Here is a 144,179-nt window from a genome sequence, read left to right on the forward strand (position 1 = left end):
CCATCGTGTTGGAAGTACATCGCCATTCTGTCATGCAGTGAAACATCTTGTAGTAACATCGGTAGAACATTACGTAGGAAATCAGCATACACTGTACCGTTTAGATTGCCATCCATAAAATGGGGGCCAATTATCCTTCCTCCCATAATGCCGCACCATACATTAACCTGCCAAGTTCGCTGATGTTCCACTTGTCGCAGTCATCGTGGATTTTCCGTTGCCCAATACTGTATATTATGCCGGCTTACGTTACCGCTGTTGGTGAATGACGTTTCGTCGCTAAATAGAACGCGTGCAAAAAATCTGTCATCGTCCCGTAATTTATCTTGTGCCCAGTGGCAGAACTGTACACAACGTTCAAAGTCATCGCCATGCAATTCCTGGTGCATAGAAATATGGTACGGGTGCAATCGATGTTGATGTAGCATTCTCAACACCGACATTTTTGGGATTCCCGATTCTCGCGCAATTTGTCTGCTACTGATGTGCGGATTAGCCGCGACAGCAGCTAAAACACGTACTTGGGCATCATCATTCGTTGCAGGTCGTGGTTGATGTTTCATATGTGGCTGAGCACCTCTTGTTTCCTTAAATAACGTAACTATCCGGCGAACGGTCCGGACACTTGAATGATGTCCGGGATACCGAGCAGCATACATAGCACACGCCCGTTGGGCATTTTGATCGCAATAGCCATACATCGACACGATATAGACCTTTTTCGCAATTGGTAAACGGTCCATTTTAAGACGGGTAATGTATCACGAATCACATACCGTCCGCACTGGCGGAATGTTACGTGATACCACGTACTTAAACGTTTGTGACTATTACAGCGCCATCTATCCCAAAGCGAGAAAAGTGGTCCAACAAAAACATTCATATTTCTTTACGTAATACACGAATATGTAATAAAAAATGGGTGTTCCTATTTTTAAAAATGCAGTTAATATCCGTTTGACCTATGGCAGCGCCATCTAGCGGGCCAGCCATAGCGTCATGTGGTTTCCGCCTTCATGCTAGACAAGTTTCGTTCTTTGTAGTTTTTTAGTTTGACGCTTATTTCGTGAGATATTTGGCCCGGTCATGATCAATGGACCACCCTGTATACGCCATAGATAGAGGAACAGAAGGAATGGTCTCGGGGGCAAAGTGGACAGGGGTCGTTTTGCGAGGCCTGGCCGCTATGTCTCCACCGCCAAAAGGGGTATTCATTTATTTGTTGACATGACTTATCTCTGAAAAAAAAAAAAAAAGAAAAGAAAAGTTACACTTCTGTAACGCGCATGCTGCGACGGTTCACCACGGACGCCGTCGCCCCAACATTGTGGAATGTCTTCTCGTAATGTAATGTAGGTACCGTTATCTGCTAAATTTCCTAAGTGTGAATGTATCAAATTTATCTCCTGCGATGGATAATACAGCTACGGGGTGGATCGTGGAAGATGCTCCGCAGGAAGTGCGAAAAGTATTGGCTGTACTTCAGGTTCTTCACACTAGTACAATGAAGATCGCTTAACCACATGGCTACAACGACTGCTTACTGCTGGTATCTTCGCACACGTAAATCAGTTACATAATAGACGCATAAAACGTCTAGCGATTTTCTCGGAATTACCAGAGCTTACCTTACTACTTGCACATTAAGTTGTTGTAACTGCGTACTAAAGGTGTACAAAGTTTGAAGTAACTCCGTGATCCAAACGTGTGGCCTTCCATTGAAATTCAGATTCCACTTCATTTCCGATATTCTAGGCCCCACAATCGCAGTCAAGTTCATCGTTGTTGCTTGTGAAATAGATATACTTTTGTCGCAGTTCTTTATTGAACTTGCAGCTTCTCTTACAAGGAGAGATCCGCACGGCTGGTATACCGTTGCGTAGGATAGAATCCGAGGTATCACACACTGATGCCATTCATCCTGGTGGACAAGCAATCGACGAAATGAGATTTCGAAATTTCGCGTGTTGTGCTGGAAGCGTAGTACGAGGCGTGTTTTTTAAGTAAGTACCGTTTTGAAATTAAAAAAAGACGTCCTAAGATATCTCAATAATTTCATTTTTACATGAAAGCTTGCATCTTAATCTACTTTTCTACATAATTTCCGTCAATACTGAGGCACTTGTCATAACGTTGTACCAGTTTTTGAATACCCTCCTCATAGAAGTCGGCCGCCTGACTTGCTAACCACTGCATCACCACTGTTTTGACTTCGTCGTCGTCTCGAAGACGCTGACCGCCCAGGTGTTTCTTCAAGTGCAGGAACAGATGGTAGTCACTGGGCGCAAGATCGGGGCTGTACGGAGGATGATCTCGAGTTTCCCATCGGAAAGATGTGATGAGGTATTTGGTCTGATTCGCCACATGCGGACGGGCATTGTCTTGCAGCAAAACGATGCCCTTGCTCAACTTCCATGGACGACTGTTGCTTTGATTCTGGCGTGACGTAGGCCACCCACGTTTCATCGCCCGCAACAATTTGGCTTAAGAACTCATCCCCGTCGTCCTGGTCCCGCTCAAGGAAAGTCAAGCACTGCCTAAACGTTTGGTTTTGTGCTCATCCGTCAACATTTTCGGTAATTCAGGTGCTCGGTCACTATGCTATACGAAACACTACGAGAAACATAAGGAAAGTCATCCCGCAAGGAGGAAATCGTAAAGCGTCTGTTTTCTCTCACCTTACTGTCCACTTCCTGCACCAAACTTTCATTAACGACCGAAGGATGCCCACTTCGTTGTTGATCGTGCACATTTGTGCAGCCATCTTTAAGTGCTCTCACCCACTTTCTTATCATTCCATCTGATCATTTTCCCCGTAAACTGCACAGATCTCAACGATGAATATCGATCGCTTTTAGCTCTTTAGCACTAAGAAATCCTGTATCAGCCCGTACTTCACAGTCGGCGGGACTCACGATTATGGGAGGCATCTTAAACACAACACAACGTAAACAAGCAAGAATCAGACTGTAATGGCGTCATTGCGTAGATTAAGGTACAGGCTTTCATGTAAAAATAAAATTATTGAGATATCTTGGCACGTCTTTTTTTCGTTTCAAAACGGTACTTACTTAAAAAAAACACACACCTCGTATTAGCTATAGTGTTCCAACTAGCAGCATTGCGTTGGAAATAAGATATGTGCGCGACACCCACAAGTTTGTAGGTTTGGAACGCCTGAAGTGCCTCGAATTTTTTTTATTTTTTGATTGTTAGGAAATTAACTTTAATCATTATTTTCTTTCATGTAACTGATTTAAATGTAATTTTTTTCATTTCTATTCCTTTGCAACGTCATCTGCATCGTAGTATCGACCTAGCTTCATTTTTTTCCACTTACCATTCTTCTTGCATTTGGAATCTTTGTGTAAGTGATTTTATCTATTTTTATTTATTAACATCAGTTTAATTTCTTCTGTTTTATCATATCACATTTTCATTCATCTCATTGAATTCATTATTTCCGCTAACGCTTTTGCTTGAATTTCATTTTATTTATAATCCTTTCTTTCGTTTAAATCTTCATCTGCGTTGTTTCGGCCATAATGTAACAAGCATTTATGGTGCAAATGTTTTTGTGACAATTACAGTCCAAAAAATGAGCATTCGGTAACGAAAAGTACATTTTTGACGCCATTACAGAGGCATTATAAACAGATTATTTCGTCTTTATTCTTTAATCGATAGCTCAACATTTTCAGACATTAAATACTGTGATAAACGAATAAAAGTAATTAAAATCACATACACAAAGATTTTGAATGAAAAAGAACGCTTGCAGGCACAAGGAATCATCCGGTTTTACCCCGGACGGTAGCAAAAAACCCCAAGGTCATTCCCGGACACCCTCGAAACTAGGACAAATTGGGGAAACCCGAACGTGTGGCAGCCCTACATGTGTGGTATATGGAACAGAGTATCTGGGAACAGTTAACACGCAGTCAGGCAATAGCATGCTTTACAGCTTCTTTCGTCCCTTGAGCCCGAACCACGTCTTCAGGCCGTATCAATATGACGGGGTAAGTTTTTTTCCCCCATATTTCCAGTCCAAGCCATATTTATGAACGACAGTTGCAATACTCCATATTTTTCACCTTTCGTTACGTGGTACTGCATAATTTTTATTTTGTAGCGCGTTTCGGCGGTCGTTAACTGCAGACAATATCTTCATGACGGACTAACAGTATTTGATACTTAAATGAAAAAGAACGTAACAGGGCTGAACGCAAATACTGCTAAACGCGTATGAGTCAGCCGTAGGGTCGTTTGGAAATTTAAGGAGACACTTAAACAACCAAACACGTGACTGTGCCCAAAGACAGGATGAGCAACACGACATCGGAGGGAAGTCCATCGTCTCTTTCAGTACAAGAATTACCAAGTTCATTGCATTCTCAATCATCTTCATTATCAGCGTCATCATCATACTTAACAACCTTCTCTACTTCGGCTTCTGTATTAGATAGTAAAGCACGTTTCAGGCCTCAGCATCGTCCTTCACAATTTTCGTTGACAGAATTCAGCAACTGATGTGCAGCTGCTTCACATGATACGTAAAGAATATCACCCCCTTGACATAGTAGATGACCATGAATTTTTGAAAAAATTATATCACATCTTTGCCCTGGCTATATGTTTCCAGCGGAAAATTCCTTTCTAGAAGTTTGTAGTCACAACGGCACTCAGATTTTAATAGTTGAGGTAAAAACTAAATTAGCTGATTCAATTGCCAAGGCACTCACAACAGATGGGTCGATTTCACTGATTAATCAAAGTATGTGGTTATAACAGCTCATTTTATAAAGTTAAATTCGATTCTGTGCAGTAGTTCATTGGGTTACATTGAATTTACAGACTTTTAGCAACATTACTCAGAAGACAGTGTGAGGAGTGGAACATCGGTTCCAAATTAGTCACAGTTGTGACCGATAATGCCCCAAATATAACTCCAGCAGCAAGTGATGTTTCAAAATACATTCCATGTTATGCTCGCACTCTAAACTTAATTGTAAAATCGGGCATTTCGCCAATTAATCATATAATTGAAAAACGATTGCGCAACATTTCAAAAGAAGCTCACATGCTTAAATGAAGCCCTTCGAAATCCAGTATCAGATGAAACTGGGTTGAAATTAACTCAACATGTGCCAACACCCTGGAATTCTGCCTTCGAAATGTTAGATTCTTTACTAATAAGGACCATATATTATCCATTCTTGCATTACTGCAATATAACGAAACAACACTTCCGAGTTTTGACTGGGTTATTACAGAAGATACCATAAATATATTAGAAATTTTTGATGATGTAAACAATGATCTGAGTGCTGCGAAAAGTGTAACGTTTTCTAAAACAATGGTATTGTCCATAAATTTGTGCGATTTTGTTAACATGTCAAAAACCCCAAATTTCCCTCCTGTCTTAAAACAAGTGTGTGATATTACGCTAAAGGAAATCAGTGACATGCTGATATCAAAGGAACATGAATTAATTCTTGAATCAGCGTTCCTTGATCCCCATTTTAAAAAGTCTGCTTTTAAAAATACAAAAAAGTTCGACACAGTCTATGGATGTTTAGTGGCAAAAGTTCAAGGAATAATCAGTAAGGAACAAAAACAGAATGATATCCCATCCCCCACACAAACTCAGATTTCCTCAGCCCTGTGTGCACTAAGCTCATCAAAGATCTGGGCGACATTCGTTAGTTAAATGATGGCTTTAACTGCACAAAAAAAAGCCACTAGTATCACAGAAACAGAAAACTCCATAGTTGAATCAGTTTTCCACAGGCTGTTTAACCCATTACTTTGTTGGGAACAAAGACAATAATTATACGCCGGCCGAAGTGGCCGTGCGGTTAAAGGCGCTGCAGTCTAGAACAGCAAGAGCGCTACGGTCGCAGGTTCGAATCCTGCCTCGGGCATGGATGTTTGTGATGTCCTTAGGTTAGTTAGGTTTAACTAGTTCTAAGTTCTAGGGGACTAATGACCTCAGCAGTTGAGTCCCATAGTGCTCAGAGCCATTTGAACCATTTTGAACCAATAATTATACCCTCACTTGCACCAAATTGCAAATTGTGTGTACCAGCTACCTCAGTTCCTTGCATTTTTTGAATCGGGTCAAATAAGGACCGAGAAAAGAGATAGGCTGCTTCCAAATAAGTTGTCTAAAGAAATTTTTGTACAATTTAATGATTAAAAGAAAGTGATATAAATGTATCATTATTTTGAATAAATATTTGATTGCACTTACAACATAGTTTTACTGTTTGCTTTCATATGATTTACAGTGTCTCTACATATTTATTTCTCTCAGCTTCAGAATAAATTTTTGTGAACTATTAAATAAGAACGAGTTATTCCTTTTTCTACACCTTATCAGATATGAAACAGAGGTAGGAAGCAGATAAACGCTCTGGGTGACAATGAGAATAATTTCTAGTGGTTTCTATTGCCCAGGTTTCCAAAATATTGCATTTGAGAAAAAAGGTCATTAAGTTTTGGTAAGTAATCAAGTTTTCTCTTGATTGATTAGCTTCACGTTTTTTCTAAATGTTTTTATTAATTAGTACTTTAAGGTGGAAATGATCTATGTAGTTACTTTGAATTAGTTCAACAACAAGAACTATGACAAAAGTAACGGTTCGGTAAAGAAAACTGCTTTGCCCACCTCTAGCGGTTGAGAACAACATGCGAACTGACAAGCACGCTATTTGTTTTTGTTATCTCCAGGTACTAACGTGAAGGCTATAAAGCTGCAAATATGTTTACGGTATGTATTTATTAACATTTAGTATAAATAGTTATTGCAATTTATTAACGACCAATGACTGTTTTCCATTATCACTCAGATAATTCTTCAAGGTTATGTCGTAAGTTATAGTATAAATTAAGTAAATCATTGAATGTTCTTTTTTGGGCACTAAAAGTTTCGAGATGCTGTGTGTGGCTGGATGTAAAAGTAATCGAACATCACAAAGTGTGACAATCAGCGCCTCACCGATCAAGAACGGATCTTTGGGAGACTGTCTCCGCTCTTACATTAATTGTTGTTCTAAATATGCGCACTGGGTCTAACTGTAATAGAATTTTTTTAGTCTGATGGGCCGTGACACATTGCATAGTAGTGTAAAATAGGAAAGCAAAAACAAGTCGCCTGTCGCAACTTGCTAGCCTCGTTTCCCATCAGCTTCAGCTTCAGCAATTGCCGCTTTGAGCTTTGTTCGACCACAAAAAGGTTAAACAATTCTAAAAAGCCTAGTTCGTCGCTGTAGTGTTCCTTAAACATCGATAGAGTATCGATTAATTGGCAATCTTGTTTAGCTATCGATAATCATATCGTTTATAATGTAATTCTTTTTCAATAATGGTCGGTTCCTGTTGCCTCCATGGCATGTGGAGTGCAGAGGGAATGTACATCGTATGGAGATATTTAATTAACATCAAATATGGTGGTACCATAGTAAGTCTATGCTGTTTATAAGCTTATGTTGTTAACAGATTGGTCTCTATGGGGGGGGGGGGGGGGGGGGGAGTGAGAGTCGGAGGAATTTTATTGTTTGTCTTCCAGTGATGACAACTAACGGTCGTGCGCATCTCGACAGATCAGATGCTGCGGTTCTAGGCGCTACAGTCTGGAACCGCGCGACCGCTACGGTCGCAGGTTCGAATCCTGCCTCGGGCATGGATGTGTGTGATCTCCTTAGGTTAGTTAGGTTTAAAAAGTTCTAATTTCTAGGGGACTGATGACCTCAGAAGTTAAGTCCCATAGTGCTGAGAGCCATTTGAACCATTTTTGAAGATGCTTACGGTAAAAATAACACACGTAAATAACATGAATTCGTGAATGCGCATTATACAGATTGTCATCTTCAAATGTGTGAGTTTACTTACTAGTAGGAATACAAATGTAAATAGGGCTATTGTAATACAACACAGTTAATAGAGGAAAAAATTACATTTTATAAATTAAGTGTTTGTGATTGTATTGTGTTACGTATTTTAAAATAAAAACGATTATTATCGTTATTAATTAAACACACCTGCTACTGTCCTCTTCTGTTTCTGAGTCCTCATTGTACTTACAAGTGTTTTCAGTTGCACGTATTAATGAATAAGGTGATTCGAAAACACGAAATACTGACACAATCCTAACTCTCCTGCGACAATTCTGCTTTTCTTAGAAGCACAAATTTCATTCATGTGTTGGTTGCCAGTGTTGTGTTCGATTGGTGGAGCTTGTTCCTTCAAGAAAACACCCACCAAAGTGAATATAGTAAATGTTTTTTTATTGGTAATGCTGGCTGGACATAATCAGTAAAATAAACAGCTGTATTTACATGCTGTATGCTTTCACAGTATTGCAGTGCATATTCACAAGTAAATCGGGCGAAATGTCAGTCTTTCAATGGATGTGAGACAAAACTTATCTCTTCTTGCCAAGAGTTGAGGTGAATGTCCGGCAATGTTTTTGCAAAACTCCTAATCCTGTAGATATTTCTTAAGCTCTAGCCCATTAATGCTGAAACCCCTTCTTTGAAACTTGTGCAGCGGGTGAATTAGTTCACCATTATTTTTATTTTTTCGAGTTTAAATCGTTCTGACACCTGATTAATAATTTCTCGAGCGTAACCAGGAAGCATGCTGCCCCTAAAGTTTCTTGCTCGTCGGGATATCGTAGGAGGTGACCTCTATGTGCCAACAATGGCTTCTTAGTCACTTAGATTAGATTAGTACTTGTTCCACAGATCATGAATACGACACTTCGTAATTATGTAGGACGTGTCAGGTTAATAAAAGGTGTCTATGCAAGATATTACATTACACAAAATATTACATGACACTGGATATTTTTAATTTTTTATTTTTGTGCGGGTTGGTGAAATTCCCCACTTACTATATCCAAAAATTCTTTTAATTTCCTTTTAAATGCTATATGGCGTTCTGTCAGAATTTTGATGCTATTAGGTAAGTGACCAAATACTTTTATGGCAGCATAATTTAACCCCTTATGAGCCAAAGTTAGATTTAACCTTGAGTAGTGAAGATCATCCTTTCTCCTAGTGTCGTAGCCATGTATACTGCTATTACTTTTGAATTCGTTCGGATTGTTAATAACAAATTTCGTAAGTCAATATAGATATTGTGAGGTTATTTAAACGCAACATAACAGGATTATTCCTTATCACGCAATTATAATGTCACTAATTCCTTATCACGCAACTATAATGTCACTACTGTCGTTGGCAGTAGTGAGACGAAGAGCACAGTAGCCACGAAGTGTTCCAAATGGTGCCGAAACGAATAAACGATCAGCACTTACCGCGTGTCACCGATGGTCTCTGTTGGTCGAGGAAATTCCGCGATTCCAGGATTAATTTGTTTATGAAATAGGTGCATAAATAGAGCTTTTTTGTTATTGTTTTGAAAATGAATGGTAAAACTTAATAATGTGTGTGCAATTTTTCCAAGAAAGTGGGGGATAATAGTCAGTTAATACAATCTACATCTATAACTGACGGCGCGTGGCAGAGGGTACCTTGAGTACCTCTATCGGTTCCCCCTTCTATTCCAGTCTGGTATTGTTCGTGGAACAATCTGCATTAAAGATTATAAGCCTGATCAGGAAATAGAACTAATTTACGAGACCACTTAAAAAGAAAGCGTGGAGAACAACTAGAGCACCATGGATAACTAGTAGAACTGAAAGGTGAGATATCATCTTGTGAGCTAGATCAAGTGCAAGAGGCGCAACCAAAAGAATCGAGAAGCTCTACAAAAAACTATTTTAACAGAAGTCAGTTGTATGATGCTAGTTCAAAAGTAAAAAACGAACTTGATTCTCTTTATGCACAAATGATCGCTGTCGATATGCTGCCGTTCGGAACATCCGACCATCAAGGTTTGAAAAAAATTGTTTATGTCTTAGACACCAGATACAAGTTGCCAGATCCACGTTGCCAAGTAAAACCACATTTAAATGTTCACCGACCTCAAAACTATATGAAGAGGTAAAAATAAATTAAAAGAAGCTCTTACAAAATGAAATATGTTTAGTGTTACAACGGACATATGGAAAAGCAACGCAAATGTAGGTATACTGACATTAACTTGCCACTTTATAATGGACGAAAAATTAGTTTCACCCATATTAAAAATGACAAAAACTGTAGGTAATCGCAAAGCAGAATCTATGCACATGTAACTAACATTTTTTAAAATGTTTCCTTTAATTTTTCAATCATCTGCTGAGTTTCGATTCATTCTTGAGATAGGTAAATGTCGGTATAAATCAGGTCGGTGTATACAAATAAGCAACACATTTGAACATGGATGTCTATAACGCGGTTTCTCAAAAAACTGTTACTTCCACGCCAAAGTTTACATTTGGGAGTTCGTACGACAGCAGAGTAACAAGTGGAAAACGAACGCGAACCCCAACACCGTCTGAACCAAAATTAATACAGCACTGCAAAATCAGATGGCCGTGGCGTTACAGTTACTGTGTTGCGTCTTCCGAGTGTAAACTACATGCTTTGGTGTGCGATTTATGCGGAAGTGTTTCCATTGTGTTAGCGAATTGGAACAGAATTAAAACTTTCGGTGCTTTTAAAATGGTATCGATATTAATGCATATATTTTTCCAAAAAAGACTAACCATAGCAAGTTGTAAACAGGCCATATTAACGGAATCAGAACTTTCCGGTGGTAATGGAAAACTCTCAGATTTTGTGTAATGGAAGTTAAGCCGACGAAACGCTATTTGTCAGGCTCTCTCAGCCTTACGACTTATCTTAGAAGAAAGATTAAGGAAAGGCAAACCTACGTGATCTAGCATTTGTAGACTGAGAGAAAGCTTTTGACAATATTGACTAGAATACTCTCTTTCAAAGTCTAAAAGTAGCAGGGGTAAAATACAGGGAGCGAAAGGCTATTTACAATTTGTACAGAAACGATGGCAGTTATAAGAGTCGAGGGGCACGAAAGGGAAGCTGTGGGTAGGAAGGGAGTGAGACAGGGTTGTAGCTTCTCTCCGATGTTATTCAATCTCTATATTGAGCAAGCAGTGAAGGAAAGAAAAGAAAAATTTGGAGTAGGTATTAAAATCCATGGAGAAGAAATAAAAACTTTGAGGTTCGCCGATGACATTGTAATTCTGTCAGAGATATCAAAGGACTTGGAAGAGCAGTAGAACGGAATGGACAGTGTCTTGAAAGGAGGATATAAGATGAACATCAACAAAGGCAAAACGAGGATAATGGAGTGTAGTCGAGTTAAATCTGGTGCATGCTGATGGAATTAGATTAGGAAATGAGACACTTAAAGTAGTAAAGGAGTTTTGCTATTTGGGGAGCAAAATAACTTATGATGGTCGAAGTAGAGAAGATATAAAATGTAGACTGGCAATGGCAAGGAAAGCGTTTCTGACGAAGAGAAATTTGTTAACATCGAGTATTGATTTGAGTGTCAGGAAGTCGTTTCTGAAAATATTTGTATGAAGTGTAGCCATGTATGGAAGTGAAACGTGGACGATAAATAGTTTGGACAAGAAGAGAATAGAAGCTTTCGAAATGTGGTGCTACAGAAAAATGCTCAAGATCAGATGGGTAGATGACATAACTAATGAGGAGCTATTGAATAGAATTGGGGAGAAGAGGAGTTTGTGGCACAACTTGACTAGAAGAAGGGACCGGTTGGTAGGACATGTTCTGAGGCATCAAGGGATCACAAATTTAGCATTGGAGGGCAGCGTGGAGGGTAAAAATCGTAGAGGGAGACCAAGAGATGAATACACTAAGCAGATTCAGAAGGATGTAGGCTGCAGTAAGTACTGGGAGATGATGAAGCTTGCACAGGATAGAGTTGCATGGAGAGCTGCATCAGACCAGTCTCAGGACTGAAGACTACAACAACAACATCAATTGCAAACTGAATGGCGCGGGAATATTATAGGAATACATCGGTATGGTGGGTGAAGGTGCCAGTACTACTGTCTCTCGCCTCACCTTTCCTTACCCGTCGTTAATGTTGAGCTCTTTATACCGCTCCTTGCACTTCTCCCAACGCACGGCGAAGTTCCCAACAAAACTTTTACAAGCTACATGCTTTATGTCGACTGCATTGAGATTACGAGTGCTCCCGACCTCCGCGATGTAGCAGCTGTAGCACTGCAGTAGATTGATGGCCCTTTTGTTTTGTGCTGTGGCAACTCAACTGAGAAAAAACATGTGACGAAGCCACCCTCGGTCTCTTCAACGCTGTTTCAACCTTGTTATTCCCGTGTGCAGATTATGCCTTATCTGCTGCAGTTCATTAGCAAGCATGGGGCATTGCATGGCAGACCAGTAAACATTCCCTCCCCCTCGCATCTCTATTCCTTGTGGCGACCTTCCTCTTTCTGCTTTCCCCATGCTTCTAACGTGACAGCAACACGTAATATACCTTCCAGTTTTTATGAGAATTATTTTTTTATATGTGAAAGTAATTTTTCAGGTAACAAGACCTCGAAAAAAATATTTTTTGACAATATTATGCAAAATTTCGGACATACTGGCAGGTGGTTTTCACATTACATTTTTTTTTTTTTTCAGATCATGACTCAGATCTTACGAGAGCACAATATTCGTGATAAGACAGTAGCAGTGTTTTGCCCACTGCATCAACTTAACAGTACAAGATTGTTTCAAAGCAGAAACATTTTCCAATATGTTATTGAAAACAAAGGCTGCTGTGACTTTCTTTCATAACTCTACATTAGTAAGTGAAAAACGGCGCACTGTTCAGAAAAGAGAAGTGAGCTTGTGATTGCGATCAATGAAAGTTCAAAAGCACTGCCTACCCTCAAAGCAGAAAATTACTTAGCTATACAAGAGATAATAATTCTTCTTGAAACTTTTGAAGTGGTAGCAACAACAATCTCAGGGGAGTCATACTTCGCTGTTTCCTTAACTATACCTCTAATACGAGGTTCAAATGGTTCAAATGGCTCTGAGCACTATGGGACTCAACTGCTGTGGTCATAAGTCCCCTAGAACTTAGAACTACTTAAACCTAACTAACCTAAGGACATCACACACATCCATGCCCGAGGCAGGATTCGAACCTGCGACCGTAGCGGTCGTGCGGTTCCAGACTGTAGCGCCTTTAACCGCTCGGCCACTCCGGCCGGCAATACGAGGTATTGCTGCAAAGTTGTCGGACTTGGAGCACCTTAATAACTAATGAAGCACGAAGTGTCCTGGATTTCTTGACTAAATCAGTCGGTGAAAGAGTGAAACCGTTGAACACACTGTTAATTTGCGGGTGTCATTATTAGATCCTAGGTTCAAAAAGATTGTTTCAGGACATTTCAAAAAGTAGAGGACGCTGCATAACTACTTGAGAAAGAGTATGCTGCTATCATCGCATCAACTCCAAGAATAATACATGAAACAGAAGCATCCACGAGCAGTTCTAATACGTCTATTGGTAGTCCAACCGTTTGAAATCGGATGATCTACTTTTTTTTGCCCAATTAGCAACAGCGTAACGTCGATGTCATCACACCATTCAGTGATTCCATCATTGACTTACGTCAATATTTTGGAAACCTGTAAAGGCCCGTCCACACGCAACGATCTGTCTGCGCAAATGTCTGCGCACATCACATCTGCGCAGACAGATCGTTGCGTGTGGACAGAAGATTTGCACCAACCTGAGGTGTGTGCAAACCTGGAAGTTGGAGTTGGAGGTTTGAGCGAAACCTCTCAAATCTGTCGGTTCAAACCACATCTGCGCAGACAAGTTGGAGCGTGTGGACAGGAGATCGTCGCAAATCTGGCGCGAAACAGCTGTTTGCTCAGTCTAGTGTTTGTATTTGTGTGCACAGGGCATTAAAATGACTGATACTCGTCAGTGTTCTCGAGAGTTTGTAAGTGAATTCATTGAAATATACAGAAACCACCCATGTTTGTGGAAGATTAAAAGTAAAGAATATAGTGACCGAGACAAAAAGACAGCAGCATACAGTGCTCTAATTGAAAAATTGCGGGCAGTTGGCGCCTCGGCAAAGAGAGAAACGGTAATAAAAAAATAATTTCGTTGCGAACTGGCGAAATTATTTGCGGATGGATGTCGAAACTTATAATTATCTCTTAAAGCATGTAACCCCTCATATTATGAGAAAAATACTTGTATGAGAAGGGAAATTTCTCCTCATGAACGCCTGGCAGTAACATTAAGATTTCTAGCAACAGGAAGGAGCTACAATGATTTGGAATTTTCATCTGCAATATCGAAACAAGCATTGAGTGAAATAATACCCAACACATGTGAAGCTATTTACGCTTTCCTGAAGGATGAGTTCATGAAGGCAAGTCAAGTAAATTAGTCTGTCAGCGAACTGTTTACCGAAAAGAGTTATCCAAAGTTCAGAAATCTAGAAGATCTGGTGTAGGAGTAGATCAAGTATACCAGCCAACGTTATGGTATTTTGATCTGATTGGCTTTCTTAGGGATCGAGAAACACCAAGACCAAGCAGGAGTACAATTGAAGATGAAATTGAAGTGCCAATGTGCGAGGAAATGGAACACGAGGTTATGTAAAACAAAGCAGGTTCGCCCTGCAACTCTCGCAGTAAATTTACATGACAAAACTGCTTTCGCTTTAGCAGCCACTGTCTGCACCATTTTGACCGCTTTCTCTGTTTCCTGCGGTTGGTCTGAATGTTTTTTGCAACACAAGTTGCGAACACAGACCACAACAGAACTTCCTCCATTTCTATTTTTCAAAATAACTGAATTAAATTTTGACGTTTTCGGGGAGCGTAGTCGCTTGCCACTGATATTTCTTTTCTACATCGACAGATGGCGGGCGAGTAGTAGATAGGGGTTTGTGTCGTGTGAACACACCACATTTGCAGCGATCTTTTGCATGTACAGACATCTGCGCCGATGTCTGCGCAGACAGATCGTTGCGTGTGGACCGGGCTTAATACACAAGCTGGCTTGAGTATTAGAATATTGTTTACTTGTAACAGCTACTAAATTTTTATGCTGTCCAGCGACTTCAGTTCCTGCAGAAACGGTTTTCTCCAAGGCAGGATAAATAATTACTGAAAAACGCAACAGACTAAAGGAGAAGAATTAAAATATCTCACTTTTTATAAAATGAAATCTGTGTATATTTTAGTATTGTACTTTAAACAGCAGACTAACGGACAAGAATTTAAATACCTTACTTTTTATAAAACAAAATTTGCATATCTTGTATAGTTGTATTTTAAACAATAGAACATCTTAGAACTTTTTTTCATTTGAAATACCTGCACAGAACAATCGATAGTTAATCGATATATTTTAAAAATAATATCGACATCGGCTGTGACAAATACCGATGGTTAAGTAACACTACGTTGTTGATGAATGGCGGTTTTAGGGCGCTAACTTGCGAGGTCATCAGCACTCTCTTTAGCTCGACAGCACATTTTCCACCGTTTATGTATGTGAATGACGCTCATGATAAAAATGGGCTTTGCCTCCAACTATTTAAATACTTTGTAAAATGGGAAAATGCTCAACTTTGTGACAGGAATCTCATTCTAGCCTTCAGCAATTCCTAGCCGTCATTGATTAGCACTGATCCGTTTGCGCACCGTACGACATCAATGCTTATTGTAAAAAGCTCGATCATAAGGATTATCATGTGAAATTTGTGACAAATGAATACTTTTTGGTACAGAGGACGCAACATTTTATCTTGGGGTGGAGAGTCTTCGTTAGATGTGAAAGCAACTTAGGGTGTGCCCATGAAAGCGTGTTGGGACCATTGATATTCATGTTGTACTGTATATGCGGACAATATTAATAGACTTATTTCAAATAATGCTATTACCTATAGCGAAGTACTGAAAGAATCTGGATAAATCAGATCTTGGTAAGATTTCACAGTGATGCAATGACTGGCAACTTGTTTAAATGTTAAGAAATGTAAAATTGTGCACTTCACAAAACGCAAAAACGTCGTAGTCTATGATTATAATTCCAATGAGTCATGGATGGAATCAGTCAAGTCGCACAAATACTTGGATGTAACACTTTATAGTGATATGAAATGTAATTATCACACAGGCTGAGTCATGAATAAAACAGATGGTACACCTCGCTTTATTGGTAGAATATTGGGGAAATGTACTCAATCTACAAAGGAGATTTCTTACAAATCACTCGTGCGACCCATTCCAGAAGATTGCTAAAGTGTGTGGGACCCGTACCAAACAGGATTAACGGTGCAAGCTGAATACACAGAGGACATCAGAATTATCACAGGTTATTTTGACCCCTGGAAAAATAATACACAGATACTGAACTGGCAGACTCTTGAAGGAGAAGTAAACGATCCCGAGAAAGCGTACTTCGGGTTTAAAGAACAGGCTTTCAGTGATGTTTCTAAGAATATGTTACAATCCCCTACGTATCACTCACGTAGGGATAATGAAGATAAAATCAGAATAATTACAGCACGCACAGAGGCATTCAAAACAAGCATTCATCCGCCACTCCATAAGTGAACGGAACGGGAAGAAACCTAATAACCCATACAATGGGACGTACCCTCTGCCATGCACTTCACATTGGTTTGCAGACTATAAATGTAGGTCACATCCACGACTGAGAATTCAGATTGTTGCGTAAGGACAGGAGATTTGCACAGATATATGTGCAAAACTGAAGTTGGAGGTTCGATCAAAGTTGCTCAAATCTTTGGACTGAAATATCTGCGCAGACAAATCGTAGCGTGTGAACAGGAACTCCACGCAAATCTGGCGCGCGAAACGTGTTTATTCAGTTTTTCGTCCGTGAGTGCCAACAAGCACAGTGAATTTTGAAATTGAGATATACGTCAGTGCTCCGGAGATTTCATTGCTTAATTTATTAAAATGTAGTCACACGCTTGTAGAAAATTAAGAGCAAGGAAAACAGCGATCAGGTTAAGAAGGCAGCTGTTTATTCTTTAATAGAGGAAATCGAAGCGGTTGATCCTACGACAAACACTTCATACGTTACAGAAATGCTTTTAAAAGATCTTCCTTCAGGACAGCGTATATAGCTTCGTATGTTGCTATTCTCATACAAGTATTTTTCCGTGATATGCGACGAGTTATGAGCGTCAAAACATACCTATGCTTTCTAATCTATCCGCACCTTGTTAAGTACATTTATGTGTGAATAATGTGGCTTCGCTTAAGTAGGCAGCCTGGACAAGCAGTCTTTTTTTAGCCTAGGTATAAATATTGACATTATGGACTGGCATTATGCACCGATCTTATCATCATCGGTAACGGAAAAATTAGTATTTATGAGGACCTAATTGATTATCTGTAGTATGGGGGCGACAAGTTGACCGCTGGCCCCTGTATTGATTGTTACAAGACTGCGACATTCGAACACTTCGTGTCGGCTGTGTGAGGGGACGGTTAATTTGATTTAAATGAATTATACAGTAGAAGACACAATCACAAATTTTACTTAGCGTTTTTAATATCATTTTACTTCTACTCACTGCGATGTATTACAACTACCCTATTTTAAATTCATATTCCTTGCTGAAAATATGTACCTTGACGATGACTGTCTTTCTAATACGCATTCCCGAATCCATTTACTTAAGTTTGGCACATTAACACCATGGCAGCTGAACGGTACTATTCGAGCACGTCTGGGAGCTGTCAGTAATAGAATGCAGACAAAAAAATTCCGTCCCTCACATCCTCTAACCACGCAATGTCTGCGCTACTTTACCTCTCCGTTGAGTTGCCAACTTTACTCACCGCCCGGCCAAATTAACAAACTTCAACTAAAACTGAGCACATATAAAAATACTAGTATTTTTGTTCGTTATTGATCCGAAAACGTGCACTCAACGTTAGTTGACACTTTCAGATTAGGTCAGATTGTTGTAAAATACAACAGACTCACGGGCCGCACGAACACTTTATTCGGGTCACATGACGACAGACTACACCATTTTTATCGGTCTCCCTGTGTCTTTCATTTAGTTTGCAATTTAAATTAAGGATAGACGATAGTATTTCCCTTCATTACGAATTTGTGAATAAATGAAACAATCTTTCAGGTTGGAAGGACGTAGTCTCTTGTCGCTCAAATTTTTCTAGACCGACAAATGAGGGCGAGCAGTAGATTGGAACTTGCAAACACACCGTATCAGCAACTATTTACAGCATGCACGGTCATTTGCGCAAATATGCCGTTGTTTCCAGGCGGGACCTTGCAGTACCTTTTATAACAAGTATTGTGGCTTCGGCAAATTTTAAATAACTGTTTACCTCAGTCTTTGTATATCAGCGGCCCTTATTTGGTTACACAATTAAGTACCCCTTCTTGGGAAGTTTATTTGTAGCATATGTGACCCCCTGAGAATACTAAGAATAAAATCAATCAAACTGTTAGTAAGTGCCTTAATTACTGATATGCCTCATGGTTATTGTAAATAGCAACAAGCAATCCACATAAATTCTTTGAAACTGTGCTTTTACAAATGCATGAAGTATACAGCAGTGATAGTACAGTTGTCTCAAAGTGGCTGGTGTCTCAACGAAATACATTAATGTAAACTTGCATGGCGTGACATCCTGCGTACTTTACACCTGTATATAAAGGGGGAAAAAAAACACATTTCAAAACTAGCTTCTCATTCTAAAATTATTTTCAAATGACACTTTAGTGCCCCTCCACCAATTCTGAAAAGCATGTTTGATGACCATTGATTACCATGGATAATTACTGCCTCAGGCGAGTCATATAGAACTTTGCCTGTCTGTGGGGTTGTTGCTGAACAGTGTTACAATGGAAAAATTCTTCTGGTAGTACTCTTTCATTTGATACCAGAAACTTCAATAACTACATTCCTCACCATTTTAGTACACCTTTCAACTGAGTTTATAAACAAAGGATTTCCTGTCATTAGCATTTCAAGTTCTTTGCTGTAGTTAAAACAAACCCACTAAAACCATTACCCAAAACAGTTTCCACATAATTAAGCATGACGTGTGTGTGTGAATATATAGAAAAGCACTGCCTCTTTTCAGAATCATCTAGTCACTGAGAATTTGTTGGTACAAATTTGACTTGTTACATAAACTTCTTTGTGGAAAAAAAAAAAAAAAAAAAAATTAACACTTTTAGTGATACCAACGTTACTGAATTTGACTTTTTTATTATAAATTTGATATCGCCTTGCGATGTACATAACTACACAGTGTAAACTGGTGTCACTGTTCCACAATAATTTCGTCCTTCCCTATACGCCTGACAAAAATGTCACTACTAAAAAAGACATTCAAATTTGTTCAAGTTCACATGGAAAATGCAAAGTTCTGACTTCTGCGGCACTGTACTTTTAGTACTTCACTGAGACCCAAAGAAACTCCACACAGATGACTTTTCACACTTTATTGTCCTCTGAAACAGACAAATGATTTGTTTTTTTTTTTTTCACAATCATAACTCATTTCTTTAGAAACATGTCCACACTGATCCAAGCTTTAGAACAGTTTTTAAATCTTTTCTGTCATTTAACCTAAGTTAAAAACTATGTCACTACATCACTGCCTTTAATTAATTCCTCTGACAAATGTGAAAACACGAAGTATTTTTTAATATATATATTAAGTGTATAAATTCACTTTATACTCAAGTTTTCACTATGCGTAGTTATTACAGCACTAAGATAATCCGAAGGCAGGTTCTGATCCAAAGTATTTTAAGTTATCTCGCCTTACAGTATTACCTACAGTAAGCCTTTGAGCATACCAATTTTATAGTTCTCTCTTAAACGGTAAATGTACATTTGTGAATACTGAAGCAACACAAACTGAAACAAAGCACCTGCAGAGATTTTACTGCAGTTCTATTTTCTACTATGTCACATAAAATTGGACCTCTCAAAGGCTAAACCTATTTCAAACCATTTCTTGTCCACACTACTGGGATCTAGAGCATGCCTTGGAACAAAGAGAAATACATTTACAGTACTGGAAATAATATATGTATATAGCTTTATATATATTATCACATGGTAAAACTATTTCACTGTTTACATGCTGTATGTTCTTTAAATTCTGGATGTAAACAGGCATACTCAGCAACAACAAACTACACCAGCACAAATGCTGATGTGATGTAATGAGATGACAGCTGGTTCCATTGATGCATTTGCCCACTTTTACTAAACAGAAGAGAAACGAATTCAAGAAACTGAATGGAAAAGACTAACCTGTGTTATTTCTTTGAACATAATGTACGTTCAAGGTCAGGAGACAAAAGAGAAGGAAAGAAAGAAGAAATTTTCTTGTTCCCAAATCTAATAATAATTCAAATGGTATTCCATTCATACTTACATCAGACTAAAACTTATACCACCAAAAATAAAATTTGATACAAACTTCCTGACAGCCCTGTGCGTACTCTGCAAATAAATGAAGAAAACAATTGTGTACACCAGAAACTTTACAGTGAAGCTTACCACTTTTCTTTTTACAGTTTTTTTTAGAAATATTATTTTCTAATTGTACAATTGTTAACTATATTACCTTAAAAATACATTCTGGGAACAGCAGTTTTTCCTCTTTCACACTCACTCACACTATGAAGTAAACAATTACTCAACACAGATATATATATGTATATACAAAATCAAGGTGAAAAGTTCAATCACATATTATCAATTTTTATTTTTTGACATTTTATACAACAAAACAGTTTGTTGGGCAGAAATAGCTTTTTGTTTGTGTAGTTTAATTCTGTCTCCTCTGTTGACACTGCTGTCCGTGGTTCTGGATTGTCTTCCAGTGCAGCTGTTTGATGCACAAGCTCCCATCAAAATTTGTTCTGAATGATGGTCATTTCACTTTGTTAAGGATTTTCAACAGTGAGTCACCACTCTCACTTTTAACTGGAGACACTGGTCACACATGTGACACCATCAGACACTGTCGAGTAGGGGAAAGTGTATAGAAAAGATGATAAAATACACTACAAAATACAGTTTCTTCGTACAGAGCATCTTGACACGTTTCTCTTCTATCGTCTAGTACATTACTTGTCACAGATTTCTTTTTATTTTGTTACGCGTCACCTGTGCTGCTTCGTTTCTGTGGTTCTCCACCACCGAGGCAAGCAGAATCCAGAAGGTGACAAAAATTGGTTACTATATTCTCAGCAAATAAGCAGGAAAAAGAATTATTCCACAGGTCATCAGAATCAAACACACTGCAGTCCATAAATTAGGAAAAAATCTTGAAGGCTATTTGAAATGCACTGTATCTTCAAGCTTAGTAAGTCCAAAATAAAACAGCACAAGAGCTCTAACGGAGAACTGATATTCGTAATTGCACACAAAATTTATCCAATTAAATACCATCATTGTGAGTAAATGGGAGCAGCTGACCACAAAACTCAAATTTCAAAAGAACACTAAAAATGAGAGGTAAAAGGGTGGTGTGAAGCAAGCCAGAAAAGAATAGGCACTTCCATCAAAAATTAAGACCTGAACTAAAAAAAAAAAAAAAAAAAATTAACTAAGGCAAAAACGTAAACTCGCATGCATTGCAATCTGTTACATATGGTTTGATAGACCATCTTCGATAAAACTTATGAAGCAAATGACATTTTTGCTTTCAACAGCAGTGCTACGAAACCATGCAAACGGAAGTCAACATTCTGTACCTATTGTCCTGAACCAAAGAAAATACTCATACATCTGCCAAAGGAAATATTGTGTTCCACCTGCACTATAAATAGGCAACTAGAGAAATGTAAAATACTAAATTGTAGAGCATCAACATTTGCATTATTGAACGTATGTGTGGGGAAAAAACTGCAAAAGGGACTGCACCTAAAATCAATGGGTGCAAGCTTAAGGGACATTTTAAAAGTTTTTGTGCCTCGTAACATGTCCTGAACAAAACATTAAAAATGAGCATGATGCCCGCACAGAGGTAACAAATGCTCCCGTAATTAATTATCAGTCTGAATCTATTTTGCTTTCTCTCATTTATATTTTATTATACACGCTTTCCACAGTGTCAAATGTAAACACTCCCAATTATAAAGACGCATATGAAAAAAAGTTTAACTCACAATAAGGCAAATTCTGATCACTTCGAGTAAATACACAGATTATGTCCCATAAGGCTACAGATTTATTTTACAAATCTGAAAGAAAATCTTTGTCATGTGTTGTAAACACAGCTCCAAAACTGGCAGTGGTTTGCAGGTGTTCTTTTGGCGTTGCTTTTATAGTAACTGATACAGTGGCAGCTTGAGTTTTTCCTGTGCAATGCAAGAGGAAGTGTCGCTGCCTGTTCAGGCAATACATCACTAGCTAAAGCTGACTGTAGTGCCAGCTTCCTTCACATCACCCACAACCCCTCAGTTCTTCTTGCACTCACGCAACAACACTAATAACTGGAGCAGGAGCATATCAATAGTTAAGACAATTTGAGTTCTGTCTCAGAGCTCCCATTAAAAGGAGCTAATAGAGTGTGTATTTAAAATATGGCCTTCTCTACACCAAGTGGATCTGCAAAAAAAAGAAAAGCACAAAATTACTGGTGTTGAAGCAACAGCGCAAGATGGCAAGGAAAGAAATGCTCCACAGTTAGCTATTTGAAAAATCAAACATTAACAGGCAATAGTACATATTTTATAAACACAAAGAACAGAACAGGCCGATACAAAAAACTGTATCTTTCCAATGTTGCAGGTCTTCTTTAGAACATCTCCGAACATTAAAAATTAATAACCTCCATTCAGCAATTGTTGATCACCTAATAGCATACAATCACTACTCAACAAATATAGAAATTTGTTTCAAAATTCCTAAATCGGCAACAGCGTGCACAAAAAAAAAAATACAACAGAAGAGAATTATCATACAGAAAAATCAATAGCATGAGGAAAATATGTACCATAATCAAATTGGATACGAAGATCCATAACAATTCCAGTGAGCCGGGCACAGCTGCTTCACACACCTACCTTGCCTAATGATGCAATATGATTTTGTAAAAAGGTCTCTGTGGCAAGAACTTAGTGTTGTCACAGCCATATAGACAACTACTGTTTCTGCCTGCAGCTGTTAGTATAGAGCAGCTGAAAATTGGCAACAGGGCTGCTAGCTGTCAGGGGTCTTCTTACACTGACTCAACTATAAATGAATACAGATTGCTACCTGCCATAAATAACTAAATAAACACAACTTCACACCCCAGCTGCCAACCATCATATGATTATCCTCTACATTAACTCTTCTCCCTATCACTCCCTTTATCTGCTGCTCCCACCCACGACAAGCGCCCCCCCCCCCCCCCAACACACACACACACACACACACACATTGCTCACCCTCCGCAAACACACTCGCAACAAAACAAATTGTTATAATACAGCTATTACAACAAGTGAACTGATGATAGAACCCTGTAGTTTTTCTGGTAAAATTTATGGAGAGAGTGAGTGAGTATGGAGAGGGAAAAAGTAATAGAAACAGCAACAGCTATAGAAATAAGCTTTACCCCGAGAGGAAAAAAAAAAAAAAAAGACTACCTCAGATTAAGTAACAAAATATACTGATTTTCAGTCTCCGGGAAAAAAACGGGTTTTGATGTCTGCAGAAATTCGTGGCAGATTTGGAACTACCAACATAAATTACTTCTAGCATCATGTGAGGTATCCACAGCTTAATTTTCAGCATAACGTACAGATAAACCATCTTAAGTCACAACCTGGAGAATACCAAGAGGATTTCCACCTATACTGCCCAGACCACACTTTCAGCCTGGAATATTAAAGGTACAGAAATAAACAGCTCTTTATGTCACAAATATTTTAAAAAAAAGCATGATCAATTCCATACATACACACTTTCAAAAAATCTCTGGTCAAATGGTCTTCACCCCAAATTAAGCAAATCATCAAAATAACTCTAATCTGCACTAATTCCAAGGTAAAATTCAGGGGAAAAATTTCAAGCTTTAACAATAAAAAGAGGTCTTAGGCAAGATGATGCATTATCCCCACTGCTTTCAAATGTAGCCCTCAATGAGTATTTGCAAAAAGAAAATACACCTAAATTAAAATTGGAGCAAATCCCTCAACATGAACAAACTGTCCAGGGTATGCCGATGATTTAGCTTTCTTAACTCTTGATATGGATGAAGCTTGAGCCCAAATCAACAGTCTCCCAAAAAATTGAAACTGAGTCTGTGACCAGAAAAACCCTGAGTATAAGTATAGTCCTCATGAACAATCAAAAAATTAAAATAGCTCTACATTTAAAATATCTAGGACAACCCACCAATAACAACTTAAGTGAATTAGAAACATGGATAAATAGAACCAACAAAATGAAGAAATATAAACGTAAGCTTCTGCGGCCATTGTCACAGTCAATAAAATTTAATTTTTCTGGGTTTGTGACCGCATTGTCAATATGTAAAACTACTGATGTTGCAAGTGATCATCTTCAGAGTCGGTAGCTTTACATACTGACAATGCGGTCACCAACCCGGAAATATTTTATTGAAAAGGGGGGGGGAATCAATTTCTAACTTGGTCAGTTTTGAACATGCTAATCTGCCAAACATCTACACGAATTTTCAAGGGGTTTTCACAGGTTGTTTGGTGCAATGTACAGGCTTTACTCATCAAAATCTGATCGCAGAAGAAAAAGATGGCATGATTTAAAATTTTATCTAAGATCGTTTGCTCAGCTTAGTAGTTCGTAGGGTTAATCATCACAACACAGAACCAACAGCTATAGGGTTTTTCTTTTCTATTTATTCCCTCCCCCTCCACCGTGACACGCATTTTTGTAAGTTTATATCAGTGACAGAGTTAAGTGCCACATTTTTATCTTTACGAATGCAAAGAGCAAATTTATTTGGCTAAGATACACAGATTTACTGATTCGTTTTGTGTATTTAAAACTTAAATGACACTACTTTGCTTCTTTCGATAGGTTTTATTTTATTTGCTACGAAAAACAATTTTACCAACGTCGCTTTGTGATTTGGGTTTCCACTCATTACATTTTGATTTCATTTTGTTTACGAATAATAATGCCTAGAAAACAGCCAAGTCTTTCTGGATACTCAAGAATGGCTGAAAGACTGAGGACTATGTGGTCTCAAGAATCCAATGAAGATCATCTGGTAAGACTTGTTGCAGCTCGAGAACATCAGGCTTTAACTCACTCTTTGGAAACTCCTTCTGAAAGAGAGGCATAATGTGACTTAACAAGAGCATCATGTATTATTTTGCTTCTCAGAATCGTTAACTCGTAGATGCTTAAAGTTACTTTCCTGTAACATAACATCACAGAAGAGGAAATTCCCCACTGAGCTTATGTTATGCCATGACCATAAACAAGAAACAAGGCCAGAAGATGCATACTGCAGATGTGGACCTTAGTGCCAGTTGCTTTTCGGATAGCCAGGTCTTTAAGGCTATCTCTCTCTCATGAAGTAAACAAGCTCTTTGTTCAAACTTTGTACACGAAGAAATCAATAAGAAATTCCACAAGTACGAGGGCAGTTCAATAAGTAATGCAACACGCTTTTTTCTCGGCCAATTTTGGTTGAAAAAACTGGAAATTTCTTGTGGAATATTTTCAAACATTCCAGCTTCATCTCGTATAGTTTCATTGACTTCCGACAGGTGGCAGCGCTGTACGGAGCTGTTAAAATGGCGTCTGTAATGGATGTGCGTTGCAAACAACGGGCAGTGATCGAGTTTCTTTTGGCGGAAAACCAGGGCATCTCAGATATTCATAGGCGCTTGCAGAATGTCTACGGTGATCTGGCAGTGGACAAAAGCACGGTGAGTCGTTGGGCAAAGCGTGTGTCATCATCGCCGCAAGGTCAAGCAAGACTGTCTGATCTCCCGCGTGCGGGCCGGCCGTGAACAGCTGTGACTCCTGCAATGGCGGAGCGTGCGAACACACTCGTTCGAGATGATCGACGGATCACCATCAAACAACTCGGTGCTCAACTTCACATCTCTGTTGGTAGTGCTGTCACAATTGTTCACTAGTTGGGATATTCAAAGGTTTGTTCCCGCTGGGTCCCTCGTTGTCCAACCGAACACCATAAAGAGCAAAGGAGAACCATCTGTGCGGAATTGCTTGCTTGTCATGTGGCTGAGGGTGACAACTTCTTGTCAAAGATTGTTACAGGCGATAAAACATGGGTTCATCACTTCGAACCTGAAACAAATCGGCAATCAATGGAGTGGCGCCACACCCACTCCCATACCAAGAAAAAGTTTAAAGCCATACCCTCAGCCGGTAAAGTCATGGTTACAGTCTTCTGGGATGCTGAAGGGGTTGTTCTGTTCGATGTCCTTCCCCATGGTCAAACGATCAACTCCGAAGTGTATTGTGCTGCTCTTCAGAAATTGAAGAAACGACTTCAGCGTGTTCGTAGGCACAAAAATCTGAACGAACTTCTCCTTCTTCATGACAACGCAAGACCTCACACAAGTCTTCGCACCCGAGAGGAGCTCACAAAACTTAGGTGGACTGTTCTTCCTCATGCACCCTACAGCCCCGATCTCGCACAGTCGGATTTCCACATGTTTGGCCCAATGAAGGACGCAATCCGTGGGAGGCACTACGCGGATGATGAAGAAGTTATTGATGCAGTACGACGTTGGCTCCGACATCGACCAGTGGAATGGTACCGTGCAGGCATACAGGCCCTCATTTCAAGGTGGCGTAAGGCCGTAGCATTGAATGGAGATTACGTTGAAAAATAGTGTTGTGTAGCTAAAAGATTGGGGAATAACCTGGTGTATTTCAATGCTGAATAAAACAACCCCTGTTTCAGAAAAAAAATGTGTTGCATTACTTATTGAACTGCCCTCGTACAAAGTCTCTAGCGCAGCTATAAATAAATACCTGGCAATGCCAGGTTTCTCAGATAGTTTATAATAAGAAACGCTTGTCGATAAGACACTAACAGGGTGGTTACTCAAACTTAGAAAAAATATTCCCAGAGAATTTCAGGTGTGAGGAAGAAGACGCGGGTCAAAAGCCTATTGATAAATTAATGGCAATTAAATGCGAGTGGGGGTGGGGAACAACCAAGCCACAATAATGACTTTTCTTTCTTTTCAGCTGAGCTATATATCAGCCATAAGTAGTAGTTTAACTTAAGTTTTTAAACATGATAATTCATATCGAATAATAATAATATAATTAACACACTTTGAAGTAAGTACTTTAAAATTTATGATTTATAAGATTCAATTTCAATGCTAGTTTAAAAAGGCTAAATTCCCTGAGATTTCTCTGATTTTTCACGCGAAATGCAATTCCCTGAGAATCCCAGGTTTTCCAGAACAATCACCACCCTGCACAAGGATGGAACAATATAAAACCGTAACTTGTCCAGAATCCATTTATGCTTACAAAACCATGTTCCAAATTGAAAATGAAAGAATTGATCAGTTCCTCAAACCTGAAGGAAGAATCATGAAAACCAGCATAAATAACATACATCAGGTCAACATAGTCCGGGGACTCCTCCCCAATGAAACATCTATATTGAATGAGGGATTCGATGGCCAGCATACTGAACGGGAAAAGGATATCTCATTTCTGTCACATCTTGTGAGTGCAAGGCAACAAGAACAAAAATAAAACTAATACTCTTCTTCTTCTTAAGAACCACAAATTTTCAGCAGAAATGACACACGGAAGGGCTATAGACATTGCAGATGAATTGAGAAAATTAGAATCGGAAACAATGAAACAGTACTGGATTGATCACACGAACCAAACAGCAGAACCTTCAAAGACAAATCTGAACATGGGACTACTCAAGAAGTAAAATACAGCCACTAAAGTTAATAATAATAAAACTGTCTCTTGTGTAAGATGGCAGTTCTAACTGTATAAATTATTTGTTTATTGAAACAGCATTACACAGCAGTTATACAAAGAAGCTAACACAACAACCAATTCAATAATTTGCAAGTGATTCCCTCATATAATCAGATACCATCATACTCTACGTATCACTGAAGAAAGGTCAGAGAATGGGAAGAGGAATGCAACCACTCATAGCACAGCTGAGGCACTGAATATATGTAAATTCACACAAAAAGGTGAATACGGCCAGCTTCCACGACTTTTACCTATGTGGTCTACTCACTGAATGGCCAAGATTGCTAACATTTTTTTTATTGTCTTCAAATGTCTCAAAATGTTTGTTTTTGGCAGTTCTAGTGGACACATTCCAAAAACTACTCAACTAAACCTAAAGTAAACAGTAAAAAACTCAGCTATATGTTACATGTGAGGAATGTGTTTCATGTAATTGTTTGTGAAATTCTCACCAGGTGGTGATGACATTTACAAACTTCAGTATGGCAAATAGAATTACTAACACCAGGAACAAAAAATAATACATAACACTGTCAAAAAACAAAAATAAAAGTATGTTTTTCATCTTAAGAAAGATCAGAAGGTAGCTTTAATTATGAAATGTCACACAACCACAAGCACTGTCACACAACCACAAGTACTTTCATTACTGTACACTTGGTTGAGGCAAAAACTGACATACGGTGAAAATAAAGTTCAGGTTTATCACACTTTAAAGCAGTTTAATGATACAAGGAATAAAATAAACAATGTTGTGAGCAAAAAACACGTTTATCAGGGTCACAATTTCATTATAACAAGACTGCTTCTTGTTTCTGGGTCTTAGTTGTAGTATCTCGCACTACAGGAGTAGTCAGAGAACACGAAGTTTGACAATTGAGGCATTGAGGGAAAAGATAAAGACAGAAAGAATGCTCCTTGAAATTCTATGGCATTTTATAACAATATCAGCCAAACTGAGAAGCCATATCTATGCAATGCCTACTGTGTCATATTATAAAAATTGTACCGAAAATTCTGAACTTCATGCAAAATTATAGTACAGGGAACTACCTCGTATACAGTCATACCTTACTTATCCTGCAGAACAAGAAGATAAATAAAAATAGACTAATTTGTGCTGTAACAATACCAGAAAAGGAAAGTTGCTAGCGGAGATGCTGAGTCACGATAGGCACAGCAAAAAGATTCACACAATTATAGCTTTCGGCCATTAAGGCCTTTGTCAGCAGTACACACACACACACACACACACACACACACACACACACACACACACACCTGCAGTCTCTATGTGTTTCAGCTCTCTGAGACTGCAGACGTGTGTGTGTGTGTGTGTGTGTGTGTGTGTGGGTGCGCCTCCCTCCCGCCTACTGCTGACAAAGGCCTTAATGACCGAAAGCTATAATTGTGTGAATCTTTTTGTTGTGCCTATCGGGAATCAGCATCTCCGCTATCTGGTGAGTAGCAACTTTCCTTCTCTGGTATTGTTACATTCTATCCTGGATTTTCCATTGTTTAATTTGTGCTGTGTTATAAGAAACACACTGAAATGTTACACCATAACATTAATGAATGGCATCTTTCACTTGATAAGCTTCAATGCTGCAGGAACCCACAAAGGAAAAGGTGAGAAAGAAGCCCAATATCACCTTCATTGAAATTATTATTCAGTAGCAATGGCAAATGCAAGATTTTTTATACACAAGTCAGTCAGTATTGAATACCAATTACTTTCTGGAAAGGAGGCAGGGTCGAAGAAGCAATTAGAACGATGAAAATTATCTTAAAAAAAAAAAAAAAAAGGAGCAATAAAAGTCAGAAAAGCAATGTGTTTGCTGTTCTTAATTCTCAAAGCAGTTGTAGTGTCAGTGTACCACTACCATCCATTACATTTAACGTAGATGGAGAATGGTTGGCAAAAAGGCCACCTTAGGAGCGGGATGGGCAGGGGTTTCTGTTTTTGACAAAGACCTTGTTGGTCGAAAGTTTATTTCGTAACAGTCTTTTTGTTGTGCCTGTCTCCAATACATGGTGAGTAGCAACTGTCCTTTTCAAAACCTGTACTCATCAAGATACGTATACACATTAACGACGGGTAATAATGGATAACACAGTATGGAGCAAGATACTGTTGTTAATTCATGACCACAGTATACTCATAAGCACTCTAAGAGCTGAAAATATTAAATTACCTTAATGAACAATTGTCCACACCAGTTAATCTATAAAACGAAGGAAAGGCCTCAGAGAAAATCATATTCCACTGCAGTCTGAAGCACTTAGAACTATGTATCCAAACACCTCATCGGAAGTTTATTGGGCCATTAATAACCATAAATTATTGTGAATTCTGAGGATAAAACTTCTATTCTGTGCATGGTTTGACACTTTCTGGTAGATTAAAACAGTATACCAGACAGGATCTCACCTATCGCAAGCAATCCTCCTACCACTAACTTATCCAAGCACATTACCTCCTCTCCTCACTGCTTCAGATCTGGATTTGAGTCTCAGTCTGAAACAGTTGTAATCTGTCAAAAAATTTCAGAAGAGCACACTTTCAATGGGATGTGAGACTTAATGCTTCAGTATTCCTGTACGAAAGAGAGCTGCATCCTGATGAACCATTATGGTCCCAACAAATACTGTGTTTCTAAAAGTAGTAACCTTTTTGTCTCTTTGTTACTTTGCTGTATTCGAATGACATGGTATTAGGAATGCTTATACATCCTCAACTAGTCTCTTAAAATTAAATTATTTTTTTTCCTGTCCAGCGCAGGCAATATTACAACAGAAACAACAGAGCAATGATTATCCAAATTCAGACAAAGTGAAAAGGTTGTTAACAGGAAGTATTCTAGTCGGCAAATTCAAATTTACATCCAGCAGAAGTTTGGCGCTGGGCACTCCAGTTCATAGTTTCCCCCTGCCTGCCAACCATAAGCTGCTTTCTTCAGAGGAGTCCATTACCGTGTGTGAAGAGCTAGTTTGTATCCAAACTAGAAGGAGACATTAAATAATCTTCAGGATTTGAAAAATACAAATAGGAAAATATTCAAAACTGACACGAATGTCATATTGATAACTGCATTGTGTTTTGGCTGATGAAAGAACAGCCAGTCATCAACAACCTGAACCCTTCTGATGATGAGAGAGAGAGCCAAATGAGAATGACTGTGCTGAGGCAGGCCATCCACTGAAGATACTTTTTCCTGCTTTTAGACAACGCTGAAGTGGCTAGAGCAATGGGAAGAATGTGATGCTGTCTGAAATGTTTACAAGATTTAGTGGGAGAACACAAACAAAGTCTCAACTCTCAACCAGAAGCAAATCTGCGACTTCTTTTCCTAAATTAAAGGGTTACTGTAAAGACCATTTCGAACCTCGCTATATTGTCAGTTCTCAGCATTATTTACAAAATGATTGTGACAAGCACCCCAGGGAGGTGGGGGGGGGGGGGGGGGGATGTTTAATTCAGAGTTTATTTGTTGCATCTTCCTATGAAAACCAATATAATTTGTTTTCATAAATGAACCTCAAGATCAAATCTAATCTGTTATATTTGTTTGTGGTTGGCTACTTTAGTAATAGTAATATTACTAGCAAACCAGACCATGCTTCACAGCTGCTAAATATGTTCCTTATCCATCTATCCCCCCCCCCCCCCAAACACACACACTCTAAGCTAGAGCCTTGTTTACTGTTATTGGAAATTCTGATTCTGTAGTAGCATTCTAGTCATAAACTGAGAAGCCATAAATAAATATACAGTCTGTCCATATGAATTTTTGTTAGTGTCCTGTAAAAACTTGAAGTAAATCAGTCAATTCCAAGATTTTTGCTAAAACCATTTCCATTTCCTCTTTATTTCACAAAAAATATATAGTATATGTTCATTCAAACATTTAATAGATTATCGCATAAAAATTTCAAGTAGATCGGTCAAGAAATTTTCATAACATTAAATGACGAATTGCCTTGATACAGCAGTACAATTTTTTATGCAAGGCGCAATGTGCGTAAGTGCAGATATTTCTGTTGGTGACTGACTGTGGTACATTGATCAACATTACATCATTTACAGACTAATTACAGCTATTACAAGCCACGTGTTTTAAGTTATGTCCATTTCCCCTAGATCAAGGCTGGGGTTATTGAGATCTCGATAACTAATTTGGAAGTCCTCTCCTGAAATTAACAATGAATGAAGGAATCTGTTAGGGTTCGTACGTACTCCAATAATCATTATTTGTCATACACACAAGCTTTGTGTGGAATAACATTCATTTGTCAATCATTATTTGGGTTGTCTATGGTGTCCATTAACACAAACATGGGCAAAACTGAGTACAGAGGTGTAAATATGTAGAATTGAACATTTAAAGTTTATCAAGGCGTGATGCGTTATGCAAAAAACAGAAAGACATAGTACTTTATTTACAATCCAAAACAAAATATAATCAGAACAATGAAATTAAGGCTCTTATGGGCTTCCATAAGAGATCAACAACCCTGATTTCTTTTACATACTTCAAAGCAAATGTTGGAAATGGCCTATGTCAGCTGTGTGGCAAGCTTGTAAGCAATAATACCAAGATGATAGGATCTATCACCATACTATACAGTCAAGCTCTGACAGATGTGTCAGCTTCTTCAATTCAATGTCAAAAGTGGCTTCACTGTCGATATCTCTATGAACAAGCTCACTGGCATGCCCCAGAAATAAAAATCCTGTGAATTTACATCAGACAATCTGGGTCGCCGACAACATTGCTTCCCCATCTAACCCATATGTTGGGAAACTTGTGATCTAAATACTGATGAACCATTCTACTTGCATTATGAGGTGCCTCATGGTGCGTAAAACTCGAGATATTCTTCAAGTGGAATATCATTCAGAAACTGTGGCAATAAAGACTGTAATACGTGAAGATAGTGAGCACTCGTCAGCCTCGCAGGCAGCTCTAATGGATCCGGCAATGTATGTCTGATGATCCTGGCCCACATGTTTAGAGCAAATCTGACTTGAAATCTACCCTGTCAAATAGCGTGAGGGTTTTCATCTGCCCAAGTGTGTGAATTATGCATCCACACACAAGTGAATATGGATTCAGCTGTGACCAGTATTTTCCAAAGGATTTCGGCGTTGTTTCCACACTGTTCGAACGGCCAGGTACGGGTTGTAGCTCTTCACGGTTGGTCATCTTCATGAAGATGCTGAACTCTCCAGCGATGATAAGAATGCAACGTGCCATATGAGATGTTGCCACCTCGTTCCAAGCTTCTTATACTTACAGTGGATTATTCTTCAACTATACATTAATTTCCTCTTCACATCTTAATGCTGCTGTTTCATGTTGTGGCTCACGACCCTCACATTGAGGCCGATATCCTGTATCTGAGTGGGTGATACACTGCAACGTAGGTTCTTGTGTTCAGAATGTAACGAGCTGGGAATATAAGACAACAGAGTTTCCTTGCCCTTACTACAGACTGCTTATCTTCTTCATAAATTTGGTACGTATCAACTAATTCTGCAAAGATGTATGCCTCAGAGCTGTGTTTGTGGGCTTTCTACAAGGCGCACAGCCTTCGACTGTGGGCAGTGAGCTGTTAATTGTTCACTTCACGACCCAGGTACGGGCGTGCAGAAAACACATCAAAGTTTGTGACATGTCTGTGAGAAGACTGTTTGATGCAGAGAGAGAGAGAGAGAGAGAGAGAGAGAGAGAGAGAGAGAGAGAGAGAGAGAGAGAGAGAGAGACCAACATGCTTTTGTTAAGGTACCACGTATAAAAATATCTGCACTTATATCCATTACACCATTTATACATTTATATACCATATACATTAAATACATAGTTTACTCCAAATGTTTATTAGAGTATCGTGTAAAAATTTGAAGTAAATCTGTCAAAAACTTTTGAGATTTTTCATAGCAACTTTTAAACAATGACTTATCTTTATGTAGTGGAACAGATAAGATGGAGCTCCAGTAAGTATACAAAAGTGCATGTATTCGAATGCACCACTGTCAAAATTTCAAAGCAATGGGCAAAATACTTATGTGTTAACATTTTGAACAAATGAGAAAAACACAAATTGCTCAGTTGCGCTATGCATGTGTTTGTATCCGGGTGTGTGTTTCCTGAAGGTATGTGGACCATGCATACAAATAGATGTGGCTATGACACTGCCTTTAAACACAAACTGCATACACTGATCCATTTTATTTTACTTTACAGATTGGACAAATGATATTGAAGCAGCTTTTAGGAAGACATCATTACAAGCATAATGACCGTAAATTTTTAATACTTTATTTTTTTATCTTTATTACTTTTATAAGACTCTCATAGAATAAATGTGGCAGTGAAGGCTTGGTCCTTCAATACATGTCAATTTTAGTGCTTTTTTGTATTGTGAACAATGTAACAACGATTTTAGCCATTATTAGCCATAAAAATCAGTTTTCGTAAAACATCAGTTAGCCGAAAACTCAATGTCCCTAATTGGTCTGGTTATACAATCCTCTACCATATATGCCTATTAAGCCTTATAGAGGACCTGGATTTGACCCCTGTTAAAGGCAAAAATGTTGTGTTATAGGGACTCAGGAAAGCATCCATGATACTGAAAATGGGTCACTGATACTGGATAAAGGTGTTTATTTGGGAACCAAAATATTTGTCGACACTATGATGACTTAACTGTCAGCCATACTGGCACAAGCAGTCTTCACACGTAGCTACAATAATGTAACTAAGCAATTACATGTTACTTTTTCCAAAGATATAGAAGGACCACAACTACTCAAATACATTCCATTACTTAAGGAATCGAGTATGTACCCATGTGTGGGAATTACCATGTGTAAGTGTAAACAGGTATCACTACATCACACACACACAACTTACAAATGCATCTTCACAGCAATGGTAAATTAGCTCATGTATCAATTCATTTTTGCCCACACAAACAACAAATATTACAATGAAACAAACTTTGTTCTAAAAATAAGCACAACTCTCTATTTTACTGAAATAATTTCAGAAACAATTCGAATAATTATTTGTCAGGGTAGAACATTATCTGCCAGCTAATCAGCACAGTCACTATTCCACCATTTATTAAGTGTAATTTGTGTGAATCCCCCTCTCCATGTCTACTGCCCATTTGAATTTCAATTGTTTATTTTTTTCAGTAAAATGAAGTGCATTATTCCCATTTTGCAATTATAGCTTGTGGTTCGGTTACCACCAAACATTTATGCTTGCACAATTTAAAAATCAAAACTCAGATTATTATTTATGAATTCCATTGGTAGCTTTTAAGCATAGATGGAGCCTAAGTTAAAATTCAAGTACCATTACTTATATATAGAAGTAAATATGTTCTAGAAGACGAAAAGAACAACTCAAAACATGTGAACTCTTATTTACAGCAAGGTACCTTATCATACATATTTGCTACCAGAGAGCACTTTCAACAAAGCAAACATGTAAACAAAAGGACAAAGGACAGTATGGCAGATATCTTAGTGTACCTTGGTATCAACTGCATTTCACTTCTACACAGTTCATTAAAAATAATATTTAGTGGAGCAAGTTTACCGAAACACAAGCATTAATGACAGGTGTAAATAGTAATTAAATACAAAAGGAAAACATTTACCTCCAGTTGCAAAAATGATTTTTATCACTCCCAACCGGTTGCAAGTAACTGTTAGGGGCATTTACCTACATTTCGACACCTACTAAGGGTGTTCATCAGAATGGACCTTTTGACATACTATAAAATTACATTGCTAAAAAGCAATGGTCAGAAATTAGAGCAGTTATGCTCAAGTCAAAAATAAAACATTCCAGCCTTTGCCATGTGCACCTAGCTAGGAACATCATCTGATTCTGATGATGTTCCCAGCTAAGCGCATGTGGCAAACCTGCTCTAATTTCTGACCATTGCTTTTTTACAATGTAATTTTATGCTTTATCAAAAGGTTCATTCTGATGAAGACACCCTTAGTAGGTGTCAAAAGCTAGGTAAATGCACCTAACCATTACTTTTAATTGGTTGGCTGTATAACACTATGTTGAAACTAGTATACGGTTCCTGATATTTAAAACTAAGTTTTTTTTTTAATATTTCACAAATTTCAATGTCACAGCTCCAATAATAGCCATTATGGATGAAATTAAGATAAACAGTTTTATTGGTCCCTTGCCCACAAATCACAGCATGCAACAAGTGGGTAGCCTTTCCCACACATTCTGAAGTTAAATTATACTGCTCCCCAGCTTTACATGGCAATGGTGGTCCCTCCTTGTGATTAAAATGCAATCAAACTGGAATTTGTGAAAACTAGATTTAATTATATTTCAATATCTTAGACAGAAGTGCAACATGTACTTACCACAGACTACTGGAACAACACTGGCAAAAACAAATTTTGGAAAATCAGAGCAACTTTAGAGAAGTTTGTTAGTCGGGTATAAAGGCAAGAGCATCTTTAAGTATACTTAACCCGTCAACATTGTATGACAAGCCTTGCTTGTTACACTGTTCTTAGGCTTCTCACCATTTGACAACCACGTATAGTAAGTCATAGCAATCTAAGGAAATCAAAGGAGTGTGATCATATAGACAATGGCTCTTACATGCTCTCCAACACATATTAGAAAAATGTGGTTTTCTACCACATCTATCTTTCCTTCATGTGTTTTCTCTGCATTGTTATACAAAAGAGTTTCAAACTTTTGTTCTTCAGCTGCAAAATGAATTCTAGGAAGTATTAGTTTTGTGACTAAGAGGCAATAATGTATCTAGTGTATCTATGTTTTAGACAGCAGTTATGTATTTAATTACATTTCTGAGGTTGAAAATGATTCTTCTCCTGAAGCTTATGAGAAATACCAGTGATATAACTAGCAAGAAAAGCGCACAAATTTTTTCTATGGTCTGGACATATACATATTCAATGCCTATACTGTGCCCCATAAATTCACAGGTAAGAAAAAGTAAGTTCTCAGACTCCTCTGCAAACATCGCAAAAAATTTATGGCAACCACAGCAACTTCAACAAATGCATGCAAAACATGGCACATGACAAAATTTTGAAGCCTCTGGGCACATAAAATAATTACATCAATTTTTGTAACGAAATTCAGCTCTGACCCTATGCATCCTGTCTTGTCTGTGTTGAACATTGTATTTTACATTTTTGAATCACTCAATTATCAGTATATTTTGTCCCCCCCCCCCCCCTCCACAAAAAAACTTGACTGTGAGTCCCATTTCTTCTATTAAGTGCATGTCCAATCTGTGTAGCATTCATATGGTTGTGGTGTGCGAGAGAGGGACTTCACAACTTGACAAAACTTGTCCAATTCTCCCCCTTAGGCCATGGCTAAGATGATATGTACGTAACACAAATCTCATGCAGTGTTGCAGCTAATTTGCAGCAACGGGAACACTGACACTGGCAACATAAAATAACATTTCTGAAAAACACGTATCTGTTAACACTGAATACAAATTTATCTATCAGGAAGCCATCTATAGGCATTAGTTTGCAGTGCAGAAGCCAAACTTTGATGAAAATAATTTAGACAAGAAGAGAACAGATTTGAAAATGTGGTACTATAGAAAAATGCTGAGAATCAAAACTAATGCACTTTGAGGCACAAAGAAATTTTTTTTTAAAAAGTCTTAGAGCTGAAAAAATTGACAATCTTATGGTGCTATTCTGACAACAGTCACAAAGATTACTGAATGTGTAACAGTAACTCGTTGAGGGAAATACTCCTTACTACGAGTAAAGAAGAATGAATTGCGTTGGCGGTAGAATTGATATTCTCTTCTGCGTTGTCAATCTAGTTGCTCCCCACTATCAGCATGGGTGCTTTGGGAGGACAACACTGCATGGGGAGGAACAGAATACGTTTCTGTCATGTTAATCTGATACTGGGGACATAAATGGGAAACCCTCTGAAACAGAAGCCGTGCTGCAACAATAGTCCTGTGCAGCCAAGAAGGCAGGTGGTAGGACGATAGGTGGCAGCGAGCGACAGTATACAATTTGATATTGCACCTGATAGTGCCACTCTACACATCTGCCTGCCCTGTGCGTAACAAGAGTGCTTTAGCCCCAAGGCTGCGAGTCTTATACTTACCACAGCCAATATGAACCAATGAATAAATCTGACCACAAATGAAGTGAAATGAAAGGATATGTCCAAAAATTGCACGTTCATAATCAAAGATGTGTAGGATTTACTTGAGAAATCTATGGATAACGTCACTGTGTAAAACTGGTTTAGATACGTATACTGTCAAAAGTTTTCAATGCTGTCTTTATGAAGAAAGGTACTAAATAAAATCCACAGAAAGGACTGTTATAGTTTCAAATGATTGCTTGTATGCCAAATTTTTGGACACACTAAGTTCTTCAGAACAGAATAATAAACAAGAAGGGAATTACTATTGCATAGTTCTTGTCCTCCTTTAACCCAAACCTATATTTATAGGTTTCCTCTCTCTTCTCCCTTACCTGTCTCCACATAAATTTAGTAATATGCAGCACAAGTACACAGTGTACACTGTCAACATTGGAACTTCAGTCGATTTTACTGTGGGAAACTTAAATTACACTGCAATTAAAGTTGCTTTATAAACTGACAGATGATCAGCAACAAGGCATTTTTTGCTACAATATACCTCAAAATTCAAACAAAACCACAAACAAGAAAGGTTCCAAACTGGAGCTTTGTTTACTATTTAATAACCATTGTTGTCCAGACAAGTGGCTCCATAGGCATAGTAACTTGTTTAAAACAAGTCACAGTGTCTGAATGCATAATATTTATCGTGCTGTTTTATTAGCCAATTTTGACTAACTTGTTTTCAAACAAGTACCTCATCATGATTTCTTACTCAATGACCTCACACTGACGAGAGCCACTGCTTTCTAAAGTCGGAGACCTGAGTGTACGCACACACGAGGAGCCCTGATCTCTCACTTGCCAGCATGTGCCAATGATGAGCAACACTAATTCATCAGCTAAAATTAAGAATATCTTGGCCAACACACTGTGGGTGTGTCTTTTGTAAAGTGTGAGAATTGGTAGAAATTAGAAACTACATCTTTTCCCCGTGGAAGGTAAAGAAACTTACAATGCTATCTGAAAATGCTTAGAAGGCTAATGATTAAGGACACAATGCATTCAACAAGCCAGTGAGAAGACAAAAGAAGCAGCATGTGTAAATTTCAGAATTTTTCTTGTGCCAAATTGTGGTGCAGGGAACTCACACTAACAGTCCACTGTTTCAAAGATTGCTTTAAAACGAAAACCACCTGCCACTGACCATGTATTTCGTTCGAACGCCTGTGTACATTACTGGGCACTTTCCTTCCGCTTATCGACATGAATTACCCAGATAATTACAGGAGGACCTATAGTTTAATAAGACCTCCAAATCATGGTGCAACCTGGTATTTTTCCTATACAGTGAAACCTCTTTATAACGTCCCTCCATATAATGTTTTCCTCTATGTTACATGTAAACAATGTTAAATTTTCCTCTTTACTGCGTTTACTCTATATCACAATTTCCTCCATGTAATGCTCATATTTTTGGAACCCTGGTCAATTATTTACCTCTTTATAATGTTTAAGTGACTGGATGTAGATGCATCATTTTCCATTCTGTGGATTCACAGTTGCACCGGCTCGTAAAGCCCGCACTCAGCGCATTTCATATGTCAGCGGCAGAACCTGGTCACGTGACATGTGATGCACATTCTGCTTGCGATCTTTTTGGCGCTATTTACTTTCACCCATCCACCTACCAGGCCCCATGTTTGAATTACAAAAAACTAATCATTTGATACATTGATCATTTGCAATGAATATCAATTACAGTGTTGTGAAAATTTAAAATGTCATCTATGGCACCATTTGTCAAAGCTGATTAGTGGTATCCCAATCTTCAGTAATGCCCTATAATTATTATTTGGAAGCCTTCGTCTTTATAGTGTTTTCCTCTATACAGTGTTCAGAATTTGTGCTCTCTTGAAAAATGTTATATAGAGGTTTCACCGAATACAAAACACAACCAGAAGAGAAAGAAATAAATGACATAGAATTGCAGGGAAGGAACCAGATACCAATGGATTTGTAGCGTGACACTTTACCACTGACATATTATGCTTCGAAGTATACCAAACTGAAAGTTATTTTTAAGCAGAAAGGTCTATTGTTACAAATTCCTCGAAATGTTATTTTTGCACAAACTATTCCCACACCATAGGAACTGAAATAAAACATCACATTCCTTTAACAGCCATATGTGCAAACGACTGCCAGTATGCTAGGCACGAGGACAGAAACGATCAGCTCAAAGGATTAAAATATATTCTGAAAGGTGAAAATATACAAAAGTCATACCACTGCCAGTAATGTGTTCAGGTTTTCCGATTATTTTAATGAAAATCTTCAGTGCTGTACAAAGTGCAAATAGTGAAAAAACGTGACAGAGACAAAAATATAATTGAAGAAAATGACACTACAAAATAATCTGAGAAAGGTGACACTTAGCTACAAAACACTGCCATTCGGCCCCCCTCGACACGACAGTGGCGTCAAACATTTTCTGGCGCTGACGTCGCCACCGTACAACACTTTACTCACTTTATAAAATTTTCATCAGGTACGACAGGAGTCGCATTGACTACTCGATGGTGACTACTGTGGTCTGTTGCTGCTGTTGCTGTTGCTGGTCCTTGCCGGCTGCGGCCGCCTCTGGAGTCCCGTTGCTGTTGTTCTCGACAGGTGCGCTCGCGGCATCTGCGGCCTCCGCAGCAGCTTTCGCTACCGTAGGTTCGGCTGGTGCAGCGTCGCTCTCCTTCTCGTCTGTCACGTCACTGCTCGCAGGTATTTGGCTCGGAGGTTCGCTGTTTGTCACCGACGGTGCCGGTGCTGTTGTCTCCTGCAAAGTCCACACTTGAGAATTACAACACTTAACAGTACCTCAAGAACAGGAATGTTTATCAAGTGAGCATTCGGATGCACAGAACATAAATTTTGTCGTCAACATACTGTCTCCAAGTCACGTGACTGTGGTAATGTTTACCCCTAAGCTTTCGTAAGTCTTTACATTTCTAATATAGATACATATACCGTTCGACAGTACGTGGATCTTGTGTATTTGCCGATCAAAGGCTTCCGTGTCTAGGACAAATGTTTCCTAAAGTTCTGAACAGATAAATATCGAAATTACTTCCTAAAATGAAAGTATACCGGGTAGAGGAGATTGAATTTCGAGCAATGACATGTAGAAAATCACCGATTTATACTTCAATTGAAATAATTTTATGACTGTAGTTTTCGGAAGTCAAGTGGTGGTAGGAGTCAGCCACCAGCCAATCATATAACTTCCTGGAGCACCACTAGCTTGCTGTGTTGCCAGTTTCGTAGGTGCATGCAGCCCCTTGTGAAATATGACTGGCTCCACACCAGCAACGCTGTGCCCCCCCCCCCCCCCCAGTCACTACAATCAGTCAACAAAGTTATTTTATTTGAAGTATGTGACACACTGTAATACTTCTATGGACAAAATTGTTCAGTGTTTCCTTTCCAGCACTATATGTCTCATTTTCATTCATTGTATGGGAACTAAATTACTAACCATACGTATCCATTCTCTGTGACATAGGTACTAAAGTCGAGCCAGAGTAAGATGATCACCGACAGCTAGCAGTGCTGTTGCCAGCTTTTAAATGCAAAGTGTAAATGGCTGGAGGTGAAAACAACAGCTGTCTATAGAGCTCTATGAGTTGCTGGGACTTAACGTCTGAGGTCATCAGTCCCCTAGAACTTAGAACTACTTAAACCTAACTAACTTAAGGACATCACACACACCCATGCCCGAGGTAGGATTCGAACCTGTGACTGTAGCGGCCGTGCGGTTCCAGACTGAAGCGCCTAGAACCACTCGGCCACACCGGATGGCTACCCCACTGCAGCTGTCAGGGACATTATGCTGACTTGACTACAGTTTCCTATTTAAAACTGGCACAATGGTTTGGTGATAACTCATTTATCTATATAAATCTTATGTTCAGATGAAAATTACTCAAAATGTGTATCCATTCATGGAATAGACTGACAGCAGACTCCCACACTACCAAATTTATCAGCACTTTACACGTAAGTATATGGTCATACAGTCATTTAAATGTCAAAACTTATTGTTATACAGCATCTCAATATTTTAATCAAAACAATGTACCCCTTTGTGGTCTTATAACTAGACAATTTCAGTTTGAATTTGGTAACATGTCCAGTGACCTGCACTCCATAGACATCCTGCTCTACACAATGCCCACATGAAAATATTTAGATAAACATAGTTAATGTACTGCACTTTCATCGGTCAATTTAATCCCCAAAGAGAGAATGGATGGTCAGTACTTCTTTTCACAAGGCACATTCTGAATACTGTCTAACACTTTGTTGTTATACTACACTTCAAAGATTGGTTTGATGCACCTCTCCACAACAAAAGATCTTGTGCAAGTCTTCTTGTATTTGCTTAATTACTACACTCTACAACCATTCGATCCCAGACTTGGTCTCCATCTGCAATTTTAACCCCTCCCCCCTTTTCTTCCACTCACTGCCAAATAAACGATTCCATGAAGCCTTAGGAAATGCTCTATCAACATTATTTACTTCTAAAAACAAAGATGACATTTAAAGATGTCTGCTTGTGTCTGTATATGTGTGTGTGTGTGTGTGTGTGTGTGTGTGTGTGTGTGTGTGTGTGCGCGCGCGCGCGCACGTGCGAGTGTATACCCGTCCTTTTTTCCCCCTAAGGTAAGTCTTTCCGCTCCCGGGATTGGAATGACTCCTTACACTCTCACTTAAAACCCACATCTTTTCGTCTTTTCCCTCTCCTTCCCTCTTTCCTGATGAGGCAACAGTTTGTTGCGAAAGCTTGAATTTTGTGTGTGTGTTTGTGTTTGTTTATGTGTCTATCGACCTGCCAGCGCTTTCGTTCGGTAAGTCACATCATTGTTTTTCGATATATTTTTCCCACGTGAAATGTTTCCCTCTATTATATTATTTACTTCTAATCTATACAAAGTATAGCTGGAAAGCTAAGATTACCATTTTCTTGCATGAATTCTCCAACAAACACTATGAAATTCTGATAGTGTCCACAATAAAATACAGATAGTGAAAGACTGTTTTCAATTTGCACAAAAACTAAACCACAATTACAAGAGTCAAAAGGAATTAAAGGTAGGCAGAAACTGAGAATTGAATTAGCCAAGGTTTGCAGCCTATACCCAAAGTTACTCAATGTGTACACCGCACAAGCAAAAATCCAAGGAGAAATTTGGAAACTGAATTACAAGTTCAAGAAGAAGAACCAGAAACTTTGAGGTTACTAATGACATTGTAATTTTGTTGGAGACTACCTCAAAAGAGGTTTTTAAGGTTAATATTACAAGGGCTATGGGGTGGTATCAAAACAGGTGGTGCTCAGGAAATCACAAATGGGAATGAGACACCAAAATTGGTAGCAAAGTTCCATTATTTGAGCGGCCGAATGACTTACAATGGCAGAAACAAAGAAGGTATAAAATCCAGACTGTCAGTTGCAGAGAAAGATTTCTGAAAGAGAGAAATATGTTAATGTTTAATATATATTTGAATGTTAGAACTCTCTTCTGAAAGTATTTTTCTTGAGTATAGCCCTTATACAGAAACAAAATATGCACAATAAACCCTATGAACAGAAACAGAATACAAGGTGATGAAAAAAGACAAATTTCAATTGTTTACTACAAATTATAAAAGACAAACACATTGCACATGTCACTGGATAGTGGAAAGTTCAAAGTTTTGAGGCAGCTGCGCAGTTTGTTTGCAGCAACAGGGCGATTACATTACAAGAGAAATAATTGTGTGTTGCAATTTGTGAACATCATCTTGTTAATTGCTTTTGGCTTCATGGGACACCATATCTCACAACTTATGATGTTTTTCTGTGGGAGTACATAACTGACAAAGTCTTCGTCCCACCTTTGGCAGCTACTCTTCAAGACCTGAGAAATCGAACTGTCGAAGCTGTTGATTCAATAAACAGGGATCTGTTGACTCGTGTGGAACAAAATGGGCACCCACTTCGACATTTCTCAAGCTTGAGTTTAGTGCATGCAAAAGTGTGTGTGTGTGCGCGCGCGCGCGAGCGCGCGCGATGATGGAAGCGTGTGAACTACAAATTGTAGAGGGAGACCAAGGCTTGAATAGAGTAAGCAGGTTCAGATGTTTGTAAGTAGCAGTAGTTATGTAGAGATGAACAAAGTTGCATAAGAAAGTCTAGCCTGGACAGCTGCATTAAATTGAATCTTTGGCCTGAGCACCACAACAGTTCATACACAGCTTATTACGTTATCTAACACATAACAGCGAAAATTATATAAAGCAAGTATAAATGAACTCTTGTAAAATTATTATGAAGATGAACATTCAGCACACGAGTCTGAAAAAGACTTCATTCTTAATTCTTCAATTTGTGGTGTTATATAGGCACTGACACATAAATTTATACATAGTTCAAGAGGCTTCTTTTCACAAAAACAGAGGGCACATCCTTGTCCAAACCAAGAGCTCCCTTTGCCATTAGCAAACATTAAGCACTACTGATACATGCTCTACTGATACCTGCACTCAATTTACCACTCCCTGGTGGGTCGTCCTTGTAGAGGAAAATACAGACAAGGGGCAGCGGCCAATCCAGAAACATTCCAACCTTCATTACTCAAGAGTGTCTGGAAGGACCTACACCAAAGCTCAATATAAATTAAAAATTCAGCTTATGCAACTTTTTTCCAGTTTGTGAGGCATTCAATCACTTTTTTTTATATATTTTTATGAAGATAGCCTTCCCAACTGGACTTGTAGAACACACACATAGAACTCTATGAAATCCAGGGAATTTCTTCACTGTCCCAAACTGCATGCCTTCTTTGCATGGAAGAAAACTTTTGAAAAATACACTGTATGGGTGAACGTTTACTGCCACACAATTTCGTTAAAAATTTTTGCACCAGCTATATATCTGCAAACATGGGGGCCTAGATTCAATGGGATAGGGAATGAAGGAATAAGTGGAATAGAATGGAAGACAGTGAAAAAACTAAACAATAAAAAAGATAATGGCAGTGTAAGCAAATTAGGTGGGCAACTTTCTCTGCTTATAGCACTTCTTTTCGTAAAGTGGCAATACACACACATTCTCAGCTCATCGTTATTCTTCGAGCCACACAGACATACTGAATAGTGTACACGAGCAACACTATCCCATTAACAACTGAAGGCATGGTGCATTCTACCGAACTTCAATGACAATGCATTTACCTCCATTACAAATATGGCCATATGTAGATATAAAACTAGCAGTTTGACAATAAGAGAAGGAATTTATTTTTGGCGATAACTGACCTCCTTGGCAGGTGAAGGGGCAGCAGCATCCTTGGGCTCAGCAGATGTGACAGCGTCCTTGCCCGAATCGTTTTCCACCGGTGGAGCAGCCGGTGCTGCCAGTGGCGCAGCTGCCGGCTTGTCCTCTGCGTTGTCTTTCTCCTCTCCTTCGGTAGGTTTCTCTTCTGCAGTGGCTTCAGCAGAACTCGGGGTCTCCGCAGTAGGTTTCGCCTGTTCCCCTCTCTTCTCACTGTCTGCTTCCGCCGTTGTATCCGATTCTTCCTTCGGAGTGTCCACCTAAGTTAGAAAACATACATTAATATGCAAAATAGGGGCAGGGAAGATGTTTAGTTAGCGCAGCATCTCTTGCAGGAGAACAGAGAGCATAGAAAGTATAAGATTGTGTAGCAGCTGAAAGTTGCAAAAATCTTTATTTTTACACATTTTGCTCATCTGTGGGAAGTTTAATATGTTACAACAACAAATAAAATCAAAGACTCAACTTACAACAGAGAAACTCACTTTTAGTAGCCAGTGGTAACGCATTAAATGTTTCTGGAGGTGTACAGCCCTGATGTAAAGACATTAAATGGAGTAAGCCAGCTGCGTTATACAGGGTGTACATAAAGTCCGGGAACACTTTCAATTATTTATTGCACAAGAACCAAACATTGTACAGATATACATATGTCATTTTGAAGAGAAACCCTTAAGTTTTTTTTTCATGTATACTTTCACAGCATAGTTAGGTAATTTGCCGGTAGTCAACACTAGTCGCAAACATGGCGAGTTCAGGTGCGGAGCGAGCATTCTGTGTATCTGAGTTCGACAAAAACAAGCGTGCTACAGCTGTTCAACAGATGTTTAGAGCCAAGTATGGTGAGAAGCCACCAACAAGGAAGGCCATTTACCACTGGCACAACAAATTTGTTATGACGGATTGAAAGTGTTCACGGACTTTATGGACAACCTGTAGTTATTGTAAACTCTATAGTCAGTTACATTCAGAAGTTAAAAACCAGCAGGAAGTATCATTTCTTTTTGCACTGATAGACACTTTGGTGGGAAAGTACGTCATTAAGCCAAATGCATAAAGAGTGAAACATGCAAATTCGAAAATGTGTTGAAGCCCAAAAAAGTGTCAGTTATATCCTAAGGTTTCATGATACTTTTGTTTCTTGCCTTGCATTATGTTTAATGAGGTGCTTTCCCACCAAAGTGTATACTGATAGTGCTCTGGCTCCCCAACAAGAAATGTTACTTCTTGTTGGTTTATCTTTGAATGTACCCGACAGAGTTTAAGATAACTAACACTTCATGTCTGACAGCGGCGATGCACACAGCCATAAACATTTAATATGAGGCCTTTGGTTACCAAAAAGGAGTTAGTGTTGAGTATGTGGTTTTATTTCATTTGATGCTATTGTAACACATATGGATTTACCGTAGTTATCAAGATGCTTCCGGCTGAGAAGAAACACATGTAAAAATAAAGGAAAATCGCTTTTGTCTTTCAGCTGCTTCACTATCTAATAGCAGTGAGATTATCTGACAAGATTTGGATGCATCTATGACCATTTGGAATAATAGTAATGATTAATAATTATAATAGCAATAATACTACCACCACTGGTGACAGTGGCAGTAGAGGATACAAAATGTATGTATGGGTGCAGAAGAGTGAGGTATTATGTCATGAGAGAGTTCTGAGAGAGAAATTCAGATACACACATCCAAGGATCGGCACTGTTGAGAGTAGTGCTATCTTCACTCAATTATCACAGCACTTATGCACTCTGCAGTGACATAAAATTGTTTTGAAGTCTATTTCCTACAAAAATAACCTAAAATTATAACTTCAGAGAAAGTATTGATCTCAATGTCACTAAGCACATCCAAATTTGTTTTAATTTTGGTTGTACCCACAGTTATCCTTTGGTCTTGAAACAGGCAAATTTTAGCACCAGAAGTTTTCTGCTTGAGAAATGGCAGGTAGAGTGCCGTAAATAGTAGTACAGCTCCCACGGGAACAAGGGTTTCTGCTGTGTCATACAGGAGGTTATGAATGACTGCAAAGAATGCGGTACTTGAACATGGGCACATTTCAATTTGAATTTCCCACCACATCATAGTTCCGGCGGAGGCTCTCGAAAGCCCTAGGCATCCGTCAGTCAGAACCTCAAAATGGCTGAGTTGAAACAGACAAGGTAAAACCAAAGAGCTGCAATTGTGCAAAGTCTTTGTGCTGGCCATTCCCCCATTGAAATAGTTAAGATTCTTCGAGTACTAAAGATGCAACTGTTTACGGTACGTGGCCAAGTATAATGCTTCGGAGAAGTTTGGGGAGGGTTCCGCTAACTGGTGAGGAAACTTTAGTCGAGGAAACTCGTGTCATACCGCAGCAGTCACCGAAAAGGCTCTGGCGCTGATTCCGGAGGATCCGTGGCAATTGAGAGGAAATCGTAATCAGTACTGAATGTCAGCTAGCAAACAATGCTTGGCAGAGGAGGGGCTGATAAGAGCCATTTAGTCCAAAACTGGCTCTCAGATAATGTTGACATGTTCTGGTCAAAGGAGTTCTGGCCTCCGAATAGTTTGAATTTGAACCCCCTTGACTACTATCTTTGGAGCATAGTCTAAAGAGTTACCAATAAGATGAGGCATGCTAATGTCACATCTCTGCGCACTGCTATCTAAGCAGCATTCACGAATATGGACAGTGCTGTTGTAATGTGAGCGATCACTTCAGTACAAGAATGGATGCACTCATTGTGGCTCAATGGGATGTTATGTTACTCTTGAAAGATACTACTACTAATATGTAAAAGGATTTTCATTTGTATTTTGTTTTAATAAATTTAATTAAAAAAAGTCATTTGTCCAGATTTAAGCGTCGCATAGTGTATATGTAAAGTTCAGATGATAAAGCAGAGAGAGAATAAACACGGCTCATTATTTTTAGGTGTTTTTAATGGTAAATAACAAATGGCATCGTGTGACCTGCTACATGATTACCTAACAGAAGCAAACGTGCTTACGGCCTCTGGGATATGGTCAAGCATTGTGGGTCATACTTAACTGTACTGGTGTTATAATTTCTGCTTAGACAAAATAGGCTGCATTTGCCCGTGCATGAAAGACCTCCATCTGAACTCATCATTTTTATGTGATTTGTAAATGAAAATAGACACACACAATGCCTGCATATAAACATGATACAAATTTTGATGTTAATATAATGTTTGTGCGATTGTACACTATTGATGAGATCAGTGCCAGAATAGATAGCCACACCTGAAGAAAGATATAGGGACAGGTGTGGGTTTACAGACAGAAGTGGAAGACAGCATACAGAAAAAAATTGACCATGTTTCTTGTTTAACAATAACTACAGACTTACATCCATTTTCTCAGATTTGTCCTCTTGCGCTGTAGCAGAGGTTTCTGCCGGAGCCGCATCCTTGCCAGAGTCGGCCCTGTCTTCGGCACTGCCTGCGTCACCCTCCTCCTTCTGCTCCGCCACCTTCTTCTCTGGTGGCGCCCCCGCATCTTCGTCAGCTCCACCAGCAGCCTCTTTCTCGTCAGCATCTCTCTTGGGACGACCACGCTTCGAGCCTGAAAATTAAGGACGATATCTTGAAATGAGCAAAATAGCGAACAGTTAATGAGTAATTACACATTCATCAAAACAATCTAAACCACCAGCAGAACAGCAGTAGCACTATTCAGCCTTAAAATACACTGTGCACTAAACTGCTTTGCAGAAGATTATATATGATTATTATTGTCATCAGTGGAAGACTAGTTTTATGCAACTCCCCATACTAAGCATATACTATGACATGCTCTTAATCAGATGACATCTGTACGCCACAAAAGATGCTCCTCAAATTAGGTGGACAACCTTTTGTTCACTTTGAGGTTTCTTCATATTAGTATCCTTGCTACTGATGTATAGCACTTTCAAACTTTTTCTATCTGAATACAAAATCTTATTTGCAGTGTCAATCACATCTGTAATGTTTCCCAAGGCTAGGCTAGATTGAAAGGCAATAGTTCTGTTGTAAAAAGATGAAATAAACGAATGTGAATTCATTGATGGTCCGCAGCAGTGAAAAACATGATCATAAGCAAAGCTGTCTGCAGGCCCATCCTTAAAGATTGGCAAATATCTCTCAGGTTTTCTCAGTGTGATTGATTAATGGTGTGCTTCTCGGTGTTAATCTGAGTTGTTTCCATTTTACACAAAATATTTCAACATTTGTTCTTAAAATGAAAACAATTCAACCGAACACTAGGAAGAGCAATGTAAACTAGGCATACCTCCACTAGTAAGATGATGATACACTGGACACGATCTGAATATGTGTTGGATTTATTACTGACAATATCTTAGGCACAAGATAGCTTCCAGCGAAGTCAGTGCCGATATGTTACAACCATAATCACAACAAGATATGAATTCAGACATCCAGTGTTTTTCAGGACCAATTTCATACTGCACAGGACTTTTGACTCGGTTGGTGATTGGGGATGAAACCTAGTTCCACATTTATGATCCCACACCCAAAGAATGATCAGGGAAATGACACCATAGTGGATCAGTGCAACAATGGACGTCCTGCAGCCAGAAATCTACCAAACCAGTCACAATGTTTGGTTTTCTGGGACAAAGACAATATACTGTTTTAGAAGTATCACTGTCAGAGCTGTAGTATAACCAAAGAGTATTACCCCAGCCTCCTCAACCAGCTGAAGGGGAAAATTAAAACAAAATGCAAAAACATGTTGTCTGTGTACTACGAGGGCTGTCCAGAAAGTAAATTACGATCGGTCGCGAAATGTAAACCACTGGGAAAATCCAGTAAAGCTTTGCACAGATGTGTTGGGCAGTGTCTCTAGTGTGCCCGTCGATCGTGTCGCGTCGCTCTTTTCTATTTTGAGTGAACAGTGAGCATGTGAAGATGCGTAGGGAATAGCGTCTCCCGCCAAGTATGAGGGCCCGGTTAGAGATTTCGCCCCTCTCATGCAGCCCACATAACACAACTGTCGAGCAGTTCCTTCTTCATGCCAATTCTCGGCCGCACACTGCAGGGGCAATGAAGACACTCCTGCAGCGTTTCCGATGAGAAGTGTTTGGTCACCCATAATACAGTCTGTAATTGGCTCCCCGAGTCTCATCTCTGCTCACAAGAACCGGTGGCTATGAAGACAAAATTTTCCACACACAACAAGCTGCAGACCAGTGCAAATAACTGGCTGAAAGCACAGGCGGCTGCTTTCTATGACGAGGATATTGGAAAGTTGATACAACACTACGATAAAACTGGAAGCTGGAGCGGCGACTACGTAGAGAAGTAGGTGGAAGGTGTACCTAACTGTTGCAAATAGAACGTTTCTGGTTTTCACTGTGGTTTCCATTTCCCGACCGATCGTAACTTACTTTCTGGACAGGCCTCGTATCATGAGCAGTCAGGAGAAAATATGACGATAGATCAGCTGATTTGTGTAGCCAATGATAACGTTTCAACATAGAATGTGCAAATGATACACCGATATTAGTAAGATTACAACCACTGTTCACTGTGAGACAGTATGCTGTCTGTTGGCATTGCATGCACATGACGCAATAACAGAATCGTGTAAGCAGAGCCAAGACAAATAAGCTGTTGTTCGACATCCACTTCATAGAATGTGGAGATCAGAGGCTCACCCACTCTGTTAAGGAGGGCTGATGACAATCCGTGGCAGGTCTGCTACAATGGTGCTGCAGGCACAAGAGCTTTGGAGCAGACAACTGCTACGTGTATCCACATTTACCTAATGATGTTGAGATTGGACTGTGCATCAATGGGAACGTTTCACCCGGTCACTTCTTCTTACATCACACTGATGGTGAAGCTAGATGTACAGTCATCCAAATAAAACAGTTGCTCGAAACAAGCACCATGCTGCAAATGGAAGACAGTGTGGGCCATACTGTATTTACTCAAATCTAAGCCGCACTCGAATCTGAGCCGCACCTGAAAAATGAGACTCTAAATTCAAGGGGGGAGAAAAGTTTTACGCCGCACCTCCAAATCGAAACAAAGTTGGTCCATTGTAATATGATACACAATCTAGGTCAAATGAATGACGATACAGCTACAGTAGTTTGGTTCGAGTCGTAAGCTTAGCAGTTAAGCTTTACCAGGTAGCAATTATTATGCGTCAGGCACTCCGTATATATTCATACGGGTACCCTTCCTTTTTCACGTGCTTCGTCTGGTTTGAATTGATTGCTTATTTTTCTTTGATCTGATAAGTGCCGTTCCTTTGTTATAGGTGTTTACGCCACTCTAAGCTGAAAATGCATTATTGTACTGTGTCATGCATTGTTTGTCGCATTTTGATAATGAGTGTTTACAACCTGTCGTCGCTTGCGGCATGTCTTGCTTTTGTGCGTGCTACTGCCGCTTCCAATTTAAAACATTAAAAAGAGAGAGAGAGAGAAAATCATCTCATTAGCGAAACAATGGCAAGAGACTGCTATTTGTTGTTACTTACACTGCTGCTTTCTTTGATAATAATCAACAAGAACCAAATAATAGACTGCGTGTGATAGAAGATGTTGTGAAGGAGAGTTTACCGAAAATTTTTCTTCGTTTGAAAATCTTTGCAGGCGCCTCTTTAGTACATTTACATCTTGGACAGAAATTAGAGTCATCTTAGATTTAAAAATCTAGTCAGTTGCCGTGCTTCATTTCTGACTGTATCACTATTCGGCATAAGAATAATACGAATATAAACATGGCATTATACGTATATTCTTCCGCGTTTGCTGTTGTCCCACTCTAGCTTCGTGGTTTATTAGGCAGACAGGATTTAACTGAGATACCAGCAAACACAAAAGAATACATGCCAAAATGTTTATATTCGTATGGTGAAGAGAATACTGCATGTGATTCACAATTCATAAAAGTTCCTATTAGCAACCATCTCTTGCCACAAGTAGGAAAAAATTCAGAACTTTGAGTGGACCATATTGACAAACATCCCAAACAGTCTTGCCAGTCGGATTTTCGTAGTACATTGAAAGGCTGCTACATTCGAAGGTCAGCAATACGGAATTTGTATTTACTTCGTTGGATAATGTATGAAAATGCAGTGGTCGAAACTCGGGGCGGAGAAAAAAATATCTTCTTCCACCTTAATTTATTTACTGACGCAGAGGTTTTGGCACCAGTATTTATCTTTGTGCCTGCAAAGCATACCTCTGTAGCGCTACATATATTCGACGGCAGAAGTTAATTGTGGCGGCACCTACCAACATTTTACAGAACTTCCGCTTACTTCGCACTCAATTCTAAGCTGCAGGCAGTGTTTTGGATTACAAAAACCGGAAAAAAAGTGCGGCTTAGATTCGAGTAAATACGGTATTATGCTACAAGCAGTATTCATGTGGGCTTCTTTGGGACCTGTGACAGTAACTGAAGGCACCAGGATAGCTGTGGACTACTTGAACATTACTTCAGAACAAGCGCATCCCTAAATGCTCAATGTTTTTCCTAACTGTGACAAAATCTTCCAGCAGGACGACTGTCCACATGACTAGGCTAGAATCGCGAGGCCCTGAAAAGTTCTTCACTTTTCTCGATGTGCTGGGAAGGAGTTTCTTTGTTTGCTTTAGGGCACAAAAAATCAACTGGGAACATACACATCCAAGTCAAAACTATAGAACACGAAGACAGAGAGGAGATGAAAAACGACCATACATCAGTCCCAATTGCCATAACAGAAGACAGCTAAACACAGGGCCGTGAAGAAAGAGCTAAAAAAGACACCATATAGAAACGGAGGTCCAAAACTAAAAATTAAATGGCCTTCACCATATTGCTCTGGCGGATAAGTAAAACGCGGTCGACAGCTTGCGCATCATTTGCTAAAATGGCTGTAAAAAATGTGCACTCTGTCAGGAAGTGGCGCACAGTTAAAACTTGGGCACAATGTGTACAAAGTGGTGGGGTAGCGCCACTTATCAAATTATGTCTAAAAAGGCAGTGCCCAATACGCAACCTAGTCAAAATGACCTCATCTCGGCGAGTGGGCAGAGAGGAGCTCGTCCAAGCCGCTGGGAGAGGCTTAGTAAGCCGGAGCTCATTCCCGTGACAGGAGGAGCATTGGCAATGCCAAAGGGACGCCACCTCTTGACAGACAGCAACACAGAGATCATCGGAGGGAATATAGGAACTCGTGGGATGGGGTACGAGGACTGCAGCCTTGTCAGTGCCCAGTTTTCCTGGACCCGTTGCACTAAGGGATGAGCAGTGGACAGTGCACATAGACTTTGAAGGGCACTGAGTGAGTCTCGGCAGAGGATACAATTGGAAAGTGTCACCGTATGTACTCTGTGGCCTGATACAGGACAAATAGCTTGGCTGTAAATACTGAACAGTGTGCCAGGAGCCGATATCGAAAGACATGGGCGCCAATGACGAAGGCACACCTGACCCAACAGCCAGTCCGAGAGCCATCAGTGTGCACAAAGGTACTATCGAGAAGTTCCATGCAAAGGTCGTGAAACTGAAGGCATTAGAGTGAGGATGGAGTAGTGTCCTTAGAAAGTGAATGAAGGCCAAGGTGAACATGGGCCACTTCACAAAGCCAAGGTAGTGAAGGGTTCACACCCACCAGGAAAGCTGCAGATTGTGTGAAGTTAAGCCACCAAAGCAAGTGCCGAAAATGGACTCCACAAGGTAACAGAGAAGAGCAATACGTCCCACATATAAGTAATAATCAAAGGAAGCATAGGGGCAAACGAGAGGGAGAGAGAGAAAACAGACAGAAGTATAGACACACAAAGGAATTACATCTCGCCAATTCCCGTAAGATTTTGAGCTTTGTGTGCACATCAGCACTTACGGGATCACTGGCCGTCATTGCCATAATTATATTATGTGGTGTGTTATCTTTTGGACATGTGTACATTGACAGTTTGGGTCGGACAGGTGGAGTGCTGGATAGTCCAGGGGATTGTGGTGACCACTGTGTCCAGATGGCGTAGTCAGCGCATCTGTCTAGTATGCAGGCACAAATTTTCTACTTTCCTCGCTGACTTAATGCAATGCCCACTTGCAGCTAATGTCTTTAATTTCTTTCTATCTTAATTCGTAGTGGCTCAAGACGTAGATACTATGTACAAACCTGCCCACATTAAAGATCAATCTGCACTCGATGGAGCAGTCACACAAGTCGTCAACAGAATGGAGCAATAAGATTGAGGTGTGTCAGGAAGAAAGTTTTGCTAATGATGTTGGCGGGTGAACAGTGTCTGTCTCCAACATCTGAAGATAACCTAATTTTTACCCTGCTCACTCATGTTGTAGTAACAGAATTTGTGCATTTGTGTCTTCCTGGTCTTTATTTTATTACCTTGCATCATTTTTGTGACACACTGGAAGTGTTCCATTACAACTTCGATATTTTTTTATATTGAGTGATCTTGCATGAAACGATAATGTATCAAAGGAAAAAATGGCATATGTATTATAAAAACTACAGAGCAGACACACTGTCTGCAAATAAGACCATAATTTGATGAAGCAATTTCCATTTAATTACCTTTCCTTCATGTGAAACGTCAGCCCTATTGAATTAGAAAAATACAGTTGTCATCTGCAATGTAGGGAAAACATACCACAATGGATAAGGTATAAAGGTTTCATGTATTCCCTTACAAATATTTTTTAACATGACTGTATGCATATATTTTCACTAGCAAATAATTCCCTCCCCCCTTCTGGACAGTTTACCACACAGAACTGAAAAAGAACATCAATTATGAAATTTGCTTTGGCAGTTAACATTTTACCATCAATAATTCCCTAATTCTAGTACAACATGTTATCTTTTGGAATCAAAGATGGTATCAGATAGCCTCACTTTCACTGTCTTGTATTTGGAAACATATTGACATTTGTGTTGTCCAGTTAGTATGAACACTTTACCATTTCGCAGTAATATGGTCTGACATTCCGTTCCATTGATGTGTAGTATGAATCTGCCTTAATGGAGTGAAATGGTCAGCAGATGCATGGATAGTGGTGGGTTCGGGACAGGGGCTACTGATAATGACGACTGCGGGATCAAAGAACAAGTTGTAACGGCAATTCCCATCTACATAATTATGAAAGGTCTCTCAAGGAGGATCCAGACACACATATTGCACAATAGTTATCAAAGCTGACCATGTTGCGCTCGGAATTGTGTGCCATTGCTGCTCTCAGGCACAACATGGCAGTGTCCAGTCATTTGGGCAGAGAGCTTACTGGTGTTAACTTCCACATAAGACAAGAGTTACAGAAGTTACAAAAGAGCCAGTATATGACAGAACTGCTCTCGAAGGTAGCTCTGTCTCTGATAAGGTACCGTACAGCACAGACAGGACTGGAATAGAATGTGCTTGGTTGGCTGCATAGACGGGTCTTAAATCTACATGTACCATATCCACAGAGATACAACCCACATGGCGGGGTGTCTGAGGAGAGGGTACTTGGTCGAAGCAGGATATTTCATATACATCAGATGTCAATACACTACCACTTTGGGAGATATAGAAAAGATATTTTAGGCCACAATGAAAGGTAGCAAAACCACTGGTAGAGTAAGTGGTTACATGTTCCAGTCCAGTCTAGCAGATTAGTGGAGGTGGTTATGGAATTAATGACATGGGAATGGGACAGGTGATTCGTTTGTGGACTAAGTTTGAAGACTAGTGCCCATTAGTTCAGGCCTCCGTAAGCCCTTGAGCATGACGGGCGAGTGATTTCTCATCACTGCAGATTCAATTTCATTTGTGTACTTGTTGATCGCTCGATGCAACTACGTGGAGAATGATTATTTTTACTCTTTCCATTATTTGACTATTAAAAATGTTTATCTATCTCGTGACACCTTGCATCCAACGGCATGTATACACTGTGAAATGACTTTTGTCTAAGAAGACACTGTCCCTACAGCAGTATGACACACCACTCAAAAATCAAAGAAGTGAAATGGGGAGGTGTGTGTGTGTGTGTGTGTGTGTGTGTGTGTGTGTGTGTGTGTGTGAGAGAGAGAGAGAGAGAGAGAGAGAGAGAGAGACTTTGGCCCATCACAGATTATTAACATGAAGCTTTTCCTAACAGAATTCCTTGCAGTCGTCAACACACGAAGTAGCACATCCCACTCTCCTTAGAAGCAACTGTTTTTAGTTGTACTTGAATTATATACTACACACACACACACACACACACACACACACACACACACACACACACACACACACGTAAAAATCTGATCCTTTCACAGTGGACAACAAAGACTGTAAAATGATGTACGCTGCAGGGCATTAGTGCCAATGATCTAACATACGATAAATTCCAAGAAACTAAGAAAATTGAGTAGCGAAAATGGTCCTTTCATTCAGCTGCTACTATAGCATTGTTACACTCCATCGCAACAGACGTTACCAACACACACTTCACAAGTTAGTGCACATGCAGCCCCTCTAACTTTTACCAAATATGGTGTGCGACAAGCATGGACAGCAATGCATGCTCTGCAAAATTCTGATGCTGGCTACAAGGTTGGGGCATTGTCTTCCTCCACCAGCACAGCTGACAACTGAGGATGGTGGTTGGTATATGTGGACGCACTCCAATACGTCTCCCCAACACATCCCCCAAATGCTTGTTGGGACTTAAAAGACAGTGGAACAGGTAGATCACTCCCTTCATCAAACATCCTGTTGTAAAAATTCAGTTGGGGCCGAACACATCCTGAAAAAACGCACATAGAGGAAATATACAGTGACACAGTAAAGTTCACCAATGAGTGTACAGCAATCAAAGATTTGGCGGTCAGTATGCCCATGCAACATTATGCCACAAACTGTGGAGCACCAAAATGATCACATTCGAGAGTGTTCCTAGATTCATTACATGTTTCCATCTCTCACTGTATGAGCAGGATTGTTGAACATGATCATTTCGGTGGTACACGTGTTGTATGGGGAGGCACACAAGTAATGTTCCAAGGGCGCACTGACTTGCTAATCTTAGAATACAGCACATTCACTTGCCAACAGTCATACTGTACTCCTTCCCCAAAGGCATCTTTAAGAGGTGTGTATGGCCCAGACTTCATTTTAATGAATGACACTGCACACTTGCATCAAACAGTGCAAGTGGAGCAGCTCTTGGAATTAGAAGTTACTTGGCGAATGGACTGGTCTGCCTGTTCCGGCCTTCCCCAACTTAGATCCTATTGAGCACGGCACGGATGCATTTCGGACACACAATGTGCCATTTTCATGCACACCGACGACTATCTAGTACTTGTCAATTGAGCTGGAGGAGGAATGCAATAACCTACCACAAGAACTCCTTACCGGCCTTACGGCCAGCATGGGAGCATGTCGCAGAACAAGCATGGCGAACTGTGGTGATCACACACCCTCTTAAGAACCACGTCTCAACTTACCTAATGTGCATGGGGCCGTCATGAATTGTCACGACTTCAGTGTAAGCATTGTCTTTGCATAAAAGTGTCATTTCTGTTTGTGTCATTACGTATATCTTTCAGTTACCTTCGGCATTATACTGTAGCATAGGTATAGGCTAAGTTTCATCAAGCTATGTTACTTGGCAGAAACTTCATGCTAAAGTTACTTTCATTCCTAAGTTTTTGCACACCAGTGCACTTTCACAGATATCTGAGGGTTGTTTTACTACTCTGTGTTTCATGTAGTCTCTTTCACTGATTGCATATTGCTACCTTTTTCACTGTAGTGCACATATTTGCACAGAAACAGAGATAACTGGTGTAAAAACAGAATAGAGTTACAATATTACCTAGCAACAAGTCACAGGTGGTCCTGGACCCCGATGCCAAAATATTCGAAAAATATCCTACAGAACCCACAAAATTCTGTTAGTGGCAGTGCAGGAAAACACCTACTTCAAAATTCATGCACTATGATGACTAATACACTAGAATCAAAACAGTGTACTGTATTAACTTTTATTAGTTCACCAAATCTCTTGGTCCATTTGATCAGACTAGTTGTAACTGATATACAAAAGATTTGCACAACAAACCTCTTCCCCCACCAGATGGAGGTGTCTTCTTTTCTCTCTTCGCCGGCGGAGGGGGCGGTGTGGCAACAGCACCCCGTGTTGACGAGCGTGTTCTTCTCCTGTTTTCTGAGCCAGCGTCGTCCTTATTTAAGTCCTAAAAAGCAATATATTTTTAGCACAGCATCTGCAAAACATACACATTTAATCGGAGACAAATGTACACTTATTGAGCAGTCTGCTGGTAGCTTAAGTCAAATGCACTACTCCTTTGTTTCACAATAATTTTTACTACACTATTCTAAAAAAAAAAAAAGAGAAGAAGAAGAAGGAAAAAAAGCTGTACTGGTGGACACTACTAGACAGGTCAACTGTAGCTGGATGCAATATGCAACACAGAGCAAGACTTCAGAAGCTCACTACACACAGAACTGGGAAGTAAATGGCATCATCAAAGTACACTGTTTTATGTAGTGGGAAGGTTTAACCATCAACAGTCCTTTCCTGCTGTAGTTCTGTTCCTTTACAATGAAACTGATCACAATTCTGAAGGATCAAGGCAGTTATACACTTCTTGTTTCTGTGACTTCTCAGTGTTTGTCAAACATATGCAATAGCGGAATCCTGAACATTAATTTTTATCAGCAGCGTGAGACTAGAATGAAAATGTATACATTTCTTCACACAAAGACAAAACCCAAAATTCACAGAACCAATAAAATTTGCCATTACTGTAGAACAAACTCTTATTCGCAAAATTGCATGGAGGGAAAAAAAAAACACAGCGGCTCCAGACTATTACCTTTACAAGGGCTTCTCCTTCCTGTGCTAATCGGGTAATTGTGGAGACACGCTTACTGCCACTTTTTCTTTGCCGCCCACCCTGGGGCGTTTCATCCTCTCCCTCCTGTAAAAACAAATGTATGTAACTAAACTGCTCAAAGGTTTGAAGATAATGCACAATAATAACCATGTTAAGGCATTCAAATAATCAACTGCTGTATGTTTCCTTTGATTTTAAGTAGGTAATGATTGCACAGAACAACATTTCAGCGGCAGCCAGCCTGAAAACTTCGATCTAAATTGTGTTTTAATGAATCAAAGACTAACATGTTTAACATGGTACAGCACTAAGGCACACACAGTGTGGACTACCAAACAAGGCAAGAAAACTAGTGTTCAGAGCACAGAAATATGAATCACTTGGCATGGCATGGAAGTGAAACAAATCTCCACACACTCACTCTACAACTGCAACATTGCACACAATATTCTTCGTATTACTATATACTGATTTATGAAATAACCCACCACAATAAAAGTTACCTTGAACATCACAGGGTATGTAGACCTGAATCTTAATCTTTAAAATGTATGCAAATCAATTTGCTACAGATCTCTGACAAGGAAAAAAAAAAAAAAAAAAAAAAAAGTGTGCAACTATATTCTGAATCCCAGTCTCTTTACTCACTGTTGATTACCTCTCTGCAAATGAATAATGAGTGGGATCTTCTTACCAGATTTCATTTGAAACAATCAATACATACAAAGTATAATGCTACATAAGCTGCAAAACGCGTTCTGGACTTTCATGTAACCGCCAACACCATAAAAAGTATACATATAACAGGTTAGGTGTGCTAACAGGCAAGGTGATTTTCCACTTTTTCTACCATCTCAACCATATTGTGCACACCATGCCGGTAATTATCTCAACATCAAATTTATATTTACTTATTCAAAGCCCTGAAGAATATGAAATAATCTACTGCGAAACACCTTACCGGTGCGAACATGTTTGTCCCCTTCTACCTATTAACATACGCCACACCGCATGTAAAATAAAATTTTCAAACTACAATAAAGTCTTCTTACATTCCGTTTTAATTATATAACTGCAATGCCTACTCGTTAATAAACTGGGCAACAGATATTTAATCTACATTCATTTACCGCCGATAACGAAGTTCGCCGCTTTCCCGCCAGATGGACGCTATGGCCGAAGTTTATAACACCATCCCGCCATTGAAGGGCAAACAGCAATCTTTAAAATTAGATTCCCTATACAATGCTTGCGTGTTCCAATAATTTTCATGCGATTTCCGGCAACATAAACGCCCAATTGTCAATAATTTCACTGCTGTTTAATAATTTAAAGCGCCTTACAACGGGTAATTTCCAACCGCTTAGGTTCACCTTCCGTTTTCTCACGCATCACGTTGGCTCAGCGTGGAATAACAACTTCTCATGCATATAGAAACGATATTATAGTATTACCTTGTTTGCGGCATCCGTAGCGTTCTCCTTCTTGATATCGGCTTTCTCCCCAGACATTTTAAAGCACTAAAAAACACTTAAAAACACGTTAACCAGCACAAAACTGTCGAAATCGTTAAGGTTCCCCGGCCTCTTGTTTATACAGCAGACAAAGATGGCGGTTAGCGTGGGTCACGTGACGCATCTTGAAGTTTGAACTTCAAAAATACAGGACGGTGCTGCCACGAGCGGGAATGCGGGTACTGGCGCGGTAATTTTAACAGTGTGTCCACCGAAAACACCGCAGAATTTGCGACATATTCGATGTTAAATTGCACCACCAGCAGTGAAGTCGCGTCATTTATGACGGAAATGCTTCTATGTTACGGAACCGAAAGGTATGTACACTGTTACTGGAAATAATACTGGTTTAATAGTTACAAACACCACTGTTTTGCCGTCTTCACAGAGCGTATTAAAAGTTCAGAAGCTATAGTAAAATGCTATGCTTCGAGAACTTATTTATGAGAATATATTATAAGCACAAAGTGCTACACACGTTCAAGTATTATCAATATTTTTCATTGCACAGCATTACGACAGTTATAAGTAGCACGAGTAGCAGTGTGGAAGATGATTTTGAATTTAAAGGGCGCAAAATAGCTAAATCATTTGTGGCCACATATTATTCATTGTTGTTTTCGTGATGGCAGCTACTGTCCATTGAAGTATCGAGGAGAATTCGCTCTTCTTCTGGAGACATTGGATAAGAAGTACGTAAATAAGGTGAAAAGAAATATTATTATTTTCTCAGGGGGAATTATGAAACTTAGCTTGTGCAAACGGGTATAAGTCTGTTTTCAATATTTTAACTAAGGAGTTTTATTATTTGGGGTTAACATGTATAAATATAACATTCAGGCACAAGACACAAGTGTCTCCTGTTAAATGGTGGAAATTGGACTTACAACATTCTGCTCAAAGAGGAGCGAACTTACATCCGTTTAGCGATGCTAATGCCAATTAAAAGAAAAAAATGGCCAAATGCGAGAAGGAGGGTTCGGTGCAAACTTAATTGTGGATTTATACATTCAGTGTTCGTCTAATCTGGGTATTGTGAATCTCTATGATTTTTACCTGTTATCATTATCGATACTGGCAAGATATTGGTCCCAGGAATTCCAAGACAGTAACAAAATCTCTACATTAGTTCCACATAATAGCCCGGACATAATAAAGAAGCGAGCAGGGATTTTAGTTTATATACACAGAGAGAGAAGATATAATAAAGCATTTTTATTTACGTAACTATAACTTACATTTTATGATTGCATTCAGTAATGTTCGCCTATCATGCTTTCGACAGATGATGAATGCAGTGTATGATCAAATGGCGAAAGATATTTTTTATATGATATATTCAAAAAGTTTCAGACTTCTTACTTTACTTGTACTCGAAACCCTACTTCTTGCAGGATTTCATGGTTGTAGGCCAACGGGAAGCACCCTACAGGCTATGATGTTTCAGTTTGCGAGTATTCAAATATGTGTCATAAATGGCCGTATCTTTTTAACTGAGTTGACTTTGGAGCTTACAATTTTTACAGCGCAAAGGGCTCTTACATCTTAGTTTGTGACACAAAATTTGAACTTGATCACGAAACTGCTCCAGAGAAGAAGGATCTTAACAGACGGACAGACAACGAATAAATATGACAAAAAAACTTTTTCGTGTTATATAGTTAAAAATCACCATTTTTCGGATGTTTTCCTTTACTTTTACCGTGAAACCTTGCTTCTTACCAAATTTTATATTCTAGGTCCACGGAAAACACCCTATACGTTTTGATGAGTGTGTTTTCGAGTGTCAACATATGTGACAGAAATGACCGTATGTTTTGCCTGAAGTGACTTAAAACTTACAATATTTACAACTCCAAGGGACCATAGACCTTCATATGTGACATAAATTTGAACTTGATACGTCAGCCCGTTCCCGAGACAAACTATCTACATCTACGTGATTACTCTGCTATTCGTAGTAAAGTGCCTGGCAGAGGGTTCAACGAACCACCTTCAAGCTGTCTCTTTACCGTTCCACTCTCGAATGGCGCACGGGAAAAACTAGCATTTAAATTTTTTTTGTGCGAGTCCTGATTTCTTTTATTTTATCGTGATGATCATTTCTCCCTATGTAGGTGGGTGCCAACAGTATTTTTTTGCAATCGGAAGAGAAACCTGGTGACTGAAATTTCGTGAGAAGATCCCGTCGCAACGAAAACCGCCTTTGTTTTAATGATCGCCACTCCAATTCACGTAGGAAATGCAATCCGAAAACAAAGGAAGTAGGTTACAGTACACTTGTTCGCCCATTGCTTGAATATTGCTCACCAGTGTGGGATCCGTACCAGATAGGGTTGATAGAAGAGATAGAGAAGATCCAACGGAGAGCTGCGCGCTTCGTTACAGGATCATTTTGTAATCGCGAAAGCGTTACGGAGATGATAGATAAACTCCAGCGAAAGACTGCAGGAGAGACGCTCAGTAGCTCGATACGGGCTTTTGCTGAAGTTTCGAGAACATACCTTCACCGAGAAGTCAAGCAGTATATTGCTCCCTCCTACGTATATCTCGCGAAGAGACCATGAGAATAAAATCAGAGAGATTAGAGCCCACACAGAGGCATACCGGCAATCTTTCTTTCCACGAACAATACGATACTGGAATAGAAGGGAGAACCGACAGAGGTACTCAAACTACCCTCCGCCACACACCGTCAGGTGGCTTGCGGAGTATGGATGTAGATGTAGATGCAGATGTATCATGTCTGCGGCACTATCTCCCCTATTTGACGATTATACAAAACGAGCTGCCCTTCTTTGTACTTTTTCGATGTCATCTGTCAGTCCCACCTGATGCGGATCCCACACAGCACAGCAGTACTCCAGAATAGGGCGGACGAGCGTGGTGTAAGCAGTCTCTTTAGCAGATCTGTTGCACCTTCTAAGTGTTCTGACAATGAATCGCGGTCTTTGGTTTGCTTTACCCACAACATTATCTATGTGATCGTTCCAATTTAGGTTATTTGTAATTGTAACCCCTAAGTATTTAGCTGAATTTACAGCCTTCAGACTTGTGTGAATTATCGCGTAATCGAAATTTAGCGGATTTCTTTTAGTACTCTTGTGAATAACTTCACACTTTTCTTTATTCAGGGTTTTCGCACCATGCAGACATCTAAATCGTTTTGCAATTCGTTTTAGTCATCTCATGACTTTACAAGACATTAAATGGCAGCATCCTCTGCAAACAATCTAAGAGGGCTACTCAGATTGTCTCCTATGTCGTTAATATATATCACGAACAATAATGGCCCTATAACACTTCCTTGGGAACGCCGGACATTACTTCTGTTTTCCTCGATGTCTTTCCGTCTTTTACTACGAACTGTGGCCTTGCTGACAGGAAATCACGAATCCAGTCGCACAATTGAGGCGATACTCTGTAGGCACGCAGTTTGGTTCGAAGACGCTTTTGAGGAACGGTGTCGAAAGCCTTCTGGAAATCTAAAAATATGAAATCAATTTGACATCCCCTGTCGATAGCACTTATTACTTCATGCGTATAAAGACACAAGAACGATATTTTCTGAATCCGAGCACACTACACGTGAATAAATCGTTTTCTTCGCGGTACTTCATAATGTTCGAATACAGTATATATTTCAAAACCCTACTGCAAATCGACGTTAGTCATATGGGCCTGTAATTTAGCGGATTACTTCCCTTTTTGGGTATTGGTGTGACTTGAGCAATTTTCCAGTCCTTAGGTACGGGTCTTCCTGTGAGCGAGCGGTTGTACATAACTGCTAAATATGGAGCTATTGTACCAGCATACTCTGACACACGGATGCATAAGGAGTCCGTTTTTTTTCGAACTGAGGCATGGAACCCTACAAAGAAAAGGGAAATTGCCGGCAAGAAATTGCTTACATGCTAGTGTATCGGGATTTGTCATTTATAACAGTTTTGCGAAGTAGGACAGGTAAATGGAAACAGTAGACACTGACATTGAGCAATTTATGCGTACAGAGTTTTCCGTAATTTCACTAAATCGCTTATCGCAAATGCTGGAGTGATACCTTTGCAAGGTCATATTCTATTTCCTTTCCAACTCGGAGCGTGCGTTCCATCTCTAATAACGTCGTTGTCCGCAGGACTTCATATCCTGGTATTCCTTCCTTTCTATTATATCCGCCCAAAGGAACCAAGAATCAAAGTTAGTACCCACTCGTCCACTGAATTATTCGCATGAATGAAATAAGCGGTTTCCTACAGCAAACCAGTCAAAGTGATATGATAGAAAATATCAGTATCCAGTTTTTCCGGACGAGGCTCAAAAAGAAGAGTAATTGATTCGTTTCAGTCTTTCTGATCACATATCATTTCTCAGTAAATGACAATTTGCTGTGATACTGCTGCGGGAATTAGATTAAGCAATGAGACACTTAAAGTAGTAAATGAGTTTTGCTACTTGGGGAGCAAAATAACTGGTGATGGTCGAAGTAGAGGAGATATAAAACGTAGACTGGCAACGGGAAGGAAAGCGTTTCTGAAGAAGAGAAATTTGTTAACATCGAGTATAGATTGAAGTGTCCGGAAGTCGTTTCTGAAAGTATTTGTATGGAGTGTAGCCATGTATGGAAGTGAAACGTGGATGATAAGTAGTTTAGACAAGAAGTGAATAGAAAGAAGCTTTCGAAATGTGGTGCTACACAAGAATGCTGAAGATTAGATGGGTAGATCACATAACTAATGAGGAGGTATTGAATAGAATTGGATAGAAGAGAAACTTGTGGCACAACTTGACTAGAAGAAGGGATCGGTTGGTAGGGCATATTCTGAGGCATCTAGGGATCAGGAATTCAGTACTAGAGGCCAGCGTGGAGGGTAAAATTCGTAGAGGGAGACCAAGAGATGAATACACTAAACACCTTAAGAAGAATGTAGGTTGCAGTAGGTACTGGGAGATGAAGAAGCTTGCACAGGATAGAGGAGCATGGAGAGCTGCATCAAACCAGTCTCTGGCCAGAAGACCACAACAACAACATTGCTAGATTCTCCAACACACAATTATTTACGAAGATAGTTAGTAAACCATTTACAATCTGAATATTAAGTTCACCGTGCATCTTTTATGATGTGGAACGTGTCATTCACAAAAATGATAAATGTTATTGACTCAGATATTACAAAGACTGGGCATACTGTGTACGGGAAAGAAGGAAACGTCTTCTAAAGGACTTTTTTTTTACTGTATATTTCTGCTGGTACGCAGGATATGTGACGCATACAAAATACTTCAAGAAGTCAGTAATTCCAGTTTTAAAGAAAGCAGGTTCCGTGAGGTGTGAATATTACAGAACCACCAGTTACATATATCATGGTTGCAAAATACTGACACAAATTAGTTACAGAATAATAGAAAAACAAGTGGAGATCGACATCGGGGAAGATTAGTTGGGATTCTGGAGAAGTGCAGGAAAATGCAAGGCCCAACTGACCCTATGACGCATCTTAGAAGATGGATTGAGGAAAGGTAGGCTTTATGTTCACAGCTTTTGTAGATTAGACATCGTTGACTGTTTACGTTCTTTGCAGTTTTGAAGGTAACGAGGACAAAATACAGAGAGCAAAAAATCATTATTGTAACTTCAGGGTTGCCACAAGTTTCCGCAAATGAAATTCCCTGATATTTCCCTGTTTTCCAGACAAATTTTAGCATTTTCCCCTGACAAATTTTGAGATCTCAAGGGTAAGTTAAGACGTAATTGACAATCTGTCTTTGCAGCTACGGTACGCGAAACAGTAGTACAAACAAGGAAATATCTAAAAAAAAAAAAAAAAAATTCAAGCAGACGGCATTTCCTGATGAAGCATAAATATTAAGTAGTAACATCAACGTATTGTGTAATGAACTGTTTTTAGATGGCGAAAGCAAGCAAAATGGTATATGTGTTTCATGAAGACCAGTGATGTTATTTTATTCCAATAAAACGAAACACATTCATTACAAAAATCACATTCCCTTGGAGTAGCAAGACAGATTTAAAACATCTTCATTGATTTCAGAAATAATCTCAGAAACAAGTAGGGCTCTTGAAAGAAGTGTAAAAGGCGAGGAAGAATTGTGTAAACCAACACTGTAGCGAACCGCCAATAAAATGTTGGCTCTACTATCTTCCTTATTGTCACTTATTACCCACTGTATTATATCTATTATTTTAGAGGTATTGTGTGATTTTTCTTTCGAGAAATATATGAGTATATAGTGTACAAACAGCCGGCGACTGACACAAGTGTCTTCTTCTTATTGTCCATACTTTCTAACATATAAACTACTTTTGAATTGCCAAAATGTACAAGTACAAATAAAATATTTATAAAACGCCACACTGTACAATGTACACTCATCCTCATAAATTAAGGCTAATGCTGATACATGGTGAAACAACGCTCTGGTGGCCGGTTTTCGGGTTTCAATCACCTCGGTGTATCACCAAGCGGTGCATTTGACCTGCGGTCACCGCACGGTGGCGCTGGCAGCAGTCCACATACGCAGAGGTGTGTTGGCGCATGTCAGAGTACGGTGCAGCGAGTAAGTGTGCAGACGTTTTCAGACGTGCTAATGGCGACTGTGTGTTGAAAATGGCTCAGAGAACACATACTGATGACGTTATGAGGGGTAGAATACTAGGCCTACTGGAGGCTGGTCAAACACAGCAGGTTGTAGCATGGGCCGTGTGCCACAAAGTGTGATCTCAAGATTATGACAACGATTCCAGCAGACAGGAAACGAGCCCAGGTGCTGCAGTACGGGACGTCCACTGTGTACAACACCACAAGAAGACCGATATCTCACCATCAGCGCCCGCAGACGGCCACGGAGTACTGCAGGTAGTCTCGCTCGGGACCTTACCGCAGCCACTGGAACAGTTGTCTCAAGACACACAGTCTACAGACGACTGAACAGACACAGTTTATGCACCCGGAGACGTGCAAGGTGCATTCCACTGACCCCTGGCCACAGGAGAGCCCATAAAGCCTGGTGTCAAGAAAACAGTACATGGTCATAGGAACAGTGGTCCCAGGTTATGTTCACGGACGGGTCCAGGTATAGTCTGAACAGTGATTCTTGCCGGGTTTTCATCTGGCATGAACCAGGAACCAGATACGAACCCCTTAATGTCCTCGAAAGGGACCTGTATGGAAGTCGTGGTTTGATGGTGTGGGGTGGGATATGATTGCTGCACGTCCACCTCTGCACGTCTTTGACAGAGGAACTGTAACAGGTGAGGTGTATCGGGACATCATTTTGCACCAGTATGTCCGCCTTTTCAGGGGTGCAGTGGGTCCCATCTTCCTCCTGATGGATGATAACGCACGGCCCCATCGAGCTGCCATCGTGGAGGAGTACCTTGAAGCAGAAGATATCAGGCAAATGGAGTGGCCTGCCTGTTCTCCAGACCTAAACCCCATCGAGCACATCTGGGATGCTCTCGGTCGATGTATCGCTGCACGTCTTCACATCCCTAGGACACTTCAGGAGCTCCGACAGGCACTAGTGCAAGAATGGGAGGCTATACCCCCGGCAGCTGCTCGACCACTTGATCCAGAGTATGCCAACCCGTTGTGCAGCCTGTGTACGTGTGCATGGTGATCATATCCCATACTGATGTCGGGGAACATGCGCAGGGAACAGTGGCGTTTTGTAGCAGACGTGTTTCGGGACGATTTTCTCAACTTATCACCAAGACTGTGGACTTACAGATCTGTGTCGTGTGTGTTCCCTATGTGCCCATGCTATTAGCGCCAGTTTTGTGTAGTGCCACGTTGTGTGACACCGCATTCTGCAATTATCCTTAATTTATGAGCATGAGTGTATTTGCGATGAGACAGTCGCAGTTCTCGAAATTAATCACCCATGGTCTTTGGCGAGCTGAGGAGCACCACAGTCCTGGGTCCACAGATAAATAATGAAAATCCGCCGCATTAAGCCACACACAAACAGACCCGGCCTGCGGGCAGATCGCTGAAACTACACTCCTGGAAATGGAAAAAAGAACACATTGACACAGGTGTGTCAGACCCACCATACTTGCTCCGGACACTGCGAGAGGGCTGTACAAGCAATGATCACACGCACGGCACAGCGGACACACCAGGAACCGCGGTGTTGGCCGTCGAATGGCGCTAGCTGCGCAGCATTTGTGCACCGCCGCCGTCAGTGTCAGCCAGTTTGCCGTGGCATACGGAGCTCCATCGCAGTCTTTAACACTGGTAGCATGCCGCGACAGCGTGGACGTGAACCGTATGTGCAGTTGACGGACTTTGAGCGAGGGCGTATAATGGGCATGCGGGAGGCCGGGTGGACGTACCGCCGAATTGCTCAACACGTGGGGCGTGAGGTCTCCACAGTACATCGATGTTGTCGCCAGTGGTCGGCGGAAGGTGCACGTGCCCGTCGACCTGGGACCGGACCGCAGCGACGCACGGATGCACGCCAAGACCGTAGGATCCTACGCAGTGCCGTAGGGGACCGCACCGCAACTTCCCAGCAAATTAGGGACACTGTTGCTCCTGGGGTGGAAATGGCATGGCAAGCCGTTCCACAGGACTACATCCAGCATCTCTACGATCGTCTCCATGGGAGAACAGCAGCCTGCATTGCTGCGAAAGGTGGATATACACTGTACTAGTGCCGACATTGTGCATGCTCTGTTGCCTGTGTCTATGTGCCTGTGGTTCTGTCAGTGTGATCATGTGATGTATCTGACCCCAGGAATGTGTCAATAAAGTTTCCCCTTCCTGGGACAATGAATTCAAGGTGTTCTTATTTCAATTTCCAGGAGTGTAGATTCGACGGGCAGTAGGAACTGAATGGCTTCAGATCGGCAGGCAACATCTGTTACAGATACCCGCAAAAACGGCCTGCGGTTTCGACCCACCAAGGAATACCAATCGTGTGGTCAGCTATTCACGAATCACAGGCAGCATGTTGATGAAATGAGACCACGGTGATCAATCCGTGTAACAGATAACTTGTTCAAATACAGAGTCCGCCAGAACAATGTATATACTCTTTGACACGCTCTATTGAGATATCGATATTGTCGTTCAATTTGAGTTAGAAGTGTGTTGTAGTAAGGTCTTTGGCTCAACAGGTTGTGAGGTAACGGGCGAGTCGTCGCGCCCTGAAAATACGAGGGTCACTTCAAAAGAAATGCACACTATTTCTGTAAAAATACAGTTTTCATTCTGCATGTGTGAAAATTTCACAGTGTGTAGATACATCCTTCCCGCTCGTTTACAAACTTAGTTCGACCTGTTCCCGTGAGTGGCGCCGTCACAGCATGTCTTCAAGATGGCTGCTACACTTGACGTTCGTCAGAAGCAACGCGCTGTCATAGAATTCCTGTACTGTGAAAACGAGACAGTGGGAGACATCCACAAGAGGTTGAAAAAGGTGTATGGAGATGCTGCTGTCGATCACAGTACAGTTAGTCGGTGCACAAGCAGGTTACGCGACGAAAGCGGGCACGGCAATGTTGAGGACTGTCTTCGCAGTGGCAGGCCTCGTACTGCACACACTCCAGACAATGTGGAGAGAGTTAACGAATAGTGACTGCTGACAGACGCATCACAGTGAACGAATTGTCACGCTACGTTGAGATAGGGGAAGGAAGTGTTTGCAGAATACTGAAAGTGTTGGCGTTAAAAGAGGTTTGTGCCAGGTGGGTTACCAGGATGTTGACAGTGGCTCACAAAGAAACAAGAAAAACGGTATGCAGCGAACTTTTGGAACAGTGCGAGAATAGTGGAGATGAATTTCTTGGAAGAATTGTGACAAGTGTTGAAACGTGGCTCCATCATTTTTCACCAGAGACGAAGAGGCAATCAATGGAGTGGCATCATGCAAATTCACCCAAGAAAAAAAATTCAAAAACACACCTTCTGCTGGAAAAGTTATGGCTATGGTGTGTTTCGACTCGTGCTTGTGGACATCTTGCCAAGTGGAACCACCATAAATTCTGATGCCTATGTGACAACACTGAAGAAACTTCGAGCTCGACTGAGTCGTGTTCGACCACATCGGCAAAAGCGGGATGTTTTGCTGTTGCACGACAATGCACGGCCACATGTCTGTCAAAAAACCGTGGAAGCGATCACAAAACTCGGACGGACGACACTGAAACACCAGTCTTACAGTCCTGACCTAGCTCCATGTGACTATCATCTCTTTGGGAAACTGAAAGACTCTCTTCGTGGAACAAGGTTTGACGATGATGACTCCCTTGTGCACGCTGCCAAACAGTGGCTCCAACAGGTCGGTCCAGAATTTTACCGTGCGGGTATACAGGCGCTGGTTCCAAGATGGCGTAAGGCACATGAGAGGGATGGAAATTGCGTGGAGAAATGAAAATACAGTTTCTAAAGGATGTATCTACACACTGTTAAACGTTCAAACATGTAGAATGAAAGATGGATTTTTTAAAAAATAGTGTGCATTTCTTTTGGAGTGACCCTCGTATTCTAAGTTCGGAGGAAGCAGTGGCTCCTCGGCTTGCCGACCACGTGGTGGCAGAGGCTGGCCGAAGCAAGAGCGGTCCAGCCGCGCGGCTGGGAATTCCATGGTGACGCTATGTCGATGAAGGAGACATGCCGGGAGTGCCAAAGATGGCGGACTTCGTGAAACCTTAAGGGCACACATTTCACAGTTCGGTTGGTTGGTTGTTTGGGGGAAGACACCAAACAGCGAGGTTATCGGTCTCATAGGGTTAGGGAAGGATGGAGAAGGAAGTCGGCCGTGCAAAGGAACCATCCCGGGATTTGCCTGGAGCGATTTAGGGAAATCACGGAAAACCTAAATCAGGATGGCCGGACGCGGGATTGAACCGTCGTCCTTCCGAATGCGAGTCCAGTGTTTCACAGTTGCGAGTCCAGTGTTTCACAGTTCGTATAGAAATTAATAATAGCCAGACCAATCATGATACCTCAAAAAGAAACATGTACATTACTATTATCTGCACGACGATTCTGCTGGTGTAATCAGATTTTCAATATCTTTATTAGTTTAAAGTTTAGCATCTGGCGGTAAATTATACAAGTAACACCCAGCAACGAATTTCCAAAATATAAACGCTTCACCCGATTTTGTCGATCGCCGTGTCTTTAGAAAGCTATTAGCGTAAACCTAAATTGGTATGAATTACAGGCACGTAACTTGAATAGTACATGAGTTAATGGAGGTCAAAGTGGCCGATTACTATCGATGGCGTCAGGCCTTAAGAACTCCACAGTTAGACGAAAAAATGGTAGCAGCATGCTTATAAATATATTTATTCATCTATGTCTTTGTTTATATCCGATATATACACTACTGGCCATTAAAATTGCTACACCACGAAGATGACGTGCTACAGACCCGAAATTTAACCGACAGGAAGAAGATGCTGTGATATGCAAATGATTAGCTTTTCAGAGCATTCACACAACGTTGGTGCCGGTGGCGAGACCTACAACGTGCTGACACGAGAAAAGTTTCCAACCGATTTCTCATACACGAACAGCAGTTGACCGGCGTCACCTGGTGAAACGTTCTTGTGATCCCTCGTGTAAGGAGGAGAAATGCGTACCATCAAGTTTCCGACTTTGATAAAGGTCGGATTGTAGCCTATCGCGATTGCGGTTTATCGTATCGCGACATTGCTGCTCGCGTTGGTCGAGATCCAGTGACTGTTAGCAGAATATGGAATCGGTGGGTTCAGGAGGGTAATACGGAACGCCGTGCTGGATCCCAATGGCCTCGTATCACTAGCAGTCGAGATGATAGGCACCTCATCCGCACGGCTGTAACGGATCGTGCAGCCACGTCTCGATCCCTGAGTCAACAGATGGGGACGTTTGCAAGACGACAACCATCTGCACGAACAGTTCGACGACGTTTGCAGCAGCACGGACTATCAGCTCGGAGACCACGGCTGCGGTTACCATTGACGCTGCATCACAGACAGAAGTGCCTGCGATTGTGTACTCGACGACGACCCTGGGTGCACGAATGGCAAAACGTCATTTTCTCGGATGAATCCAGGTTCTGTTTACAGCATCACGATGGTCGCATCCGTGTTTGGCGACATCGCGGTGAACGCACATTGGAAGCGTGTATTCGTCATCGCCATACTGGCGTATCACCCGGCGTGATGGTATGGGGTGCCATCGGCTACACGTCTCGGTCACCTCTTGTTCACATTGACGGTACTTCTAACAGTGGACGTTACATTTCAGATGTGTTATGACCCGTGGCTCTACCCTTCATTTGATCCCTGCGAAACCCTACATTTCAGCAGGATAATGCACGATCGCCTTTCTGGATACAGAAAATGTTCGACTGCTGCCCTGGCCAGCACATTCTCCAGATCTCTCACCAATTGAAAACGTCTGGTCAATGGTGGCCGAGCAAGTGGTTCGTCACAATACGCCAGTCACTACTCTTTATGAACTGTGGTATCGTGTTGAAGCTGCACGGGCAGTTGTACCAGTACACGCCATCCGAGCTCTGTTTGACTCAATGCCCAGGCGTATCGAAGCCGTTATTACGGCCAGACGTGTTTGTTCTGGGTACTGATTTCTCAGGATCTATGCACCGAAATTGCGTGAAAATGTAATCACATGTCAGTTCTAGTATAATATATTTGTCCAATGAATACCCGTTTATCATCTGCATTTCTTCTTGGTGTAGCAATTTCAATGGCCAGTAGTGTAGGTACGAACATACGTAAACATTGACCTGAAGCTGACTGAGTAGATACATTTGGTCAGTAGTTTTGAACTAAATATATTATTTCAAATATATTGACATCTGAAGCAGAATTTTACAAATCTGCCTTCCGTGTTAGCCGAGCGGTCTAAGGTGCTGCAGTCATGGACTGTGCGGCGGGTCCCGGCGGGGGTTCGAGTCCTCCCTCGGGCATGGGTGTGTGTGTTTGTCCTTAGGATAATTTAGGTTAAGTAGTGTGTAAGCTTAGGGATTGATGACCTTAGCAGTTAAGTCCCATAAGATTTCACAGACATTTTGCCTTCTGTGAAACAGTGTTATTCGATCACGAGGCACTTGTCTAGTACTTCTTCTAGGCCTGAAGGTATTTCTTAATTTGTGTTTACATCTTAAATTTATAGAATGCCATTCTATGCTAAATTGTAGACTGGCAGCAAACGTGTTTTTCTCGTTTTAACTCCCCACATGGCTTTATATTTATTCCTAGAGTAGAATATAAACTGTCAGTTGTACAGTTTCTTTGCCTCACAGACAACCTTGTTAATTTTCTACACATTTTGAAATAGTCATGAAATTTATTGTCTTTTATTCTGGTGTAAGCTGCACAAGAAGCTGCTTCCTTTCTTTTTTTTCTTTTTTTTGCAAGAAATTTGTATTCCATACTACTAGCTTTTTGCAGCGCTGTGTAGACGTAAACCTGGTTGGAAATGCTACATAAGAATATTTGAGAGTACGATTAAAAAAAAAAAAAAAATCTCTCAAACTCACCCCATAGCAAAATGTTATGGTACTTTGAGCTGTAGAGTCTAGTTTTGAAATGATATTATGCCAAGAACTGCTTCCTTCATCTGGGTGGGATGTGATAAAACGATTGTTCTAACAAGGGAACCTCCCCATCACACCCCCCTCAGATTTAGTTATAAGTTGCCACAGTGGATAGGCCTTGTAAAACTGAACACAGATCACTCGAGAAAACAGGAAGAAGTTGTGTGGAACTATGAAATAATAAGCAAAATATACAAACTGAATAGTCCATGTGCAACATATACAACATCAAGGATACTGTGAGCTCAAGAGCGCTGTGGTCACGTGGTTAGCGTGAGCAGCTGCGGAACGAGAAGTCCTTGGTTCAAGTCTTCCCTCGAGTGAAAATTTTAGTTTTTTTTATTTTCGCAAAGTTATGATCTGTCCGTTCGTTCATTGACGTCTCTGTTCACTGCAATAAGTTTAGTGTCTGTGTTTTGCGACCGCACCGCAAAACCGTGCGATTAGTATACAAAAGGCCGTGCCTCTCCAATGGGAACCGAAAACATTTGATCGCAAGGTCATAGGTCAACCGATTCCTCCACAGGAAAACACGTCTGATATATTCTATACGACACTGGTGACGGCATGTGCGTCAAATGACACGAATATGTTGTCGACCCACCTAACCTGTACACTTGGCGAATGAGTACAAAGATTCTTCTACCTTGCCCGACTTAGGTTTTCTTGCTGATGTGATAATCACTCCCAAAAAAGTGATGAAAACATAAAGAGTTTGTCACATAAACTGAAAATAAAAAATTAAACTTTTCAATTGAGAGAAGATTTGAACCAGGGACATCTTGTTCCGCAGTTGCTCACGCTAACCACGGGACCACGGCGCTCCTGAGCTCACAGCGTACTTGATGTTAATTATCTTGCGCATGGACTACTCAGTTTGTATATTTTGCTTATTTTTTCAAAGTTCCACACGACTTCTTCCTGTTTTCTCGATCGATCTGTGTTCAGTTTTTCAAGGCCTATCCACTGTGCCAACTTATAACTAAATCTGAGGGGGGTGCGATGGGGAGGTTCCCTTGTAAGTACAACTCTGTATGTCCCCTCAACAACATGCCACAGGGCTGCCATGGTCACGTGATGCCCCACCACGCACGAAATTCCACACACAAATACGACGAAAATTGTATGGATATTTTTCTTTTTTCGCTTTTGTTCGTTGCATCTGCTCGGGGCTGACGTCGTAAGACACCCGTTTAAGTTCGTCGTTGATCGGTTAGGTCACGTTTTTATTTTTTTTTATTTTATTTTTTTTTTTATTACAGAGGGCAGCTAACCATCTGACAGAACACGCAGAGCTACCGTGCCGGCAAAATGGTTTTGGAGAGATTTGAACTTTTTTTTTCGTTGTTGATAGTTGCGGTTGGTCGTTGCGGACGTCACATGACATCCTTTAAAGTTCTTTTGTTGATCCTTCCACTCAAGTTTTTTTATTACAGAGGCCAACCAGCTCTCTCACCGAACACGCTGAGCTACCGTGCCGGCCGTTGTATTTGTTCGGGGCGGACGTCCCATGATGCTTGTTTAAGTTCGTGGTTGATCATTAACTCAGTTTTTTTATTACAGAGGGAAGCTAACGCTCCGACCGAACACGCTGAGCTACCGTGCCGGCACCAACTGAGCTACACAAGCACGACTCACGACTCGTCCTCACAGCTTCAATTCTGCCAGTACCTCGTGTCCTACCATCCAAACTTCACAGAACCTCTTCTGCGAACTTTTTGTTCTCTTACTATAACAGCGAATTCTTTTATTAGAGAGAGTGAAGAAGGAAAACCTCACAGCCAGTTATTGAGTGAGTTTAATTGTGGAAAAAATCGAATACAGAATACAATTGCAAATCGCGGCAGAAAAATAGGAAGAAGTCGAAACCAAAAATTCAAAGAAAAGACAGTGGCAGCTATCTGAGGACGTTACTACGTAATGCTCTTTTAGAGTGTTTTACTAGTGCACGTGCCAAAGGATTGCCTATTAATAGACCAGTGCTATAAGAAAAAGCTCGTAAATTTGCTTCTGATCTTGGAATTCCTAATTTCAATATAAGTGACGGCTGGTTGGGCAAATTTCGTGTTCGACTCCGTATTGTTTTCCGAGCATACTGTAAAGCGAGCAGAAGTTAATCAAGATTTTGTATCCGACTGGAAGTCGAGACTTAGTGTAGTTACAAGAGGCTATTGTCATAGTGATATTTACAACATGGATGAAACTGGCCTATTTTTTAAAGCTATTCCAGGCAAAACACTAATTGTGATGTGTGACAAGTGCAAAGGCGGCAAAATGTCGAGACAAAGACTAACGATGGGTCTTTATGCTAACCTCTGCGGTGAAAAAGAACGAATAGTGATACATACAGCAAATCGTCCACTGTGCTACAAAAACAATGCTTGGTGTCTCCTGGTATGTAAATAAAAACGCATGGATGACGTGTGACATTTTGCGTTCTTGGCTGAATAACTTAAAATTAAAAAATGAGCATTTAGAATAGTAAAATCCAACTTTTCGCAGATAACGCACCACGTCATTGCAGCGAAAAAAGTTATCAAAGATAGAAGTAAATTTTTTTTCTTGCCAACACAATATCGTGCGTTCAGCCTCTTGACCAAGAAGTGATCCGGTCTTTTAACTTAAACTACCGAAAGGAGCTTCTGCGTTCCCTAGATGCGAAGATAGACAATGCCCATCCGTGTATGACCGTAAGTGATGATATCAGCTGGATTAAACGGGTATGGAATGAAGTGAAAAACAAATAGAGAATGCTTCATTTATTCTGTTTTCAGTCTTCACAAAATGTGGACGCTGGAGAAGAAGAAAGTGGCAATGAATCAATAAACATCCTGAGTCTCCTGTGTAGTGCTGCCAATATTGAACGGGACATTTCTACAGTAAACGAAGGATCTGAATGCTTCGCTAGTGGTGATAATTGGGAAGACGTCATTGCGAAAATGAACCCAGATCAACAAGAGTAGCGAAAACCAAAACAGTGATGGTGACGATGACGCAATTCCTGTAGTGGCAGTCCTATTAGAAGAAGCCTTATATAGGAAATCTGAACAAAAGTCCCTTGCTTCTGAGCTTTCCAAACAGAAACTGATGTACTTACTGTCTGCGGTGGAAAAGGAATATGAGAATGTGATTGTGAACTAATTTATGAACAAGTATGAGCAAATGCCAATTTCCACATATTTTACTACGTAAACTATTAGATACTCTATTATTACCTGAAGAGCCAAAGAAACTGGTAAAGCCGGCCGGGGTGGCCGAGACGTTCTAGGCGCTACAGTCTGGAACCACGCGACAGCTACGGTCGCAGGTTCGAATCCTGCCTCGGGCATGGATGTGTGTGATGTCCATAGGTTAGTTAGGTTTCAGTTGTTCTAAGTTATAGGGGACTGATGACCGCAGATGTTAAGTCCCATAGTGCTCAGAGCCATTCTTTTTTTTTTAAACTGGTGCAACTGCCTAATATCGTTTAGGGCCCCCCCGAACACACAGTGCCGCAACACGACGTGGAACGGACTCGACTAATGTCCGAGGTAGTATTAGAGGGAACTGACACCATGAATCCTGCAGGGCTGTCCATACATCCGTAAGAGTATGAAGGGGTGGAGATCTCTTTTGAACAGCACGTTGCAAAGCATCCCGTATATGCTAAAATTTTTCATGTCTGGAGAGATTGGTGGCCAGCGGAAGTGTTTAAATTCAGAAGAGTGTTCCCGGAGCCACTCCGTAGCAATTCTGGACATGTGGGGTGTCGCATTGTCCTGTTGCAATTGTCCAACACCGTCGGAATGCACAGTGGTCATGAACGGATGCAGGTGATCAGGTAGGATGCTTGTGTAGGTGTCACCTGTCAGAGTCGTATCTAGACGTATCAGGAGTCCAACATCACTACAACTGACACACCCCACACCATTACAGAGCCTCCGCCAGCTTGAATAATCCCCTGCTGACATGCAGGGTCATGGATTCTTGAGGTTCTACCCATACCCGTACACGTCCATCCGCCCGTTACAATTTGAAACTAGACTCATCTGAGCAGGCAACATGTTTCCAGTCATCAACAGTTCAATGTCGGTGCTGACAGGCCCAGGCAAGGCGTAAAGCTTTGTGTCGTGGAATCATCGAGGGCACACGGGTGGGCCTTAGCCTCCAAAAGCGCATGTCAATGAAGTTTTGTTAAATGGTTCACGCCGGCCGCGGTGGTCTAGCGGTTCAGGCGCTCAGTCCGGAACCGTGCGACTGATACGGTCGCAGGTTCGAATCCTGCCTCGGGCATGGATGTGTGTGACGTCCTTAGGTTAGTTAGGTTTAAGTAGTTCTAAGTTCTAGGGGACTGATGACCACAGATGTTAAGTCCCATAGTGCTCAGAGCCATTTGAACCATTTTTTTTAAATGGTTCACACACTGACACTTACTGATGTCTCAAATGGTTCAAATGGCTCTGAGCACTATGGGACTTAACTTCTGAGGTCATCAGTCCCCTAGAACTTAGAACTTCTTAAACCTAACTAACCTAAGGACATCACACACATCCATGCCCGAGGCAGGATTCGAACCTGCCACCGTAGCGGTAGCGCGGTTCCAGACTGTAGCGCCTAGAACCGCTGGGTCACCCCGGCCGGCCTTACTGATGGCCCAGAATTGAAATCTGCAGCAATTTGTGGAAGGGTTGCACTTCTGTCATGTTGAATAATTCTCTTCAGTCGTCGTTGGTCCCGTTCTTGCAGGATCTTTTTCCAGCCGCAGAGATGTCGTAAATTTGGTGTTTTGCCGGATTCTTGAAATTCACGGTACACTCGTGAAATGGTCGCACGGGAAAATCCCAATTTCCTCGCTACCTCGGACACGCTGTGTCCTATCGCTCGTGTGCCGACTATAACACCACGTTCAAGCTCACTTAAATCTTGATAAGCTGCCATTGTAGCAGCAGTAAGTGATCCAAAGTGCCCGAGGCACTTGACGTTTTACATAGGCGATGCTGACCGCAGCGCCGTATTCTGTCTGTTTACATACCTCTGTCTTTGAATACGCATACCTATACCACTTTCTTTGGCACTTCAGTGTATTACATCATAAGAGCTTGTTTTTCATTATAGCAGTTGCTGTCATTAACTGTGTTTAAATTATTATGTTCAACATCACAATTTTAAACGAACACCCTTTAAGAAGACCATCCCTTTAGACTACCGCTATCTCAACACAATGGAAGTAGTCAGCTCAAAGCGGTTTCACTGTATTGGTTAACTCTTCTAGAAACGTACGCTTTCGGAAATTTAACAGTAAAATGTTGGAACACGTGAGGCAATACTGACCTTACGACTTATCTTAGAAGAAAGATTAAGGAAAGGCAAACCTACATTTCTAGCATTTGTAGACTTAGAGAAATCTTTTGACAATGTTGACTGGAATACTCTCTTTCAAATTCTGAAGGTGGCAGGGGTAAAATACAGGGAGCGAAAGGCTATTTACAATTTGTACAGAAACCAGATGGCAGTTATAAGAGTCGAGGGACATGAAAGGGAAGCAGTGGTTGGGAAGGGAGTAAGACAGGGTTGTAGCCTCTCCCCGATGTTGTTCAATCTGTATATTGAGCAAGCAGTAAAGGAAACAAAAGAAAAATTCGGAGTAGGTATTACAATTCATGGAGAAGAAATAAAAACTTTGAGGTTCGCCGATGACATTGTAATTCTGTCAGAGACAGCAAAGGACTTGGAAGAGCAGTTGAATGGAATGGACAGTGTCTTGAAAGGAGGATATAAGATGAACATCAACAAAAGCAAAACAAGGATAATGGAATGTAGTCTAATTAAGTCGGGTGATGCTGAGGGAATTAGATTAGGAAATGAGACACTTAAAGTAGTAAAGGAGTTTTGCTATTTGGGGAGCAAAATAACTGATGATGGTCGAAGTAGAGAGGATATAAAATGTAGACTGGCAATGGCAAGGAAAGCGTTTCTGAAGAAGAGAAATTTGTTAACATGGAGTATAGATTTAAGTGTCAGGAAGTCATTTCTGAAAGTATTTGTATGGAGTGTAGCCATGTATGGAAGTGAAACATGGACGATAAATAGTTTGGACAAGAAGAGAATAGAAGCTTTTGAAATGTGGTTCTACAAAAGAATGCTGAAGATTAGATGGGTAGATCACATAACTAATGAGGAAGTATTGAATAGGATTGGGGAGAAGAGAAGTTTGTGGCGCAACTTGACCAAAAGAAGGGATCGGTTGGTAGGACATGTTCTGAGGCATCAAGGGATCACCAATTTAGTATTGGAGGGCAGCGTGGAGGGTAAAAATCGTAGAGGGAGACCAAGAGATGAATACACTAAGCAGATTCAGAAGGATGTAGGTTGCAGTAGGTAATGGGAGATGAAAAAGCTTGCACAGGATAGAGTAGCATGGAGAGCTGCATCAAACCAGTCTCAGGACTGAAGACCACAACAACAACAACAACAACAACAGTAAACCACACCATGAATCTGTGCCGTCCACTGGTAATTCGACAAATATTGAATGAAATACACTGTAAAGTTTTCTACTAAAAAAGGGGCGTGTGTCAATGACAGTAGTATCACAGATCGTCAGAGATTATTACACTGAAACGCCAAAGAAACTGGTATAGGCATGCGTATCAGAGATATATGAACAGGCAGAATACGGCGCTGCGGTCGGCAACGGCTATATAAGACAAGTGTCTGGTGCAGTTAGATCGGCTACTGCTGCTACAATGGCAGCTTATCAAGACTAAAGTGAGTTTGAACGTGGAGTTATAGTCGGCACACGAGCGAAGGGACGCAGCATCTCCGAGGCAGCGATGATGTAGGGATTTTCCCGTACGATTATTTAGCGAGTGAACCGTGAATATCAGGAATCCTGCCGGAAAAAGATCCTGCAAGAACGAGACCAACGACGACTGAACAAATGGTTCAAATGGCTCTGAGCACTATGGGACCTAACTTCTGAGGTCATCAGTCCCCTAGAACTTACAAGGGAACCTCCCCATCGCACCCCCCTCAGATTCAGTTATAAGTTGGCACAGTGGATAGGCCTTGAAAAACTGAACACAGATCAATCGAGAAAACAGGAAGAAGTTGTGTGGAACTATGAAATAATAAGCAAAATATACAAACTGAGTAGTCCATACGCAACATAGGCAACATCAAGGAGTGCGGGATGGCAGGAGCGTAGTGGTCCCGTGGTTAGAGTGAGCAACTGCGAAATGAGAGGTCGTTGGTTCACGTTCTGCCTCGAGTGAAAAATTTATTTTCTTTATTTTCGCAAAGTTATGATCTGTCCATTCGTTCATTGACGTCTCTGTTCACTCTAATACGTTTAGTGTCTGTGTTTCACCTCCAGTGAAAAGTTTAATATTTTATTTTCAGTTTATGAGACAAACTCTTATGTTTTCATCACTTTTTTGGGAGTGATTATCACATCCACAAGAAAACCTAAATCGGGCAAGGTAGAAGAATCTTTTTACCCATTTGCCAAGTGCACAAGTTAGGTGGGTCGACAACATATTCCTATCATGTGACGCACATGCCTTCACCAGTGTCGTATAGAATATATCAGACGTGTTTTTCTGTGGAGGAATCGGTTGACCTATGACCTTGCGATCAAATGTTTTCGGTTCCCATTGGAGACGCACGTCCTTTCGTCTACTAATCGCACGGTTTTGCGGTGCGGTCGCAAAACAGACACTAAACTTACTACGGTGAACAGAGATTTCAATGAACGAACGGACAGATCATAACTTTGCGAAAATAAGAAATTAAAATATTAGCTCGAGGGCGGACTAGATCCGCTGACCTTTCGTTCCGCAGCTGCTCCCGCTAACCACGGGACCACGGCGCTCAAGAACTCAGATTACCCTAGATGTTACCTATCTTAACGAATAGACAACTCAGTTTGTATATTTTGTTTATTTTTTCATAGTTCTATACAACTTCTTCCTGGTTTCTCGATTGATTTGTGTTCAGTTTTTCAAGGCCTATCCACTGTGCCAACTTATAACTAAATCTGAGGGGGGTGCGATGGGGAGGTTCCCTTGTTAGAACTAATTAAACCTAACTAACCTAAGGACATCACACACACCCATGCCCGAGGCAGGATTCGAACCTGCGACCGCAGCGGTCGCGCGGTTCCAGACTGTAGCGCCTAGAACCGCTCGGCCACACCGGCCGGCTACGACTGAACAGAATCGTTCAACGTGACAGAAGTACAACACTTCCACAAATTGCTGCAGGTTTCAATGATGGGCCATCAGTAAGCGTTAGCGAGCGAACCATTCAGCGAAACACTAGCGATATGGGCTTTCGGAGCCAAAGGCCCCCTCCTGTACTCTTGAGGACTGCACGACACAAAGCTTCACGCTTCGCCTGCGCCCGTCAACACCGACATTGGCTATTGGTGACTGGAAAAATGTTGCCTATTCAGACGAGTGTCAAGCGGATGGACGTGTACGGGTAAGGAGACAACCTCACGAATCCATAGACCCTGCATGTCAGCAGGAGACTGTTCAAGCTGGTGAAGGCTGTGTATTGGTGTCGGGCGTGTGCGGTTGTACTAATATGGGACTCCTGATACTTCTAGGTACGACTCTTTGACAGGTGACACCTACATAAGCATCCTGCCTGATCACCTGCATCCATTCATGTCCATTGTGCATGTCCGCAGCTCTTGGTCGTGCGGTAGCGTTCTCGCTTCCCACGCCCGGGTTCCCGGGTTCGATTCCCGGCGGGGTCAGAGATTTTCTCTGCCTCGTGATGACTGGGTGTTGTGTGATGTCCTTAGGTTAGTTAGGTTTAAGTAGTTCTAAGTTCTAGGGGACTGATGACCATAGATGTTAAGTCCCGTAGTGCTCAGAGGCATTTGAACCATTTGAACCCATTGTACATCCCGACGGGCTTGGGCAATTCCAACAGGACAATGCGACACCGCACACGTAGAGAATTGCTACAGAGTGGCTCCAGGAACACTCTTCAGAGTTTAAAGACTTTCGCTGTCCACCAAACTCCCCAGACATGAACATTATTGAGCATATCTGGGATGGTTTGCAACGTGCTGTTCAGAAGAGATACCCACCCCTGGTGCTCTTACGGACTTATGGACAGCGCTGTAGGGTTCACGGTGTCAGTTCCCTCCAGCACTACTTCAGACATTAGTAGAGTACATGCCACGTCATGTTGCGGCACTTCTGCGTGTTCGCGGGGGCCCTACACGATATTAGACAGGTGTACCAGTTTCTTTGGCTCTTCAGGGTATCAATCTTCTCTTTTATGTGTTAACTTTTGTTCATTCTGTTTCGGCTGCTGCGTTCGAGAGAGAGAGCAACTAGCACCAACCTACTCGATTAAACGATGGAATTATCGTGGTGTTCAAACTGTATGTATCATGTACGTATGTTCGAATAACACATCATCTGTAATTTCAAGTTTTCATGGATTCCTTTACCTTCACTTCCTTCCTGTGATATAGAACAGAATAATAACAATTTTTCTAGCTCTGCAAAGCTCTGCCGATAAGGCGTTGTTGATTAGCAACCATCAGCCGCCATTGTACAGAGCAAGTTAATTTCAATTTTTACGGGCATCACGCGATAAATAAAGAAGCACTATTTGTGTTATTTACGAGAGAAAGCTATACCGAACGTTATTTGAGAAACAGAATATTAACTCAGATAGTTTCTTTGATGAGAATACGTAATCACAGTCTAACTTAACAGTGGCGACACTTCGTCTCGTTTTTATTACCCATTGCGATGTAGCGCGCAAAGCGGCAGCAAGCAACACTTCTGATATCGAATGAACGCGAATACTAGCATTTATATGGATTTTTAACGTAGTTTTTACAGCAGGGAATTCATGTAGTGCCATACAAATTGACAATAACTAAAAACTGCCACCACATTTGCCTTTCTTTAGTTCCCTTAGGATCGTGGGACGCATGAAACGACACATTACAGGACAGTTTATTTGCCACTCTGTTGTAAAGTACAGATATATACTGAAGAATGTCATTTCCCTATAATAATAAAAAAATTGCTAGTTAACACCAGAATACCAGGCCTTTTGTAGAAAGTCGTCGTATATTTACCCAGCAAAGCGACGCTTTGTTCACTACACTTTCAGTCAAATCTGTGAATGTGAACCTCAGGAAACTTGAGTGGAATGTAATGATCTACATTATTGAGGGTTCCAAATAAGTCACCACACCTGTAACTGAAAGGGAAACCGTACAGACGTGTCAATAGAACATCAAAAGCAATAAAACTTGTTTCCCAACGCAGAAGAAACCGATACTTTTTTTTTTTTTTTTTTTTTTTTTTTACCTCTGAACCACATCGTCATCTTTAGTGTTCTGCCAAAGGGCAGGTTTTCACATTGTAGTTGTCCAGCCTGTCCGCTCTTCTACCATTCTCTTCAGGTCTGCATAATTTTCTCTTCCCTTTATGTTGTCTCTCATCTTGTATCTCCATCTTCCTCTCAAGTCTTCTCCCGCAGACCAGTCCTTCCGAAGTATCTGCCAGCAACCACTCCCTTCTCAATGAATATCCCAACCAGTTTTTTTGCCTTTTTCTTATAACCTTCTCCCACTAACCCTTTACAGTACTCTTTCATTACTCACTCTTTCCATCCAGCTAATTCTCTCCATTCGACTCCACACCCACATCGCAAATGCTTCTAACCTTTTTTCATCCTCTCTTCTCAGCTCCACATTTGTGCCCCATATAGTGCCACACTCCAGACAAGAATTTGACAAGTCTTTTCCTTAGTCCTTTATCTAATTTGCCACATAAGAGTCTCCTCTTTCTGTTGAATGCCTCCTTCGCTGTGGCAGTTCGAGTTTTCACCTCCTGGTGACATCTCAAGTCTTCAATTATTGTGCTTCCAAGATATCTAAATGCACTTACTCTGAACCACAAACGGCAAAAATCTTCAACACATTCGCTTGTGAAGCAAAAGTAATTAATTTAAAAAAATATTCTTGTATTAGAAAATCTAGTGAAGCGTAAGAATGAGCGAATCACCAGACTCCAAGAAGTGTTACGAAAAGTGCCTATCATAATAAGAACAGAGAAAAACCAAAACATATCTTTCTCATGCATGAAATGTGCGTTCTACGTTGTCTTGCATGCAACGGAGTAAGCTACAAATATACACATATTCGAAAGTATTTCTTCATAAATACGTTGTAGTTTATATAATTGAATCAGTGCGATTAGGCTGTTTTGCATTTATTTCATGAAAATTCATGTTTCTTGGTAACACAAATTTTGTGTTAGCAGAAGAGCCAACACCGTGTTACGAGTGAAGGCCGAAATGCACGCGCTTTAGCTCACGCAGGCTGGCGTGAGGAGGTAAGAACTATACTGACGTGAGGTCTGGAACATGACAAAGAATGACAATTCAGAAAGCGGACGTAATTAGTTCGATACTAAACTTTAATCCATTAATGATGAACGTCGCTCTTGACGGTACATGATTCACAATATTATCTGTTCAGAATACATGGTAACTGAATATGGCGCCTTGCTAGGTCGTAGCAAATGACGTAGCTGAAGGCTATGCTAAACTGTTGTCTCTGCAAATGAGAGCGTATGTAGTCAGTGGACCACCTCTATCAAAGTCGGCTGTACAACTGGGGCGAGTGCTAGGGAGTCTCTCTAGACCTGCCGTGTGGCGGCGCTCGGTCTGCAATCACTGATAGTGGCGACACGCGAGTCCGACGTATACTAACGGACCGCGGCGGATTTAAAGGCTACCACCTAGCAAGTGTGGTGTCTGGCGGTGACACCACACAATAATGTATGTAATGCAAAAATATAACAAATGTTTCGTTAATTAAGTAGAAAAATAATAAAAAACAAACATTAATCTTGCGACGCAAGTGACTGACTGCTTTCTCACCGGTTGGAGCGCTAGTGTCGCGCCAGCTGTCGAACAGTAACAAATTTCGCACTAGAGGGTGTCGTCACTGTATGTATTAGAGTGTGACGTACTGCTCCGATCTGGTTAGTCTTGCTACGATATACATTTGTAAAATAATCTCTGAACAAACCTAAATGAGAAACTAATTGATTAATGACCCATTTGAAAGCACACAGTGCCGGTCGGAGTGGCCGTGCGGTTCTAGGCGCTACAGTCCGGAACCGAACTTCCGCTACGGACGCAGGTTCGAATACTGCTTCGGGCATGGATGTGTGCGATGTCCTTAGGTTAGTTAGGTTTAAAAAGTTCTAGGCGACTGATGACCTCAGAAGTTAAGTCGCATAGTGCTCAGAGTCTTTTTGAAAGCACACAGTAATAATTTCAGTGAAAGGTCAGCATATGCTGCCTATTAATTTCTTTAGTTCAGTAGGTGTGTTGTACTGGAGGCTTCTTCCGTAGCACGAAAGTTTATGCCGTGCAAAGCATAGTGTTCATTACGCGCTGCGATTAATATCATTGCGCACGCGACTGACTTGCAAATAGTGTCGCACATATTAACAACTTTAAAGAGTTTTATTTGCCTAGGTAAAGAATGATTATCATCCTTGGCTGTTGCTAACTGCCCACTGCTACGAATACTTACACGCGTAACTTGACGCAACTAATATTAGCACGCCGAGCCGTGGCAGCGTGCGTGAAATCGAATAATCTGCCGGCCGTGGTAGCCGAGCGGTTCTAGGCGCTTCAGTCCGGAACCGCGCGACTGCTACGGTCGCAGGTTCGAATCCTGCCTCGAGCATGGATGTGTGTGATGTCCTTAGATTAATTAGGTTTAAGTAGTTCTAAGTTCTATGGGACTGATAACCTCAGCTGTTAAGTCCCATAGTGCTCAGACCCATTTGAGCCATTTTCGAATAATCTTGATGAATCGGTTACAGTAAAAACTCGATTAACCGTCACTGTTTAAACCGTCAGTTTCTGTTACCCGTCACAGCTGTAACAGAATAATAATACTGTAATAACAGAATGCTCTAAGGTGCAGTGACGCGTTCTCTTTGTTTATCTACTCTATTTTAGTGGGAAGTGAATGTACCCGCCCGCCGTAGAATGGAACATAAAATATGACCTTCAGTTGACGTGCCAACACATCTCCCCCTTTTCTTGTCTTTGTCTCACTTGTGAGTCAACAATCACCATTGGATCGGTTTCCAGTTGTGGCGAGAAGACTGTAATTGTCGCAATGTATCTAGCGGGCTGTGCCGTGTTACGTGTTTTCCACTTGAATAAGCCTCATTGACTAATATTTTACACTACCGTATTTAGTGCAGGTGTGTGTGATACAGTGACCTGATAAAATGTTTAAAAAACGTAAACGTGTTGTTTTACGACTTAATCAAAACCTTGAAATTATAAAACGCTTAAGAAAGGGCGAAACTGCGACAAGGGTAGCGCTGATTTATGGTATTGGAAGAACAACAGTTAACGATATAAAACGTGATGCTGATAAAACAGAACAACATGTGTCAACAATGCAGAGCATGTATGGAGATGTGCGAACAAGAAAGACAATCAAACCTGCAAAATATGATGAGTTGGACACTGCAAGTACCGATGGTTTATACAAGCAAGAAGTCAGGGGATTCCACTTTCAGGGCCTATAATAATGGTCAAGGCTGTTGAAATGAACAACAAACTTGATGGTGACTCGTCTTTTAAAACAAGTATCGGATGGCTCGACAAGTTTAAATTTCGTCATGGCATTCGCCAACTTGATATCAGTGGAGAAAAACTCAGCGCGGATAGCTCTGTAATTGCCGAGTTCCGGGAACAATTTAAAGCAAAAATGGCTGAATTGAATCTTGTTAGGGAGCAACTTTACAATTGTGATGGAACTGGGCTTCATTGGACGGCTTTACCACAAAAGACATTAGCATCACTCTCTGAAAAAGATGCTCCAGGTTTCAAAGTACAAAAAGATCGCATCACTGCTATGGTTTCCGATAATGCGACCGGTAATCATAGGCTACCCCTACTTGTGATTGGGAAACCAAGAAAACCTCGTGCATTCATGAATTTGAATTTGAATGCTCTTCCTGCACAATACTACGCCCAAATGAGTGCTTGGATGGATCAATCAGTTTTTTCTGACTGGTTTCACAAACAATTTGTAGCTCAAGTTAGGGCACATTTGGCTGAAAAAAGGTTGCCACAGAAAGCGCTATTGCTATTAGACAATGCCCCAACGCACCCTACTTGTGAAATGAAAAGTGATGACGGCAACGTAACATGTCTCTTCCTTCCAGCAAACACAACTTCACTTATACAGTCCATGGATCAGGGAATCATCGAAAACATGAAACGTCGTTATAGAAAAATATTTATCGAAAGTTTGCTCTCATCTGATGAATCAACATCTGTAAAACAAAAAAATGGTTCAAATGGCTCTGAGCACTATGGGACTTAACAGCTGTGGTCATCAGTCTTCTAGAACTTAGAACTACTTAAACCTAACTAACCTAAGGACATCACACACATCCATGCCCGAGGCAGGATTCGAACCTGCGACCGTAGCAGTCGCGCGGTTCCGGACTGCGCGCCTAGAACCGCGAGACCACCGCGGCCGGCTCTGTAAAACAGTTTTGGAGGTCTTACAGTACTAAAGATGCCATTTTCAATGTTGCCAGTGCATGGGGTGATTTGTCAGTGTCAAATCTCAAGAACGGCTGGAATAAACTTTGGCCTCAACCTAGAGGTGAAGAATCGGAGGAACCTGAGTGTGTGACAGTTGACGAGATGGTCAATTTGTGCAATAATTTACAAATCAGCACAAATTTGACGTCAGAATAAGTATCAGAGTGGTTAGAGTGTGACAAAGTGGACGGGGGTTTTCAAATTTTGAGTGATGACGAAATTGTTGCCAGCGTAAGTGCCACCAAAGAAGAAGAAGAAGAAGAAGGGGCTGATGAAGACGAGTGTTCAAATCATGAAGAAAAACAAACTATTAGCTATTCAGAGGCCGAAACAATGCTGTCCAAGTGTATAGAATGGTTTGAAAGTCAAGAAGAGGCTAAAGCAACGCAGGCACTACTGCTCCGAAAAATGCGAAATATTGCCGCAGTGAAAGCTCGAACATCAAAAAGGCAGAAGAAATTGACTGACTATTTCCAAGCTAGATAAACTATTTCACCTGTAAGTTTATAGTACAGTACAGTACTGTACATTACGTATTTTGCAACTTTTGTAGCTACTGTACGGATGTTTTTATCAAAATTTTATTTGCTATTACAATCGTGTTTAATCTGTTTTCACTCCGAAATATTATTATATTACTGTGAGAGTGATACGTGTCTATACATAAAATAATTGATTGAGGTTATGTTTTGGAGGAATACAGTGTTTCTGTTATCCGTCTATTCGCTCGACCGTCAGGACCACGGTCCCGAAGATGACGGTTAATCGAGTTTCCTCTGTATTTGTCCGTCAGTAAGGAGAAGCGGAATGCGGCCAGTACATGATGCAGATTGCCTCTCTTGCAACGTATGCTACTGGAGCTGGCTGAGCATCATCTAAGATACATGCCGCATAGTCCAATGTACGAGGGCACTTCAATAAGTAGTGCAACACATTTTTTTTCTGAAACAGGTGTTGTTTTATTCAGCATTGAAATACACCAGGTTATTCCCCAATCTTTTAGCTACACAACACTATTTTTCAACGTAATCTCCATTCAATGCTACGGCCTCACGCCACCTTGAAATGAGGGCCTGTATGCCTGCACGGTACCATTCCACTGGTCGATGTCGGAGCCAACGTCGTACTGCATCAATAACTTCTTTATCATCCGCGTAGTGCCTCCCACGGATTGCGTCCTTCATTGGGCCAAACATATGGAAATCCGACGGTGCGAGATCGGGGCTGTAGGGTGCATGAGGAAGAACAGTCCCCTGAAGTTTTGTGAGCTCCTCTCGGGTGCGAAGACTTGTGTGAGGTCATGCGTTGTCATGAAGAAGGAGAAGTTCGTTCAGATTTTTGTGCCTATGAACACGCTGAAGTCGTTTCTTCAATTACTGAAGAGTAGCACAATACGCTTCAGAGTTGATCGTTTGACCATGGGGAAGGACATCGAACAGAATAACCCCTTCAGCGACCCAGAAGACTGTAACCACGACATTACCGGCTGAGGGTATGGCTTTAAACTTTTTCTTGGTAGGGGAGTGGGTGTGGCGCCACTCCATTGATTGCCGTTTTGTTTCAGGTTCGAAGTGATGAACCCATATTTCATCGCCTGTAACAATCTTTGACAAGAAATTGTCACCCTCAGCCACATGACGAGCAAGCAATTCCGCACAGATGGTTCTCCTTTGCTCTTTATGGTGTTCGGTTAGACAACGAGGGACCCTGCGGGAACAAACCTTTGAATATCCCAACTGGTGAACAATTGTGACAGCACTACCAACAGAGATGTCAAGTTGAGCACTGAGTTGTTTGATGGTGATCCGTCGATCATCTCGAACGAGTGTGTTCGCACGCTCCGCCATTGCAGGAGTCACAGCTGTGCACGGCCGGCCCGCACGCGGGAGATCAGACAGTCTTGCTTGACCTTGCGGCGATGATGACACACGCTTTGCCCAACGACTCACCGTGCTTTTGTCCACTGCCAGATCACCGTAGACATTCTGCAAGCGCCTATGAATATCTGAGATGCCCTGGTTTTCCGCCAAAAGAAACTCGATCACTGCCCGTTGTTTGCAACGCACATCCGTTACAGACGCCATTTTAACAGCTCCGTACAGCGCTGCCACGTGTCGGAAGTCAATGAAACTATACGAGACGAAGCGGGAATGTTTGAAAATATTGCACAAGAAATTTCCGGTTTTTTCAACCAAAATTGACCGAGAAAAAAAAAGTGTTGCATTACTTATTGAACTGCCCTCGTACATGTCGCGAAACGCCCTGTTCTTTTTTGGATCTTCTTTATTTTCTATATCAATCCTCTCTGGCGCAGATCCCGGGCTGACGAGCAATATTCGAGTATTTGTCGAACGACTGTTGTGTAAACTAACGGCCGTCCGGGAAGAAGGGACGAATTTTAACTTTGCGTCATTTTGTCATATGACGGTTGGCAGCCGTGGATTTTTCATGTTTGTTATCTGCGATCCTTACCATTAGTAGCCTCACAGCTTTTGTGTTGTTTGATGTTTGTTTTCATTAAACATAGGCGTGTGCAGGGATGCTAGCCGCATTTCGACACACCATTGGCGCAAAATAAAGATTGTTCCAGAATTTTTTTGAAAAGACTTCCTGCATGTTTACTTTGTTTCTGTCTAGTTGTTTTCAAATTTCCAGATTGGTTCTACAAGTAGTTTTTATTCGAAAATGTTGTCTTCTAATGGCTAAATGCAATGCTCAAAATGTCTACCATTAACTCCAACACATGCTTCTAAACACCGCATTATAAAGTTACGAATGTTCCAGAATTTTTTGAAAAGACTTCGTACATGTTTACTTTGTTTCTGTCTAGTTGTTGTCAAATTTCCATATTGGTTCTACAAGTAGTTTTTATTCGAAAATGTTGTCTTCTAATGGCTAAATGCAATGCTCAAAATGTCTACCATTAACTCCAACACATGCTTCTAAACACCGCATTACAGATTGTCATACTCGCTCCCATATTCCAGGAGTATGCTGTATCTGCTGAGCCGGCCGATGTGGCCGAGCGGTTCTAGGCGCTACAATCTGGAACCGCTACGGTCGCACGTTTGAATCCTGCCGCGGACATGGATGTGTGTGATGTCCTTAGGTTAGTTAGGTTTAAGTAGTTCTAAGTTCTAGGGGACTGATGACCGTAGAAGTTAAGTCCCATAGTGCTCAGAGCCATTTGAACCATTTTGTATCTGCTGAAATCCTTCTTGAGCACGCTCACGAATAATATCAGCATTCACAATAGGTCTGGAATACAGCATGTCCTTAACGCCCCCACATATAAAAATTGAATAAATTCAGATCAGGAGATCGAGCAGGACAAGACACTGCTGTCCCATAACCTGTCCATTTATTTAGGAAACGCCGATTTAAATTTCTTGCAGGTAGAGCAAAATGCTACTGTGAATGTGGACACCGTGTTCAAGAAGGATTTCAGCCGATACAGCAGACGCCTGGAACATGGAGTTTTGTTTCCCACTATGGGACTTAACTTCTGAGGTCCTCAGTCCCCTAGAACTTAGAACTACTTAAACCTAACTAACGTAAGGAAATCACGCACATCCATGCCCGAGGCAGGATTCGAACCTGCGACCGTAGCGGTCGCCGGTTCCAGACTGTAGTGCCTAGAACCACTCGGCCACCCCGGCCGGCAACATGGGAGTGAGTAAGACAATCCATGATGCGGCGTTTAAAAGAGATAATGGTAGGTATTTTCTGCATTTCACTTAGCCATCAGAAAAAAATTTTATTTTTTACTTCACTAGTGGGTACTCTTGCACAAGGCTGCGTAAATGAAAATTGACCAGCCTCAAGTTGCTTGAACAAATTACCCTACAGACGTCGAACACGCTTGATCACGGGCGTTTATCGAGCAGGGGGCTTCCGTGTGTTGCCTCTTGACATTACGCATCGTCCAGTCGTACGGCGATCGTAGTTACAGCTGAACGGAAGGCGGACGTGGGGCTTGTAGCGTAGGAGGCAGTCTTTCAAGGCCCATCCTTTACGTCTGCCTGACTCATGGATGTAAACGACGATGCGCCTACGGACGACACAGTCAACAAGTGTGGTCACATCTAGTCACTAGAGTCTCACATTTCGTCATTTCTAAAATAAAGCTCTGAGGCAGTTCAAGCGGAATGGCGTAAGCTTTCACATTCCACGTGTGGCAAAAAAATAAATAAATTTATTGAAAGGACTGCAACCCCATGTCCAAATTCAAGTTATTATATAGTTCGACTCTGATGATCCACCGCTATTAGAGGCTTAAAATAAGATCTGGAAATATTAATTTACAAACATAAAAGAACATTACTGGAGCCCTAGCATACGTATCAGACTCGAACATTATTGTGCTTTCGCTCCGTACATCGATAAGGTCCGAGCAATACTAAATCATAAATTAACAAGGGGAAGGTCTGACATGTGAGCCATCGATTTTGATCAAGTTTTGCAACGACGTTCTGTATTGAAAATAAAAATAAACATTTTTGTTAGTATAAAATGGCATCCAAAATTAATAATGTTGGAGTTACGAGAGGCGTTTGAAAAGTCCGTGCAAAAATAAAAACTACTTACGTGTTTGGGGTGTACGTTTTTTATTTTTCGATTTTTAGACTTATAAACTTCGTCCAACGCTGTTCTAATTTGTTGATCACTTCTGAATAATAGGAATTGTCCAAGTTTGCAAAATAGCTATTAGTTGCTGCAGTCACCTCCTCGTTTGAATAAAATATTTGTCCCGCCAGTCATTTCTTCAAATTGGGGAACAAATAGTAGTCTGAGGAAGCCATGTCTGGAGAATAGAGGGGATGTGAAACGAGTTGGAATCCTATTTCCATTAATTTTGCGACCACACCTGCTGAGGTGTGTGCTGGTGCATTGTCGTGATGGAAAAGAACTTTTTTGCGGTCCAATCGCCGGCATTTTTTTTGCAGCTCGTTTTTCTAACGATATAATAACGATGAATAATATGCACCTGTAATAGTTTTACCCTTTTCCAGATAGACGGTGAAGATTATCCATTGCGAATCCCAAAAGACAGTCGCCATAACCTTTCCGGCCGAAGGACTGGTCTTCGCCTTTTTTTGTGCAGATTCTCCCTTGCCAACCCATTGTTTAGATTGTTGTTTGGTCTCAGGAGTATAGTAATGTATCAGTGTTTCATCCACAATGATGAAACGATGCTTAAAGTCCTGCGGATTCTTCCTGAACAGCTGCAAACCAACACTTCACACGATTCCGTTTTTGGTCAAGTGTGAGCAATCGCGGAACCCACCTTGCGGATAGCTTTCTCATGTCCAAATGTTTATGCAAAATATTATGTACCCGTTCATTCGAGATGCCCACAGCACTAGCAATCTCACACACCTTAACTCTTCTGTCATCCATCACCATATCATGGATTTTATCAATGATTTATGGAGTAGTAACCCCCACAGGGCATCCAGAACGTTCAGCATCACCTGTGCCCATATGGCCACTCCGAAAATGTTGAAACCACTTATAAACTGTTCTAATCGAAGGTGCAGAGTCACTGTAATGTTTATCAAGCTTCTCTTTAGTCTCCTGAGGCATTTGCCTTTCATAAAGTAATGTTTAATCACCACACGAAATTCTTTTTCGTCCCCTCGATTCACACGAAAGCCTAACACAAATAAATAGACTAATATGGCTGAAACTTGGTGTGCATTCTTTCCAAAGATGCTACTAGCTAAACATGACCTCGATACGCGCCGGTGGTGCCATCTCTCGGACTTTGCACGGACTTTTCAAACGCCCCTTGTACTAATGGTTCTATTTTTTCGTACTGCAGCTTGGGTACGCTTCGTTGTAGTTGTCTAGTAGAGGGAGTTGGCGGTCGAGCGGACCCAGCGTGTTCAGTCAAGAGGGTTAGCTGCCCTCTGCAATTAACAAACCGAGAGAATGAATCAACGATGAACTTGAACGGGTGTCTTGGGACGTCCGCCCCGAACAAATGCAACGAACAATAACGATCAAAATTAGATTAACCTTTAACTCGCGAGGTGACTTCTGTAAAGTATACCACAAGGTTGAGTCTCTAGAACCCCTATGTTTAAAGCGAGATTTAGGACAAACTTCATTTGAAATTTTTTAATTTATACTACATAACATTTATTTTTACAATTATTTAAGTGTTGTTTAAGTGCTTGTAGTATATTTTATTGTGTTAAACAAAGCCTGTAGCATTTTACTATTTATCACAAAAAAGCACATAATTTTGTGTGGTCCTTTTAAACAGTACACATAAATGGACTGTTAAATGTTTCAAATGGCTCTAAGCACTATGGGACCTAACATCTGAAGTCATCAGTCCCCTAGAACTTAAAACTACTCAAACCTAACTAACCTAAGGACATCACACACTTCCATGCCCGAGGCAGGATTCGAACCTGCGACGGTAGCAGCAGCGCGGTTCGGGACTGATAGAACCGCTCGGTCACAGCGGACGGCCAAACACGCACGAAGTTTTTCCAAAAGTTTTTCCAAAAAATTCTAGAACATTCATTATTTTGCGCCAGTGGTGTGTGGAAATGCGGCTAGCATCCCTGCACACGCCCATGTTTAATGAAAACAAACATCAAACAACACAAAAGCCATGAGGCTACTAATGGTGGCTCTGAGCACTATGGGACTTAACAGCTATGGTCATCAGTCCCCTAGAACTTAGAACTAGTTAAACCTAACTAACCTAAGGACAGCACACAACACCCAGTCATCACGAGGCAGAGAAAATCCCTGACCCCGCCGGGAATCGAACCCGGGAACCCGGGCGCGGGAAGCGAGAACGCTACCTCACGACCACGAGCTGCGGACTAACTAATGGTAAGGATTGCAGATAACAAACATGAAGAAAAAAAACCACGGCTGCCAACCATCATATGACAAAATGGCACAAAGTTCAAATTCGTCCCTGTTTCCCGGACAGCCGTTAGTTTGCAAAACATTCGTTCGACAAATACTCGAATATTGCTCGTCAGCCCGGGATCTGTGCCAGAGAGGATTGATATAGAAAATCAATTCTACATTCTGAAAAATTAGACAATCTCTGTAGAAAATAAATTTCCAAATAAAACTAAATTACAGGGTTTAAATTTGCGCATAAAAATTCCACCCGATAGGTATAAAAAGAAGTCTGTCAAATCGACATTCATTGCTGGGAGCTACATTTTTTTTAATCACCACTCATAGCACATTCGATTTTAACAGTCTAAATATCTCACTGAAGAAACAGACAGATCCCCATCACAACTTTACTGAAGTTCTTCCTCTGAATGATACTCTTGTTCGATAGCAGTACTGTGATCACTGGCTAATGTAACATCGTCGTCTTTTTCGTTTATTTCTTGATGTATATCACTGACAGCTTCCTCCATAAACCGACTAACAATTTCATCAAACTCGGGAATGTTAAAACTGACACATTCGTGCGAACACATTTTGAGCTATACGGTACCGTAATGAAGAAAACAGGTACGTTTTTCACGAGGTGCTGTCTAGGAGACTCCCAACACGTATCAACAACACGTGTCTCAAAATGGACACAGAAGGCGATAACGTAACTGACAACAAAACATCGTAGGCTTGGCAATTTAAGGAGGGTCGGGGGGTATTGAAGTAATGGAAATGAGCGTACGGTACCGTTGGCCGGGAGGCCCCTACCGGGTAAGTTCAGCCGCCAAGTACAAGTCTTATTTCAGTTGACGCCACATCGGGCGAGTAGCGCGCCGGTGATGAAGATGAAACGATGATGAGGACAACACATCACGCAGTTCCTGAGCGGAGAAAAATCTCCAACGCGGCCGGGAATCGAACCCGGGCCCGCTTCCACGGGAGGTGAACACGTTACCACCTTTATTATTATTATTATTTTAAATTCATTTTGTTCGCTCTTGTTCGTTGCATCTGCTCGGGGCGGACGTCGTAAGACATCCGTTTAGTTCGTTGTTGGTCTATTAACTCAGTTTTTTTTTTATTACAGAGGGCAGCTAACCCTCTGACCGAACACGCTGAGCTACCGTGCCGGCTCCACCGGACTGTATAGAAGTATTGTACCACTACTGGCCTTGGGGAGCGAGTTCGAAAATTTTCGCGCAGTCTGAGAGACCACACCTCGTGAGTTAAGGGTTAAGACAAAGAAGGCGGTCAAAGTGTTAGACTACAAAAACTGCTGGTGCGTGTTCGATTACTGGTCGTGGATTTTTTTATTCGATTTTTTTTTCGTTATATCTGATAACATTGTGAAAATGAGCGTCTAGCAAAATCATCAAACGATCAACTCCAACTACAAAATGATCTAGAGAGAATTTCTGTACGGTGCGAAAAGTGGCAATTGGCACTAAACAAAGAAAAGTGCGAGGTCATCCACATGGGTACTAAAATAAATCCGATAAATTTTGGGTATACGATAAATCGCAAAAATCTAACGGCTGTCAATTCGACTGAATACCTAGGAATTACAATTACGAGCAACTTAAATTGGAAAGACAACATAGATAATATTGTGGTTCAAATGGCTCTGAGCACAATGGGACTTGACATCTGAGGTCATCAGTCCCCTAGACTTAGAACTACTTAGACCTAAGGGCATCACACACATCCATACCCGAGGCAGGATTCGAACCTGCGACCGTAGCAGCAGCGCGGTTCCGGACTGGAGCGCCTAGAACCGCTCGGCCACCGCGGCCGGTTGACTGTTAAGGGTACTGAATTTTACATTCTGAAAAATTATACAATCTCTGTAGCAAATAAATTTCCAAGTAAAACTAAATTCCGGGGTTTAAATTTGCGCATAAAAATTCCACCCGATAAGTATAAAAAGAAGTCTGTCAAATCGATAATATTGTGGGGAAGGCGAAACAAAGACTGCGCTTTGTTGGCAGAACACTTACAAGATGCGACAAACCCACTAAAGAGGCAGCCTACATTACACTTGTCCGTCCTCTGCTGGAATATTGCTGCGCGGTGTGGGATCCTTACCAGGTAGGACTGACGGAGGACATCGAAAAAGTGCAAAGAAGGGTAGCTCGTTTCGTGTTATCACGCAATAGGGGTGAGAGTTGTCACTGATATGATACGCGACTTTGGGTGGCAGTCACTGAAACAAGGCGGTTTTCTTTGCGGCGAGATCTACTGACGAAACTTCAATCACCAACTTTCTCTTCCGAATGCGAAAATTGGCACCCACCTACGTAGGGAGAAATGATCGTCGTAATAAAATAAATCAGAGCTCGAACGGAAAGGATTAGGTGTTCCTTTTTCCCACGCGCCAATCGAGAGTGGAATGGTTCAGAAGTAGTATGAAAATGGTTCGATGAACCCTCTGCTAGGCACTTAAGTGTGAATTGAAGACTAACCGTGTAAATGTAGATGTAGGAAATCGGAATGTCTCTTTCCTTTTTTTTTAAATAAAACATCTGGAGGTGTGATTAATAATCAAATAAGTGTATACAGTAAAATTTGATCAATGCGTAACGTGTATGAATCGGAAATCAACCTACACCGTAGAAGTATTTCAGTCCCGACACATTCGTTACACTTGTACAACAGAACGTGTATAAAGCGGAAACGGAACGCAAATTTTAAGACTTTATTAACCCTTTCAGACCCGAATTTTTTCTGGAAGAAGGAATTTTTTTTAAAATACTGTAATGGACTTGGGTGATTTTTTAATGATTTTAGAAGCAACATTTATAAAAATATGTTACCATTTTCGGAAAAAAATTTGCACACATTTGTGTACACTGGGTCTCAATCAGCGCTGAAATCATAGCAGATAAAACTAATTTATTTAAACATTACACATAAATTTGAAATCATTAACACATAAAATGCATGCAAAATTCACCATAATTTTAATTAAAAATGAAATGAGTCAGGAATTATGTTCATTATGTGGTTCTAATTAACATGAAATGAACAGAAACAGTTTTTTTTTCCTTTGACAAACAAAGATGTACATTACATTTTTGACATTTTATTCATGAACGTCCCTTGCACCCCGGAAATTTGCACTTGGTAGGCAGTGCACCACTTTCATGAAGAGGCAAGTGTTGTGTTCCATCAAACTGAATCTCTTCAGGAGGCGTAGTTTCTCCTCGTCGTCTTTGAACAGGTGTATCTGGAGGTTTGGCAGATGGTCGGCCTCGTTTTCTACTCGAGGTATCCAGACATCTGTTACGGATGGCAGTATATATAGGCCGAACTTTATGGAACTTGTCTTTATTGTCTGCTGGTATAGCCTTGTTGTTAACAAGACGTAAATTTGTTCTGAGTTGGAAGAATTTATTTCTGGTCATACTGTCCAAGAATAATTGCTACATTACATTTTTGACATTTTATTCATGAACGTCCCTTGCACCCCGGAAATTTGCACTTGGTAGGCAGTGCACCACTTTCATGAAGAGGCAAGTGTTGTGTTCCATCAAACTGAATCTCTTCAGGAGGCGTAGTTTCTCCTCGTCGTCTTTGAACAGGTGTATCTGGAGGTTTGGCAGATGGTCGGCCTCGTTTTCTACTCGAGGTATCCAGACATCTGTTACGGATGGCAGTATATATAGGCCGAACTTTATGGAACTTGTCTTTATTGTCTGCTGGTATAGCCTTGTTGTTAACAAGACGTAAATTTGTTCTGAGTTGGAAGAATTTATTTCTGGTCATACTGTCCAAGAATAATTGCATTTTCAATGTTGTGTCCCAATACATTCGGACTCTAGGAAATTTTAGAGTTCCCATAATTATATGAAGCCCAAACAAGATTTGGAGTTCCGCTGGTGTAGTTTGTTTGAAATTGCTAATTGTTCCACTCTGCAAGGCATATAGGTTTGTCATATCAGCCATAGTACTGAACAGATCATTGGTAATGTGCTTGCTGAAATAAGTTCAAGGAGAAAGTATTTCCTGTTCTTCAATACATTGTTCCCATTCGTAATATGAATCCAGTATAGCGAGAGGACAATGACGCCACTTGATGTTCTTTTTTTCTGACAAAATGTATTTTACATCACTGAGCTCATTGTTGGTAAGTGGATCACTGTCTTGAATATCACTATCGTTGTTATCATTGTCACTGCACACACAACTTTCATTATTTGCAGTAGACTCATCATTGGTTTCTCCCCTGTTCATTTTGTCAGCCCCCACTCCCACTTCCTTCTCTCTTGAAGTACAGTAGGCTTTTACATCAGGAAATGATTCTTCATCTGATGATAAATCGATATCTGACAAATCTCCATTCAGCAGCATCTCTAAAATGGCATCTGCATCTTGCTCAGTGTTGAAATACTGACTCTCTGACATGATGATCAGAACTGAAATATTCACAAATAATAATATCAGTAGTGGTATTTCCCCAAAATAATAATTTACATTAAACCTAACGACATTGTCATCAACTGGAGCTTCAATGCTGTGTGTATTTTCCTAATTGTTGCTCATAACAATACCTAGTAATACATCATACTTCATATGTTTTGAATAAATCCCCGTCGAAACTCATACAATTGTCAGGATAAAAAGAAACTGTTCCAACAAGCACTTCATATGAAGGAAGCGCAAGATACTCAAAGTTATGTAAAACATTGTTCTTGAGACCTCATGGCTACAATTGTGCACATAGAAAAACATCGCTTCTTTTTGTTGACTAAAACAAATGATTTTGAAATATTGATTGTTGTAATAAATAAATGGAACATTCTACAATGTTCATGCAAAACAACAATACTGGTACTCAACTATACTGTGGGTTATAGCTTGCCAAGGACTACCAGGTACTTTCAAGGTCGCAAACTGCTCTGCAGTGCTACACTAATCTGTTGATATGTTTATAGCGCTGCACAACAGACGGCAGCACTTGTGCATGATGAAAAGAATGCACATTCACAAATGTGTACATCAGCTCCAAATTGAGGAAAAATATTTCTATTGCAGTTAAGACGTCATGAAAATTAATGTACACAATTGTAACCACAGGGTCTGAAATGGTTAATAATCCATTGTGTAATGCGGAAAGTTACTCACGACTCTACAAGAACGTTGCTTTTTAACACAAAGACAATATATCCTTGACAATGGTGCTAAGCGGCGGAAAACCAAAAGAACAGGCTACGTGTCGCGAGTGGAGACATCAAATTGCACCGCTCTAAGCAACAACAAACAAGTTAATGTGTAGTGTCGGTACAGCAAAGGAAATGGTTCGTTCGTGTGCGCTCTGTTTGTCGGGGTTTCTGCTTTTCCATTATTATTAACGCATGGGGGCGCACACTGGACATTATAACGCAACAGTCCACACTGCTGCAACCTGTGCAGTGAAAGTAGTTAGTGTTGTTCCGATAAACAATGCTTTTGCCCGGCAAGGTCAAGCATTTCAAAGAAATGCACCAACTACATTATTTTCTGTCCGTTTCAGCAGACTAGTAGCGCTTTAAGAGCTAAGATGACTGTCGAACAGAAAGTGTATGTCGTTACACTTACACTTAATGAAAATATTAAGGTAATCCAGGAGAGTGAGAAAGACCAACTCTCTGTGCACGACATAATGTTGCATTTCAAATGCGGTAAAACACAAAGACTGGAAAGTTGCACAGGTCACTCCAATATTCAAGAAAGGTAGTAGGAGTAATCCACTAAATTACAGGCCCCAATCATTAACGTCCTCCCCCCCATGAACCATGGGCCTTGCCGTTGGTGGGGAGGCTTGCGTGCCTCAGCGATACAGATAGCCGTACCGTAGGTGCAAGCACAACGGAGGGGTATCTGTTGAGAGGCCAGACAAACGTGTGGTTCCTGAAGAGGGGCAGCAGCCTTTTCAGTAGTTGCAAGGGCAACAGTCTGGATGATTGACTGATCTGGCCTTGTAACATTAACCAAAACGGCCTTGCTGTGCTGGTACTGCGAACGGCTGAAAGCAAGGGGAAACTACAGCCGTAATTTTTCCCGAGGGCATGCAGCTTTACTGTATGATTACATGATGATGGCGTCCTCTTGGGTAAAATATTCCGGAGGTAAAATAGTCCCCCATTCGGATCTCCGGGCGGGGACTACTCAAGAGGATGTCGTTATCAGGAGAAAGAAAACTGGGGTTCTACGGATCGGAGCTTGGAATGTCAGATCCCTTAATCGGGCAGGTAGGTTAGAAAATTTAAAAAGGGAAATGGATAGGTTGAAGTTAGATATAGTGGGAATTAGTGAAGTTCGGTGGCAGGAGGAACAAGACTTCTGGTCAGGTGACTACAGGGTTATAAACACAAAATCAAGTAGGGGTAATGCAGGAGTAGCTTTAACAATGAATAGGAAAATAGGAGTGCGGGTAAGCTACTACAAACAGCATAGTGAACGCATTATTGTGGCCAAGATAGACACGAAGCCCACACCTACTACAGTAGTACAAGTTTATATGCCAACTAGCTCTGCAGATGACGAAGAAATTGAAGAAATGTATGATGAAATAAAAGAAATTATTCAGATTGTGAAAGGAGACGAAAATTTAATAGTCATGGGTGACTGGAATTCGAGTGTAGGAAAACGGAGAGAAGGAAACATAGTAGGTGAATATGGATTGGGGGACAGAAATGAAAGAGGAAGCCGCCTGGTAGAATTTTGCACAGAGCACAACATAATCATAACTAACACTTGGTTTAAGAATCATGAAAGAAGGTTGTATACAAGGAAGAACCCTGGAGATACTAAAAGGTATCAGATAGATTATATAATGGTAAGACAGAGATTTAGGAACCAGGTTTTAAATTGTAAGACATTTCCAGGGGCAGATGTGGACTCTGACCACAATCTATTGGTTATGACCTGTAGATTAAAACTGAAGAAACTGCAAAAAGGTGGGAATTTAAGGAGATGGGACCTGGATAAACTAAAAGAACCAGAGGTTGTACAGAGATTCAGGGAGAGCATAAGGGAGCAATTGACAGGAATGGGGGAAATAAATACAGTAGAAGAAGAATGGGTAGCTTTGAGGGATGAAGTAATGAAGGCAGCAGAGGATCAAGTAGGTAAAAAGACGAGGGCTAGTAGAAATCCTTGGGTAACAGAAGAAATATTGAATTTAATTGATGAAAGGAGAAAATATAAAAATGCAGTAAGTGAAACAGGCAAAAAGGAATACCAACGTCTCAAAAATGAGATCGACAGGAAGTGCAAAATGGCTAAGCAGGGATGGCTAGAGGACAAATGTAAGAATGTAGAGGCCTATCTCACTGGGGCTAAGATAGATACCGCCTACAGGAAAATTAAAGAGACCTTTGGAGATAAGAGAACGACTTGTATGAATATCAAGAGCTCAGATGGAAACCCAGTTCTAAGCAAAGAAGGGAAAGCAGAAAGGTGGAAGGAGTATATAGAGGGTCTATACAAGGGCGATGTACTTGAGGACAATATTATGGAAATGGAAGAGGATGTAGATGAAGATGAAATGGGAGATACGATACTGCGTGAAGAGTTTGACAGAACACTGAAAGACCTGAGTCGAAACTAGGCCCCCGGAGTAGACAATATTCCATTGGATCTACTGATGGCCGTGGGAGAGCCAGTCCTGACAAAACTCTACCATCTGGTGAGCAAGATGTATGAAACAGGCGAAATACCCTCAGACTTCAAGAAGAATATAATAATTCCAATCCCAAAGAAAGCAGGTGCTGACAGATGTGAAAATTACCGAACTATCAGCTTAATAAGTCACAGCTGCAAAATACTAACACGAATTCTTTACAGACGAATGGAAAAACTAGTAGAAGCCAACCTCGGGGAAGATCAGTTTGGATTCCGTAGAAATACTGGAACACGTGAGGCAATACTGTCCTTACGACGTATCTTAGAAGAAAGATTAAGGAAATGCAAACCTACGTTTCTAGCATTTGTAGACTTAGAGAAAGCTTTTGACAATGTTGACTGGAATACTCTCTTTCAAATTCTAAAGGTGGCAGGGGTAAAATACAGGGAGCGAAAGGCTATTTACAATTTGTACAGAAACCAGATGGCAGTTATAAGAGTCGAGGGACATGAAAGGGAAGCAGTGGTTGGGAAGGGAGTAAGACAGGGTTGTAGCCTCTCCCCGATGTTGTTCAATCTGTATATTGAGCAAGCAGTAAAGGAAACAAAAGAAAAATTCGGAGTAGGTATTAAAATTCATGGAGAAGAAATAAAAACTTTGAGGTTCGCCGATGACATTGTAATTCTGTCAGAGACAGCAAAGGACTTGGAAGAGCAGTTGAATGGAATGGACAGTGTCTTGAAAGGAGGATATAAGATGAGCATCAACAAAAGCAAAACAAGGATAATGGAATGTAGTCTAGTTAAGTCGGGTGATGCTGAGGGAATTGGATTAGGAAATGAGGCACTTAAAGTAGTAAAGGAGTTTTGCTATTTGGGGAGCAAAATAACTGATGATGGTCGAAGTAGAGAGGATATAAAATGTAGGCTGGCAATGGCAAGGAAAGTGTTTCTGAAGAAGAGAAATTTGTTAACATCCAGTATTGATTTAAGTGTCAGGAAGTCATTTCTGAAAGTATTCGTATGGAGTGTAGTCATGTATGGAAGTGAAACATGGACGATAAATAGTTTGGACAAGAAGAGAATAGAAGCTTTCGAAATGTGGTGCTACAGAAGAATGCTGAAGATTAGATGGGTAGATCACATAACTAATGAGGAAGTATTGAATAGGATTGGGGAGAAGAGAAGTTTGTGGCACAACTTGACCAGAAGAAGGGATCGGTTGGTAGGACATGTTCTGAGGCATCAAGGGATCACCAATTTAGTATTGGAGGGCAGCGTGGAGGGTAAAAATCGTAGGGGGAGACCAAGAGATGAATACACTAAGCAGATTCAGAAGGATGTAGGTTGCAGTAGGTACTGGGAGATGAAAAAGCTTGCGCAGGATAGAGTAGCATGGAGAGCTGCATCAAACTAGTCTCAGGACTGAAGACCACAACAACAACAACATCATTAACGTCGATATGCAACAGGATTTTAGAACATATATTGTGTTCGAACATTATGAATTACCTCGAAGGAAACGGTCTATTGACACACAGTCAACATGGGTTTAGAAAACATCGTTCCTTTGGAACACAACTAGCCCTCTATACACATGAGATGTTGAGTGCTATTGACAAGGGATTTCAGATCGATTACGTATTTCTGGATTTCCGGAAGGCTTTTGGCAATGTACCATACAAGCGGCTCGTAGTGAAATTGATTGCTTATGGAATATCGTCTGTTATGTGACTGGGTTTGTGATTTCCTGTCAGAGAGGTAATTGACGGAAAATCATCGAGTAAAACAGAAGTGACTTTTGGCGTTCCCTAAGGTAGTGTTATAGGCCCTCAGTTGTTCCTTACATATATAGACGATTTGGGAGACAATCTGAGCAACCGTCTTCGGTTGTTTGCAGATGACGCTGTCATTTATCGAGTAATAAAGTCATCAGAAGATCAAAAAAATCTGCAAAACGATTTGGAAAACACATCTGAATGGTGCGAAAAGTGGTAGTTGACTCTAAATAACGAAGAGTGTGAGGTCATTCACATAGTGCTAAAAGGAACTCGTAAAACGTCGGTTACACGATAAATCAGTCTAATCCAAAAGCCGTAAAGTCAGATAAATATCTAGGTATTACAATTATGAGCAACTTAAATTGGAAGGAACACATAAAATGGTTCAAATGGCTCTGAGCACTATGGGACTTAACTGCTGTGGTCATCTGTCCCCTAGAACTTAGAACTACTTAAACCTAACTGACCTAAGGACATCACACATATCCATGCCGAGGCAGGATTTGAACCTGCGACCGTAGCGGTCGCGCTGTTCCAGACTGTAGCGCCTAGAACCGCTCGGCCACTCCGGCCGGCAAGGAACACATAGTAAATGTTGTGGGGTAAGGTAACCAAAGACTACGTTTTATTGGCAGGACACTTAGAAAATGTAACAGACCTACTAAGGAGACTGCCTACACTACGCTTGTCCGTCCTCTTTTAGAATACTGCTGCGCGGTGTGGGACCCTTACCAGATAGGACTGACGGAGTACATCGAAGAAGTTCAAAGAAGGGCAGCACGTTTTGTATTATCGCGAATTATGGGAGAGAGTGTCACAGAAATTATATAGGATTTGGGCTGGAAATCATTAAAAGAAAGGCGTTTTTCGTAGGGACGGAATCTTCTCACGAAATTCCAATCAGCAACTTTCTCATCCGAATGCGAAAATATTTTGTTGACACCGACCTACCTAGGGAGGAACGATCACGACGATAAAATTAGGGCAATCAGAGCTCGTACGGAAAGATATAGGTGTTCATTCTTTCCGCGCGCTATACGAGGTTGGAATAATAGAGAATTGTGAAGGTGGTTAGACGAACCCTCTGCCAGGCACTTAGATGTGATGTGCAGAGTTTCCATGTAGACGTGCAGATATAGATATACGATACTTTAAGAAACAAAAATAAGATCTACATCTACATTAATACTCCGCAAGCCACCCAACGGTGTGTGGCGGAGGGCACTTTACGTGCCACTGTCATTACCTCCCTTTCCTGTTCCAGTCGCGTATAGTTCGCGGGAAGAACGACTGCCGGAAGCCTCCGTGCGCGCTTGAATCTCTCTAATTTTACATTCGTGATGTCCTCGGGAGGTATAATTAGGGGGAAGCAATATATTCGATACCTCATCCAGAAACGCACCTTCTCGAAACCTGGACAGCAAGCTACACCGCGATGCAGAGTCTGCCAGTTGAGTTTGCTAAACATCTCCGTAACGCTGTCACGCTTACCAAATAACCCTGTGACGAAACGCGTCACTCTTCTTTGGATCTTCTCCGTCTCCTCTGTCAACCCGGCCTGGTACTGATCCCACACGATGAATAATACTCAAGTATAGGTCGAAAGAGTGTTTTGTAAGCAACCTCCTTCGTTGATTGACTACATTTTCTAAGGACTTTCCCAATGAATCTCAATCTGGCACCCGCCTTGCCAACAATTAATTTTATATGATCAGTCCACTTCAAATCGTTCCGCACGCATATTCCCAGATATTTTACAGAAATAACTGCTACCAGTGTTTGTTCCGCTATCATATAATCATACAATAAATATACTGGATGATTGGGAACGGGCAAATGAAAAGAAAGGCGAAGCAGACGGAAAATGAAAAAATTAACGAAACAATGTGGGAATGGTTCGTAAGTGCCCGGAAAAAATAACTTACCTTTGTCTGGACCCACGTTGCGTAGTGAGCGAAAGAGCTTGGAAATACGGGGTTTAGGCATACAAGGAAAGGCTGGACAGCTTCAGAGCTAGGCACGATATCTGTAAAAACAAGTATGTGGGGAAGCCAAATTTGTGCAGGAAAGTGTAGCAACAGAACGGGGACAATACTGTACTTCCTAACTGCGTATTATGACCCGAAAGATGTGTTCAGAGCCGATAAAACGGGTCTGTTTCATCGCGCAATGCCTTCAAAATCTCTAACAATTCGAAGTGAAAAGTGCACCGGAAGAAAATATGTTCAAGGAAAGATTCACTGTACTGCTGTGTGGAAACATTACGTGAAAAGGAGATGTCATTGGTGACTGGAAAGGCAGCAAAACCGCGTTGTTTCGAAAAGATAGACTTCAGTAACCTTGCAGTCACATGGCGAAGCAATAAAAAGGCATGGGTGGTGTGTGGTCTTACGGAAGAATGGCTAGGATCTTCAACGCCAAAATGAAAACAAGAAATTGCCAAGTTTTCCTTTTTCCAGACAATGCAACCTGCCACTCAAAAGTCAAGTTAGCAAACGTGAAACTGGCTTGGTTCCCTCCACAAACAATGGACCAGGAGGTTATTTACACATATAAGTTCCATTATGTGCGACTGTAGATGAAATCTCGCATTCTTTGTGTTGAGGAAGCAGAGAGTGCATTTGCTCTTGCACGGTCAGTGTCTGTCCTGGATGCAGTAAATCGGATTGGCTTGGTAGTAAGGGAAATGAAGTCAAAAACTGTCACCAAGTGCTTCACAAGTGGAGTGTGAAGCTCAAGAAAAAGACGCTTTTGTGGCCATCGAAGCTCAAGGAAATGTAGCAGTAATTGTTTAATTAATTAAAATGCGAAACATTTATGTAGTGCAGATGGAAACATTGGAAGTTATGACCTTCTGTCAATTCACTCCACTTTTACGTCACCACACTCCACTCCACTTCACTCCACTTTAACAGAAATCCGCAACACAGAAGATGATCAGGACGAAGAAAAGGAGCAAAATTATGTCCCTAGCAAAATTAATTTCCCGAAGAAGCTACTGCATGGGTAAACGATGTTATTCAATTTACAGTACACACAAATACTCCTATGCTGTTGGAACTACTGTATACTGCAAAACATGGCGTACAAAAAACAATTTTGAAAAGGAAATTCATACAGATTTCCCTCCTTGATATGAAGCAAAAAAGTGAAATGTAAAGCAAATAAACATAGGAATAATGTGTATTAATCAACAATAAACGTATTTACAGTTGGAGTAAAATACAGAAATTCTATATACTTTATAAATTAGTGTGATAATCTAGTGTTATGTTGTGCAATATACAGTAAACGAACATCTATGGTGCAGGAGTGCACGTACTACGTAAATACGTTCATAATTTTATTCCTTTGTGCATGTACCTGACAAATTTTATGTGGCCTAGTGAGTTTGGTGTAATCCGGAAACTTGCCTAATTTGAAAAGTTATTTTAGTCCCATGGGGCTCCGTTTTGATCGAGTTTTACCGTATAATCTATTTACAGTTATTTTCGACGTGATATATCGTACAAAAATACACTTAAAGTATATTATTACGTAATCCTGGGTGATCGCGTATTCGTGAGCGTTCTCGCAATCAGTAGGGCCAAACTTACAATAGAAACAGGCAAAACATAAATACTGTATTTCTCGTACCATGAGCAACACACGAACCAAATCTCGCAGTATTGACATGCTTTCAGATACACTGTTCGTGGAAAACATGTCTGATACACGTTAATAAAAAACAGATCTATGAGATATCAATTTGGACGCGTACCTAGCGTACAGAAGCATACCTTGAAAGACAGGCGCGGAGAACTCGTTATGGAGGAACGCATGAATTTTGATAGCAGCTGCCCTATCTTGTAATTTTCCGTTCTGCTGTGTTGTCGCATGATTTTGAAGTTGTGTGATGAAATTCTTTACCTGTCTGAAGAAGTAAAACATGGATACATTTCGATAGTATCACTTTCACGGTTCAGCATCATCATCTACGAAAGTCATATAAGTCATGTATCAAGATGCAAATAACTGCCAATTCATTATATTTACTTATTTGAGCATTAATCACACGTCCCGATAATTTACTTCAAAAAAAAAAGGAAAGAAAGGTATTCCCATTATAAGAATATTATAAGTTACACCGAAAAAAAGGTCGAATGGAAAATGCCACGACTAAGAATCGAACATGGACCAGTAGTATGGAAGTCTACTGCCTTTACCGCTTTTTTTCTCGCCGCATTGACATGTTTTCCGATACAGTGTTCGTGGAAAACATATCTCATGCACGTTGATATTAAGAGATGTACCAGATATCAATTTGGATACGTAAAAAGCGTTTATAAGATTAGCGTCACAGACAGCCTTTCAAGTCCATCAATGAATACTTCATCTTTTGACCGCCGACCATGCCCTGCTAGATCCTCAGAACGAGCGTTATCCATGCTAAAGCATATAAACAGAAAAACCTTAATAACTCGAACATTATTAATTTTGCACCCCGGATTATATTACTAAAAATGACTATTTTTTGACTATCTTTCCAGGCATAGCATTAAAAATACGATTTTCCGTCATCAACTTTGACCTCGATTTTTTCAAACACTAAGTAGTGTCGAAAAAAGCCGAAACACGTGTCTCTTTATTTTCAATATAGACCTTTCTTGCAAAATTTGATGAAAATCGGCGACCCACATGTCAGGCCGTTCCCCAACTGCGAAAGTAACTCCGCCTGTTATGTTTTCAGGACGAAAACGCTGAACCGATTTTGCTGAAGAAGAACATATGATACTTTAGGAAGTACTATTTATGAAAGAGTAGTGGTGAATTAAGCGTAACGCACAGCACGAAAATATCAGTATTATATTCACTCAGCTGCGCGGGATTAGCCGAGCGGTCAGGGGCGCTGCAGTCATGGACAGTGCGACTGGTCCCGGCGGAGGTTCGAGTCCTCCCTCAGGCATGGGTGTGTGTGTGTTTGTCCTTAGGGTTCAAATGGCTCTGAGCACTATGGGACTTAACATCTGTGGTCATCAGTCCCCTAGAACTTAGAACTACTTAAACCTAACTAACCTAAGGACATCACACACATCCATGCCCGAGGCAGTGTTCGAACCTGCGACCGTAGCTGTCCCGCGGTTCCGGACTGAGCGCCTAGAACCGCTAGACCACCGCGGCCGGCTGTCCTTAGGGTAATTTAGGTTAAGTAGAGTGTAAGCTTAGGGACTGATGACCTTAGCAGGTAAGTCCCATAAGATTTCACACACATTTGAACACTTTCATATTCGTTCAGTATTTGAGAATGAGAGCGTTTTGCGACTTGCGACAATTTCAGAGCTCCACGAAACCTTCGCTCGCTGACACCACCCAGAAAATGACAAAAGGAACTGAGAATAGCGCTTACTACATTCTCCTTGTTCATGCACTAAAACTGTCGCGTCAGGCATGACGTTTTAGTTTAGAACTTCGTTCAGTAGTGACTCTATTCGCAACACACTTTCCGGAGAGCATCCACATACACTGATCAGGCAGAATATTAGACCACCGACCAACTATCGATACAAACCCGTCTAGGCGATAGCAGCGTTACCTAGAGAGGAATAAAAGCTAGTCAGACGCACGCATCGTGCATGTAATATCAGGAAGCGTGCTGTCCGTATGTACACTACTGGCCATTAAAATTGCTACACCAAGAAGAAATGCAGATGATAAACGGGTATTCATTGGACAAATATAGTACACTAGAACTGACATATGATTTCATTCTCACGAAATTTAGGTGCATAGATCCTGAGAAACCAGTACCCAGAACAACCACCTCTGGCCGTAATAACGGCCTTGATACGCCTGGGCATTGACTCAAACAGAGCTTGGATGGCGTGTACAGGTACAGCTGCCCATGCAGCTTCAACACGATACCACAGTTCATCGAGAGTAGTGACTGGCGTATTGTGACGAACCAGTTGCTCGGTCACCATTGACCAGACGTTTTCAATTGGTGAGAAATCTGGAGAATGTGCTGGCCAGAGCAGCAGTCGAACATTTTCTGTATCCAGAAAGGCCTGTACAGGACCTGCAACATGCGGTCGTGCATTATCCTGCTGAAATGTAGGGTTTCGCAGGGATCGAATGAAGGGTAGAGCCACGGGTCGTAACACATCTGAAATGTAACGTCCACTGTTCAAAGTGCCATCAATGCGAACAATAGGTGACCGAGACGTGTAACCAGTGGCACCCCATACCATGATGCCGGGTGATACGCCAGTATGGCGATGACGAATACAAGCTTCCATTGTGCGTTCACCGCGATGTCGCCAAACACGGATGGGACTATCGTGATGCTGTAAATAGAACATGGATTCATCCGAAAAAATGACGTTTTTCCATTAGTGCATCCAGGTTCGTCGTCGAGTACACCATCGCAGGTGCTCTTGTCTCTGATGCAGCGTCAAGGGTAACCGCAGCCACGGTCTCCGAGCTAATAGTCCCTGCTGCTGCAAACGTCATCGAACTGTTCGTGCAGATGGTTGTTGTCTTGCAAACGTCCCCATCTGTTGACTCAGGGATCGAGACGTGGCTGCATGATCCGTTACAGCCACGGGGATAAGATGCCTGTCATCTCGACTGCTAGTGATAGGAGCCTGTTGGGATCCAGCACGGCGTTCCATATTACCCTCCTGAACCAACCGATTCCATATTCTGCTAACAGTCATTGGATCTCGACCAACGCGAGCAGCAATGTCCCAATACGATAAACTGCAATCGCGACAGGCTACAATCCGACCTTAATCAAAGTCGGAAACGTACACAAACAGCAGTTAAACGGCGTTGCCTGGTGAAACGTTGTTGTGATGCCTCGTGTAAGGAGGAGAAATGCGTACCATCAGGTTTCCGACTTTGATAAAGATCGGATTGTAGCCTATCGCGGTTGCGGTTTATCGTATCGCGACATTCCTGTTCGCGTTGGTCGAGATCCAATGACTGTTTGCAGAATATGGAGTCGGTGGGTTCAGGAGGGTAGTACGGAACAGCGTGCTGGATCCCGACGGCCTCGTTATCATTAGCAGCCGAGATGACAAGCATCTCATCCGCATTGCTGTAACGGATCGTGCAGCCACGTCTCGATCCCTGAGTCAACAGATGGGGACGTTTGCAAGACAACAACTATCTGCACGAACAGTTCGACGAAGTTTGCAGCAGCACGGACTATCAGCTAGGAGACTGTGGCTGCGGTTACCCTTGACGCTGCATCACAGACAGGAGCGCCTGCGATGGTGTACTCGACGACGAACCTGGGTGCACTAATGGAAAACTGTCATTTTTTCGGACGAACCCAGGTTCTGTTTACAGCATCACGATGGTCGCATCCGTATTTGGCGACATCGCGCTGAACGCACATTGGAAGCGTGTATTCGTCATCGCCAAACTGGCGTATCACCCGGCATCATGGTATGGGGTGCCACTGGTTATACGTCTCGGTCACCTCTTGTTCGCATTGACTGCACTTTGAACAGTGGACGTTACATTTCAGATGTGTTACGACCCGTGGCTCTACCCTTCATTCGATCTCTGCGAAACCCTACATTTCAGCAGGATAATGCACGACCGCATGTTGCAGGTCCTGTACAGGCCTTTCTGGATACAGAAAATGTTAGACTGCTGCCCTGGCCAGCACATTCTCCAGATCTCTCACCAATTGAAAACGTCTGGTCAATGGTGTCCGAGAAACTGGCTCGTCACAATACGCCAGTCACTACTCTTGCTGAACTGTGGTATCGTGTTGAAGCTGCATGGACAGCTGTACCTGTACACGCCATCCAAGCTCTGTTTGTTTCAATGCCCAGGCGTATCAAGGCCGTGTTTACGGCCCGAGGTGGTTGTTCTGGGTACTGATTTCTCAGGATCTATGCACCCAAATTGCGTGAAAATGTAATCACATGTCAGTTCTAGTATAATATATTTGTCCAATGAATACCTGTTTATCATCTGCATTTCTCCTTGGTGCAGCAATTTTAATGGCCAGTAGTGTATATCAACGCCCGTCAGCAGCTGAAGGTATTAATATAATTCTAATTTCGAGTAATGAATGGGTCCGTGGTTGACTCATAGCACGTTCTCTCACGGGACAATGTAAATAAGCCATCTTGTGGACAAATAAACAATACCTGCATCATGACTTCCTTGAAATCAGGCTCGTCCTCCTGTTACCTTGCAGGAAATAAAGAATGTACATGTAAATAAACGGCCAGTACGTGCAAACTTGTACGTATGTTAGTTGTAAATAAGCTGGAAAACAATAATGCTAGGCAAATTGGTAGACAAGCTTACTTCGACATCTCCTTAAGCTGGCTTCTCCGACCCCACGTTCCGCAACTCAAATTGTTAAGTGAATTGGTTTGTATGATCTGTTACATTTTTGCACGCTCTTACGGAAACTCCTGGTTAGCACACTGGACTCGCATTCGGAAGGACGACGGTTCAATCCCGTCTCCAGCCCTCCTGATTTAGGTTTTCCGTGATTTCCCTAAATCGCTTCAGGCAAATGCCGGGATGGTTCCTTTGAAAGGGCACGGCCGATTTCCTTCCCAATCCTTCCCTAACCCGAGCTTGAGCTCCGTCTCTAATGACCTCGTTGTCGACGGGACGTTAAACACTAACCACCACCACCACGGAAACTCCCTATATACAAAATTCTGCATTCTCAGCTTGACGCTTCTGATAGTTGTCTCTTAAACCGGCCCTGCCTAGAGATTGTCCAGCTGTAGCAACAGGATGACTCAGCACTTCACCGGCCTGTGTAGAAGACGCTATCTGAACTGTCTTATCGCGGAACTTTTGAGCGGGTTAAGGCAGCGATAAGACACTGGGATAATCTGCGGAATAGTCGATTACGGCCTGCAAGAAGTCTGACCACAGCCGCACTTTTCTCGTATCTTTGCTGAGGTTAAAAATAAAAAGCCGCTCTTTCTACACCTAATGGAACGGAACAATCTGCGTACTTAACAAGTGATATCATTTTCCGTATATGCATTCTGCAATAATCCAGTATCAAAGCCCTTGATGTGAAGACACACAGACACTTTTTTATTTGTTTATTGCGCTCATAAAACCTGCCCTCTGGGTGTCTAAAAGTGGTTGTGCAACACATCGGTACAAAATTATTAAGGCTCTCGTGGCCACTTGTTGACAAACTGCCTGTTGGCGTCTGTCTCGGGTTCTCCGGCCGACGTATGTCTGATGATTTTTCTGGTGTTTCGCCAGCACGAGTTGCTGGCTATGTCGAAGCTTCACCCTTCACTGCTGGTGGTGGACTGGAGCCGAGCTCGTTAGAAAAATCATCACACAAACGTCGGTCGAAGAATTCGAGACAGAAGCCAACATGAAGTTTGTCAATACATCAGTACATTGAAAATTCTCTATATAATTATATACGCTTTTCTTTAAACGCTAATCAGGAAATGTAAGATGTTAAATCATACAATAAAACTTGATAATAAACATATACGAGGAGTGGTTATAAAATAACGGGAGTGATGCTGTCACATAGGAGATATAAACATTAAAAAACTGGCATATTTTGGTTATTTTCACTTCATTATGTCATATGGTATCATATCTGGGGATAACTCCACAAACCGAGAAAAAAATTTTAGAGTACAGAAGCGTATAATGAGAGTAATGTGTAGAGTAAATCCAAGAACATCATGTCGAAACCTATTCAAAGAATTGAGCATATTAACCACAGCTTCTCAGTATATTTATTCCTTAATGAAGTTCGTTGTAAATAATACATCTCTTTTTCCAACTAACTGCTTAGTACACAGTATCATTACTATGAATATGAACAATATACATAAAGATTTAAAATCACTTACTCTTGCCCAGTTACCAGCAACCATTAAGAGTTTAGTTTTAGACAAGGCACAATTTAAACATAATTTAAAAGAATTTTCGGTGGCAAACTCCTTCTATTCCATCCATGAATTTCTTAACAAGTGCAGTAGACCATTTTAATGAAAATTTATTATACTTCAATTTTTGACAGTACTTGGTTGTAACAGACAAGTAGCTACGTACTGTGTGAATGATGAGTGTATAGAAAACACATGTAAGTCTTAAGTCGGTAAAGGGTGGAAGTTTAATTTTAAATCTTGTACATAATTTGACTGTTCTTAACTGAGAAACATTGAAATGAATAATTTACTTTAATTTTTGACAATACTTGGTTGTAATAGCCAAGAAACTAGCTACTGTGTGAATGATGGATTTAATGAAAGCAGATTTAAGTATTAAACCTGTAAATATTAGAAGTTTAACTTTAATTCATGTACTTAATTTTACTGTTTATTGACTGAGGAGCATTAAAATAAATGAAACTCAAGTTTTTCTAATTACATTTTTGTAATGTTTTTATCTGACATGTTCCACACCCAGGAGGATCCCTTCTTTTGTGGGTCTATGGAATGAATAGTTAATCTAATCTAATCTAAAACAGCACCAAAGGTCAACGACCAATAGCTACGAAGCATGAAGCCTTTTCAGTTGAAGACTGCGTGTCTGGTATCTGTACACAAATAGCTGTTACTTTGTTTTGACGGAAAGAATGATTAGTTTAATAATAAAGGTACGTATTGTCGACATGTTTCACATGAAACTTGGGAAAACTGCTACTGAAATCTATCTTTTACTAAAGGAAGTGTATGGCGAAGACTGTTTATCACATTCGCGAGTTTTTGAGTGGTTTCAAGCGTTTCCAAGACGGCCGAGAAGACGATAAAGATTGCTCTCCCCCTTCAACATCGTAAACGGATGAAAATGTAGAAAAAATATTTAATCTGATGCGATCTGGCCCACCACACCGTCGCTGTTCCACAGAAGCATACCATTATCTTTTGTGGGCGCGCGCAGGCCTTTTTACGGGGAGTTGTTGCAGCTTTGTTCGGCCCAGCTATTCCTTTCTTTTCCTTATGTTAGCTTAAAAACACCATTTCCCCGTCACCAGCAACGATACAGGATGGGAATGTCGGTGTGTTCACGAGCCAGTTGATGACAGGCAAGCGGAGATGCACATCTGGTCCCCCGCAGTTTCTTCTATTTTTTCTCCCTTCCTCATCTAATACCTAAGATCTTCCTAAACGTGGAGGGTCACTAATGTCAAAACGATACAAAAACGAGAAAACCAGCACTTGCCATGCTCTGTGCAATAGCATTATCTTTCCCTATACACGGCTGTCTTTGGTCAATTCTAGTGTCCGATACCATCCGTCGGCTTTGACCAATGACGTAATGTGTGATGTTATTTTGTTTCTGCCGCAGATTGCTGTCGATGAACGTTAAATTATTTTTCTGGATTTCCTCGTTATGCGTGTGTATTAAAAATTCGATGTAGATTGTTTTATTGTCATCTCGTAATTTGTTTGCGGCATCTTTTGTTAACGAAAGTAGATGTGCTTTATAAGGTCTTGATTTCTGACGCTGTTCGTTATGGATGAGTCAGTTGCGAAAATTCTGCTTCAGAACTTCCGACGAATTCATGTGGAGGTGCAGAAAAAATAACATATGGAGATTCATACGCAGGGGGAAGCGGTTCGAAAGATCGAGGCTGAATTTAGACATAATTGTCATGTTAACCTACTGTTTTTGCTATAAATATTCTTGCAAATCTGTCATGCACGAAGCACGGGTTTCGTGTGACTGTAGTCGACTGGTTCTCGTTTTGTAGAGAAGTCTGCGGGGAATTTATAAAGTACAGGGTTATTACAAATGATTGAAGCGATTTCACAGCTCTACAATAGCTTTATTACTTGAGATATTTTCACAATGCTTTGCACACATATACAAAAACTCAAAAAGTTTTTTTAGGCATTCACAATTGTTCGATATGTGCCCCTTTAGTGATTCGGCAGACATCAAGCCGATAATCAAGTTCCTCCCACACTCGGCGCAGCATGTCCCCATCAATGAGTTCGAAAGCATTGTTGATGCGAGCTCGCAGTTCTGGCACGTTTCTTGGTAGAGGAGGTTTAAACACTGCATCTTTCACATCACTATGCGTGAAACTTGCCCACGCGCGTTCAACCGTTTCTTCGCTCACTGCAGGCCGACCCGTTGATTTCCTCTTACAGAGGCATCCAGAAGCTTTAAACTGCGCATACCATCGCCGAATGGAGTTAGCAGTTGGTGGATCTTCGTTGAACTTCGTCCTGAAGCGTCGTTGCACTGTTATGACTAACTGATGTGAGTGCATTTCAAGCACGACATACGCTTTCTCTGCTCCTGTCGCCATTTTGTCTCACTGCACTCTCGAGCGCTCTGGCGGCAGAAACCTGAAGTGCGGCTTCAGCCGAACAAAACTTTATGAGTTTTTCTACGTATCTGTAGTGTGTCGTGACCATATGTCAATGAATGGAGCTATAGTGAATTTATGAAATCGCTTCAATCATTTGTAATAGCCCTGTATAGGGGTTCACTGAGGGGGGAGGGGAGGGGGGTGAGCTGGGGCTACAGTTGAAGTAGATGAATCACATTTTCGAAAGAGAAAGTACGAAAGGGGGCACGAGGTTGTTGGGCTCTGGGTTTTTGGAGTAGTAGTTTCTGGAGGAGATTGTATTGATCATGTATTTAGGGCTGAACCAAATCTGACAAAGGAATTCTTGACATCTTTAATAGAAGAATATGTGGAAGAAGGTTCTGTAGTTATATCGGATGGGTTTGCTTCGTACAAAGGGTTGGGTGAAAGGAGTTATCATCATTTGGTTAAAAAATTGTAAGACGGGGGCATGTACTAATACTATCGAGGGGTATTGGGGGGCTGTAAAATCTGTTGTTGGGCGGGGAAAGAGAGTGATTTCTGTGTTGCAAGGCCATTTAAATGAAAACTGTTGGAGGAAGAGTATTCCTAAAGGTTATTGTTTATTTCTTGCATTTATGAAAGTAGTCAGAAAATGTACAAGCCTCGTTTTGTTAGTTAGGTGTTTGTGGGTCTGATACTTTTTCCTTGTTTTAAGTTGCGTTCTTTTATGTTAATGTATTGCACCAGTGCTACTTTTTTGGTTTCTCTGGAGGGAGATTTTTCTGTTGTTTTCATATTTTCTGGTTACAGCGGTGGGCCGAGGGATATTGCTGTGTCTTTGATGGAGGGTTTATGTTATTGACTCGTGGCTTCATTTTTTTTACTATTTCAAAATCTTGCGTCTGATTGAGGGCGGGTGGTATAGAAGAACTGATTTGGGTGGTATCTCATTCGTGTCTGGCGGTTTGTGTTTCTTATTATTTTTTTCATTAGTTATTCTGAATTTTGCTTCTTTTGTTACAGTTTTACCTTCTAACATTATTATTCCTTGTTGTGTCCTTATTTCGCTCTTGTAAGCCTCGATCTTTGACTCCTTTGGAAGTTCATATGCGGTAAGTTTCTTTTTGTGTAGCCACTTTTATGTTTTCCTTTTTGATGTTTCTGCTACGCTTCCCGTATTTTTACTGTCTCTCCTGGTGTATCTGTTTTACTGAGTGTTATTTGGAGCTACTGCAGCTGGTGTGAATTCCGTGTAGTATAGTTATCGGTTGCAAGGTTTGGTCATTTTTGCGTTTTATTTCTTTGCGTGTGCAGTAATGTGTGTAAAGATTTTCGTCTTTTGAGAGTCTAGTCGTATTCTGTCGTTCACTAACAAGATCATTGTTAAGCACGTTTCTGATTTGTTATAAGATTTTTGCGAAACAAACAGTAATATTGGAATCGGTAACTAGAAATGACCTCCTACATACGTTGCTTCTAGTTGCCTATTCCAACTATTCGACGGTTCACTATTTAGATCGTTTTTGCCGTACGTGTGGAAAATATAATATATGCACTCGTAATTGCTCTCGTGTCCTTATTTATTCCAGTCATCTTCAACTCATTTAAATGAAATTCGCGCGTAAATAATAGTCGCGTTAAATGTATTATTTTATGGCATGCCTACATTCTTTTGTTTAAGACTATGATCCGTTCCATTCATAGATGGGCCATTGCAACATCTTTGCCTTACTTATGACGTCATTGGTCAAAGCCGACGGGTGGTAAATCGGACACTAGAATTTATCCGCTGTCTCCACTGCTGCTGCCTCTCTATTGAAGTCAGACAGAAGAATACTTCGGAAATGTTCCGATTTCTGCACTCAGCACTCTGATTTTCAGTGTCCACAGCTCCACTCACTATCTCCAAAAGACAAAATGTGAACTCATACAGCAACGGTGAACTACAAATAAAAAATGACAATCGATCAATGAGCCCATAGCAATTGGAATACCAACATGCGAAACAAAGACGCTGCGAATTTATGAACCGGCCTAATATTTTGACACTCGCAAACTCTCACTCACCAAAACATACAGGGTATTTCTCGTTGACCTAGAGTCGTGATATTTGGCAAGAATCACGGTTTCACAGAACAAGCAATTGAAAAAAATGCGGAAATTATTAATTTGCAGCCCGTGGCGTAATATAACCCAGTCAGTGAATTAAAAAAAGGTCGAATGTGGGAAATAATTCGCCTAGTCACAAATCTTTTGTACGGTGAAGGAGTGAGTACCATGAACAACATACTAAAAGTTCTGGCCGGTGGAGAGTGACTGTAAGGGTGGGAGACGCGCTTGGAAGTCATGTTCTTACTTTTTCTCGACTATCTCTAAAACGGCTACCTAAGGCGAAAACGTGTCCAAGTACAAAATTAAACTACATTAAATTTCCTACAGACAGGTCCTACACGTTTTTTCTCTAGGACTTATATTGTACTCGTAGAAGTCGCGTGAAGACTGAAAATATCGCGCGACGCGTTTGCACTGCAGCTTACAAGGGAACCTACCCATCGCACCCCCCTCAGATTTAGTTATAAGTTGGCACAGTGGATAGGCCTTGAAAAACTGAACACAGATCAATCGAGAAAACAGGAAGAAGTTGTGTGGAACTATGAAAAAAATAAGCAAAATATACAAACTGAGTAGTCCATGCGCAAGATAGGCAACATCAAGGATAGTGTGATCTCAGGAGCGCCGTGGTACCGTGGTTAGCGTGAGCAGCTGCGGAACGAGAGGTCCTTGGTTCAAGTCTACCCTCGAGTGAAAATCTCCTTTTGCCCGAGAGATGTCTGGTCTCCTAGCAATGTGATCTTCCAAGCTTATTCTCCGCGCTTTCAGTTTTTGAACGACGTTCGGTTGCCTCATCATCTCATACAATTCTTGGTTTTGTCTACGTCTTCACGAGCTCCCTTCCTCGACAGCCCAAAGACAGGATAGCTGTATAGTGAAAAACGTGGCAACTGGCTCTTAATAATGAAAAGTTGTGAAGTTGTCCACGTGAGTATTAAGAGAATTTCGGTTCTAAACCATACAAATCTAAAAGCTGTAAATTAAACAAAATACTTAGGGGATTACAGTTACGAATAGCTTCAATTGGAACGATCGCATTGTGGGTAAAGCAAAGCAAAGATTGCGATTTATTGATAGAACACTTAGAAAATGTAACAGATCGATTAAAGAGACTACGTATACCACGCTTATATACTCTTCTGGAGTATTGCTGTGCGGTGTGGGATCCGCATCAGATGGCACTGACAGCACATCGAAAAAGTTCAAAGAAGGGCAGCTCGTTTTGTACTATCGCGAAATAGGAGAGAGAGAGTGCAACAGACATGATGCGTGAATTAGGGTGGCAGTCTTTAAAACATCGGTGTTCTTCGTTGCGACAGAATCTTCTCGAGAAATTTCAATCACCAACTATCTCCTTCGAATGCGAAAATATGCTGTTAGCTCCCGCGTACATAGCGAGAAACGATCATAATGATAAAACAAGAGAAACCAGTGCTCGAAAAGAAAGATTTAAGTACTCTTTTTTTCCACGGGCTGTTAAAGTGGAACCGTAGAGAAATAGCTTCAAGGGGGTCGATGTACCCTCTGCCACGCACTTAATTGTGAAGTGCGGAGTAATCACGTAGATGTAACAGAATAAGCGGTGGTGTGGTAACGAGTATAAAGCTTCCGGAGTGGTAATAAGTATAAAGCACTTCGGAAGTCAAGAAATATGGAACCTACCTCATTGCCTTGATCCACGACTTTCAGCATATCGTTTTAGAAAAGTGTTAATTGGATTTTTCTTGACCGGTGCATTATGAACATATGCTACCACGGCTGTTACTCTTTGCTTTCTTCAGAACGGAGATTGGTTTGGTAGAGTTCTCCACGCTAGCTCATCTTGACTGCAACCTGCATCGATTTGGATCTGCTAACTGTATCCATCTCCTTGTGTCCCTCTACAACGTTTGCCCCCCACACCTCCCTCCAATACTAAATTCACGATCCCTTTCTATCTCAGAATGCGTCGAATCTACCGATACTTCCTTCTAGTCAGGTTGTGCCACAAATCCCTTTTCCCCCAATTCTATCCAGTACCTCCTCATTAGTTACGTGATCTACCCATCTGGTCTTCAGCAATCTTCTGTAGCACCGCATTTCGAAAAGTTCTATTCTCTTTTTATCTATACTGTTTATCGTCCATGTCTCACTTCCATACATGACTACACTATAGACAAATACCTTCAGAAAATACTTCCTAACCCTTACTTCTACATTCGAAGTAAATAAATTTCTCTTCTTCAGAAACGCTTTCCTTGGCATTGCCAGTCTAGATTTATACCCTCTCTGTTTCGTTCATCATCAATTATTTTGCTGCCCAAACAGCAGAACTCATCTACTACTTTAAGTGTCTCATTTCCTAATCTAATCCCTCAGAATCCTGATTTCATTCAACTACATTCCATTATCCTTGTTTTGCTTTTGCTTATGTTCATCTTATATCCTCCTTTCAAGACACTGTCCATTCCGATCAACTGCTCTTTCAGGTCCTTTGCTGTCTCTGACAGAATTGCGATGTCATCGGAAAAACTCACAGTTTTTATTTCTTCTCCCTGAACGTTAATTCGTTCCCAAAACTTTTCTTTTGTTTCCTTTACTACTTGCCCATTGTACAGATGATTAATATCGGGGATAGGCTACAACCCCGTCTGACACCGTTCTCAACCATTCCTTCCCTTTCATGCCCCTCGACTCTTGTAATTGCCGTCTGGTTTCTGCACAAGTTGTAAACAGCCATTGGCTCCCTGTACTTTACCCTGCTACCTTCTGAATTTCAAAGGTTATATTCCCGTCAATATTGTCACACGGTTTTTCTAAGTCTACAAATGCTATAAATGTAAGTTTTCCTTCCTTAACCTACTCTCTAAGATAACTCGTAGGGTCAAGTATTGCCTTCCGGAAACCAAACTGATCCTCCATTCTACAGAATATAATTCACGCCAGCATTTTGGAACCACGACTTATTGAACTTGCCTCCTTGTTGTAGCCTTCAGTCCAGAGATTGGTTTGATCCAACTCTCCATGGTACCCTATCCTGAGGAAGCTTCTTCATCTCTCCATATTTACTGCTACCTACATCCATCTGACTCTGCTTAGTGCATTAAAAAAAAAAAGTTCAAATGTGTGTGAAATCTTATGGGACTTAACTGCTAAGGTCATCAGTCCCTAAGCTTACAGACTACTTAACCTAAATTATCCTAAGGACAAACACACACACCCATGTCCGAGGGAGGACTCGAATCTCCGCCGGGACAAGCCGCACAGCCCATGACTGCAGCGCCGGAGACCGCTCGGCTTTAGTGCATTCATCTCTTGGTCTTCCTCTACGATTTTTACCCTCGAAGCTGCCCTCCAGTACTAAATTGGTGATCCCTTGATGCCTCAGAACATGTCCTATCAACCGATCCCTTATTCTAGTCAAGATGAGCCACAAATTCTTATTCTCCCCAATTCTATCCAGTACCTCCTCATTAGTTATGTGATCTACCCATCTAATCTTCAGCATTCTTCAGTAACACCACATTTCAAAAGCCTCTATTCTCTGCTTGTCTAAACAATATATCGTCCATGTTTCACTTCCATACATGGCTACACTCCATAAAAATACTTTCAGAAATGACTTTCCGATACTTAAATCTATACCCGATGTTAACATATTTCTCTTCTTCAGAAACGCTTACCTTGCCTTCGACCATCATCAGTTATTTTGCTCTCCAAATATCAAAATTCCTTTACTACTTTAAGTGTCTCATTTCCTAATCTAATTCTAACCTAATTTCCCCAGCATCACCTGATTTCATTCGACTACATTCCATTGTCCTCGGGTTGCTTTTGTTGATGTTCCTCTAATATCCTCCTTTCAAGACTCTGTCCTTTCCATTCAGCTGCTCTTTCAGATCCTTTGCTGTGTCTGACAGAATTACAATGTCATCGGCGAACCTCAAAGTTTTTATTTCTTCTCCATGGATTTTAATTCCAATTTCAAATTTTTCTGTTGTTTCTTTACTGCTTGCTCAATATACAGATTGAATAACATCGGGGATAGGCTGCAACCCTGTCTCACTCCCTTCCCAACCACTGCTTGCCTTTCATGCCCCTCCACTCTAATAACTGCGATCTGGTTTCTGTACAAATTGTAAATAGCCTTTCGCTCCCTATGTTTTACCCCTGCCACCTTCAGAATTTGAAAGAGAGTATTGCAGTCAACATTGTCAAAAGCTTTCTCTAAGTCTACTAATGCTAGAAACGTAGGTTTGCCTTTCCTTAATCTATTTTGTAAGATAAGTCGCAAGGTCAGTATTGCCTCACATGTCCCAACATTTGTATGGAATCCAAACTGATCTTCCCCAAGGTCGGCTTTATTTGGTGGGGGCACTTGCATTCAGCGGCGACTCACTCTTCGTGCAGTCAAAGGCAGCAACAGTTTCACAAATATGTCAGTAATTTCGGTGAAAGACTGACGCCAAAGTTAACGGGATGCAAGATCCCGCTTCGTGACGGCGAAGTCATGTTAACTTCCGCGTCTACTAATTGGCTGCGTGCGTCCCGGTGCCTCAAAGTGGGCCGTGCGTGTCCTAACACTAACAGGTATAAGAAAAGCCAAAAGTGTGACTAGGGAAGCATGCACTGAACGGGTAACAGATCTCGCTCATCTTTGGCGCGAATCCAGTAGCCTACATAAAACAAGCTGCTCTAGCGCAGTGCGTTACTGGAGCCTTTTGCCGATATCGAAGTTCACACATTACCTCATCGAACGTATCTCGACACCTTTTTGTTGACATTAACAAGGGATATGTCCACCCTTAAATTCCCACCTTTTTGCAGTTTCTTCCAATTCCATTGGAACTACTGACGGCCGTGGGAGAGCCAGTCCTGACAAAACTCTACCATCTGGTGAGCAAGATGTATGAAACAGGCGAAATACCCTCAGACTTCAAGAAGAATATAATAATTCCAATCCCAAAGAAAGCAGGTGTTGACAGATGTGAAAATTACCGAACTATCAGCTTAATAAGTCACAGCTGCAAAATACTAACACGAATTCTTTACAGACGAATGGAAAAATTAGTAGAAGCCAACCTCGGGGAAGATCAGTTTGGATTCCGTAGAAACACTGGAACACGTGAGGCAATACTGACCTTACGACTTATCTTAGAAGAAAGATTAAGGAAAGGCAAACCTACGTTTCTAGCATTTGTAGACTTAGAGAAAGCTTTTGACAATGTTGACTGGAATACTCTCTTTCAAATTCTAAAGGTGGCAGGGGTAAAATACAGGGAGCGAAAGGCTATTTACAATTTGTACAGAAACCAGATGGCAGTTATAAGAGTCGAGGGACATGAAAGGGAAGCAGTGGTTGGGAAGGGAGTAAGACAGGGTTGTAGCCTCTCCCCGATGTTGTTCAATCTGTATATTGAGCAAGCAGTAAAGGGAACAAAAGATAAATTCGGAGTAGGTATTAAAATTCATGGAGAAGAAATAAAAACTTTGAGGTTCGCCGATGACATTGTAATTCTGTCAGAGACAGCAAAGGACTTGGAAGAGCAGTTGAATGGAATGGACAGTGTCTTGAAAGGAGGATATAAGATGAAGATCAACAAAAGCAAAACAAGGATAATGGAATGTAGTCTAATTAAGTCGGGTGATGCTGAGGGAATTAGATTAGGAAATGAGGCACTTAAAGTAGTAAAGGAGTTTTGCTATTTGGGGAGCAAAATAACTGATGATGGACGAAGTAGAGAGGATATAAAATGTAGACTGGCAATGGCAAGGAAAGCGTTTCTGAAGAAGAGAAATTTGTTAACATCGAGTATAGATTTAAGTGTTAGGAAGTTATTTCTGAAAGTATTTGTATAGGGTGTAGCCATGTATGGAAGTGAAACATGGACGATAAATAGTTTAGACAAGAAGAGAATAGAAGCTTTCAAAATGTTGTGCTAGAGAAGAATGCTGAAGATTAGATGGGTAGATCACATAACTAATGAGGAAGTATTGAATAGGATTGGGGAGAAGAGAAGTTTGTGGCACAACTTGACCAGAAGAAGGGATCGGTTGGTAGGACATGTTCTGAGGCATCAAGGGATCACCAATTTAGTATTGGAGGGCAGCGTGGAGGGTAAAAATCGCAGAGGGAGACCAAGAGATGAATACACTAAGCAGATTCAGAGGGATGTGGGTTGCGGTGGGTACTGGGAGATGAAAAAGCTTGCACAGGATAGAGTAGCATGGAGAGCTGCATCAAACCAGTCTCAGGACTGAAGACCACAACAACAACATGTCCACCCTTCGCCGTTATGACGGCCTGAAATCTACCGAGAGACCTGGGGCAGTGATTAGCACACTGGACTCGCATTCGGGTGGACGATGGTTCAGACCCACTTTATGATGTACCGTTTGCATTTCTTGCTTTTATGTTTTCGTTTTCTTCAAAGGCAAAGAGAAAATGTGAAGTGATCTTCGACCATAGATACTAGTAGACTGGCCTTGCTGTGCAGAAGCTATAGGGCTGGTGTGGCTCCAACATAAACCACGTGACTGTTGGCAAAACGTGGCGGGATTTCAAATCAGCGGTCTGCCATCCTATGTTTGTATCGCATTTTCCCCACATTTCTCAATTGACTGCCAAACGCTTCCAACAAAAACTACTTTTTTATTTGTGAAAAATTATGCCAGAGCTACATTTGACCTGGATTTGTTCAAAGTACCATTTATAAAATCTAACAAATACATCGAACGCCACTCTGGTGGGCAGCGGGACGAAATTACTATAAACTATCTATTATAGTAAAATGTCGTTAAAATTCTTTTAAACAGTAAGAGTGGGCTCGCGTCAAAACTTTAAACATTGGATTCGCCGCGTTTGGAGCTCTAGTCACTTATAAAAGAAAATGGGATATGGGAATTATGTCAACTATAGGTGTCGAAATTGTTTACTTTAGGAGCAGGTCCATTTTAGAGAATCAATTTTAGGTGCACTTCAAAGGTTCAGTTCCCACTATTTTTACAAAAGTTTAAACTATCAGTTTAAAAAAAAAATGATATTTTAGATGAAAGGTGAGACTTTGCAGTTTCAGAAAATAATTTTGGAGCCTAGGTTTAAAAATGACAGATACTGCAAATACAAATTATAGATATACATTGTAAATAATAACTAACCTATCAAAACACTTCTCCGCGAAGTGCTTCGAGCAAAGGCGCGTATGTGCAAACGGCTTAAAGTTTATCCGTTTCAGGGCCTGTATCCAAAGCTGCCTTCGGTTTTCATCATTAGGGAGACTATAAGTAGGAACGACAAACGATTATACTTACTTCTGTAACCGAATTATCACAGATACTTTCCAAAATGTAATATGAGTCTGACTTTACAGGCATCACTTTCAACACTTTAATTTACGTGATACTCTATTTCAAGTGTAAAAAACGTATAAAAGTCACTTCAGCAGATTTCAATAAACGCATCTGCACTATCATAGAAACACTTACACGTGAAAGGTAATGCCATTTCCCCGACAAAACGCAGAGTACAGCCATAAGCGCAACACGAAACAACCATGTGTTGCCAACATTCACGTGACTTCAGCCCAGAGATGTTGGAGCCACGAAAATGACGTCTGGGCCAGTCTATTATATTTATGGTTGAAGGAAGTGATAGTCTAGCGTAGAGCCTGCGCCTACCGTTATGTATGTTTGATTTTCAAATGTTAAAAAAACAGAAGATTTTTTTTCCCTGTTTGTAAGTAGGCTGTTTAGATTTTTATGTTGGTAACGCCACATAGTGCTCTGCCTGAAAATCACTGACTGTGCTGTGTGCAGTCTGTGGCTGGTTGGACTCATTGTCGGAATATTCGCTATCGTAGTGTTGGGCAGCTGGATGTGAACAGCGCGTAGCTTTGGGCAGTTGGAGGTGAGCCGTCAGCAGTGGTGGATGTGGGAAGAGAGATGTCAAGAGTTTTGAGAGCGGACGATCTGGACGTGTGTCCGCCAGAAAAAGGAAATTTGTTTAATTAGATGTCACAAAATTATATATATATATTATGGCTTTTGAACGCTATTAAGGTAAATACATTGTTTGTTCTCATCAAAATCTTTCATTTGATAACTATGCCTATCAGCAGTTTAGTGCCTTCAGTAGTTAGAATGTTTTATTTAGCTGGCAGTATTGTCACTCGCTGTAATGCAGTAGTTGGGGTAACGAAGATTTTTGTGAGGTAAGTGATTCGTGAAAGGTATAGGTTATTGTTAATCGGGGCCATTCTTTTGTAGGGATTATTGACAGTCAGATTGCGTTGCGATAAAAATATTGTGTGTCAGTTTAGTGATGATCAGAATAAGTAAAGAGAGTAGAGTTTTTCCAGCACTGTCATTCATAATTTTTCAAAGGGGACGTTTCAAGTTAATGAACAAAAGTAGACGCACGTAATTTTAGAGCGTAATCGGCGGTAGCCATTTTGGTTGTGAGAATAAGTAAAAAGTCTGTATTTTTGATGTGCATCGAACGAAGAATATAGTACAGTATCATTTTACCAGTGAAAAGTTGTATGAGTCATTATTCGAAGTAGTACTGCAACATATAGAAAACCAAGAGACCCACCTGTATACTTCGGAGTTATCACGAACATCCGATTACAGCATTATAAAGGACACGGTCAAGATTTTGTAGGTGGATACGGCGATCGGACATTGTATTATTAACTGGTAAGCATAAATCTAAAGACTATTTCGTTTATGTGAACAGGCATAGCTCAGCTTATTGTGCTTGTCAGACACGCTGGAAAATTTCATAAGAGGCAGCAATCAAAATTCCAATTTCAGATCATCTCTTTATTACTTTCTTATCTGCCACTAATTAATTTCATTTTTTCCATTTATATAAGTTTTGTTTTTTATTACATTACAGAGTCCGGCCATTCTGATTTAGGTTTCCAGTGATTTCCCTAAATCGATGCAGGCAAATGCTTTCCCATCCATTATAATTATCCGGGCTGTTATGCCGTGGTCGGTTGACGAATTCTGTGTCGATTCCCAACGTTTCGTCTCCGACTGCGGGAGACATCTTCAAGGGGGTCCGTAGCTCAATGGAAGGTCCAACACACCCACTGGCTCGCTACTGACTGCCGGCAGTCACGAATTCTGTGTCGATTCCCAACGTTTCGTCTCCGACTGCGGGAGTCTTCAAGGGGGTCCGTAGCTCAATGGAAGGTCCAACACACCCACTGGCTCGCTACTGATTGCCGGCAGTCATGCGAGCCAGTGGGTGTGTTGGACCTTCCATTGAGCTACGGACCCCCTTGAAGATGTCTCCCGCAGTCGGAGACGAAACGTTTGGAATCGACACAGAATTCGTCAACCGACCACGGCATAACAGCCCGGATAATTATAATGGACATGATATTTCCGGCCGTGAAAGTGTACATTCTAGTATCAAATGCTTTCCCTAAACCGATGCAGGCAAATGCCGGGATTGTTCCTTTGAAAGGGCACGGCCGACTTCCTTCCCCATCCTTCCCTAATCCGATGGGACCGATGACCTAGCTGTTTGGTCCTCTCCCCTGAAACAACCAACCAACGCTGTGGACACTTTCAGTGGGCGCCTACATGTCTGTGGAGGAATGGCAGCTCATTCTTTCTCAAGAGACGAAACCAGACAATATAATGGTATTGGACATTGGTGTCTGAAGGGAATTCGACGTTGTGACTCATCCCAAACGTTTTTGTGTTCAAGGCAGGACTCTGGACAGGCCAGTCCATTTCAGCAGGGTTACTACACACATCAAAAAAAGTTCTGCATCACCCCGATTTCCAGAACTCCTGAAGATATACGTTGACTGTGGATATTGTATCACAGACACAGTCCCTTTGACTGCTCAGAGATGTCACTAATCCCGCCCAAAGATGTAAACAACCATGCATGAGCAGCGGCTATTAGACGGAGGGGGTCTGACAGCCGATCAGTTGCAGTCATTCCACCAGGAAGGTGGCACACGGCTCGTGTTGTCTGTAGTTCAACCATGTCTAGATGGTCAATACCGCGGTTCGATCGCGCCCGCATTGTTACTCTGTGCCAGGAAGAGCTCTCAACAAGGGAAGTGTCCAGGCGTCTCGGAGTGAACCAAAGCAATGTTATTCAGACAGGGGGGGGAAATACAGAGAGATCGGGACTGTCGATGACATGCCTCGCTCAGGCCGCTCAAGGGCTACTGCTACAGTGGATGACCGCTACCTACGGATTATGGTTCGGAGGAACCCTGACAGCAACGCCACCATGTTGAATAATGCTTTTCGTGCAACCACAGGACGTCGTGTTACGACCCAAACTGTGCGCAATAGGGTGCACGGTGCGCAACTTCACTCCCGACGTCCGTGGCGAGGTCCATCTTACAAGGGAACCTCCCCATCGCACCCCCCTCAGATTTAGTTATAAGTTGGCACAGTGGATAGGCCTTGATAAACTGAACACAGATCAATTGAGAAAACAGGAAGAAGTGTGGAACTGTGAAAAAATAAGCAAAATATACAAACTGAGTAGCCCATGGGCGACATAGGCAATATCATGGAGACAGTTAGCTCAAGAGCGTCGTGGTCTCGTGGTAGCGTGAGCAACTGCAGAAGGAGAGGTCCTTGGTTCAAGTCTTCCCATCGAGTGAAAATTTTACTTTCTTTATTTTTGCATAGTTATTATCTGTCCGTTCGTTCATTGACGTCTCTGTTCACTGTAATAAGTTTAGTGTCTGTGTTTTGCGACGCATCGCAAAACCGTGCGATTAGTAGACGAAAGGACGTGCCTCTCCAATGGGAACCAAAAACATTTGATCGTAAGGTCATAGGTCAACCGATTCCTCCACAGGAAAACTCATCTGATATATTCTATACGACACTGGTGACGGCATGTGCGTCACATGACAGGAATGTGTTGTCGACCCACCTAACTTGTACACTTGGCGAATGGGTAAAAAGATTCTTCTACCTTGCCCGATTTAGGTTTTCTTGTGAATGTGATAATCATTCCCAAAAAAGTGATGAAAACATAAGAGTTTGTCACATAAACTGAAAATAAAAAATTAAACTTTTCACTCGATGGAAGATTTGACCAATGACCTTTCGTTCCGCAGCTGCTCACGTGACCACGAGACCACGGCGCTCCTGCGTTTCCGATGTCCTTCATGTTGCATATCTTCCCATGAACTACTCAGTTTGTATTTTTGGTTATTTTTTCACAGTTCCACATAACTTCTTCCTGTTTTCTCAGTTGATCTGTGTTCAGTTTATCAAGGCCTATCCACTGTGCCCACTTATAACTAAATCTGAGGGGGGTGCGATGGGGAGGTTCCCTTGTTAGCAACCGTGACACCATGCAGCGCGGTACAGATGGGCCGAACAACATGCCGAATGGCCTGCTCAGGATTAGCACCACATTCTCTTCACCGATGAGTGTCGCATGTATCTTCAACCATACAATCATCGGAGTCGGTTTGGAGGCAACCCGATCAGGCTGAACGCATTAGACACACTGTCCAGCGAGTGCAGCAAGGTGGAGGTTCCCTGCTGTTTTGTGGTGGCATTTTGTGAGGCCGACGTACGCCCGCTGGTGGTCACGGAAGGAGCCGTAACATCTGTACGATACGTACCATCCTCCGACCGACAGTGCAACCATATCGGCAGCATATTGGCGAGGCGTTCGTCTACGTGACCGACAATTCGCGCCCCCATCGTGCACGTCTTGCGAATTACTTCCCTCAGGATAACGACGTCGATCGACTAGAGTGGTCAGTGTTTTTCATACATGAATCCTATCGAGGCCCACCGATGTGGCCGAGCGGTTCTGGGCGCTTCAGTCTGGAACCGCGCGACCGCTACGGTCGCAGGTTCGAATCCTGCCTCGGGCATGGATGTGTGTGACGTCCTTAGGTTAGTTAGGTTTAAGTAGTTTTAAGTTCTAGCGGACTGATGACCTCATATGTTAACTCCCATAGTGCTCAGAGTCATTTGAACCATTTCAACCTATCGAACATGGTGGTACAACATGCAATATGTGGTTTTCATGAGCAATAAAAAGGGCGGAAACGATGTTTATGATGATCAAATAGTTCGAATGGCTCTAAGCACTATGGGACTTAACATCTGAGGTCATCAGTCCCCTAGAACTTAGAACTACTTAAACCTAACTAACCTAAGGACATCACACACATCCATGCCCGAGGCAGGATTCGAACCTGCGACCGTAGCGGTCTCACGGTTCCGAACTAAAGCGCCTAGAGCCGCTCGGCCACCGCGGCCGGCCGTAGCCTCACAGATGCTGCTTTATGATAAGGTGCATAGTCGTGCTGATAAATCACTCATCATCTCCGAACTGTTTTTCTACTGTACGCAGTGCACACTGCTATAAAAGTGTTCATATCCTTCTGCATTTAGCGTTTCCTTAAGACCGATAAGAGGACCACACCCTAACCACGAAAGATACTCCTCCGAACTTCGCTGTTCTATACCTACATCTACATCAGCACTCTGCAAATCGCATTTAAGTGGGTGGCATAGGGTTCATCGAACCACCTTCACAACTCTCTATTATTTCAATCTCGTACAGCGCCCGGAAAGAATGAACACATATATCTATCCGTACGAGCTCTGATTTCCTTTATTTCATCGCGATGATCGTTTCTCCCTATGTAGGTTGCCGTCAACAAAATATTTTCGCATTCGGAGGAGAAAGTTGGTAATTCAAATTTCGTGAGAAGACTCCTCCGCAACGAAAAACGCCTTTGTTTTAATGATGTCCATCCAAAATCCTGTATCATTTCAGTGACACTCTGTCCCCTACGATAATACGACACGTGCTGCCCTTCTTTGAACTTTTTCGATGTACTCCGTCAGTCCTATCTGGTAAGGGTCCCACACCGCGCAGCAGTATTCTAAAAGAGGACGGACAAGCGTAGTGTAGGCAGTCTCCTTAGTAGATCTGTTACATTTTCTAAGTGTCCTGCCAATGAAACGCAGCCTTTGGTTAGCCTTCCCCACAACATTTTCTATGTGTTCCTTCCAATTTAAGCTGTTCGTAATTGTAATACCTAGGTATTTAGTTGAATTTACCACTTTTAGATTAGACTGATTTATCGTGTAACCGAAGTTTAACGAATTCCTTTTAGCACTCATGTGGATGACCTCACACTTCTCGTTATTTATGGCCAAGTGCCACTTTTCGCACCATTCAGATATCTTTTCTAAATCGTTTTGCAGATTATTTTGATCTTCTGATGATTTTATTAGTCGATACATGGCAGCGTCATCTGAAAACAACCCAAGACGGCTGCTCAGATTGTCTCCCAAATCGTTTATATAGATAACGAACAGCAAAGGGCCTATAACACTACCTTGGGGAACGCCAAAAATGACTTCTGTTTTACTCGATGACTTTCTGTCAATTACTAGGAACTGTGACCTCTCTGACAGTAAATCACAAATCCAGTCACAAAACTGAGACAATATTCCATAAGCACGCAGTTTCACTACAAGCCGCTTGTGTAATACCGTGTCAAAAGCCTTCCGGAACTGTGCCAGAAATACGGAATCAATCTGAAATCCCTTGTCCATAGCACTCAAAACTTCATGCGAATAAAGAGCTAGTTGAGTTTCACAAGAACGATGTTTTCTAAATTCGTGTTGACTGTGTGTCAATAGGCCGCTATCTGCGACGTAATTAACAATGTTCGAAGACAATATATCTTCAAAAATCCTGCTGCATATCGATGTTAATAATATGGGCCTGTAATTTAGTGGATTAGTTCTGCTACCTTCCTTGAATATTGGTGTGACCCGTGCAACTTTCCAGTCTTGGCACTACACTGCGCGGGGTTAGCCGAGCGGTCTAGGGCGCTGCAGTAATGGACTGTGCGGCTGGTCCCGGCGGAGGTTCGAGTCCTCCCTCGGGCATGTGTGTGTGTATTTGTCCTTAGGATAATGTAGGTTAAGTAGTGTGTAAGCTTAGGGACTGATGACCTTAGCAGTTAAGTCCCATAAGATTTTACACACATTTGAACATTTTTGAACACTACTCTTGATGGCAGGTAACGTTCCCCAAGCCTTCGCCAAACCCAACCCCTTCAATCGGACTGCCACAGGATATAGCGTGACTGACCAGTCTGCATCATCCGTTTCCACTGTTCCAGTCGCGCCACACTTTACACCATCTAAAGCTTTGCATTAACTACAGAAATGAGTGGTTGATGAAAGCTCCTCGATCATTGTACCACAGTCTTTTTGCTCCCTACGCACAGTCACTGTACCAGCTAAGCTGCTGCTAGCGCTTTAGAACCCATGAGCAATTCTTTCCACCGATCGCGGATTGAAAAGCAGCTACAATCGCTTAGTAGTGGAAAAGCGTCACGACCAGAAATTGGAAGACAGCAATCATACATCCTCCGTACAAAAAAGGAAGTAAAACAGACCCCAAAAACTACCGTGGAATCTCTTTATTGTCAATAACATACAAAATTCTGTCTAAAGCCCTACTAACCCGAACAGAACCTCAGCTGGATAAATAAATAGGCGAATACCAAGGTGGATTCGGAAAAGGTCGATCATGCGTAGAACAAATCCTTAACTTGAAAAACTCGATGAAATATTTGCATAGTACTTCAAACAAAAGTTGTCATCACGTTTGTCGCCTTAAAAAACGCATATGACAGTATGGACCGAGAATCCCTTTTTGAAGTGTTAGCAGAATTTGGACTAGATCAAAAGATCATAAAAGAAACACTCACGGAGACCAAATTCAAAGTAAAATTTATGGGAGAATTGAGCACGGAATTTGAAAATGACACAGGAGTGCGAGAAGGGGATGGACTGTCCCCAGTGCTCTTCAATTGCGCTCTTGAAAACGTTGTTCGAGAATGGAGAAAAGCAGGTGCACCAGCACACAGACTGGGACCAAGACGTAAGGGCATCGAATTAGACTGTTTAGCATTTGCTGATGACATGGCACTGATCGCACAAGACATTACCGATGCACAGAAACAGCTAGAATTATTACAAGAGCAGGCAGCAAATATAGGATTACAAATTTCATTTGAAAAAACAAAATTTATGACTGACATCAAAGACGCACCTTCTGATCTCAAAATTGGCAATAACTACATCTCTCGAGTAAAAGATTTTAAATATTTAGGTGAATGGATTGCAGAAGATTGTAAGAAATCTGGCAGATCAAGAGTCCAGAAAATGGAGACGGCGTTTCAGTTAACGTAAAACGTTTACAACAAAAAGCGTCTCGTGGAACTGCAAAATACGACACTACACAACAGTAATTAAGCCTGAGACACTAAACCTTCAACAAAGAACACAAAAGGGGAATTAGAAGTGAAAAAACGCAAAATAATGAGGAAAATCCTAGGACCAAGAACTAGAGATGGTGTGCATTATCCAAAACCCAATGCAGAAATATATAAAAATATCTCCAAAATAACAGACACAATGCGCATGAGAAGAATCCAATTGATGGGGCATCTAGAAAGAATGGACTCAAATAGGTTAACGCACTAAATCCATACATTTTTAAAGAACAATACTACAAGACTGAACTGGTACAGACAGACGGGAAAAGTCCTGAGAGAATTTGGGTCTCCAAATCTACATGACAGAAATGAAATCAGAAAAATCACAAACATACGGGGTTTTGAGGAAGAAGAGAGAAAAACTAACCGACATACGTGGTCTACGCAAAGAAAGCTAGCCCATTCGTTGCATATGAAGGAATACTGGGCGCGCCGGCCGGTGTGGCCGAGCGGTTCTAGGCGCTTCAGTCTGGAAGCGCGCGACCGCTACGGTCGCAGGTTCGAATCCTGCCTCGGGCATGGATGTGTGTGATGTCCTTAGGTTAGTTAGGTTTCAGTAGTTCTAAGTTATAGGGGACTGATGACCACAAATGTTATGTCCCATAGTGCTCAGAGCCATTTGAACCATTTTGAATACTGGGCGAAAAGAAAGGCCAATAAATGTTGATTATGCGTGCTCCTGAGTGATCCATCCGCGAAGAAGAAGAAGAAAGAAAGAAAATACCACAAGAGTTAACGAGTAAAGAGAGCGTCACAATGTGTAATAATGTCTGTTGACTCCAAAGGTAGCACGCTGAAATTTATAGATGATTACAGATAAAGAGAAGTCATGTGGAATGCCGCTTGTAAAAAGTTATTTCAATAAATATGTGAGATGTGAGGGTCTGAGCAATTATTAGATACAATGTCTCCGATCATATGACTGTAAAGAATTAGATAAGTCTCGCAATAGGAAAACAGAAAATAAGAAGATAGAAAATTTGTGAAAAGTGTGTATGAAAACTGTGGACAAATATTCTTATTATGGAGACTAAATAACACAACAACTGAAGAGTCTGACATCTGAACAAAAGAAAAGATGGGATAGGTGGAGCTCCTCTAGAAACTGCTAGAAATTATGTAAATTGAAAGAGAAGGGAGAGAAAGGTACTAATTACATCAGCTGTATCGGGACTTTGTGCGGAATCAGAGTAGGATATAGAGTTATGAACTACCGTCTTATGTCCATTATACTAAAAACAGTCTAGGCACAACTATGACCATTAGATAATAGTTTCTTTGGATCTCTGTTGCTCTTTGATAAATCACAATGTTTTAATCGGTAGCTTGCCGACACCTTAGACATTTTTCAGCTTTTATTTCGCATATATAACTTTAAAAAAACAAAAGCTTAAAATACCAAAATATGTGTGAGTAAAGAGAGGGCCACAATGTCTAATAATGTCTGTTGACTCCAAAGATAGCACGTTGAAATTTATAGATGATTACAGATTGCGAGAAGTCATTCCACTTCAAATCGTTCCGTACGCATACTCCCAGATATTTTACAGAAGTAACTGCTACCAGATTATTTCAATAAAAATTTGAGATGTGAGTGTTGAGCAATGTTTAGATAAAATGTCTCCGATCATATGACTGTAAAGAATTAGATAAGTCTCGAAGTAGGGAAACAGAAAATAAGATGATAGAAAATTTATGAAAAGTGTGTATGAAAACTGTGGGCGAATATTCGTATTATGGAGACTAAATAACACAACAATTAAATAGTCTGACGTCAGAACAAAATAAAAGATGGGATAGGTGGAGCTCCTCTACAAACTGCTAGAAATTATGTAAATTGAAAGAGAAGGGGGAGAAAGTAACTAATTACATCAGCTGTGTCGGGAGTTTGTGCGGTATCGGCAGTGACGAGTGAAAATGTGTGCCAGACTGGGACTCCACCTGGGTCTCTCGCTGAGTAGGCAGTTGCATTAAGCACTGGCCCAACCGGACACAATGTTTTTCGCAAATGCGCGGACCATCTCAGCACGCTCTTCGGCCGACTAACTCTGTTCACAATAAGAATAAACCTGATGTAAACAAACACAAAGGGATGATTGGTCAGAAGACGTAGCACACGTACACTGGTGTTGTTACGCTCTTGGAAGTAGGTGCTACTTACGTATTAGATATCTTGTTACTAAATTACGTCAAATGAAACTAAGATATTCTAATGTATTAACAGCCATCAACGTTTTCATAATCACGCTTTAGCTATGTAGTCTTTAGTTCAAAAACCGTGTACAGTCATAGTCTCTGTACTGTTGTGGTCTGTCGCATTGTTAATGCGCAGTATGGAAATCGCTGAGTCTTCTCTCTGTTCCGTAGTGAAACACGCGTGTGGAACACGGTCAAAAAGTGCAGAGAAACAGGTTGTTCTTAATGTCATTATAAATTTACAGAAAAAATCGGGTTTGAAGTTTTACGAGAGACTATATTTGATACAGATGAGTTACAGATCAACACTGGATATATAGCAGAATCGGTAGCATAGTGGAATCTGGTGCAGTTCATGGATCGCTGATTTAAGTTTCGCCTTGGTCACCCTTTCTTCTCCGTTAGATCTGAAATACCTATATTCACAGATTCTTGATTATCGATATTTTATGAAAGATTCTCAATAAAGAAAGTAATGTCAGTGGGAAAGAAATATAAACGGATTGAGTGCCAAATAGGAGGAACAAAGCTAGAACAGGTGGACGGTTTCAAGTACTTAGGATGCATATTCTCACAGGATGGCAACATAGTGATAGAACTGGAAGCGAGGTGTAGCAAAGCTAATGCAGTGAGCGCTCAGCTACTATCTACTCTCTTCTGCAAGAAGGAAGTCAGTACCAAGACTAAGTTATCTGTGCACCGTTCAATCTTTCGACCAACTTTGTTGTATGGGAGCGAAAGCTGGGTGGATTCAGGTTACCTTATCAATAAGGTTGAGGTTACGGATATGAAAGTAGCTAGGATTGGAGGTACTAGTAGATGGGAACAATGGCAGGAGTGTGTCCACAATGAGGAAATCAAAGAAAAACTGGGAATGAACTCTATAGATGTACCAGTCAGGGCGAACAGGCTTAGATGGTGGGGTCATGTTACACGCATGGGAGAAGCAAGGTTACCTAAGAGACTCATGGGTTCAGCAGTAGAGGGTAGGAGGAGTCGGGGCAGACCTGGATTCGGTTAAGAATGATTTTGAAGTAATAGGTTTAACATCAGAAGAGGCACCAATGTTAGCACTGAATAGGGGATCATGGAGGAATTTTATAAGGGGGGCTATGCTCCAGACTGAACGCTGAAAGGCATAATCAGTCTTAAATGATGATGATGATGATGATGTCAATAAAGATTGCTTAAATGAAAAAAGATAATTTAATTTTGTGTTTAAAAAGAAAACCAAGTGTTCTTTATTTGGAATACGTTCTTTGTTTTATGCCACAAATATAGTCTCACAGAAACCAGAGTGATAAGTGTCGTAGAAATATGAAAAACAATCATGTTCACAGCATTGAGGACACCATCAAAATGTCGCAGTTTTCTGACACTGTACAATTACAATACGAACCCAACAGAACTGATATGGAGCCAAATTAAGGACTCTGTCGCGAGAAGCAACAAGACTTAAGCTACCAGACGTACTGGATGTAACGCACGCAGCTTTATCATACCTCACTGCCTAATGCTGGCGGGTTGATCGACTCGACAAATTATCAACGTAGCAGATGATAGTCGAAGAACTGAGATGTATTTCTCGGATTCGGTTAAGGAAGGAGCTAAGACATTACCAGACATCAGTATTCAACAACACGGCGAAATCTCTGCAGTATGCTTTTGCATCACACATACCTCGCTCAGAAAATTACCATGTATTTAAGTAAGGAATTTTCATCACTTTTGTTTGTAATTACAATACTATGTTAGGCGAGGACGAGAGCATTTTACGCTCTCCGTCTGGTCACCTAATAAGCGTGCGGTAGTACTGGAGTTTCGCCGAATATTATTTCACTCTCTTTAAAAATTAAATGACATTCGTAGCTATATTGTTTCTCTGTTTACGTCTGAACTGCAACTGGTCACATCATTGCAGGTTAGTTGGGCCAGCGGATGGCCAGTGCTGTCCGAGTCAAATGCGCCGGTCAAGCTGTTGTCACGCATTATCGCTCAATTTACGTGCGTGTAACACGGCACAAATGGCACTGAGCACTATGGGACTTAACATCTGAGGTCATCAGTCCCTTAGAACTTAGAACTACTGAAGCCTAACTAACATAAGGACATCACAAACATCTGTGCCCCTGGCAGGATTCGAACCTGCAACCGTAGCAGTCGCGCGGTTCCGGACTGAAGCGCCTAGAACCGCTCGGCCACCGCGGCCGAACACAGCACAAATCGCATCCTTATGACTATACTGGCTCAGCTTGGCTTCCGCTTCACGTGAAACAAAATCCAATGAAATTCGTGCAAATGCGGAAAAATGCATGGTGTAATGTTTACATCAGGTTTATTCTTATGATGAACAGAGTATGGAATTACCGAATTTGTCGAGTAGGAGGATGTTAATCTGTATTTACGCACGGTGGTCAGAAACAGTCTGAAAAGTTTGTAAGGATGTTGCAGAGTAGGTTGTACTGAGAAATAATTGGCGAGAAAAAAGTTCGATACGTTGCGCTGTTTCAGAGTTACTTAGCATTGAAGTTAGCCAGTCAGGCAGTTGCGCGCGCAAATTCAAGCGGCCCACCAGAGACGGTGTCACCAAACGTGTACTTCTTTGGTTTCCTAAAGCCAAACATGTACTTTTTTGATTTTCTAAAACCGAACAAGAGATTGATGCAGAAACTAGACGTAGGGCGGTAGTAAGGTTCGAACACCAACCAAAGTCTGAGCAGCCACGTGCTCCATCATCTATGCTATGAGAACAACCGCCACTTAATTGTATTTGGCAGGTCGCCTGATGTGGTGGTGGTGGTGTGTTGGGGCTTATGGGCGCTCAACATCGAGGTCATCAGCGCCCTGACACACATTAAAAGGAACGAATGTGGACAGACCTAAGAAAACTAAAGCACACACTCAAAGAAAGCAGGAAAAGAATGAAAATGCTACATAAGAAAGTAAAACTTAAAGGAAAGGGGAAACATAGCAACAAGAATGTCTCAGGAAATTGTTATTGGCTGGCCACTTACATGAAATATGGGCGAGCTTGTCACACAGTGAGCAAATTAAAATCCTCTCCCTAAAATCTTTGTAAAAACATTTGACAGGGCACAGAACTTTAAAACTTTAACCACATTCGTCCGAGTGTTGCCTAAAAGAGATGGCAGGTCCGCTGGCAAGTCAGCCGCGACCCGCTGGTCAGAAAATAAAACGCAATCCAATAAAACGTGGCGCACAGTGACCTGGACGCCGCAAGCACCACACATTGGAGGGTCCTCTCGCCGGAGCAGGAAGCCATGCGTCATAGGGCTGTGGCCTATTCGAAGCCGAGTGAGGAGAACCTCGTCCCGTCGATGGGGCTGAAAGGAAGTACACCACACACGCGTTGTGGGCTTCACTATACGGAGCTTATTGTCAGTCACTTCCAGCCACTCATCCTCCCACCGACGCATGACCCGTGAGCTCAACAGCGAGGTGAGTGCGTGCAAGGGGATAGCACACTGAGATACTTGTGGATCGAGACACGCCTCCTTGGCTGCGAGATCTGCCCTTTCATTCCCAGCAATGCCAACATGCCCCAGAACCCAGCAGAAAGCTACAACCTTCCCCAGTCGCTGTAGTCGGAGGAGGGCATCCTGGATGGTCTGGACAATTTTGTCTGCCGGATAGAAACGTTGCAATGAGTGAAGGGCACTGAGTGAATCGGAACAGACAAGAAATTTACGAGAGGAAGAATGTCTCATGTGCTCCAGTGCCCGCAAGATCGCAAACAATTCTGCATTAAAGACAGTAAAAGTCTGAGGCAGTCGGACCTTGAGGACACGATATGGAAACTTGCATGTGGAACGCCATGATTGGTACACTTCAATGCTGAAAACACAGAAACAGTGCAACGTATCGAGCTTTTATCTCAACAATTATTTTTCAGCAAAACCTGATCTGCAATACCCTTACAAGATTTTCAGACTGTTGCTGGCCACCCCATACGACCTTCTGATTAAACTTAAGCAAACAACTTTTCATAACATAAAATACAAATGACGTACTAAAACTGGCTTAATCTTAACAGCAACCCTAAGAAGCGGCCTTAAGTATATCTGAGTTTCAGTAATAATCACCGTAATTCTTTGTTTCGAAATGCGAAATAAATACTGTATACAAGTCGCCGCATGCCAGTTAAAGGAATGTTAGTGTTAGTCTTATCGCTGCAGTTGGCCAAACAGAAAATTACAATCTCGGTGCGACCTTATTCTGAAATTTGCAAACATAACGTCATCGTCACTTTGTATTCCTCGTACTTCTGTTATTTAGCAGTTTTATCCGTAGTTTCCTTAGTGTATTGTTTTTCTGTCGCCACTACCCATAACAAACGCAGCAGAGAAATGGATGTGCAGATTTCTGTGCGTGTACTGCTGCCGTGCGTCAGCGATTTCATACGAAAAAGGAGGCATGGTGTGAATATACCATTTTTTCCCCATTACTGCGACCAGACACAAAGGTCGGCTAATAGTAGCTCCCTCTCGTATGTGTAACGAAGAGCGGCTAATTACGTTAGAGAAACTACCCCAGTCAGCTTCACAGGTTATCACAGAATCAGTAACATGCTCGTGCGACTGAACACCAAATGGTTCTAAATGGCGCTGAGCACTATGGGACTTAACATCTGTGGTCATCAGTCCCCTAGAACTTAGAACTACTTAAACCTAACTAACCTGAGGACATCACACAACACCCAGTCATCACGAGGCAGAGAAAATCCCTGACCCCGCCGGGAATCGAACCCGGGACTTAACATCTATGGTCATCAGTCCCCTAGAACTTAGAACTACTTAAACCTAACTAACCTAAGGACATCACACAACACCCAGTCATCACGAGGCAGAGAAAATCCCTGACCCCGCCGGGAATCGAACCCGGGAACCCGGGACTTAAATCTGTGGTCATCAGTCCCCTAGAACTTAGAACTACTTAAACCTAACTAACCTAAGGACATCACACACATCCATGCCCGAGGCAGGATTCGAACCTGCGACCGGAGCAGCAGTGCGGTTCCGGACTGAAGCGCCTAGAACCGCTCGGTCACAACGGCCGGTGACTGAACTCCAGAATGAGATTAAAAGCACGGTCTGTCAAAAGCTTGTCAAGTACTGCAACACGCTGATGATCTACACTACTAAATGAAGTCTGTGTTTAGCATTGTTGCCGAAAATCTCCAAAAGTTCTTGACCAGTTCACTTAAAATTTTTGAACGTTATTCAAATAAATGTTCGGAGCAGCACAGGCTACAAATTTCTTTAATATATACGGTATGTGATTTATGTACGTAAAGGGGAAACGTTGTTAGCAAAAATCGCGAAGAGTTCCTGACCGATTAACTTCAAATTTTTCCACTATACTCTAATGAACAGCGGTCGAGATAGGCCATATATTTCTTTATTATATACGTACGTCAAGATATATATGTCTTATATATAGGAGAAAAGTTATTAGCAAAAATCTTGAAAAGCTCCTGAGCAGTTTACTGCAAAATTTTACACGATACTCTTCGTAACACACACACACACACACACACACACACACACACACACACACACATCCTCCAAAATTTCAAATGGGAATTGGTCATGTGACATATCGAACAGATAGAGAATTTCACCAGAAAAACAATGCCGTTGTTATTTTCAACATGGCTTCATTAATTCTCGGGTTATAGACAATTACTTGCGGGAGCAGTGGGACGCTCGGCAGCGTGAGTATTACGTACTGAGACGTCTTTGGGGTCATGTCAAAGAACTGGTTTATTCTGTGAAAATAGGGGATTTGCATCATCTAAAGCAGTGCATTGTTGATGCGTGTGGTCAAATTCAGTCAGATGTGTTGGTCAAAGTTCATCAGGACCGGGTGCTAAGTGACTATCCCATGCCTGATATGTTTCATGTGTTTAACTGTTACGTATCATTTACACATGCTAATTTTTTAATCATCGTTTCCTTATTTACAGGTTACAAAATGCCCTTAACACATGAAGAAATCTTGATATCAGGAGAAAGAAGCACACGGGTCATTGCTGAGGATTTCAACAGTCGTCACCCAACCGAACAGCCCATCACTCACAGCGTAGTTGCCAAGCTTCTGGCCAAATTCCGAGCAACAGGTTCTGTCGCAGATAAACCTAAGGCTGGAAGACCGAAATCCGCCACCGATGAAGCAGCAACAGTGAGCGTGTTGGCATCATTTAGCAAGAGTCTGCAACGGAGTACTCGTCCCCTGTCACAAGAATGTGGGGTTCGCCGTACCTCCATACTGCGAATTTTATCGCAGCACAAATGGCACCCATACGAAATTCAGCTGCTCCAACACCTGAACGAGGATGACCCAGACCGTCGGGTTCAGTTCGCAGAATGGGTGACACAGCACCTATCAGGTGCCGTTCGGTGATGAAGCCAATATCTTTATCAATGGTGGAGTGAACAAGCAGAATCACAGATACTGGTCCGACACAAATCCGCACTGGATTGATGCTTCCAAAACGGTCGACTCACAAAAAGTGATGATCTGGTGTGGTGTGTGGGGTACCAAAGTCGTTGGACCTTTTTTTATTGATGGTACGTTAACAGCCAACGGTTATCTGAGGTTATTGGACGAAGAAGTGTTTCCCTCGTTGTTAACGGAGGACGGGACATTTCCGGAATTCATCCAGCATGATGGAACCCCACCACATTATGGGCACAATGTGCGAGCATACCTGGATATGCAGTTCCCTCAAAAGTGGATTGGTCGCAGGGTTGCTGTGGAGTAGCCACCACGTTCACCAGATTTGACTACTTTTTAGCCGGCCGCGGTGGTCTAGCGGTTCTGCTACGGTCGAAGGTTCGAATCCTGCCTCGGGCATGGATGTGTGTGATGTCCTTAGGTTAGTTAGGTATAA

The 144,179-nt window shown here is 41.3% G+C and overlaps 1 protein-coding gene across 1 annotated transcript; it reads right to left on the minus strand.

Moving 5' to 3' along the window:
* Positions 1-20,704: 20,704 nt before the first annotated feature.
* LOC124554133 (skin secretory protein xP2-like) lies at positions 20,705-60,973 on the minus strand. The gene is made up of 7 exons (XM_047128200.1): positions 60,813-60,973; positions 59,338-59,442; positions 58,560-58,692; positions 48,842-49,056; positions 45,463-45,738; positions 40,639-40,936; positions 20,705-22,579 (listed from the first exon to the last, which is right to left on the minus strand). Exons 1-6 carry the CDS (start codon positions 60,867-60,869, stop codon positions 40,679-40,681), a joined length of 1,044 nt encoding a protein of 347 aa, XP_046984156.1. The 5' UTR covers positions 60,870-60,973; the 3' UTR covers positions 20,705-22,579; positions 40,639-40,678.
* Positions 60,974-144,179: the final 83,206 nt, after the last annotated feature.

This window comes from Schistocerca americana, chromosome 11 (assembly GCF_021461395.2).
Source record: "Schistocerca americana isolate TAMUIC-IGC-003095 chromosome 11, iqSchAmer2.1, whole genome shotgun sequence".
Lineage (NCBI taxonomy): Eukaryota > Metazoa > Arthropoda > Insecta > Orthoptera > Acrididae > Schistocerca > Schistocerca americana.

Bases quoted from the DNA above. Each gene is read 5' to 3' on its own strand.
- LOC124554133 (XM_047128200.1), bottom strand. From the start codon at position 60,869: ATGTCTGGGGAGAAAGCCGATATCAAGAAGGAGAACGCTACGGATGCC. The intron at 59,443-60,812 runs GTAATACTATAA...TTGTTTTTACAG, and splicing joins CTACGGATGCCGCAAACAAG to GAGGGAGAGGATGAAACGCC. The intron at 45,739-48,841 runs GTAAGTCTGTAG...TTTCTAACTTAG, and splicing joins ACAAATCTGAGAAAATGGAT to GTGGACACTCCGAAGGAAGA.